At 44.7% G+C, this 144179-nt stretch overlaps 1 long non-coding RNA gene across 2 annotated transcripts; it reads left to right on the top strand.

Annotated features, from left to right (window-relative positions):
• Positions 1-52239: 52239 nt before the first annotated feature.
• LOC143815534 (uncharacterized) lies at positions 52240-128324 on the top strand. 2 transcript variants are annotated; one of them, XR_013223768.1, is made up of 3 exons: positions 52240-52824; positions 124760-126203; positions 126547-128324. It is a non-coding gene; the product is annotated as an uncharacterized LOC143815534 (long non-coding RNA). The 2 variants fall into 2 exon arrangements; XR_013223769.1 differs by having other exon boundaries at positions 52638-52824; positions 124760-126431; positions 126662-128324.
• The last annotated feature ends 15855 nt before the right edge of the window (positions 128325-144179 follow it).

Genomic DNA, 144179 nt, shown 5'->3' with positions numbered 1-144179 from the left:
TCATACTAAAAAACTAATGTTTAGTGATGGGCACTTGAAACTCTCGGTGCTCGATCGAGTATCCGGGTACTTCGTGCTATGCTTGATTCTTCGCCCCCCAGCATGTTTTGCACATGCTTTTCAGCCAGTAAACATGCGAGGATAGCCTGCCAATAACAGTAATACCATAGCCATGTTGGCTACTGGCATTACTGTGATTGCCTGGCAGTATCACGTCATTGGGGCTATAGAAGACCCAGTGATGCGATGCTCGCCACACTGTGCCCGGAAACAGAGTAGGGAGAGTCGCTATATAAGGGAAAATTAGCGTTATAGGCCTTGTTGAAGAAACCTAAAACCAACAGTCTTTATCAGGCCTCCATCTCTTGTATTCAGTACTGCCGTAATCTGTACTAATGGGTGTAGGGAAAGCTGTTGGAGAAGGGATAGTGCATTACAGGTGTTGCTGAAGAAAAATAATAATCCTTATCAGGGCTCTATCTATTGTATTCAATACCGCTCTGAGCTGTAATATTTAGTGTAGGGAATGCTCGTAGTTAAGGGATAGTGCATTACAGGCGTTGCTGAAGAAAAAAAAAACCTTATCAGGGCTCTTCTATTCTATTCTGTTCTATTTTAGTCCCTAATAATACCACTGTATCCATACAGAGAAGAAAAACCGGCAACAAAATCAACTTCTGCTAGTGAGAATATGCCTGTATATTCAGAAAATTAAAACCGATATTCTTGAAACCTGGGTGCTCACCAGAAAAAAGTACAAAACATCAAAGTCCAAAAGAAAAAAAATAGTTGGCACTTACGGTTCCTAAAAATCCTTTACTTCATATCCTTAAAATAAACACAGGACCCGTTGAAGCGCAGGAGGAGTGAAACAGCAATCCTATCCAGTGTCCACATTTCTTTCCCTCTCCATGTATTTTAAGGATATGAAGCAAAGGATTTTTAGGAACTGTGATTGCCACCTATTTTCTTATTTTGCATCTATTAATACAACAGATAGCTAGAATTAGTGAAGGGATAACTTGTGGAGAAAGGGTAGTTGTGCGTTATAGGCATTTAGACAGGGTTTATAGCCTTAGGGTATGTTTCCACGTTCAGGTTTGCTTCAGGCTTTGGTCAGGATTTTATGCAGGTAAAATCCTGACCAAAACTGCACCTGAGGTCACTGGCAGGTCACCTGTGGTGTTCCTGCGTGTTTTGCTCATAGTAGCAACATGCTGCGTTTAGAAAAAACGCACCACGCATGCGTTTTCGCGGCAAAAACGCATGCGTTTTTTAACGCATAGTGGAGTCTGGATTTCATGAAATCCCATCCACTATGCTGTAACATCTGGACGCTGCATTTTTGACGCTGCGGAAAAACGCAGCGTCAAAAACGCAGCGTTTCCTGAACGTGGAAACATACCCTAACAGTCCTTGCTGCTGCAACCTAAAACAAACAGTCCTTATCAGGGTTACATCTATTCTATTCCCTATTAGTGATGAGCGAGCATGCTCGCCACTACTCAGTGCTCGCCCGACCATCGCAGTGCTCGCGATGCTCGGAGCTCGCAGAGTATTTCCGGCTTTGCTGGTCCCTGCCCAGCATGTTTTGCGCTCTTTAGAGCTCCAATCAACATGCAGGGATTGTCTGCCATACACTGTAATGAGGCAGCCATGCTGGTTGCGGCATTACAGTGACTGGCTGGCCACACAGCGTCATCAGTTCTATAGTAGACCAGAAGCCGCCCCCTGCTCCTCACAGTCTGCTCCAGACTCAGGCAGTGTAGGGAGAGTTGCGGCTGAGATAGGGAGAGATTTTCAATTTTATTAGTTAGTGTGGGTATACCATCTGTAATACACAAATCCATCTCAACCAACAGTCCTTCTGAGGACTAATCAAGGTGTATATAGACATCAGTGCTAGGCAGGCAAGCAGTGTATGTGGGTATATACACACTTGGTCAAAATTGTTGGTACCCCTCGTTTAATGACAGAAATACCCACAATGGTCACTGAAAAAACTTGAATCTGACAAAAGTAATAATAAATAAAAAATCTATGAAAATGAACAAATGAAAGTCAGGAAAGATATATATCTTGGTACCGTGTTAGCCAGTAGATAGAAAAATGTTTAGAATTAAGAGTCCTCAGTGGTTGATACCTTTTAATGGCTAACTAAAAAGATGGTAACAAATTGCAAGCTTTCGAGACTACACAGGTCTCTTCATCAGGCATAGACTAATACAAATTCTGAAGAATCACATATTTAAGCACAACATAGCACAGAAAAAAAAAAAAAACACTAAGAAGTTACCTACTTGTGTTGAAAGGTAACTTCAAAACTCAGAGAGACAGAAGAGTCTGGGAATATAAACTGATGACGACCTTTGACTGTCTTAGTGGTGGAATGAATGTGTCGCATGGATTTATGTCTTTTTACATCAACTAAGGAACTTGCCCCTCAGACTATGAGGGGTCATCACAACAGAGACCTCAATCAGAGGACAATAAAACATTCCTTATCTAAGAACTGGCCCAACATTTATGGACATAACTGTTTATCACTCATGGTAATTCTGCTTCATGCCACCTGTCTTATCCATGTTTTTTTTTTTTTCCGTGCTATGTTGTGCTTAAATATGTGATTCTTCAGAATTTGTATTAGTCTATGCCTGATGAAGAGACCTGTGTACTCTCGAAAGCTTGCAATTTGTTACCATCTTTTTAGGTATCAACCACTGAGGACTCTCAATTCTAAAAATTTTTCAAATGAAAGTCAGACATTGCTATTCAACCATGCTTCCACAGAATTTTAAAAAAATAAAACTCATGAAATAGGCCTGGACAGAAATGATGGTATGGTACCCTTAACTAAATATTTTGTTGCACAACCTTTTGAGGCAATCAAATGCAATAAAACAATTCCTGTAACTGGCAATGAGACTTGTGCACCTCTCGACAGGTATTTTGGGCCACTCCTCAAGAGCAAACTGCTCCAGTTGTCTCGTGCTTGAAGGTTGCCTTTTCCAGACGGCATGTTGCAGGTCTATCCACAGATGCTCAATAGCACATTAGGTCAGGGTTCATAGAAGGCCACTTCAGAATGGTCTAATGTATTCCTCTTAGGCATTCTTGGGTGTTTTTAGCTGTATGTTTTGGGTTATTATTCTGTTGCAAGACCCATGACCTGCGACTAAGACCAAGCTTTCTGACACTGGACAGCACAGTTCTCTCTAGAATCCTGTGACGGGGTGTACGGCAGAGCAAGAAGGGACAACAGGCCAAGGGATGATTCCACAGATTTATTATCCAGAACGCTGGAACAACACATGCAGGTAGATCTACAGAGTCCACAATTAGTCCACCGGAACCGGTTCGGGGCACTTCCCGATAATCCTTGTGCCAGCTAACAAAACAATAGTCCACACGAGTCCAAGGGATCCCAAAACAATCCCACGAACGACGAGATATGTCCTCAGCTCAAGTCTCACCCCGTTCGCTTCCGCAGTCACAGATGGACATGGGGTCTTGCCTCAGCTAAGAATCCCCACTCCTCCTTCTAGAATCAATTCACATCTGATCTCAAAAATAAGAATGGCTTGTCTGAGCTCCTGGGATCCGCCCATGAAGGGGGTAGGGGTCACACCTTCTATTCAATGGTTGGGTCCACCAGAAGATTCTATTCTGGTCGGCTCCGCTTAGTCTACGTAGTATGTACATTTGACTAGCCACCTGCTGTGAGGAAGAATGGCTATTCCTTCACTAGTTGACAAAGCTTAATTACATTAAAGCTTAGGGCTGCAAGTATTGGGGGAAGGAGACATTGTTACAGGTGACTCTCAGCACAAGAAAATACATACATTACTGCTAATAGAAACCAGAGAACAGTTACATACATCAAATGGCATATTATTCAAATACAGGACAGGGTAAAAGTACATATCATGACAATCCCTTCCCCTCCCAATTTGTGTACGTACTAGGGACCTCTACAGGTCGCTGGTTAAGTACACACAGGCAGAGCGTAACTTACATGTGGCTTCATGCAGCCACGAATTGGCATCGTAGCTCTCCCACATCATTGCCCAGGAGAACATCTGCAGGCAGACCACCCATCACCCCAACCACACATCGCCTGACCCCAAAACCAAAGTTCAGATCCACAGTGGCTGTGGGAATAGTCCTCCATAGCCCACCAGCCAGTTTAATGACAATCCCAGGTCCTCTATGAATTGCCTCAGGCCGAACCACTTGGGGATCAGCCAGTGTGAGGAAAGCCCCTGAGTCACAAAATCCAATAAGTCTCTGTCCATCCAGCACGACCTCCTGCAAGTGCTTACCTCCATGAGCAGAAGTCGTCATAGCTGCAGGTCGCACACCATAAACTCCTAGTGGTGCAACATGGGTGGGTGAGGTACTAGGCCAGTCCTCACGTAGTGGTGACACGTCTTCCTCCATGGCACTTGGCTGCACATAATTAATAATATGACTGGGTACAGGATCAATCCTCATTTGAACAGCTGGGCAGGAGGCTTGCAGATGCCCCGGCTGCCCACATCGATAGCATCTGTGCTAGGTCTCACTCCATCCAAGGCGTCCTCATGGGCGAGGGGTAAGGGAACCTGGAGGCCGGTTCCCACCTAAAGGTGCTGTAGGGGTTTGAGGACGACTCCTCCATGGGCTGGCTGGGCATGAGGCCTGCAGATGCCCCGGATGCCCACAACCATAACACCTGCACTCTGCTACTTCCTCTCCTCGTCGTATTCCAGAAAATGCAGTAGAAGCAACTGGAGGCACATTTACACGGGTATCAGCCTGAGGTGGTGGCTTAGAGGAACAGGGAACAATGGGGACAGAAGAACTGGGGGCCACCGATGTTGTGGAGCTGGTAGGCCTCTCTCTATCCTCCAACAGAACCCTCCACTGAGGCTTGATGGTGAGAGCCTCATCAGCGAGAGATGCAGCTTCTTCCACTGTCGCTGGTCTCCTCTCACGCACCCATTCCCGGATCTCAGCAGGGCACTTGAAGTAAAACTGCTCTTTTAGGATAACCTGGAGGAAGGACTCCCAGGTTAAGGCCTCCTCTGCCTCCAGCCAGCGATGACATATTTGTTTGAGTCTATGAGCATATATCTTAAAAGACACTTCCCCATCACAAGCTAAAGTACGGAACTGAGTCCTGTAAGTGTCTGGTGTCACAGCATAATGTTCTAGAATAGTCTGTTTAATCTCCGCATACTCACGGTTCCCCCGAGGGTCCATAGCTCTATAGGCTTCGGCAGCTCCACCCTCTAAGAGCCCCACAAGATGTCGGACTCGCTCCCTGTCCGGGACTTCCATTAATCGTCACTGATGCTCAAAGTCCTGGAAGAAGCCCTCAATGTCGCCTGCAGCCTCATTAAACGGCTTGAATTCTTTGCGGGACACTCTGGGGAGTTCCCTCATGGTGGGTGCTGGGGTTACAGTCTGTCTGGAGCTTCTAGCTGCTTCCAAAGCGATCTGCCTCTCCAGCAATGCCATATCCTGAGCTCTGTCCTCAGCTCTGTGAATGGCCTCCCTCTCCTCGGCTCTGTGAATGGCCTCCCTCTCCTGAGCTCTGTGAATGGCCTCTCTCTTATCGTCTATGGTGGCCTCTTCTCCGAGCAATGCCAACTCCTCCTCGTACCACACAACCCACTAACTTTTTTGGGTATTTACCTCCGGCTGCAGTCTTTCCTCCATTTGCTGTGAGGATCCTTCCTCAGCGTCATCTTGCAGGCGAACTCCTTCCGGAGCCTCAATTAGCTGCTCCTTGGAGAGTCCTTTAAAATGGACTCCTACTTCACGGGCCTTTGATTGTAGGCTCCCCAAAGTCCAGTTCTTGTACTCTGCGGTGCTGGTTCCCAATGTTGGGCCATTGTCCTCCATTCCTTCTGCTCTGATCCCGCTGCTTGCCACCAGTTTGTGACGGGGTGTACGGCAGAGCAAGAAGGGACAACAGGCCAAGGGATGATTCCACAGATTTATTATCCAGAACGCTGGAACAACACATGCAGGTAGATCTACAGAGTCCACAATTAGTCCACCGGAACCGGTTCGGGGCACTTCCCGATAATCCTTGTGCCAGCTAACAAAACAATAGTCCACACGAGTCCAAGGGATCCCAAAACAATCCCACGAACGACGAGATATGTCCTCAGCTCAAGTCTCGCCCCGTTCGCTTCCGCAGTCACAGATGGACATGGGGTCTTGCCTCAGCTAAGAATCCCCACTCCTTCTAGAATCAACTCACATCTGATCTCAAAAATAGGAATGGCTTGTCTGAGCTCCTGGGATCCGCTCATGAAAGGGGTAGGGGTCACACCTTCTATTCAATGGTTGGGTCCACCAGAAGATTCTATTCTGGTCGGCTCCGCTTAGTCTACGTAGTATGTACATTGGACTAGCCACCTGCTGTGAGGAAGAATGGCTATTCCTTCACTAGTTGACAAAGCTTAATTACATTAAAGCTTAGGGCTGCAAGTATTGGGGGAAGGAGATATTGTTACAGGTGACACCCAGCACAAGAAAATACATACATTACTGCTAATAGAAACCAGAGAACAGTTACATACATCAAATGGCATATTATTCAAATACAGGACAGGGTAAAAGTACATATCATGACAAATCCTTTGATAGTCTTGAGATTTCATTGTACCCTGCACAGATTCTAGACACCCTGTGCCAGATGCAACAAAGCAGCCCCAGAACATATCAGAGCCTCCTCCATGTTTCACAGTAGGGACAGTGTTCTTTTCTTGATATGCTTCATTTTTCCATCTGTGAACATAGAGCTGATGTGCCTTGCCAAAAAGTTCAATTTTTGTCTCCTCTGTCCATAGGACATTCTCCCAGAAGCTTTGTGGCTTGTCGACATGTAGTTTGGCAAATTCCAGTCTGGCTTTTTTATGATTATTTTTCAACAATGGTGTTCTCGTTGCTTGTCTACTATGAAGTCCACTTTGGCTCATACAACGACGGATGGTGCGATCTGACACTGATGTTCCTTGAGCTTGAAGTTCACCTTTAATCTGTTTAGAAGTTTTTCTGGGCTCTTTTGTTACCATTCGTATTATCCGTCTCTTTGATTTGTCATCAATTTTCCTCCTGGGCCACATCCAGGGAGGTTGGCTACAGTCCCATGGTTCTTAAATTTCTGAATAATATATGCAACTGTAGTCACAGGAACATCAAGCTGCTTGGAGATGGTCTTATAACTTTTACCTTTAACATGTTTGTCTATAATTTTCTTTCTAATCTCCTGAGACAACTCTTTCCTTTACTGTCTGCTGCTGCTGCCTATTACACATATTTATATACATAGCCCCATGTATCAGGGACCAGGAATATTTTTTTGGGGTTCTTAATCTTTTCTTTAAAAGCAACCCAGAGCACACCATTTTTCTGCTCCATTTGCTTGTTGACACTACAGAATACAGCCAGATCCTTTCTATATTGCAGAGTAAAAATTCAGCTATTTTAAACAGGGATTTGGCCGTTACACGGATCACATCTCAGTGCATTGAAAATTCTGCCATTTGTGGCCTACTGATAAATTTTGTTGTAGTGTCTTAGATAAGACACCAGACCAGATATTTGAAACCGGGGCTTGTCTGTCACACGGATCACATATAAGTGCGCTCCAAATTCAGCCATTTGTAGTGAACGTGTAAAATATTGTCCTCTATTTTAAATGGGCAAGGGACAGGGAACTGGACGTGATGGCGATGGTGTATGCAGAGGCCAAAACCGAGCTGAAATTGTGCCAGTACACCCACATCTCGTTACCCAACCTTCCTGTCCGAATTACTAGGGGACCACAGCACACCACTATTGAACCCAGAGGAGTGTCAAAAGGTTGTTGGTTGGAAAGCGGATAATGCTTCTAGTCACTTTGCCACCACCACCCTGTCTTCCACATGGTCAAGTCTCAGTAGCCGTGAGTCTGGACCGCATATTCCTCACCCTGATCCTCATTAATCAAATATTTGAGCAGCCATGGTCACACGCCAGTCCAACTGTTAGGTATTACCTAGTCTGGTTGTTTTTTAAAGACCAATATCCGCAAAAAGGCCATTTACACCACCTGCCAGGCCTGCATTAGCAAGGGTAGCAAAACTACCAGCCTGACCACCACCAGCATGATCAGACACATGGCAGCAAAGCACCCAACTTTGTGGGCCAAACCTCGAGTTCCAGGAATAGTGTCTGCGGGTGACACCACTGCTTCTTCCGCAGTCGTGCGCGCAAGCCAATCCCCTGTTCATGGTGCATGCAAAGATGCCTCCTGCCCTGCACCTGTCATTGCACCCACTCACCTAGTATCATCAGCAAGCATGTCCATGTCCTTGTCCCAATGCAGCATTCCATTTTCCAAACCCCAGTCTTTGGAATGCAAGCGCAAATAGGCAGCCTATGCCCCACAGGCCACACTACTAGATTCACATATTTCTTGACTGCTTGTGCTCGAAATGTTGCCTTTTAGGCTTGTAGAGACTGAAGATTTCCGCAACCTGATGGCAGCGGCTGTCCCTTGGTTCTCGGGCCCCAGTCGCCACTATTTCTCCCAGTGTGCCGTCCCCGCATTACACAAGCACGTGTCCAACAACATTAGCCATTCCTTCAATAATGCAGTTACTGGGAAAGTTCACCTAACCACGGACATGTGGACAAGTGCTTGTGGGCAGGGACGGTTCATCTTGCTGATCGCACACTGGGTTAACATAGTGGATGCCAGGACCCGCTCAGACCATGGGATGAAACACGTCCTCTCGATGTCAAGGATTGCGGGCCCTACATCAATCAGGGTTGCCCCCACAGTCTACAACTCCTGCACCACCTCTTCTTCAGCCTCCATCTCCGAAATGACCCCATCAGTCACAAGCTGGAAGCACGGCAGCACTGCCTCAGCCAGGCGGCAACAGGCTATGCTGAAGATAATATGCTTAGGTGACAAACAGCACAATGCTGAAGAGTTGTGGACAACTCTGAAAGAGCAGGCAGATCTGTTGCTGACACCGCTGAACCTACATCCAGGCATGGTCATGTGTGACAATTAGGGTTGAGCGAAACGGATCAGTCATTTTCAAAAGTCGCCGACCGTGGGATCGGCCATGCGGTACACGATCTTCGCGCCAAAGTCGCGTTTCATATGACGCTTAAAGCGGCATTTCTCAGCCAATGAAGGTGCATGCAGAGTGTGGGCAGCGTGATGACATAGGTCCTGGTCCCCACCATCTTAGAGAAAGGCATGGCAGTGATTGGCTTGCTTTCTGCGGCATCACAGGGGCTATAAAGGGGCGTTCCCGTCAACCGCCATCTTACTGCTGCTGATCTGAGCATAGGGAGAGGATGCTGCCGCTTCGTCAGAAGCAGGGATAGCGTTAGGCAGGGTAAATTAACCCCAAAACCGCTTGTGCTGTAGCGATTTCCACTGTACAACACCACCTTTTCTTTGCAGGGACAGTGGAGGCTAGATTTCTGTGCAACAGCTCTGTAGGTTATAAGGCTCCCTGATAGCTGCGTTGCTGTGTGTACGCCGCTGTGCAAACCAATTGCTTTTTTCAAAGCACAAATCCTGTTGCTCCTTCCTTTCTGCACAGCTATCTTGTTTGTTTGTCCACACTTTTGACTTTTGTGTGCAGCAGTCCTTTTTATTGCTGCCTGCCATACTTTTCTGAGATAACTGTAGGGAGATAGTAATTGTAGTACAGTCCCTTTTTTTTTTTTTTTTTTGTTATATCTCTTCAAGCCACTTTCTGCCACAGAAAATATACTCTAATACAGTGGCCCAGATTTATTCACTAGTCTCCCTGAAAAAAAAAAAAGGGGCAGATTAAAATTGGCAAATCTGCATCAGTGCCAGTCCTGTCTGTGGCATCTGTCTTTCATTTTCTGCCACAGAAAACCTACTGTATAACAGTGGGCCTGATTTCTTCACAATTCTCCCAGAAAAAAAAATAAAAGTGGGAGATTAAGATTGGCAAATCTGCATCAGTGCCAGTCCTGTGTGTGGCATCTGTCTTTCATTTTCTGCCACAGAAAACCTACTGTATAACAGTGGGCCTGATTTCTTCACAATTCTCCCAGAAAAAATAAAACAAGTGGGAGATTAAGATTGGCAAATCTGCATTAGTGCCAGTCCTGTGTGTGGCATCTGTCTTTGTTTTTCTACCACAGAAAACCTACTGTATAACAGTGGGCCTGATTTCTTCACAATTCTCCCATAAAAAATAAAACAAGTGGGAGATTAAGATTGGCAAATCTGCATCAGTGCTAGTCCTGTGTGTGGCATCTGTCTTTCATTTTCTGCCACAGAAAACCTACTGTATAACAGTGGGCCTGATTTCTTCACAATTCTCCCAGAAAAAATAAAACAAGTGGGAGATTAAGATTGGCAAATCTGCATCAGTGCCAGTCTTGTGTGTGGCATCTGTCTTTGTTTTTCTGCCACAGAAAACCTACTGTATAACAGTGGGCCTGATTTCTTCACAATTCTCCCATAAAAAAAAATAAAAGTGGGAGATTAAGATTGGCAAATCTGCATCAGTGCCAGTCCTGTGTGTGGCATCTGTCTTTCATTTTCTGCCACAGAAAACCTACTGTATAACAGTGGGCCTGATTTCTTCACAATTCTCCCAGAAAAAAAAATAAAAGTGGGAGATTAAGATTGGCAAATCTGCATCAGTGCCAGTCCTGTGTGTGGCATCTGTCTTTCATTTTCTGCCACAGAAAACCTACTGTATAACAGTGGGCCTGATTTCTTCACAATTCTCCCAGAAAAAATAAAACAAGTGGGAGATTAAGATTGGCAAATCTGCATCAGTGCTAGTCCTGTGTGTGGCATCTGTCTTTCATTTTCTGCCACAGAAAACCTACTGTATAACAGTGGGCCTGATTTCTTCACAATTCTCCCAGAAAAAATAAAACAAGTGGGAGATTAAGATTGGCAAATCTGCATCAGTGCCAGTCCTGTGTGTGGCATCTGTCTTTCATTTTCTGCCACAGAAAACCTACTGTATAACAGTGGGCCTGATTTCTTCACAATTCTCCCAGAAAAAATAAAACAAGTGGGAGATTAAGATTGGCAAATCTGCATTAGTGCCAGTCCTGTGTGTGGCATCTGTCTTTGTTTTTCTACCACAGAAAACCTACTGTATAACAGTGGGCCTGATTTCTTCACAATTCTCCCATAAAAAATAAAACAAGTGGGAGATTAAGATTGGCAAATCTGCATCAGTGCTAGTCCTGTGTGTGGCATCTGTCTTTCATTTTCTGCCACAGAAAACCTACTGTATAACAGTGGGCCTGATTTCTTCACAATTCTCCCAGAAAAAATAAAACAAGTGGGAGATTAAGATTGGCAAATCTGCATCAGTGCCAGTCTTGTGTGTGGCATCTGTCTTTGTTTTTCTGCCACAGAAAACCTACTGTATAACAGTGGGCCTGATTTCTTCACAATTCTCCCATAAAAAATAAAACAAGTGGGAGATTAAGATTGGCAAATCTGCATCAGTGCCAGTCCTGTGTGTGGCATCTGTCTTTCATTTTCTGCCACAGAAAACCTACTGTATAACAGTGGGCCTGATTTCTTCACAATTCTCCCAGAAAAAATAAAACAAGTGGGAGATTAAGATTGGCAAATCTGCATCAGTGCCAGTCTTGTGTGTGGCATCTGTCTTTGTTTTTCTGCCACAGAAAACCTACTGTATAACAGTGGGCCTGATTAAATCACTTCTCTCCCATATCCAAAAAAAAATTAAAATAAAGGGAGAATAATCTTGCCAACTCTGTGCATCTGTGCAAGTGCTGTCTGTGGTATCTGTCAGTCATTTTGTGCCACAGGAACTATACTGTGATATAGTGGGCCTGATTAAAGGGCACCTGTCACCCCGTTTTTTCAGTATGAGATAAAAATACTGTTAAATAGGGCCTGAGCTGTGCATTACAACAGTGTATTTTGTGGACCCCGATTCCCCACCTATGCTGCCAAAATACGTTACCAAAGTAGCCGTTTTCGCCTGTCAATCAGGCTGGTCTGGTCAAAAGGGCGTGGTGTCTTCCCCCAGATCTTGCTTAGTTTTCCGTTGGTGGCGTAGTGGTTTGCGCATGCCCAAGGTCCCGAATCCACTGCACAGGGGAGTTAAAAGAGCGCGATGTGCACTATTTCATTGGTGATCGGTGGGGGCGGCCATCTTCCTTTGGCCACGCGTGCGCAGAAGCGGCGCTCTGCTGGCCGCGGCTTCAGGAAAATGGCCGCGGGATGCCGCGCGTGCGCAGATGGAGATCGCGGCGGCCATTTTCCTGAAGCAGAGTTCGCATCTCGGCTTCAGGAAAATGGCCGCCGCGATCTCCATCTGCGCACGCGCGGCATCCCGCGGCCATTTTCCTGAAGCCGCGGCCAGCAGAGTGCCGCTTCTGCGCACGCGCGGCCAAAGGAAGATGGCCGCCCCCACCGATCACCAATGAAATAGTGCACATCGCGCTCTTTTAACTCCCCTGTGCAGTGGATTCGGGACCTTGGGCATGCGCAAACCACTACGCCACCAACGGAAAACTAAGCAAGATCTGGGGGAAGACACCACGCCCTTTTGACCAGACCAGCCTGATTGACAGGCGAAAACGGCTACTTTGGTAATGTATTTTGGCAGCATAGGTGGGGAATCGGGGTCCACAAAATACACTGTTGTAATGCACAGCTCAGGCCCTATTTAACAGTATTTTTATCTCATACTGAAAAAACGGGGTGACAGGTGCCCTGTAAATCCCTTGTCTCCCATATCAAAAAAAGAGGGACATTTCTATTGCCAGTGTGTGCATCTGCATCAGTCCTGTTAGTGCCATATCTGCCAGCCTCTTTCTGACAATCAAACAGTGTAGTGTAATACAGTGGACCTGATTTTTCCCTGCATTCTCCCACACATAAAGAGGGACATTTCTACTGCCAGTGTGTGCATCTGCGTCCATCCTGTTAGTGTCATATCTGCCAGCCTCTGTCTGCCAATCAAACAGTGTAGTGTAATACAGTGGGCCTGATTTTTTCCTGCATTCTCCCACACATAAAGAGGGACATTTCTACTGCCAGTGTGTGCATCTGCGTCAGTCCTGTTAGTGTCATATCTGCCAGCCTCTTTCTGCCAATCAATCAGTGTGGTGTAATACAGTGGGCCTGATTTTTCCCTGCATTCTCCCACACATAAAGAGGGACATTTCTACTGCCAGTGTGTGCATCTGCGTCCTTCCTGTTAGTGTCATATCTGCCAGCCTCTTTCTGCCAATCAATCAGTGTGGTGTAATACAGTGGGCCTGATTTTTCCCTGCATTCTCCCACACATAAAAAAGGGAGATTTAAATGCACAACAAGTTCACGTACACCTTCTACCTGGTTTTACAGGACCACCTAACGGTTGTTAGTTAGGTTACATTTTTCAAAGAATGAGGAAGTCTGGTGGAAGAGGTCATGGCCGTGGGCGGTCATTGCCAGTGCAGCGCCCCAGAGTCCTGGTCGTTGCAGTAATGTCGCTCTGCCACTAAGGGGAGTGATGTTATGTCTGATTGCACTAAAGGAGTTCACCTGACCAGGTAACACTCACACTACACTTCACACTCCGGCCACCAGGGGGAGTGGTTCTATCTAGTAGGCCACTCCTCACACTCTGGTAAAACTGGGGGTTGGACAGGAAGACAGAGAAGTAACTGGGAAGAGCCAGAGAGAGGACCTGTCAGGGATGGGATCCTGACAGATTCCTAAGAAAGGACAAGAAGCGAGGTTTATTGTGCTAAGTGAGAAAACGGGAATACAGCAAAGAGGCGATAGGACCAGAAGGAGTCGTGCTGTAAGATCAAGGCAACATCCTTCTGAGGCGCAAACAGTCGGTGGCCGGAACGCCGAGAAAGTAAGAGACTTTAAGCACTACTTCAAACCACGGCAGGGCAGCCAATTATAGGTTGGCTGTCTCACTTTAACACCTAAGCAGACAACGGAGGCAGCTGTGGGAGAGGGGCGACTCTAGAGTCCCGGAAGAACTCCAGGCCTACCCCGTCATACGGGTGTGTCCTAGCCATATCATCTGGGGGACGGAGAGAATGAACATCAGAGACAGACAGAATAAGTTGTGAGGACTATCCCGGGGTGCTCAGCAGGGAAGGACTACAACACACAGGCGCTAGAAGGTAGACACTGATTCCCACCTGAAAAGGGAACTCTGGATGTGCCGTTGGACCAGCCGGTCTCAGCCAGCCCAGTTAACAGAGCTCTGGATTGGGTACCTCCAAACCTTCAGTAAAAAGGTAAAGAGACTGCAACCTGGTGTCCTCGTTATTTACTGTGACCAGCACTGCACCGCACTACCACCATCATCCACACCTTTCATTGGGCGCCCCTCAGCAGGGTCACGGACCGGGCCTAGCCACCGTGACAACCCCAGAGCAGAGACTCAGAGGCCCGGTACCGGGTACCCCTCGGCCCTGCGGCAGTGGGGGCGCTACAACTTGGCGTCACGAACAGGATCTACTTAAGCCTGAAGAATCAGGTCATGTGTGCCTTGGAACTGTGATTTGTTGTGCTTGGACTGTGACTTTTTGCAAAGACTGTGTATTGCCAATTGCTGCCAAGAGTTCCCGCCACAATTCGCCATTGCCGCGCACGGAGGGAGGAGCCTTAGCTTCGTGGGTGGAACCGGTCAAAAGAAGCGCAGAACGAGAAAGCGCGGTAAGGTGCCAACACCGGAAGAGAAACTCCAACCTCCAGCAGGTTAGTGGGAGGAAGGGACAGCCATGTCCGAGTCAGGGGAAGAGGAGGCGGTGGTCGCAGCTGTGAACGCAGAGGCAGCTCCGGTCCCCTTAGCGGATGTAGCCGCGGCCCTAATATCACCACCGGTGGCCGCGGAGCCCACTGCCCCCATCAACCAGTCGGACACTGCCGCCACCACAAAGGCCATAATGCCCTTCTCTATGCCATACCTGCCCGGAGCGGCCTGGCTCCTGCGATACTCCGGGGAGTCGCACACATTAACTGATTTTAAAGAGGGAATCTGCAGCCTGCTCGAGTTCTATCCCCTGACGGAGCCACAGAAGGTTCATATGATAATCGGCCAACTCTTCAGGGCGGCTTTGAGGGAAGTGAAGTCCTGGCCCGCCGCGGATAAGGGAACTGCGCAGCAGGTTTTTGCAAAGCTCAAAGCCACCTTTGATACCCGCACTGCTACAGAAATTAAACTGACTTTCTATGGATGCAAACAGAGACCGCAGGATAGCTTACGGGACTATGCCCTTAATCTCCAGGAGGCGCTGCGGGCCATTAAGCAGAGTGACCCCGGCAGCATGCAAGATGAGGATAAACTCCTGAAAGAGCGGTTCATTGAGGGGCTCCTGTGCAGTCACCAAAGGGGCCAATTACACTTCCTGGCCATGCAGAATCCAGACTTGACTTTTGCGCAATTCAAGGATAAAGCTATCCAGGCGCTGCAGGAGCGACAACCCAGCCGCACAATACCACCCAGGCGTCCCGCTCTCACATACCACCAGGAGGTGGCGTCGGATGCCCCAGTTGCCGCCGAGGCCGACGCCCAGAGCCTAGAGGACGACTCCCCTGCAGGACTCCGCCTCCAGATGCAAGAGCTGACCAAGAGCGTTGCTGCCCTGGCCCGGACGGTGCAGTCCCTACAGGAGGCCCCCAAGGAGAAGATCCAGCTGGCCTCCAGACCAGAAGATGTTCCCTGGATGCGACAGAGGAGGACTCCACCGACCAGAGGCCGGGACAGCGATCGCTTCCATCAGGACGGACGACCCATCTGCCGCCGCTGTCACCAGGTGGGTCACCTTGCAAGGTACTGTCCTTTAAATGAGCAACCCCTGGGGCAAAGGGCCAACCCACAGGAGTAGGACGATCAGGCCCGCAGCATTGGAGAGCCAAATACGTTGGAGGGCGACCAGTTCTTCCTGTTGTGATCGACGGTATCCCCATGAACGCTCTGCTGGACACCGGTTCTCAGGTGACAACTATGCCTTACGTGCTTTATAAACGGTATTGGGAGGACACCGATATTACTCGTGGCCCCGATGACGATTTCACCATCATAGCCAGTAATGGTCAGCCGTTGCCACAAGTGGGATATAAAGAAGTCACCATCAAGGTGGGGCGGGTGGAACTGAAGGCCCAAGGGATTGTAATTGTTGATATTGACCGCCGTGAATGTAATCCCATGATGACCATCGGTACTAATGTTATAGAAAATTGTCTTGCAGAAGTTATTGTTTTGTTGCAACAGGTAGCAGAAACCGCTGGCCATAGTGAACAACGCGCCCTGCAAAAAGATATCAGAGCTCTGATGCAAAGACAGCAGGTAGAGCTGACTGGTGGTGAGATTGGTCGTGTCACTGTGAGTGATTCAAACCCCATCGCGATACCCCCCAGGAGTGAGATGTTAATATGGTGTTGGGCGGCCATAGGCCTCAGGGGTAAGGACTACCAGGCCAACGGTTCTGCAGGGCACTCGAAAGTTTGGTGTCAGGAATTGCATGTGGGCACTGACTCCACCCCAGCCCATCAGAAACAGGGGGCCTACAGGGTGGTTCACGAGTACGAGCAGGTATTCAGCAAACACCCCTTAGATTTTGGACAGGTGAAAGGGATCCAACATCACATCCCCATGGGAGATCACCGGCCCATAAAAGAGAGATACCGCCCTGTACCCCCAGCTCATTACCAGTGTGCCAAGGACATGTTGCGAGAAATGAAGGAGGCTGGGGTCGTGAGAGACAGTTGTAGCCCCTGGGCAGCTCCATTAGTCCTTGTTAAAAAGAAGGATGGTACAATGAGGATGTGTGTTGATTACAGGCAGTTGAATCGCATTACACATAAGGACGCATACCCACTGCCCAGGATAGAGGAGTCTCTGGCTGCCTTAAAATCTGCTAACTACTTCTCTACCTTAGATCTCACCAGTGGGTACTGGCAGGTTCCCGTGGCAGAGGCGGACAAAGAGAAGACGGCCTTCACGACACCGATGGGTCTCTGCGAATTTAACTAGATGCCCTTCGGATTGTGCAATGCCCCGGTGATGTTCCAGAGGAAGATGGAATACTGTCTGGGGCACAAGAACTTTGAAACCGTACTGCTGTATTTGGATGATGTCATTGTCTTCTCTAAGACCTACGAAGACCATCTGAAGCACCTGGCTGAGGTGTTTGAAGCCCTGTCCAACTTTGGCTTAAAGGTGAAACCGTCCAAATGTCATCTGCTGAAACCTAAAGTGCAGTACCTGGGCCATGTGGTGAGCGCCGAAGGAGTGGCCCCAGACCCCGACAAGGTCACGGTGATCCAGGACTGGCCAAAGCCCAGCAACCTCCACGAAGTCCGGCAGTTCCTTGGGCTGGTAGGCTATTACCAGAGGTTCATTAAGGACTTCACCAAGAAGGCCGCGCCCTTGCAAGACCTGTTGGTGGGCCAATCGAAGAAGACTAAGGGGAGGAACACCCCATTTGATTGGAACGAGGGGCTGGAGGGATCCTTCACTTGTTTAAAGTCGGCACTGACGGGAGAGGAGGTACTGGCCTACCCCGAATACGACCAGCCGTTTGTGCTGTACACGGATGCCAGCAATGTAGGATTGGGGGCCGTGCTGTCCCAGGTCCAGAAAGGCCAGGAGAGGGTAATCGCTTACGCCAGCAGGAAGCTTCGTCCCACGGAAAGGAACCCTGACAACTACAGTTCCTTTAAGCTGGAATTCCTTGCCATCGTCTGGGCAGTGACAGAGAGGTTCAAACACTACCTGGCCTCAGCGAAATTCACCGTCTTCACGGATAACAATCCGCTAACGCATCTGGATACCGCCAAACTCGGGGCCTTGGAATAGCGGTGGATGGCCCGACTGTCCAACTATGACTTCACCATCAAGTACCGGGCAGGACGCAAGAATGCAAATGCCGATGCCCTGTCCCGAATGCCCAATTTGCCAGAAACAGGAGAAGACCCGGAGGCACTTGAAGAGGTGGAGCTGCCTGCATTCCATCGCCCCAAAGCCACTCAGAACTCCCATCATGTGAAGAACAGGCACAAGAACCAACCGGATGCCATGCTGAATCCCCTTCCCCACCACGGATGGGCGGAGACCCAGGATGGTGACCCCGCGGTCCGTCGGGTGAAAGAGCTCTTGACGCAGGCAGGGTTGCATCCCGGCCCAGATGATCCACAGGAGACCCAACAGCTGTGGAAGGGGAGAAGTAAACTATTTCTCCATGATGGCAAGCTGTGCCGGAGAAGCATCAACCCACGTACTCACGAATTGGTATGGCAAATAGTAGTGCCAAGGCGAGATGCACCCATGGTTCTGGGAGCCTACCACGATGGAGCCGGACACTTCGGATGGAAGAAGCTGGAAAGGCTACTCTGAGGGAGGTTCTATTGGATTGGCATGAAGAGAGCCATTGAGAAGTGGTGTCGAGAGTGCGGTCCATGTAGCCTACGCAGGAGGGACCGTGGCAGCCAACGGGCTCCCTTGCAGCCTATCATCACCAAGCGGCCGCTCGAACTGGTCGCGCTGGATCATGTGAAGCTGACACCTAGCCGGTCAGGCTATGTCTACGCTCTTACCATCGTGGATCACTACTCCAGATTTTTGGTGGTTGTGCCTGTCAAGGACCTAACGGCCAGGACGGCCGCCAAGGCTTTCCAGCAGTACTTTTGTAGGCCCAATGGCTACCCGGAGAAGGTACTGACCGATCAGGGACCAGCATTCGAAGCGGAAGTGTTCCAGGAGTTCTGCCAATTGTACGGGTGTAAGAAGATCAGAACCACACCGTACCATCCCCAAACCAATGGGATGTGCGAAAAGATGAACCAGGTAGTGATCGACTTACTAAAGACCTTGCCCGTAGAGGAACGGAGCCTGTGGCCAACGAAGTTGCCTGACTTGGTGGACATATATAATCACATCCCAGTAAATTCCACCAACTGCACTCCAGCATACCTGATGCGAGGAAGGTCTAGCAAGTTACCCATTGATCTGGACATGGGGGTCCTAACCCCCGAAGATACCTCGCCGGATGCCGAGTGGGATGCCGAGAGGCGGCAAAGGTACCGCAAGGTACAGGAGTGCGTGGAAAGAAGCCTTGCTCAAGCCAGGCAAAAACAGGAAAGGGACTACAACCAGCATGCCCCTGCAATTCCCTTGCCACCTGGTGAGCACGTACTCAAACGAAAGAGGAGGCTACACAAACTCGACGACCAATGGGAAGCGGAACCGTATACTGTCCTGCCATCCGATTTCGACAACACGAAGGTTTGCCTCATCAGCAAGGATGGAGGGGAGACCTCAACGGTGATATCCAGGGACCACCTTAAAGCCTGCCCTGATAAGCTGAGAGCGAGGGAAATTAATCCAGGAACCTCCCCACCTGTAGAAAAGGAGGAGATGATCCACACTGTCCTTGGTGACTTTCCCCAGTCCTGGACTCAGATAAATCAGGCCATCGTGGTACCTGTTCTAACGTTCCACCAGCCGAACCTACCAGAACCAGTGGTGGTGCCAGATCATCCGGCCCCGCAACCTCAACAAGCCCTACCTGAAGATGCCGTGACGACCGTTGAACTAGCAAATTCTCCCTCTGCTATCGGCGAACTTGCCATGCCCACTGTTGGTAGCAGCAGCCCTGAGAGCTCCAGCCTGCCAGTGCTACCCAGACTCACTAGAAATGTAGCTAGAAGGCAGTGCACTACACCAGCGGTAGCAAGCATAGTGGGCCCTGTTAGGCCAGTAGCAACCCCTGCGCTGCGAAGGTTTACGCGCAGCACTCAGAATCAAACTCCCCTCCGCTACAAAACTTGGAGGTATTAATGAGGGCTGCTATTTAGTTGAAAATGTTTGTGTGCATATCTTTTGTTCCAGGTTTTAAAATGGACAACGGAGTAATGGACAGTGAATTGCTCCAAAAACTTCTAAAAGGGGACCCCTTTGTTTACCCCGGGTCCCCGCTGTTTCAACCACTGAACTGAGAGTCATAAACTGTGCATGACCTAACTTTCGCAACGTTCAAGAGTCCTCACCTCCCATAAAGGGAAGCACTGTTATGTTTAATTGTTTATGATATTTCAAAATTTTGTGTGTTTTCTGTTAACATGTATTGTTGTTCTTGTTTTCCCAGTCCGGGAGTACTGGATTTAACCGGGGGGGAGTGCAGCGCCCCAGAGTCCTGGTCGTTGCAGTAATGTCGCTCTGCCACTAAGGGGAGTGATGTTATGTCTGATTGCACTAAAGGAGTTCACCTGACCAGGTAACACTCACACTACACTTCACACTCCGGCCACCAGGGGGAGTGGTTCTATCTAGTAGGCCACTCCTCACACTCTGGTAAAACTGGGGGTTGGAAAGGAAGACAGAGAGAAGTAACTGGGAAGAGCCAGAGAGAGGACCTGTCAGGGATGGGATCCTGACAGATTCCTAAGAAAGGACAAGAAGCGAGGTTTATTGTGCTAAGTGAGAAAGCGGGAATACAGCAAAGAGGACCAGAAGGAGTCGTGCTGTAAGATCAAGGCAACATCCTTCTGAGGCGCAAACAGTCGGTGGCCGGAACGCCGAGAAAGTAAGAGACTTTAAGCACTACTTCAAACCACGGCAGGGCAGCCAATTATAGGTTGGCTGTCTCACTTTAACACCTAAGCAGACAACGGAGGCAGCTGTGGGAGAGGGGCGACTCTAGAGTCCCGGAAGAACTCCAGGCCTACCCCGTCATACGGGTGTGTCCTAGCCATATCATCTGGGGGACAGAGAGAATGAACATCAGAGACAGACAGAATAAGTTGTGAGGACTATCCCGGGGTGCTCAGCAGGGAAGGACTACAACACACAGGCGCTAGAAGGTAGACACTGATTCCCACCTGAAAAGGGAACTCCGGATGTGCCGTTGGACCGGCCGGTCTCAGCCAGCCCAGTTAACAGAGCTCTGGATTGGGTACCTCCAAACCTTCAGTAAAAAGGTAAAGAGACTGCAACCTGGTGTCCTCGTTATTTACTGTGACCAGCACTGCACCACACTACCACCATCATCCACACCTTTCATTGGGCGCCCCTCAGCAGGGTCACGGACCGGGCCTAGCCACCGTGACAACCCCAGAGCAGAGACTCAGAGGCCCGGTACCAGGTACCCCTCGGCCCTGCGGCAGTGGGGGCGCTACAACTGCTGGTAATGATGGTAGTGGTGGTGGTCGTGGAGCATCAGGTGGTCGTGGGAAAAGCAATATAGCCCCTAAGTCTCGACTTGTTGAGCCAGTGTCATTGTCTGGCTACACAAGGCCTCGAAGGCTCCCTTTTCTGGGAGTAGGAAAACCGCTTTTGAAGCCGGAGCAGCAGGAACAAGTATTGGCTTTCATTGCTGACTCTGCCTCTAGCTCTTTCGCCTCCTCCTCGGAAAGTGCCAAATGTCAGAGCAGTGCATCGTCAGTGGATGCTCCCGGTCAGGAACAAGTCGCTTCCTTGTGTCCTTCACCCAGAACAACAGTGAAGGATGCGTCAGGCGACACAACTGGTTACACCATGGAGCTCTTTACACATACCGTGCCTGGGTTAGAAAGAGAAATTGTTAACAGGCCATGCCCATTACAAGATGAATCGGACATGGAGTGCACAGATGCACAGCCACAGCCAGATTATTATGCTGTTCCTTTGACTCAGATCAGAACATTGCCCTCGCAGTGTACTGATCCAGAATCTGACCCCGATGAGACTATGGAGCCCCGTCACGAACGCTATAGCATCGGCTTACACGGTGACCCAGAGGAAGGTGCACAGAACATAGAAGAGGAGGTCATAGATGACCCAGTTGTTGACCCCGATTGGCAGCCATTGGGGGAACAGGGTGCAGGCGGCAGTAGCGATCAGCGCAAAGTCATCTGTAAGAAATGCTCAAGGACCTTCAGCAGAGGTCAGAATGTTAAAAATCTAAATACAAGTTGCATGCATAGACATTTAACCACCATGCACTTGCAAGCCTGGACAAACTACCAAACGTCCCTTAACGTTGTAGCACCCTCTCACAATGAAGCTAGTCAGCAACGCAACATCCCTTCCCTCACTGTAAGCCCACCGTTTACCACACCACCTGCAGGTAATGTGGCGGTTTCGTCGCAAGGCCACAGCAGTCAGGGAATCACCAGGTTTGTGGTAGTAAAAACTGTATGTAGGGCAACAGCAAGAATACCATCACCAACCCTCTCTCAGTCACCCATGTCCACCGGCACCCCCGCTAGTTCCACCGTATGCAGCTCTCCAGTCCAGCTCACCCTACATGAGACTCTCATTAGGAAAAGGAAGTACTCATCCTCGCATCCGCGTACACACGGTTTGAACGCCCACATTGCTAGACTAATCTCGTTAGAGATGATGCCCTACCGGTTAGTTGAAACCGAAGCTTTCAAAGCCCTGATGGACTACGCTGTACCACGCTACGATCTACCCAGTCGACACTTCTTTTCGAGAAAAGCCATCCCAGCCCTCCACCAGCATGTAAAAGACCGCATTGTCCATGCGCTCAGGCAATCTGTGAGTAGAAAGGTGCACCTGACAACAGATGAATGGACCAGTAGGCATGGCCAGGGGCGTGACGTCTCCATCACGGCACACTGGGTTAATGTGGTGGATGCAGGGTCCACAGGGAACAGTAATATTGGGACAGTTCTGCCTAGTCCACGGTCTAGGAAACAGTTGGCTGTAGGCGTTCGTCCCCCCTCCTCCTCCTCCAGCAGAAGCGAGAGCTCGTCCACAGACCGCAGTCGCACGACCACTCCATCCGCAGCTGCCACTTTTGCACACGAGGTGTTCAATTATGGAACAGCTAGTGGCAAGCGTCAGCAGGCTGTATTGGCAATGAAGTGTTTGGGCGACAACAGACACACCGCAGAAGTTGTGTCCGAGTTCTTGCAGCAAGAAACTCAGTCATGGCTGGGCACTGTACATCTTGAGGCAGGCAAGGTAGTGAGTGATAACGGAAGAAATTTTATGGCTGCCATAGCTCTTTCACAACTGAAACACATTCCTTGCCTGGCTCACACCTTAAACCTGGTGATGCAGTGCTTCCTGAAAAGTTATCCGGGGTTACCCGACCTGCTGCTGAAAGTGCGCAGACTTTGCTCTCACATCCGCCGTCCGCCCGTACACTCCAGCCGTATGCAGAACCATCAGCGGTCTTTGAACCTTCCCCAGCATCGCCTAATCATCGACGTTGCAACAAGGTGGAACTCCACACTGCACATGCATCATAGACTGTGCGAACAGAGGCATGCTGTTATGTATTTGTGGGAGGATACACATACACGGGCAGGCAGTTGGATGGCAGACATGGAGTTGTCAGCTGTGCAGTGGTCGAAGCTCCAAGACCTGTGTCAAGTCCTTCAGTGTTTTGAGGAATGCACATGGCTGGTTAGTGCAGACAACGCCGTAATAAGCATGAGCATCCCCCTAATGCGTCTGCTGATGCAAAGTTTGGCGCACATAAAGGAGCAGGCATCTTCAGCCGAGGACGAGGGAAGCCTTGATGACAGTCAGCCATTGTCTGCTCAGGGAAGTCTACAGGACGAGGTGGCGGGCGAAGAGGAGGAGGACAAGGAGGATGATGGGGAAGAGTATTTTTTGGATGAGGAAGCTTCTCAGGGGGCAATAGAAACTGCTGGCGGTGCAAGGCCGGGTTCAGGTTTTTTGAGGGAGACAAGTGACGTTGATTTGCCAGAAACTGCTCCTCAACCCAGCATATGCACTGACTTGACAATTGGAACATTGGTCCACATGGCGGATTATGCCTTGCGTATCCTCAAAAGGGACCCACGCATTATAAAAATGATGACCGATGACGATTACTGGTTGGCCTGCCTCCTTCATCCTCGCTATAAAGGCAAATTGCAAAATATCATGCCACATGTGAACCTCGAACAAATATTGGCAACCAAACAAGCTACTCTTGTAGACCGTTTGATTCAGGCATTCCCAGCACACAGCGCCGGTGATGGTTCTCACACGAGCTGCAGGGGGCAACAGGGCAGAGGTGTTAGAGGTGCACAAATCAGAAGTGGCATAGGACAGAGGGGTTTTCTGACCAGGTTGTGGAGTGATTTCGCAAAGACCGCAGACACGACAGGTACAGCAGCATCAATTCAAAGTGACAGGAGACATTTGTCCAGTATGGTTACTAACTATTTTTCCTCCATTACCGATGTTCTCCCTCAACCGTCATTCCCCTTTGATTACTGGGCATCCAAAATAGACACCTGGCCTGAATTGGCCGAATATGCATTGCAGGTGCTTGCTTGCCCAGCAACTAGTGTGCTATCAGAAAGAGTATTCAGTGCTGCTGGTTCAATACTGACCGAAAAAAGGACTCATCTGGCTACCCAAAATGTTGATGATCTAACCTTCATTAAAATGAACCACTCATGGATTTCAAATTATTTTGCCCCACCTTTCCCCGCTGACACCTAGCTTTCCTGTAAAAAGGTCTTGCTTTGGGACTGGTGTTACTGACTGTTCCAATCTCTTAATTTTCAGCTGCTGTTTGTCCTGCATACGACATGTTTACACCTCCCAAAATGGCCTAACTCCCCCCACGGGGCCGTGGTCTCGCCACTTGGCGCAAGCACCCATCAGAGTGCCGTTTTTCTGAAGAGGTGGGTGTGCTCACTTTTGGACGATGGCACTGGCACTGGGTCCCTCATAGTACAATGAAGTGTCTCTGGCGGTGGTGGCGCTCATCCACCGTCAGACACACCGTTGTAACATGAGGGGCCCTGTGCTTGTACCGCAGGCCAGGAGAGAGTGTCCTTCCCCCAGGTCAAACAGTGCTCTACCACTTGCAAATTTATCTGTCGCTGCTCCACCACTGTTTAGTCTATGCGCTGAAATCCTTCAATGGCTGGCACAGACAATAACAATTTGTTGACATGTATGATGCTAGTTAAAATAGTCAGGGGCCCTGTCCTACATTTACACCAGTAAATACTTTGCGCAACATTACAATGTCTGAAGGTCAGCATAGGAGCACACCCCTGTACCTAAGTATGCCACCCTTTTTTTTTTGGTTTTGATATTTGTTGGGATACATTAACATCAATTTAGTTTTTGGGAGTACTTACTGTGTCAGACACTCCTTCCAATTGTCCTCCGCTGACCACACCAATGCTGCCTGTGTACCCCTGTAGCCAAATTTAAGCTGCATAGAGCCTATTTTATTATTTTGGGCCTAGGAAGTCTGTCTGCGGTCCCTCCTTCCAATTGTCCTCCGCTGACCACACCAATGCTGCCTGTGTACCCCTGCCACATAATGGAAGCTGCATAGAGCCTATTTTATTATTTTAGGCCTAGGAAGTCTGTCTGCGGTCCCTCCTTCCAATTGTCCTCCGCTGACCACACCAATGTTGCCTGTGTACCCCTGTAACCAATTTAAAACTGCATAGAGCCAACTTTTTGAGTTACCACATACTACCTTTGTCTGTCTGCGCCACTCAATCTTGCTGTCCTCCACTGAAAAAGCTGAGCTTCAACCTTCAGGCTCTCATTTAGCAGTTGTTTATATAAGACAGCAGTTAATAATAATAATAATAATAATAATCTTTATTTATATAGCGCCAACATATTCCGCAGCGCTTTACAGTTTAACAGTTTCAAACAACAGTCATAGGTAACAATGTTAACAATACAGCAATAAAGCAAAATAAGACGACCCTGCTCATGGGAGCTTACAATCTACAATGAGGTGGGGAGATACAAAGTACAGGTGTGTATTTACAATGATGTATTTACAATGATGGTCCAGCCATCTTCAGGGGGTGGGGGGTAGATGAGACAGTGAATGGGCCACACACACACACACACACACACACACACACACACACACACATACATAAAATGACTGATTAGGGAACGTGATAGGCCGCTCTGAACAAATGAGTTTTGAGTGAGCGCCTAAAGCTATGCAAGTTGTGGATGGTCCTAATATCTTGGGGTAGAGCATTCCAGAGGATTGGCGCAGCACGGGAGAAGTCTTGGAGTCGGGAGTGGGAGGTACGGATTAGTGCAGAGGTTAGTCGAAAGTCGTTTGCAGAGCGCAGCGGTCGGCTAGGCCGATAGACAGAAATGAGGGAGGAGATGTAAGGGGGTGCCGCACTGTGGAGAGCTATGTGGGTGAGAACAAGTACTTTGAATTGTATCCTGTAATGAATGGGCAGCCAGTGTAATGACTGGCGAAGAGCGGACACGTCCGAGTAACGATTAGCCAGATGGACGACCCTGGCTGCTGCATTAAGGATAGACTGGAGAGGGGAAAGTCGCGTGAGGGGGAGGCCAATTAAAAGAGAGTTGCAGTAGTCCAGGCGGGAGTGGATTAGGGCGACAGTGAGAGTTTTTGTTGTCTCCATGGTGAGAAAAGGGCGGATTCTAGAGATGTTCTTTAGGTGTAAGCGGCACGAGCGGGCAAGAGATTGTATGTGGGAGGTGAAGGAGAGATCGGAGTCAAACATGACACCCAGACAGCGTGCCTGCTGCCTAGGTGTTATTATGGTGCCACCCACGGAGAGGGAAATGTCAGATTTAGGGAGGTTAGTAGAAGGCGGGAGCAGAAGAAGTTCAGTTTTGGAGAGGTTGAGCTTCAGATAGAGAGCGGACATGATGTTAGAGACTGCAGACAGACAGTCAGTGGCGTTCTGTAGTACAGCGGGGGTAAGGTCAGGGGCTGACGTGTATAGTTGTGTGTCATCAGCGTAAAGATGGTACTGAAAGCCAAATCTGCTGATGGTCTGTCCAATTGGGGCCGTGTAGAGGGAGAAGAGAAGGGGGCCAAGGACTGAGCCCTGAGGTACCCCGACAGTGAGAGGAAGAGGAGATGAAGTGGAGCCGGAGAACAGAACACTGAAGGAGCGGTCAGAAAGATAGGAAGAGAACCAGGAGAGAGCAGTGTCCTTAATGCCTAGTGACTGGAGCCTAGAGAGAAGGAGAGGGTGGTCAACAGTGTCGAAAGCTGCAGAAAGATCGAGGAGAATGAGCAGAGAGTGGTCACCGTTACATTTTGCTGTCAGAAGGTCATTGGTCACCTTGATGAGTGCAGTTTCTGTTGAATGTAGGGGGCGGAACCCGGACTGTGAAGGGTCTAGGAGGGAATGAGTGGAGAGGTAACGGGTAAGGCGGGAGTAGACTAGGCGCTCCAGGAGTTTTGAGATGAAGGGTAGATTGGAGACCGGTCTGTAGTTGTTTGCGCCTGATGGGTCAAGGGTGGGTTTTTTTAGTAATGGAGTAATGATAGAGTGTTTGAAGGAGGAGGGGAAAATGCCAGAGGAGAGGGAGAGATTAAAGATCGTAGTTAGGTGAGTTGTGACGACTGGAGAGAGAGACTGGAGGAGGTGTGAGGGAATGGGGTCGGTGGTGCATGTAGTCGGACGAGAAGAGGAGAGGAGCTTGGAGACTTCTTCTTCTGTGATGGGATCGAATGTGGAGAGTGAGCCAGGGGAGATGCAGGGAGGAATGGGAGTCATTGCACTTGGTGTCTGGGAGCAGATTTCCTGACGGATATTGTCTATTTTCTCTATAAAGTGGGAGGCCAGGTCATCAGCACAAATGTCTGTGATAGGGTCTTGTGCTTTTGGCCTGAGGAGGGAGTGAAATGTGTCAAAAAGTTTCTTGGGGTTGTTGGATAGTGATGAGATCAGAGTGGTGAAGTAGGTCTGTTTGGCAAGGTGAAGGGCAGAGTTATAGGTCCTTAACATAAATTTGAAGTGTAAGAAGTCTTCTGGGGTGCGAGTTTTCCTCCATAAGCGTTCAGCACACCTGGAGCATCGCTGGAGAAATCGGGTTTGCGATGTGAGCCAGGGCTGTTTCACTCTGTGTTTGGAAGTTCTGAGGGTGAGGGGAGCTACTTGTTCTAGGGTGCTTCTAAGAGTGTCATTGTAGTGATGTACAGCCAGATCAGGACAGGAACAAGAGGAGACTGGGGACAGTGATGAGTGTAAGGAGTCTGAAAGTGTGTGAGGATTAATAGCATGTAGATTTCTGAATGTGTGGTAGGTAGGAGAGTGCTGGGGTGGGCGAGGAATTGTGAGTGTGAAGGAGAGAATGTTGTGGTCAGAGAGGGGAAGTGGTGAGTTATCTAGGTGGGGAATTGCACAAAGCCGGACAAAGACCAGGTCCAGGGTGTTACCGTCTTTGTGTGTTTCAGAGGTTGAGAGCTGTGAGAGGCCGAGAGAAGTGGTTAGTGATAGAAGCTGGGATGCAGATGTGGACGTGGGGCTGTTAATGGGAATGTTGAAGTCTCCCAGGATAAGGGTTGGTAATTCTGAGGACATGAAGTGCGGCAGCCAGGCTGAGAAGTCGTCCAGGAAGTGGGTAGGTGAGCCTGGGGGCCGGTATATGACCGCTACTCTGAGGGAGAGGGGACGGAAGAGCCTGATGGTGTGGACCTCAAAAGAAGGGAATGAAAGTGAAGAGACTGGGGGTATAACCTGGAACATGCATTGGGGGGACAAGAGTATGCCAACTCCACCACCAGGTCTGTTAGTGGGTCTTGGGGAATGGGAGAATTGTAAGCCACCATGGGAAATGGCAGCAGGGGAGACAGTGTCAGAGTCTTGGATCCAGGTTTCAGTGAGGGCCAACAGTTGCCTTACTACTTTGGTTGGGGCCTAGTAACGGTGTCTGCCGCTCCTTGGTGTTCTCCTCCAGGTTTCCTTGTCTGAGCTTCAACCTTCAGGCTCTCATTAAGTAGTTTTTAATGTAACACTGCTGTTGCCCTACTACTTTGGTTGGGGCCTAGTAACGGTGTCTGCCGCTCCTTGGTGTTCTCCTCCTCCTTGGTGTTCTCCTCCAGGTTTCCTTGTCTGAGCTTCAACCTTCAGGCTCTCATTAAGTAGTTGTTTATATTAGACAGCAGTTGCCCTACTACTTTGGTTGGGGCCTAGTAACGGTGTCTGCCGCTCCACGGTGTTCTCCTTCAGGTTTCCTTGTCTGAGCTTCAACCTTCAGGCTCTCATTAAGTAGTTGTTTATATTAGACAGCAGTTGCCCTACTACTTTGGTTGGGGCCTAGTAACGGTGTCTGCCGCTCCTTGGTGTTCTCCTCCTCCTTGGTGTTCTCCTCCAGGTTTCCTTGTCTGAGCTTCAACCTTCAGGCTCTCATTAAGGAGTTTTTAATGTAACACTGCTGTTGCCCTACTACTTTGGTTGGGGCCTAGTAACGGTGTCTGCCGCTCCTTGGTGTTCTCCAGGTTTCCTTGTCTGAGCTTCAACCTTCAGGCTCTCATTAAGTAGTTGTTTAGATAACACTGCATCAGGCCTACTAGTTTGGTTGGGGCCTTCTAACGGTGTCTGCCGCTCCTGGGTTTCCTCCTGTTTGTTTTTCTTGAGCTTCAACCTTCAGGTTCTCATTAGGTAGTTGTTAATGTAACACTGCAGTTGGCCTACTAGTTTGGTTGGGGCCTAGTAACGGTGTCTGCCGCTGCTTGGTGTTCTCCTCCACTGAATAAAGCAGTGCCGCCTGTTTCCAACTGTTACCAATTTAGAACTGCATTTAGCCTAGTTACTTATTTGGCCCTACTCACTGTGTCAGCCTCTCATTACAGTTGTCCTCCACTGAACAAAGCAATGCCGCCTGGTTAGTCCTGTTACCAATTTTGAAGTGCATTTAGACCACTTTATTATTTGGGCCTAGATCTGTGTTTCCTCCTCATCCTGCCCATTGCCCAGCCACTGCTAGATGAGTCCGTTGGTACATTGACCCAGACCACTACATTCCCCTTGCACTCTACACAGCCAGAATCTGACCCTGCTGAAAGTCAGGTTCCTCTTCCCGCTTACTATACCACCTTACACGGGGACAAAGAGGAAGGTGCAGGTGAAAGTGCAGGTTCCTTCATCAGGTGGGGGGGCATACTCGTTGGCGATGTCACTGGCACAGGGCCCCTCATAGTACGCAAAAGTGTCGCTGCCGGTGGGAGGCGCCCCCGCCATGCAAACACACCGCAGTACTGTGAGGGGCCCTGTGCCAGTGCCAATGTGAACGAGTGAGCCCCCCTGCTTGCTCATGGTTCACAGCACTTGCAACGTTGAAATACTTACCTCTCCCTGCTCCACCGCTGTGACGTAGTCCATGTTTCCTGGGCCCACTAAAAACTTTAACCAGCCCTACCCCCCACAACTTTAGCCAAATGACCCCCAATTTCCAATGCCTAACTATTATTATAAAGTAAATGAATATTGACAAGCTTCAGTAACAAGAATGGATGTTTTTGCCATTAAAATGGGCACTGTAGGTGTTTTCCTGGCCTCCACTCACTGCCGACTATGCTTCCCCATTGACTTCCATTGGGTTTCATGTTTCGGTCGATCCCCGACTTTTCGCGGTAATCGACCGACTTCACTCGACTCGACTTTTGACAAAGTCGGGTTTCGCTAAACCTGACTCGACCCCAAAAAAGTAAAAGTCGCTCAACCCTAGTGACAATGGCCAGAACCTGGTGGTAGCTCTGAGGCGAGCTCACACATGTACCATGCCTGGCCCATGTGCTTAACCTCGCGGTTCAGTGGTTTCTCAAAACCTATCTGGAGCTGCCCGGATCTGCTTATCAAAGTACGCCACCTGTGTGCCCATTTTAGAAAGTCAGCTACAGCTTCAGCTGTTCTTGCCGTGCTTCAGAAGCGTTTGCAACTTCCAGCTAACCAACTGGTGTGTGAAATCCCCACGCATTAGAACTCCACACTGCAGATGTTGGGAAGGATTTGTGAGCAGAAGAGGGCATTTGTTGACTATCAGCATTAACAAGGCTATCGGTATTTAGTTCAGACTCCACACATAAGACTTCACAAGTGGACATGGATGTCAGACAAATGTACCATCCTACAAAACTTTGAGGACTCCACCAAGATGGTGAGCGGTGATGACACCATAATTAGCATCACCATCCTGCTTCTCAGTGTTCTGAAACGCTCTCTGCTCACAATCAAAGAGGATGCATTGCAGACGAAGCACAATGATATGGATCAAGTAACCACACAGGGTGATTACACATAGCCCAGCCTCATCTCATCCCAACGTGCATTGTGTGACAATGAGGAAGAGGAGGAGGAGAAAGAACAGGAGTTAGTTTTATGCGCTATAGACGGTACTACCTGCACAACTGTGATACCGTCTGTTCAGCGTGGATGGCCTGAGGACAGGGAGGAGCAGAAGGAGAGCATGGTCAGTCGTCCTCTTGGTAAGGACACGCATGGCTGAATTTATGTTACGCTGCCTTTCCCGTGACCCTCGCGTTCTCAAAATTTTGGGTTACAGTAATTTCTGGCTGGTGACACTTCTAGACCCACGCCACAAGGAGAACTTTCTATCTCTTATTCCCGAGGCAGACAAGTCTACTAAAATGGAGCAGTACCAGAAGGCTCTTGTAGCGTAATTGTTAAAAAAAATTCCCATCCGAAAACGCTGGCGGCAGAGGTCACAGTTAATTGGACAACCAATAGCACAGGCGAGAGAGACACAACTCCAATCCAGCAGAGGCAGGGGAACACTGTCAAAGTTCTGGGAGAGTTTGCTCAGACCCTCCAATCGCACAGGCCCTGAGGCGTGGGGTACTCTCACAATAGTGCAAAGTTTGGGAAGATGCTGAGGGAGTACCTTGCTGACCATACCAACGTCCTCCATGATTCCTCTGTGCCTTATAATTATTCGGTGTCCAAGCTGGACACATGGCATGAACTAGCTCTCCATGCCTTGGAGGTCCTGGCCTGCAGCTAGCGTTTTGTTAGATCGGGTTTTTAGTGCCGCTGGTGGAATTATAACTTATAAGCGCATCCACCTGTCATCTGAAAATGTTGACAGGCTGACTCTTACAAAAATGAACAATGGCTGGATTGGGCCAGACTTCTCAACACTACCGAATGATAGCATAACATAAAATGAAATCCAGTGTCTTTTTTTGGGAGGTCTATTCCCATGCACCTCTTCACACCCACATATGGGTGACCTCGTGACCTCTCCCGGCACCTGCGCACTGCAGTACTTTGCTCTGCCCTTAACAGGGCAGATAAAGTACGCTTGCGCAGGAGCCGCAGCAAGAAGAAAAGAAGAGAACGTCATCGTATGAAGATAGGAGGCGCCGGACCGCGACGCCCATCGGACCCGGACCGCAGCGGGACCGCCCCTGGGTGATTAAAATATAACCTTTATTTCTCATCTTCTAGGTTACATCGGGGGCTTATCTACAGCATTACAGAATGCTGTAGATAAGCCCGTGATGCCGGTGGCCGCACCTCATAAACACTCCCTTTAAATGAACTGCCAGCAAAGTGAGGTATAAGGTTACACTTCTCTGGGGATTGGTTAGGGGGGAAAGTTTGTATTGAAAACAAGAATATAATGTGTAAATTGTGCTGATATTCTTAATAAAAATCTACTTGAGTTAAAAAAAAAAAAGGTTACACTTCTCATTGTATGAGTACAGAAGGAATTCTGAGGAGCTGTGATGCAGAGTTTTCTAGTGAATGATTTAGCTTCTTCTAGAATGAGAGTCACAGATACACTGCTCAGCTCTGCTGTATATACCTTCCATGGTGCTGCTTCTGTGAACTTCATATGGAAATTAGAGCAGGAATTCTTGTCTTCTCTGTATCGGAGATATCCCAGCAGCTAATTTTCACCCACTTGATCGGATAGAACTGAAAAGTTGAGACAGCTTGTGGTTCGCCCCCAGGCGCAGGGCAGTGGGGTACTCGGTACCGGGTCCCTCTGTCTCGGTTCTGGGGATGTCACGGTGGCCCGACCCAGTCCGTGGCCCTGCTAAGGGGCACCAAACTAAAGGTGTAGTTTGTCAAGTGTTCGTGACGCCACCTGTGGTATTCGGTCAGAGTGACCGATGCTGCTAGGGGTCCGCTGGGGTGATGGAATGGCAGCTAGATGGTATACCTTCCCACAGGTGAAGTATGTCCCCAGGGCTTCCCTTGATGAGTAGGTGGTAATGGTGGATGTTGTAAGGTGTGATGAATAACGAGGACACAAAGGTTGCAGTCTCTTTACCTTTTACTGAAGACTTCAGCGTCCACAGTCCAGAGTACCGTTCACAGGGCTGGCTGAGTCCGGCCGGTCCGAAGGCACATCCAGAGTTCCCTTTGCAGGTGGAAATCAGTAGCCTTCCTACTAGCGCCTGTGTGTTGTAGTACCTCCCTGCTGAGCACCACGGGATAGTCCTCACAACTGTCGTGTATATTTCTGATGTTCTTTCTCTCCGTCCCCCAGATGGTATGGATAGGACGACCCGTATGACGGGGTAGGCCTGGAGCTATTTTATAGGGACCCTAGTGATGCCCCTCTCCCACAATTTGCCTCCGTTGTCTTCATTAGGTTAAAGGTAGGGCAGCCAACTTGGAATTAACTGTCCTGCCGTTGTTTGAAGTAATGCGTAGAGCCTATTACTCCCTCGGTGTTCCGGCCACCGGCTACGTGCCTCAGAAGGATGTTGCCGATCTTAAGGCAGGACTCCTCCTGGTGTTATCTCCTTCTGCTGTGATCTCGTTTCTCACTTCTCCACAATATACTTTGCTTCTTGTCCTTTCTTAGGATGCTGCCACAATGAGGTGCAGGCGCAGCTCCGTAACGTTCTATCTCTTGCTATGTCTCTGTCAGGATCCCACCCCTGACAGGGACCTCTGCCTGCAGCTCAGATGTTCCTCCTTCTCCCCCTGTCTGCCTGACAGGTCTTCTCTCGGTCGAACCCAGGTAACTTCCTATCCAACCCCCAGTTTTACCCAAGTGTGAGGAGTGGCCTAATAGATAGAACCTTTTGCTCCCCCTGGTGGCTGGAGTGTGAAGTGTAGTGTGTGACTGTGATACCTGGTCAGGTGAACTCCTTTAGTACCATCAGATGTACCATCACTCCCCCTAGTGGAAGAGCGACAATACTGCAACGACCAGGACTCTGGGGCACTGCACTTGCAGAGAGGAAAAATTGTGAAAGTGCAGGATACAAGTCATCTATTGGCCAGAAATAGAAATGACAGGTACCTTTTAATATTACCGGCTGCGAATCTCTGGAGCATCAATAGGGGCCAAGTTCCTATTAGTAGCAGATATCTACATGGCATGGTAATAGAGGAAGTACTTGTATGACTCTAGCTATCCCTTTTGCATCAATTCAACTTGTATGGTTGCTACATTTGTGACCTCCTCTTAATTTCAGCTGATTTGGAAACCAAATTAGATTGTATGCAGTACTTTATCCCAATTACGTACTTTTTTATTTGATTCCCAAAATGGGATTTTTTTGAGACATCACAGGCAAGTGGCAAAATTATTGAATAGTGTTACCCATCGCATATATGATTCTCCACATTACATTTCATTACATCATGGAAGGTGAACTAGTACAAGTCATGGTTAATTACGTCATGGAATGGGAAATAGTTGTCTCCAGTCATAAAAATCAGGACTATCCTTCCTATCCTCTGGATATTGCCAAAGAGACATCTGATGGAAAGAGACAAGATTTATTAGACTTGAACAACAGCCATCGTAAAAGCAAAAAATTTGAAACAACCCAACATTTTTCCACTGCTGACAGTTTGAAATTCGGATTAATAGTATACAGAATGTATAAGGCCGACATGCTGTGTTAAACAACCTCAAATACTCTACTTTTTTAATTGCTTGTTTAGACAGGCAATCAAATTTCCTATGTGTACAGAACAATAGTAAGGCCTCGTTCAAATGTTCGTTTTTCTCACATACAAAAAAGGACTGATTATACTGATCTGAGTTTGGTCCGAGAGTCATCAGTTTTAGAGATGGGCAGACACTTGGATGTTCAGATCCGGCGGGTTCAGCCAAATAGTAACAAAAAGTTTGGGTTCGGGTACCAGAACAGTACCCGAACTCAAACCCAGACCCCATTCACTTGAATGGGGGTCTGAACATCCAGTATTTGCTGCACTGTAATGTACGTGACAGTGTAAGCAGATTGCTGGATACAGTGACGGACAGGAGGCAGATTAAGGGTTAACAGGTTTTAATATTTTAATAAACAAGGTCTTACTCCACGCAGGGAGATAGGGAAAAGGTGAGGTAAAATGTAGGCAGAATAGGGAAACCTAAGGTAAAATGTAGGCAGAATAGGGAATACAGGGGTTTGGTTGGGGAAAAATCAATGCAGGTGAGGCTACTTTCACACTAGTCCGTCGGTACGGGCCGTCGCAAGCCGTCGGCCGACGTACCGATGGACAGTGTGTTAATTATGCACAACGGGTGCAGCGGATGCAGTTTTTCAACGCATCTGCTGCCCCACTGTAAGGTCCGGGGAGGAGGGGCGGAGTTCCGGCCGCGCATGCGCGGTTGGAAATGGCGGACACGACGCACAAAAAAAGTTACATGTAACTTTTTGTGCGGACGGTCCGCCAAAACACGACGCAACCATCGCATGACGGTTGCGACGTGTGGCACTCCGTCGCAATGCGTCGCTATGTATAAGTCTATGGAGAAAAAATGCATCCTGCGGGCACAGTTGCCAGCAGGATGCGTTTTTTCTACATAACGACGCATTGCGACGTGCGTCGTACGACGCTAGTGTGAAAGTAGCTCTCAAAAAAGTCACTTATCCATCAGGCGTCTTCCTGGCAGGAATGGTTCCGAAGTAGATAATGGCGCCAACAGCCGTCGACGCAACGTGGATCCTGTGTGGTCCTGAAGAAGGCGATGATCCGTTCCCGGCTGGAAACTTTAAGTTTTTGAAATGTCCCGTGGAGTCCGCACAGTCCTGTCAGAATTAGGTGAGGCTCGACGAATATGCATCAATATTCAGGAAACAGCAGTACCCGGTCACAGTCACAGTCTCTGTCAGGTGGCACACACGCAGCCTAACTGTTACAGAGTGATTGGCACCTCGATGCCCGGGTGCACAAGATGGGCTTCTCGTCAGTTTCTGTGGTCCGTCTCTCTCACGGCTGGGCGCGCGTCTCAGCTGCTAACTGCCCCGAAGCAGGAGCTCTCACTCTCCTCTGCTGCGCGCGGCACCTTCCCGCCCACTCTGTCTGTTCCTGCGCGCCGCGCTCACCCTGGTAACGCTTAGCCACACCCCCTGTCAGCTCATACAAAGATCGTACCGATTCCCTAAACTTTCCCCCGGACAGCAGAGGACGCAGCCTCATCAGTTCCGGCCCCGGCACGCAGGTACCCGTAGTGCAGTCATCCCCCTTACAGCGTGGCAAACACCGCTTCTGATCGTCAGTTAAATAAACCCAAGCTGGTCAGAGAGCTGCGGTTCTCGTGCTGTCAAAAGACAGCATGAGTGCTCAGCTGTGATTGGAGGTATAAAGTTTACCTCCGGTCACTGGTGTCAGCTGATTGGACAACCGCTTCCATCATCCGAAACCTGCTGCTACTAATAACAGTGAGAGTATGAGCAGCAGATGGGAGTATTTACTAAGCTGTCTGTTTTAGCAAGGTTGGTTATAAAAATGGGGGGACTCCACGCCGTTTTTTAAAATTATTTATATAACTAATTAAAAAATAAGGTGTGGGACCCCTCTATTCTGGATAACTAGCCTTCCTGACGCTGACAGCTGAGAGTTACAGCCCCCAGCTGTTGTGCTGTCTGAGCCTTAAAAATAACTGTAAACTGTTTTTTGCTCTGAAACCCCGTTCCTCTGGTGATCCCATCCAGCAGGTGAAAATTGTTATATCTCTGCTGCGTGGTGACCCCCAGGATTGGGCATTTGCCCTGGAACCTGGGAATCCGGCGTTGCTTAATGTAGACACCTTTTTTCAGGCGCTTGGGTTGTTGTATGACGAACCTAATTCAGTGGATCATGCTGAGAGGACCGTGTTGGCCCTGTCTCAGGGTCAAGAAGTGGCAGAATCATATTGCCAGAAGTTTAGAAAATGGTCTGTACTGAGTAAATGGAATGAGGATGCCTTGGCGGCAATCTTCAGAAAGGGTCTTTCTGAATCCGTTAAAGATGTTATGGTGGGGTTCCCCACGCCTGCTGGTCTGAGTGATTCTATGTCTCTGGCCATTCAGATTGATCGGCGCTTGCGCGAGCGCAGAGTTGTGCACACTATGGCATTGTCTTCCGAGCGGAGTCCTGAGCCTATGCAGTGTGATAGGATTGTGTCTAGAGCTGAACGACAAGGATTCAGACGTCAGAATAGGTTGTGTTTTTACTGCGGCAATTCTGCTCATGTTATTTCTGATTGCCCTAAGCGTACCAAGAGAATCGCTAGTTCTGTTACCATCAGTACTGTACAACCTAAATTTCTGTTATCTGTGGCCCTGATCTGCTCATTATCGTCATTTTCTGTCATGGCATTTGTGGATTCAGGCGCCGCTCTAAACTTAATGGACTTAGAATTTGCCAGACGTTGTGGTTTCCCCTTGCAGCCTTTGCAGAGTCCTATTCCTTTGAGGGGCATTGCTGCTACACCATTGGCTAAAAATAAACCTCAGTTTTGGACACAGCTGACCATGTGCATGGCGCCAGCCCATCAGGAAGATTGTCGTTTTCTGGTGTTGCATAATTTGCATGATGCTATTGTGCTGGGTTTCCCATGGTTACAGGTGCTATGTCTGTGACTAGTTGGGGTTGTCAGGGGGTTCATGGTGACGTTCCTTTGATATCAATTGCCTCCTCCCCCTCTTCTGAAATTCCTGAGTTTTTGTCAGATTTCCAGGATGTATTCAATGAGCCCAAGTCCAGTTCCCTTCCACCGCATAGGGACTGTGATTGTACTATTGACTTGATTCCAGGCTGTAAGTTCCCTAAGGGCTGACTTTTCAACCTGTCTGTGCCAGAACATACCGCCATGCGGAGCTATGTTAAGGAGTCCTTGGAGAAGGGGCATATTTGGCAATCTTCTTCACCATTGGGAGCAGGTTTTTTTTTTGTTGCCAAAAAAGATGGCTCCTTGAGACCCTGTATTGATTATCGCCTCTTGAATAAGATCACGGTCAAATTCCAATACCCTTTGCCTTCGCTTTCTGATCTGTTTGCTAGGATTAAGGGGGCTAGTTGGTTTACTAAGATTGACCTTCGAGGGGCATATAATCTTGTTCATACTAAGCAGGGTGACGAATGGAAAACTGCGTTTAATACGCCCGAAGGCCATTTTGAATACCTTGTGATGCCATTCAGACTCTCTAATGCTCCATCTGTGTTTCAGTCCTTCATGCATGATATATTTCGGAATTATCTTGATAAATTCATGATTGTATATGTGGATGATATTTTGGTTTTTTCAGATGATTGGGAGTCTCATGTGAAACAAGTCAGGATGGTATTTCAGATCCTTCGTGATAATGCCTTGTTTGTGAAGGGGTCTAAATGCCTCTTTGGAGTACAGAAGATTTCTTTTTTGGGCTTCATTTTTTCTCCCTCATCTATAGAAATGGATCCGGTTAAGGTTCAGGCCATTTATGATTGGATCCAGCCCACATCCGTGAAGAGCCTTCAGAAATTTTTGGGCTTTGCTAATTTTTATCGCCGTTTCATTGCCAACTTCTCCAGTGTGGTTAAACCCCTGACCGATTTGACGAAGAAAGGCGCTGATGTGACGAATTGGTCCTCTGCGGCTATTTCTGCCTTTCAGGAGCTTAAACGCCGATTTACTTCTGCCCCTGTGTTGCGTCAGCCGGATGTTTCTCTTCCTTTTCAGGTTGAGGTTGACGCTTCTGAGATTGGGGCAGGGGCCGTTTTGTCTAAGAGGAATTCTGATGGTTCCTTGATGAAACCGTGTGCCTTCTTTTCTCGAAAGTTTTCGCCTGCGGAACGCAATTATGATGTCGGCAATCGTGAGTTTTTGGCTATGAAGTGGGCGTTTGAGGAGTATCTCGAGTCTGCCAAACGGCTGAATCCTAGACAGGCCCGATGGTCCCTGTTTTTCTCCCATTTGATTTTGTGGTCACGTATCTTCCGGGTTCTAAGAATGTTAAGGCTGATGCCCTCTCTAGGAGCTTTTTGCCTGATTCTCCTGGGGTCCTTGAGCCGGTCGGTATTCTGAAGGAAGGGGTGATTCTTTCTGCCATCTCCCCTGATTTACGACGGGTTCTTCAGGAATTTCAGGCTGACCGCTGTCCAGTGGGGAAATTGTTTGTTCCTGACAGATGGACTAGTAAAGTGATTTCGGAGGTTCATTGTTCTGTGTTAGCTGGTCATCCGGGGATTTTTGGTACCAGAGATTTGGTTGGTAGGTCCTTTTGGTGGCCTTCTTTGTCACAGGATGTGCGTTCTTTTGTGCAGTCCTGTGGGACTTGTGCACGGGCCAAGCCTTGCTGTTCCCGCGCTAGTGGGTTGCTTTTGCCTTTGCCAGTCCCTGAGAGGCCTTGGACGCATATTTCTATGGATTTTATTTTGGATCTTCCGGTTTCCCAGAGGATATCAGTTATCTGGGTGGTTTGTGACCGGTTTTCTAAGATGGTTCATTTGGTACCTTTGCCTAAGTTGCCTTCCTCTTCTGATTTGGTTCCGTTGTTTTTTCAGCATGTGGTTCGTTTGCATGGCATTCCGGAGAATATTGTGTCCGATAGAGGTTCCCAGTTTGTTTCTAGGTTTTGGCAGGCCTTTTGTGCTAGGCTGGGCATTGACTTGTCTTTTTCTTCTGCATTTCATCCTCAGACAAATGGCCAAACCGAGCGAACTAATCAGACTTTGGAAACTTATTTGAGATGCTTTGTGTCTGCTGATCAGGATGATTGGGTGGCTTTCTTGCCATTGGCCGAGTTTGCCCTTAATAATTGGGCTAGTTCTGCTACCTTGGTTTCACCCTTCTTTTGTAACTCTGGTTTTCATCCTCATTTTTCTTCGGGGCAGGTTGAGCCTTCTGATTGTCCTGGGGTGGACTCTGTGGTTGACAGGTTGCAGCAAATTTGGGCTCATGTTGTTGACAATTTGGTGTTGTCCCAGGAGGGGGCTCAGCGTTTTGCTAACCGTCGTCGGTGTGTTGGTTCCCGGCTTCGGGTTGGGGATTTGGTCTGGTTGTCTTCCCGTCATGTCCCTATGAAGGTTTCTTCCCCTAAGTTTAAGCCTCGGTTTATTGGCCCTTATAGGATTTCTGAGATTATCAATCCAGTGTCTTTTCGTTTGGCCCTTCCAGCCTCTTTTTCCATCCATAATGTTTTTCATAGATCTTTGTTGCGGAAATATGTGGTGCCCGTTGTTCCCTCTGTTGATCCTCCTGTTCCGGTGTTGATTGATGGGGAGTTGAAGTATGTGGTTGAGAAGATTTTGGATTCTCGTTTTTCGAGGCGGAAGCTTCAGTATCTTGTCAAATGGAAGGTTTATGGCCAGGAGGATAATTCTTGGGTTGTTGCCTCCGATGTTCATGCTGATGATTTGGTTCGTGCCTTTCATTTGGCTCGTCCGGATCGGCCTGGGGACTCTGGTGAGGGTTCGGTGACCCCTCCTCAAGGGGGGGTACTGTTGTGAATTCTGCTCTTGGGCTCCCTCCGGTGGTTGTAAGTGGTAGCGCTGCTGTCTCTGAATCGCAGCATTTATCAGGTGTGTTCACTTTCTGCAAATCTGACTGGGCTATTTAGTCTTGCTGCACCCTTTAGTCAGTGCCAGTTGTTCCATTGTTCCTGGAGGATTCACATCTCTGCCTGGTCTCTCCTGCTTTGCAGTTCTTTTAATCAAAGATAAGTTCTGGCTTTGATTTTTTGCTGTCCACATCCTGTGGCCTTGTTGTTCAGTTCTTTCCCATGTTTTTTGTCTTTTCCAGCTTGGTCTGTATAAGGATTTGTTTAGCCAAGCTGGTATCTCTGGAGATGCAGATATACCCTCCATATCTTTAGTTAGCTGTGGAGTTTTTGTATTTTCTGTGGTGGATATTTTCTAGTATTTTAATTCTGACCGCATAGTACTCTGTCCTATCCTTTCTATTTAGTTAGAAGTGGCCTCCTTTGCTAAATTCTGATTTCAGTCTGTGTATGTTTTTTCCCTCTCCTCTCACACTCAATATTTGTGGGGGCTTCCTATCCTTTGGGAATTTTCTCTGAGGCAAGATAATTTTCCCTTTTCTATCTCTAGGGGTAATTAGTCCTCCGGCTGTGTCGAGATGTCCAGGGAGTGCTAGGTACATTCCACGGCTACTTCTAGTTGCGGTGTTAAGTTCAGGGTCTGCGGTCAGTACAGGTACCACCTTCTCCAGAGTACGTCTCATGCTGCTCTTAGGCCACCAGATCATAACACCCAGCTGTCAGTTTTGCCTGGCTGGTTAACAAAAATACAGGGGAACCCAGGCAGGTTTTTTTTTAAATTATTTATTTAAAGCACAGAAGCGGCTGATGAATACTCCCATCCGCAGCTCCTGCTCTTGCTGTTATTAGCGGCAGCAGGTTTCGGATTATGTCTTTTGACAGCATGGGAACCAAGGCTCTCTGACCGGCGGGGATGATTTCACCGCCGATCAGAAGCAACAAATGTTGTGAATTCCACTCTTGGGCTCCCTCCGGTGGTTGTAAGTGGCATTTTTGCGAGTTCTGCTCTTGGGCTCCCTCCGGTGGTTTTAAGTGGTACTGCTGCTCCTTGGATTTAGTAGTCAGCAGCTGCTTCCACTGATTGTCTTTCTGGCTCGACTATTTAGCCTGGTTCTATCCTTCAGCCTGTGCCAGTTGTCAATGGTTCCTGGTTGGATTCACATCTCTGCTTGGATTTCCCTGATATTCTGACCAGTTCAGCAAAGGTAAGTCCTTCCTTGTTCTTTTGCAGTCCACTTGTTTTGGACTTAATCTTTCTGCACTTTCTATGTTTTTTCTAGTCCAGCTTGTCAGTATGGATTTATTCAGTTAAGCTGGTAGCTCTGGGAAGCAGATTTACCCTTCACACCTTTAGTCAGGTGTGGAGATTTTTGTAAACTCTGTGGTGGATTTTTCTAGTTTTTAATACTGACCGCACAGTATTCTTTCCTGTTCTATTTATCTAGTTAGACTGGCCTCCTTTGCTACATCCTGGTTTCATTCTGCGTATGTCATTTCCCTCTCCACTCACAGTCAATATTTGTGGGGGGCTGTCCTATCCTTTGGGAATTTTCTCTGAGGCAAGATAGCTTTCCTGTTTCTATCTTTAGGGGTAGTTAGTCCTCCGGCTGTGACGAGGTGTCTAGGGAGTTACAGGAACATCCCACGGCTACTTCTAGTGTTGTGTTAAGCTCAGGAACTGCGGTCAGTATAGGTACCACCTCCTCCAGAGCACGTCCCATGTTGCTCATAAACCACCAGCTCATAACAGTACAACTGACCAAAAATGAATTAAATGCATCTCAAAAGAAGGAAAAGGAAGTTCTGAGCCATTTTTTTTCTGCAGTCTGTTTTGTCTTTTTTTTCCTCTTAATCTCTGGGTGGTTCAGGATTTTGGCGCTGGCATGGATGTTCAGGGTTTGTTTTCTCGTGTGGATCAACTTGCTGCAAGAGTACAGAGTATCCAAGATTATGTTGTCCAGACTCCGGCTTTAGAGCCTAGAATTCCAACCCCTGATTTGTTTTTTGGGGACAGATCCAAGTTTTTGAACTTTAAAAATAACTGCAAATTGTTTTTTGCCTTGAAACCCCGTTCCTCTGGTGATTCCATTCAGCAGGTTAAAATTGTCATCTCTCTGCTGCGTGGTGACCCTCAGGACTGGGCATTCTCCCTTGAATCAGGGGATCCGGCATTGCTTAATGTAGACGCATTTTTTCAAGCGCTTGGATTATTGTATGACGAACCTAATTCTGTGGATCATGCAGAAAAGACCTTGTTGGCCCTGTGTCAGGGTCAGGAAGCGGCAGAAGTATACTGCCAAAAATTTAGAAAATGGTCTGTTCTCACTAAATGGAATGAGGAGGCTCTGGCAGCAATTTTCAGAAAGGGTCTTTCTGAAGCCCTTAAAGATGTAATGGTGGGGTTCCCCACACCTGCTGGTTTGAGCGAATCTATGTCCCTAGCCATTCAGATTGATCGGCGCCTGCGCGAGCGCAAAGTTGTGCACCATATGGCAGTGTCCTCTGAGCAGAGTCCTGAGCCTATGCAATGTGATAGGATTTTGACTAGAGCAGAACGGCAGGGATTCAGACGCCAGAATAGGCTTTGTTTTTACTGTGGTGATTCTGCTCATGTTATTTCTGATTGCCCTAAGCGTACTAAGAGGGTCGCTAGGTCTGTTACAATCAGTACTGTACAGCCTAAATTTCTCTTATCTGTGACCTTGATTTGCTCATTATCGTCCTTTTCTGTCATGGCATTTGTGGATTCAGGCGCTGCCCTGAATTTGATGGACTTGGAATTCGCCAGGCGCTGTGGTTTTTCCTTGCAGCCTTTGCAGAGCCCTATTCCTTTGAGGGGCATTGATGCTACGCCGTTGGCCAAGGATAAACCTCAGTATTGGACTCAGCTGACCATGTGCATGGCTCCAGCACATTAGGAAGATTGCCGTTTTCTGGTGTTGCATAATTTGCATGATGTTGTTGTACTGGGTTTTCCATGGTTACAGGGACATAATCCTGTGCTGGATTGGAAATCTATGTCTGTGACTAGTTGGGGTTGTCAAGGGGTACATAGTGACGTTCCTTTGATGTCAATTTCCTCTTCCCCCTCTTCTGAAGTTCCTGAGTTTTTGTCGGATTTCCAGGATGTATTTGATGAGCCCAAGTCCAGTTCCCTTCCTCCACATAGGGACTGTGATTGTGCTATTAACTTGATTCCTGGCTGTAAGTTGCCTAAGGGCCGACTTTTCAATCTGTCTGTGCCAGAGCATGACGCTATGCGGAGTTATGTTAAGGAGTCTTTAGAGAAGGGGCATATTCGGCCGTCTTCGTCACCATTGGGAGCGGGATTCTTTTTTGTTGCCAAGAAGGATGGCTCCTTGAGACCCTGTATTGATTATCGCCTTCTTAATAAGATCACGGTCAAATTCCAATACCCTTTACCTTTGCTTTCTGATTTGTTTGCTCGGATCAAGGGGGTTAGTTGGTTTACTAAGATTGACCTTTGAGGGGCATATAATCTTGTTCGTATTAAACAGGGTGACGAATGGAAAACTGCATTTAATACGCCCGAAGGCCATTTTGAATACCTTGTGATGCCTTTTGGGCTCTCTAATGCTCCTTCTGTATTTCAGTCCTTCATGCATGATATTTTCCGCAATTATCTTGATAAATTCATGATTGTGTATCTGGATGATATTTTGATTTTTTCCGATGATTGGGAGTCTCATGTGAAGCAGGTCAGGATAGTATTCCAGATCCTTCGAGATAATGCTTTATTTGTGAAGGGGTTTAAGTGCCTATTTGGAGTTCAGAAGGTTTCTTTTTTGGGTTTTATTTTTTCTCCCTCGTCTATAGAAATGGATCCTGTTAAGGTCCAAGCCATTCATGACTGGATTCAACCCACATCTGTGAAGAGTCTTCAGAAATTTTTGGGCTTTGCTAATTTTTATCGCCGTTTCATTGCCAACTTTTCCAGTGTGGTTAAGCCCCTGACCGATTTGACGAAGAAAGGCGCTGATGTGATGAATTGGTCCTTTGCGGCTGATGAGGCCTTTCAGGAGCTTAAACGCCGTTTTACTTCTGCCCCTGTGTTGCGTCAGCCGGATGTTTCTCTTCCTTTTCAGGTTGAGGTTGACGCTTCTGAGATTGGGGCAGGGGCCGTTTTGTCTCAGAGGAGTTCTGATGGTTCTTTGATGAAACCGTGTGCCTTTTTTTCCAGAAAGTTTTCGCCTGCGGAGCGCAATTATGATGTCGGCAATTGGGAGTTGTTGGCCATGAAGTGGGCATTTGAGGAGTGGTGACATTGGCTTGAGGGAGCCAAGCACCGCGTTGTGGTCTTGACCGATCATAAGAATCTGATTTACCTCGAGTCGGCCAAGCGGCTGAACCCTAGACAGGCTCGATGGTCCCTGTTTTTCTCCCGTTTTGATTTTGTGGTCTCGTATCTTCCGGGATCTAAGAATGTTAAGTGTTATGATCCCTAGTGGCTGAGGATCACAAATAGACCAGCAAGTGATTAAACTAAGGACGAGCTCTAGGGAGATGGTAACTGGACTGATCGCAAATCTGAACCTATCCAACACAACTAGAGGTAGCCGGTGAACGTGCCTAAAAAAATTCCTAGACGTCTCGAGCCAGCCTGAGGAACTAGCTACCCCTAAAGAGAAAGAAGGACCTCGCTTGCCTCCAGAGAAACAATCCCCAAAGACATAGAAGCCCCCAACAAATATTAACGGTGAAGTAAGAAGAAGGCACATACATAGGGATGAAATCAGATTCAGCAAAAGAGGCCCACTAGTACTAGAAAGCAGAAAATAGAGCAGGGGTCTATGCGATCAATAAAAAACCCTTACAAAATATCCATCCTGAGATTTCAAGAACCCACACACCAACTAACGGTGTGTGGGGAGAAACTCAGCCCACTAGAGCAACCAGCAAGCGAGGGAATTACATTTTAGCAAGCTGGAACAGAAAACATGATAAACACTGCTGATCAAAAAATGAGCAAACAAAACTTAGCTTGTCCTGGATGGACTGGGAGCAAGGTAGTCAGAAGGAATCTGAGTAGCACTGATTACATCGACAGCCGGCAACAAGTGAAAGTAAAACAGAGCTATATAGGAACCTCCCAGAGGATAACGAACCAGCTGATAGCCAGAGACCAGCAGGATAACAGACAAAGCCACCAGGGGGAGCCCAAAGCAAAAGTCACACCATACCACCAGTGACCACAAGAGGGAGCCTGAACACAGAGTTCACAACAGTTAAGGCTGATGCCCTCTCTAGGAGTTTTTTGCCTGATTCTCCTGGAGTCCTTGAGCTGGTTGGCATTCTTAAGGAAGGGGTGATTCTTTCTGCCATCTCCCCTGATTTACGGCGGGTGCTTCAGGAATTTCAGGCTGATAAACCTGACCGCTGTCCTGTGGGGAAGCTGTTTGTTCCTGATAGATGGACAAGTAAGGTAATTTCTGAGGTTTATTGTTCGGTGTTGGCTGGTCATCCAGGGATTTTTGGTACCAGAGATTTGGTTGCTAGGTCCTTTTGGTGGCCTTCCTTGTCGCGGGATGTGCGTTCTTTTGTGCAGTCCTGTGGGACTTGTGCCTTGCTGTTCCCGCGCTAGTGGGTTGCTTTTGCCTTTGCCGGTCCCTGAGAGGCCCTGGACGCATATTTCCATGGATTTTATTTCGGATCTTCCTGTTTCCCAGAAGATGTCTGTTATCTGGGTGGTTTGTGACCGGTTCTCTAAAATGGTCCATTTGGTACCTTTGCCTAAATTGCCTTCCTCCTCTGACTTGGTTCCATTGTTTTTTCAGCATGTGGTTCGTTTGCATGGCATTCCGGAGAATATTGTGTCTGACAGAGGTTCCCAGTTTGTTTCTAGGTTTTGGCGGGCCTTTTGTGCTAGGATGGGCATTGATTTGTCTTTTTCTTCGGCATTTCATCCTCAGACAAATGGCCAAACTGAGCGAACTAATCAGACCTTGGAAACCTATTTGAGATGCTTTGTGTCTGCTGACCAGGATGATTGGGTGGCTTTCTTGCCGTTGGCCGAGTTTGCCCTTAATAATCGGGCTAGTTCAGCTACTTTGGTTTCGCCTTTCTTTTGTAATTTTGGTTTTCATCCTCGTTTTTCTTCGGGGCCAGTTGAGCCGTCTGATTGTCCTGGTGTGGATTCTGTAATGGACAGGTTACAGCAGATTTGGACTGATGTGGTAGACAATTTGACGTTGTCTCAGGAAAAGGCTCAACGTTTTGCTAACTGCCGTCGGTGTGTTGGTCCCCGGCTTCGGGTGGGGGATTTAGTCTGGTTATCTTCTCGTCATGTTCCTATGAAGGTTTCTTCCCCTAAGTTCAAGCCTCGGTTTATTGGTCCTTATAAGATTTCTGAGATTATCAATCCGGTATCTTTTCGTTTGGCCCTTCCAGCCTCTTTTGCCATCCATAATGTTTTCCATAGATCTTTGTTGCGGAGATATGTGGTGCCCGTTGTTCCCTCTGTTGATCCTCCTGCCCCGGTGTTGGTTGATGGGGAGTTGGAATATGTGGTGGAGAAAATTTTGGATTCTCGTTTTTCGAGGCGGAGGCTTCAGTATCTTGTCAAGTGGAAGGGTTATGGCCAGGAGGATAATTCTTGGGTGGTTGCCTCCGATGTCCATGCCGCCGATTTGGTTCGTGCTTTTCACTTGGCTCGTCCTGATCGGCCTGGGGGCTCTGGTGAGGGTTCGGTGACCCCTCCTCAAGGGGGGGGGGTACTGTTGTGAATTCCGCTCTTGGGCTCCCTCCGGTGGTTGTAAGTGGCATTTTTGCGAGTTCTGCTCTTGGGCTCCCTCCGGTGGTTTTAAGTGGTACTGCTGCTCCTTGGATTTAGTAGTCAGCAGCTGCTTCCACTGATTGTCTTTCTGGCTCGACTATTTAGCCTGGTTCTATCCTTCAGCCTGTGCCAGTTGTCAATGGTTCCTGGTTGGATTCACATCTCTGCTTGGATTTCCCTGATATTCTGACCAGTTCAGCAAAGATAAGTCCTTGCTTGTTCTTTTGCAGTCCACTTGTTTTGGACTTAATCTTTCTGCACTCTCTATGTTTTTTCTAGTCCAGCTTGTCAGTATGGATTTATTCAGTTAAGCTGGAAGCTCTGGGAAGCAGATTTACCCTCCACACCTTTAGTCAGGTGTGGAGATTTTTGTAAACTCTGTGGTGGATTTTTCTAGTTTTTAATACTGACCGCACAGTATTCTTTCCTGTTCTATTTATCTAGTTAGACTGGCCTCCTTTGCTACATCCTGGTTTCATTCTGTGTATGTCATTTCCCTCTCCACTCACAGTCAATATTTGTGGGGGGCTGTCCTATCCTTTGGGAATTTTCTCTGAGGCAAGATAGCTTTCCTGTTTCTATCTTTAGGGGTAGTTAGTCCTCCGGCTGTGACAAGGTGTCTAGGGAGTGACAGGAACATCCCACGGCTACTTCTAGTGTTGTGTTAAGCTCAGGAACTGCGGTCAGTATAGGTACCACCTCCTCCAGAGCACGTCCCATGTTGCTCCTAAACCACCAGCTCATAACAGACAAACACCCGGTGTTCGGGCAGCTGAACCCGAACAGTAATATGGACTTCTTGGTGAAGTCCGTGTTCGGTGTCCGTGTACGAACAGTAGGTGTTCGGTACGGATGCAGAACTTTACTGTTCGGGTTCACCCATCTCTATTCAGTTTTTCTCTGACATGCGCCGTACATGTTTGGCGTAGCAGGATCTGCGTTCCCACAAAGAACAGTACATGTACGACGCCAAGATCGCGGCGGCTCACGCTGAACGCCACCGCGATCAGGTGCTGGTGTCAGCTCTATGTGAGAGTGACACCCTGTAGCAACGCCCACAATCGGTCCTAGCACCGATTGCGAGCGTTTAACCCCTCTGATGCCGCTGTCAATAGTGACAGCGACATCGAGGAGCATTGCACAGGAGCATTGTGCTGATGCCCTCAATAGTGTCCCCCGGCCGCAAGATGGCTGTGGGTTCCTTTGGGGAAGGTGGCTTGTGAGCGCCTGCTAAGAGCCGTAGCTGATATGCCTCCTTCCCCGCCTGTCAGTTGCTGTTCTGATGCTCTGCAGTGCAGAAGCATTACAAAGTATCAGATTAACGATCTGTCACTGTTTAGTGATATCCCATCCTGAGGACATAAAAAAAATAAAAAATATTAATCCAATAAATATATTTATTTAGGTAAAAACAAATGAAAAAAGTACACATATTTAGTATCGCAGAGTTTGGAATGACCTGACCTATAAAGCTGTCCCACTAGTTAACCCCTTAAGTGAACACTGTAAAAAAAAAAGAGGCAAAAACTATTCTTTACCATCATACCTCCGAACAAAAAGTGCAATAAAATGTGTTCAAAAAGACAAATGTAAATAAAAATGGTACCACTAAAAACATCATCTTGTCCCGCAAAAACAAGCCACCATAAAGCTCTGTCAGCGGGAAAAAAAAAGTTATAGCTCTGAGAATAAAGCGATGCAAAAATTATTATTTTTTCTATGAAATAGTTTTTATTGTGTAAAAGATCCAAAGCATAGAAAAACTATATAAATGTGGTATTGCTGTAATTTTACTGCCTTATCAATTTTACCACACGTGGAAAGGTATAAAAATTTTAAAAAATCCTGAATTGCTGGCTTTTGTTCATTCTGCCTCCCAAAAACCTGAATAGAAAGTGATCAAAAAATGTGATGTGCTCAAAACAGATACCAATGAAAACGTCAACTTGTCCCGCAAAAAAGAAGCTGTTACTTGACTCTGTTGGCTAAAATATGGAAAAATTATAGATGTCTAACTATGGCGATACAAAAACTAGTTTCTGCAATAAAAAACGCCTTTTAGTGTGTGACATCAGCCAAACAGAAAAATTTGAAGAATGAAGTCGCCTAATCGCATGTACTGCACAAAGAACGGCGTAAAAAATAAATAAAACCGATTCTTCACCTGATGTTGATTTGTTCATTCTGCCTGCCAAAGATCACAGTGAGACTGGGTGTACATTTATCCTGCCCTCTACGCTGAGCGCTTACACTAGGGTTTTGTATAAATCTCTGAAATACATGATTCAGATGGAACCTGGAACCTGGAACCTGGTGGAAGATAACGCTGCGTGAGCTACTGCTAGGTCAGTGGTCATATTAACACAAATGCGCCGGATCTATAACAGGATGCCACATGCTGCCGGAAGCGCAGGCAGGTAAGGGGAATCTTTTATTTTTTTTTCCTTCTGTGGATGCAGCATGGTATGGGGGCAAGGACAAGGGACATATGGGGACCAAGATGGATATATGGGGTCCAGGACAAGGAATATATGGGGGCCAGGATGCACATATGGGGGCCAGGATGAACATATGGGGGGACAGGATGCACATATGGAGGCCAAGACAAGGGACATATGGGAGCCAGGATAGATATATGAGGGTCAGGATGGATATATGGGGGCCAGGACAAGGGACATATGGGGGCCAGGATGGATAGATAGGAGGCAGAATGGATATATGGGGGCTAGGATGCACAAATGGGGGCCAGGATAGATATCTGGACCCAGGATGCACATATGGGGGCCAGGATGGATATCTGGGGTCAGGATGCACATATGGAGGCCAGGACAAGAGACATATTGGGGCCATATTGGCTGGACAAGGGACATGGAGGGCTAGGCTGGACAAGGGACATGGGGGGGGGCAGGCTGTACAAGGGACATGGGGGATCAGACTAGACAAGGGACATGGGGGGCCAGGCTAGGGCACATTATTAAATAAAGGGGGCCAGGATGAGGGACTTAATTTCTGTATGGGGGGCAGAATGACGAGCATACATTATCAGTTTATGGTGGCAAGTGGTGAACATAATTACTTTAGGGTCCAATTAAGGACATTATTACTACTGTAATATAATTTACTTTTGAGTACACAATCTTCCATGGGGGGATAAAAGAGTGGGTCCTTTTACTGTGCAGGGTGGAACTTTTTTCTTCATATGATATAGCACAGAAGTCTGGGTAAAAAGTGGGGCATGTGCTCTAGAAGCAATCAGCTATTGATGACTGTGTGTTATTTTCTGCAGAGACAAGTCCTGGATGGAAGAAGTGATGGCAGTGTGTGTCAGATGAAAAGGACTTTACCTAGAGATGTTACAGGTGAGTTAGTTTATTACATAATTACATGCACACTATACACTATATACTATATACAGAGCTTCTGTGTATAATGTCACTGGAGATCACTGTATTACCTGTACAATATACATTATATGCAGAGCTCCTTTGTATAATGTCACTGATGATCACTGAATTACCTGTACACTGACACCATACACACACCGCCCCGAAGCACAAACAGTCTGTCTCTATGATGAGGAACATGTTTGTGCTTCGGGGCGGCCTGTGGACAGGTCTCTTCTTGGTTTCTCTGGCTAAGAGCAGGAAGATAAGACTCTGCCTACAGTCCAGCCCCGGAGCACGGACATATCATTAACTGAAAACTTCTAACACTGTTTGCACGAGAAACACGAGATGGATTTCTTCACCCCAGTTATAATTTTAATCAGTTTAACACTGCCAACATGACAATGCCTGTAGTTTACTTAGCAAAATCCCGCTTTAAGCACAGATAAAAAATAACGCCAATAAAACTCATACTTTTTTTTTTACAGCAAATTGCTGAGTGGGATGATTGTTGCTCACTTGTAATCTGTCTTATTACTCAACAGCTATTGATCTTTGCGTATAGGAAGGGGCGCCAAACTGAATTCTTGCCCCGGGTTCAGGAAAACCTAGATACACATCTGTATCAGAGTAGTTTACAGAATAACTACAGCTGAAAACAATTTCATTGGAGTTATCCAGGACTATTTATTTTTTACCATGAGCCTAAAAACTAAACAGGCAGGCAGTTGCTACCTTCCTGCATGTTGGGCCTGGCACTGATTTCTGCTGGCACAGAGTGATCACAGACAGCGATTCACCAGCTAACATCACGATGACAGAGTAGCGGCTACTCATCTGCTCTGCTGACGGGTAGGACTGTCTACTTCATGCCGGATAGCTGGCTGACAATATGCATTTTGCCAGCAGTCTCGCCCTGTCGACAGAGCAGCCCGGTAGAGAAAGAGCTGCTCTGTTCAAGTGGAGCAGCTGAACTGAAGGCAGGAGTGGTCAATAACAGCTCTCTGCCGGGTGAAACACGCAGGTAGTTAGTTGGTTTTTAGGCCCCTAGTAAGAGAACAAATAGTCCTGGATACACCAGCAATGGCTGCGGCGGTATGCCGTAACACTACAGCTTATGGTGCAGCCATTCTCAATCTGAATGCAAGAAACACATGAACCCGGACTCAGATCCGTACAGTTTTTAGTTTCCATTTGAAAACAAGCAGGTTCCCATTCACTAAGAGCAAATGGAGAGTTGGAAAATGGAAACACATTACAAAACAAAGTCTAATATATTTTTGTATACCTTCATATTATTCAGTGATTGAGTTTTATTTATATGAACCGCAAAAAAATGTTACCTCTCAGTTACTTAGAAAACAACCACTTCCTATAGTGAGCCAAGTAAAGGATGTAGTTTGTGCCAGCTGCCTGCCCCCTCAGATCACAGTATATAGTGTATGTCCTGTGCTTCCCTGCCTGCCCTCACTCCCACACCAGCACAGGAAGCAGTAGATGCCCCATGCATCACAGCCATACAGATAGATTGATATTATTGGCACAATGCACGTCAGCCCTAATATTCTCTGTGGGGTCCCACCATGCCCCCTCCCCCTGAGCTGCCTGCACACTGAAGAATGCTTTTGTGTGGATGTTTTCAGCCTTGGCTGGGAGGAGGCAGTGAGGAGAGTGCTGGGTGGGATGGAGGCTGAGAGTGTTTGTGACGACAGGTGGGTCCACTGCTGGGTACAGGGGAGAGGTGGCAGAGGTAGTGCTATGGTCAGGTGACAGTGTTTTTTTGTCAGGCTGCCTAGCGTGGGTGGAATTTCATGTGTGGGCTGCTCAGAAAAGGGAGAAGCAGTGGCGCCCCACTTGATCACTTGCCATGTGACATAGAGGAAGAAGTGGGAGGGAGAGGAGCTGTGGGCAGACTACTGGCAAGAAATGAGACGAGCCTGCGGGGGCATGAGAGTCTATAAAGGCAGGTGTGTGGAGAGTGGCACACAGGAGGCAGAGAGGGGCAGGAAGGGAGATTCCCATGCTGTCCTGATACACAGCGGAGTGGAGCAGTCATGTCTCATCTGAACACTATCTAGGAAAATGGGAGGACTGGAGAGAAGCCTGGCAGCACTCCTAGACTGCTGGCTCTCTGTGTCCTCAACTCCTTGGACTGTCCCTGGGCATGAGCAGGTAAGGCACAGGCATGCACATGCTGCCTCTGACTAGTGCTGCCTCAGGGCTTCTTGTCTTGTCAAGGTATTTCTGGATTGTGCTTGCATTCCTCTCACGTTACCACACACAGACACTTGGGTCTTGTACAGGTGTGACTGGAGAGAGGCAGCACAACTTTCTATTGCATGGTAATTTCATCAAGTGGGTTTTTGTGCATTTTCCCTGTTGAGTATTTGTTTTTCCTTTTAGTATCCACAGACTTACTGTAAAAGTATAAACAATAGCAGAACTTAATACAAAATAATAAACTTCAGAGCTAAACCGGCAGAATATGTGCACACACACACACACACACACACACACACACACACACACACACACACACACACACACACACACACACACACACACACACACACACACACACACACACAGACACACACAGACACACACACACACACACACGTTACTAACCATAAGGTCCCACTGTATAGTAATATGAGAATGTTCATGTATTATGCTAGCCTAGCGAGTGTCTTGGTAAAGTTAGCCTTGGGTAACCGCAGTGGATAAAGCGATGCACATCACTCTTCTCACACAGACCAGGATCTACATTACATTTTATTCATGGGGTCAACGCTATTATTGGATGTTAGTTCGCTAACAGATTCCTTATATTGCCCTCCCTTACACTAATAGTCGTTACTGTGCAGTACAAAGTTCAGATTGCATGCGGAGAGGTTATAACTAGATGTTTTCAGATGTAAAGAGTCAACTATTTCATGTATTGATCCATCCACACTTATATGTCCCATGCTGATATCTGTTCTACAGCCGCCCAGTCTGTATCAATATAGATCATTAGATGGTGGCCCGATTCTAACGCATCGGGTATTCTAGAATATGCATGTCCACGTAGTATATTGCCCAGTGACGTAGTATATTGCCCAGTCATGTAGTATATTGCCCAGACACTTAGTATATTGCCCAGCCACGTAGTATATTGCCCAGTTACGTAGCATATTGCCCAGTGACGTAGTATATTGCCCAGTGACGTAGTATATTGCACAGCCACGTAGTATATTGCCCAGTGATGTAGTATATTGCCCAGTTACGTAGTATACAGCACAGAGCCACGTAGTATATTGCCCAGCGACGCAGTATATTGCCCAGTTACATTGTATATTGCCCAGTCATGTAGTATATTGCCTAGTTACGTTGTATATTGCCCAGTCACGTAGTATATTGCCCAGTGACGTAGTATATTGCCCAGTTACATTGTATATTGCCCAGTGACGTAGTATACAGCACAAAGCCATGTAGTATAATGCCCAGCCACGTAGTATATTGCACAGCCCATGTAGTATATTGCCCAGCCACGTATGTCACAGGTTAAAAAAATAAAAAATAAACATATACTCACCTTCCGCAGGCGCGTTGCAGCTCTGTCGCCTGCATGGGGTGCAGGCGGCAGCTTCCGGTCCCAGGGTGTGATGACGTCGCGGTAACATGACCGTGTGGCGGTCACAGCAGGCCCTTCCCGCGCAGGCGCGCAGGACTTGTGATGACGTTGCGGTCACATGACCGTGACGTCATGGCAGGTCCTTCTGCCAGACCATCCTTGCCACCGGAACGTGCCGCTTGTGCATGGACCGGCCGGAGCATCGCGAGGAGCGGGAAAGGCGGCGTAGGTGAGTATATAATGATTTTTTTTATTTTTAACATTAGATGTTTTTACTATTGACGCTGCATAGGCTGCGTCAATAGTAAAAAACTTGGTCACACAGGGTTAATAGCGGCGGTAACGGAGTGCATTACCCATGGCATAACGCGGTCCGTTACCGCCGGCATTAACCCTGTGTGAGTGGTGACCAGAGGGGTGTATGCGGGCGCCGGGCAGTGAGTGCGGGGAGTAAGGAGCGGCCATTTTCTTCCAGACTGTGCGCATCGCTGATTGGTCGTGGGCGTTTTGCCACGACCAATCAGCGACTTGGATTCCATGACAGACAGAGGCTGCGACCAATGAATATCCGTGTCAGACAGACAGAAGGACAGACAGACAGATGGAAGTGACCCTTAGACAATTATATAGTAGACTAGATGGTGGCCCGATTCTAACGTATCGGGTATTCTAGAATATGCATGTCCACGTAGTATATTGCCCAGCCCACGTAGTATATTGCCCAGCCGACGTAGTATATTGCCCAGTTACATAGTATATTGCCCAGTGACGTAGTATATTGCCCAGCCAAATAGTATATTGCCCAGCCAAGTAGTATATTGCCCAGCCAAGTAGTATATTGCCCAGCCACGTAGTATATTGCCCAGCGACATAGTATACAGCACAGAGCCACGTAGTATATTGCACAGCGATGTAGTATACAGCACAGAGCCACGTAGTATATTGCCCAGTGACGTAGTATATTGCCCAGCGACGTAGTATATTGCCCAGTGACGTAGTATACAGCAGAGCCACGTAGTTTATTGCCCAGCCACATAGTATATTGCCCAGCTACATAGCATATTGCCCAGCAACGTAGTATATTGCCCAGCGACGTAGTATATTGCACAGCGACGTAGTATACAGCACAGAGCCACGTAGTATATTGCCCAGTGACGCAGTATATTGCCCAGCCACGTAGTATATTGCCCAGCGATGTAGTATATTGCCCAGCGACGTAGTATACAGCACAGAGCCACGTAGTATATTGCCCAGCGACGTAGTATATTGCCCAGTGACATAGTATACAGCACAGAGCCACGTAGTATATTGCCCAGTTACGTAGTATATTGCCCAGTTACGTAGTATATTGCCCAGCCACGTAGTATATTGCCCAGTTATGTAGTATATTGCCCAGCGACGTAGTATATTGCACAGGGACGTATACAGCACAGAGCCACGTAGTATATTGCCCAGCGACGTAGTATATTGCCCAGCCACGTAGTATATCGTCCAGCGACGTAGTATATTGCCCAGCGACGTAGTATACAGCACAGAGCCACGTAGTATATTGCCCAGCGAAGTAGTATATTGCCCAGCCACGTAGTATATTGCCCAGTGACGTAGTATATTGTCCAGCGACGTAGTATACAGCACAGAGCCACATAGTATATTGCACAGCAACGTAGTATACAGCACAGAGCCACGTAATATATTGCCCAGCGACGTAGTATATTGCCCAGTGACGTAGTATACAGCACAGAGCCACGTAGTATATTGCCCAGCCACGTAGTATATTGCCCAGCGACGTAGTATATTGCCCAGCCACGTAGTATATTGCCCAGCGACGTAGTATATTGCCCAGCCACGTAGTATATTGCCCAGCGACATAGTATATTGCCCAGCCACGTAGTATATTGCCCAGCGACGTAGTATATTGCCCAGCGACGTAGTATACAGCACAGAGCCACGTAGTATATTGCACAGCGACGTAGTATACAGCACAGAGCCACGTAGTATATTGCCCAGTGACGTAGTATGTTGCCCAGCGACGTAGTATATTGCCCAGTGACATAGTATACAGCACAGAGCAAGGTAATATATTGCCCAGCCACGTAGTATATTGCCCAGTGACATAGTATATTGCCCAGTGACGTAGTATACAGCACAGAGCCACGTAGTATATTGCCCAGCCACTTAGTATATTGCCCAGTGACGTAGTATATTGCCCAATGACGTAGTATATTGCCCAGTGACGTAGTATACAGCACAGAGCCACGTAGTATATTGCACAGCCACGTAGTATATTGCCCAGTGACGTAGTATATTGCCCAGTGATGTAGTATATTGCCCAGTGACGTAGTATACAGCACAGAGCCACATAGTATATTGCCCAGTGACGTAGTATATTGCCCAGTGACGTAGTATATTGCCCAGTGACGTAGTATATTGCCCAGTTACGTAGTATATTGCCCAGTGACGTATTATATTGCCCAGTTACGTAGTATATTGCCCAGTGACGTAGTATATTGCCCAGTTACGTAGTATATTGCCCAGTGACGTAGTATATTGCCCAGCGACGTAGTATATTGCCCAGCCACGTAGTATATTGCCGAGCGACGTAGTATATTGCCCAGCCACGTAGTATATTGCCCAGCGACATAGTATATTGCCCAGCCACGTAGTATATTGCCCAGCGACGTAGTATATTGCCCAGCGACGTAGTATACAGCACAGAGCCATGTAGTATATTGCACAGCGACGTAGTATACAGCACAGAGCCACGTAGTATATTGCCCAGTGACGTAGTATGTTGCCCAGCGACGTAGTATATTGCCCAGTTACGTAGTATACAGCACAGAGCAAGGTAATATATTGCCCAGCCACGTAGTATATTGCCCAGTGACATAGTATATTGCCCAGTGACGTAGTATACAGCACAGAGCCACGTAGTATATTGCCCAGCCACTTAGTATATTGCCCAGTGACGTAGTATATTGCCCAATGACGTAGTATATTGCCCAGTGACGTAGTATACAGCACAGAGCCACGTAGTATATTGCACAGCCACGTAGTATATTGCCCAGTGACGTAGTATATTGCCCAGTGACGTAGTATATGGCCCAGTGACGCAGTATACAGCACAGAGCCACATAGTATATTGCCCAGTGACGTAGTATATTGCCCAGTGACGTAGTATATTGCCCAGTGACGTAGTATATTGCCCAGTTACGTAGTATATTGCCCAGTGACGTATTATATTGCCCAGTGACGTAGTATATTGCCCAGTGACGTAGTATATTGCCCAGTGACGTAGTATATTGGTCAGCGACGTAGTATACAGCACAGAGCCACGTAGTAAATTGCCCAGCCACGTAGTATATTGGCCAGCCATGTATGTGACAGGTTAAAAAATAAAAAATAAACATATACTCACCTTCCGATGGTACCCTTGTAGTTCTGTTGCCTGCTTCTCGCGTAGGACCTGTGATGACGTCGCGGTCACAAGACCATGTCGCAGTCACATGACCATGACGTCACGGCAGGTCCTTCTCGCGCAGGACCTGTGATGACGTCGCGGTCACATGACCGTGTCGCGGTCACATGACTGTGACGTCACGGCAGGTCCTTGTCGCGCAGGTGCGCAAGACCTGCGATGACGTCGCGGTCACATGAACGTGACGTCATGGCAGGTCCTTTTCGCAGACCATCCTTCCACCGGAACCTGCCTGGAGCGTCGCGAGGAGCGGGAAAGGTGAGTATATAATGATTTTTTATTTTTTTAAATTATTTTTACCATTAGATGTTTTTACAATTGGCGCCACATAGGCAGCATCAATAGTAAAAACTTGGTCACACAGGGTTAATAGCGGCGGTAACGGTGTGAGTTACCTGCGGCATAACGCGGTCCGTTACTGCCGGTATTAACCCTGTGTGAGCCGTGACTGGAGGGGAGTATGGAGCGGGCGCCGGGCAGTGACTGCAGGGGAGTAGGGAGGGACTAATCGGACTGGTGGCTGTCGCTGATTGGTCGCGGCAGCCATGACAGGCAGCTGCCGAGACCAATCAGCGACTTGGATTCCATGACAGACAGAGGCCGCGACCAATGAATATCCGTGACAGACAGACAGAACGACAGACAGACAGACGGAAGTGACCCTTAGACAATTATATAGTAGATGTGGGATTTTGAGCTACAACATGGATCCGTCCCCATTTATCACTTCTGTTAATGTGCAGTAACAGGCATATTTAAGTGGAACCAGTTTAATTTACCATAAAAAGTAGTAAAAAAAAAGTCACTAGAATAATATTCAGCGCTTACAATTCTCTTAAGCTTCTACTCCTACACACTGCACAGCATCACAGCTTCTTCAAGGAGAATTCAATTGGTTGGTACAGCAATTTAAATAGCTTCACATGGAACAATTGGAAAATAGGAGAAAAAAGGTAACCCTTTCCTGTCTTTTTAAGTAGAAGAACTAAGCACTGAAAAGGCACATGGACATATACGCATAAGACTTAATGAGATGCTCTCTGACTTCAAAAACATTCATCAAGTTGATTTCATGTGTCAAATTCTAAAAATATATATTTATGGCTGAAGTAAAAGTCAATACATTTAAAATTAGCATTTGAACTTTGTCTTATTTTTCCAATGCATCAATGACACTTATAGGTATCGACCTATTACCTAATATCCTCCAAATTCCTCTTAAATTCACCTAAGTTGTATTACCATAGGGCTGCAATCATGAAGACACGGTGGGTTGGCGGGCGCCCCAGGTCCGCTAGCTGCGACCACATGGACCAGAGATTTCCCAACGAACGCCCACTCTCGCCTTAACATGGGCGTAACGCTACTCAGACATCACAAGGTGAGGGTAAAACAGTGTGGCAATGCTTTATTGAACCACAAAACAGGCAGATAACACATAGAACAGTCCCAGCACAGTACCCAAGATGGTGCACATTAGTCTCACCCTTCCGCTAACTTGCCGGGATAATAGCAGCTGTGACTTCAGATCTTCCAGGGTGCCACCTGTGGCAAGCACACAGAGAGGAGGTAATGACAAGCATAGAAAGATGACAGTCCATAGAGTTCATACAAGGTACAAGGCCAGTTGATCTGAGGCTCACAACCTGGCTTCTCCAAACGTGTCCATTATTCAGCGATGGTCAATGGAGCTGATCTGTATTCTTCCAACTGTGGCCGTAAACCCCCTAGGATGTTTCCTGTACAATGATAGATTTGTGTTCCTCGTGATGGAGCCATGATGAATTGGCTTCTGTCCGAATAAGATACAACGCTGTGTGTCTTCACAATGTCCATTAAAAAAAACGTACAGCACACTGACCCAAAGAGTTACATGGATTTAAAAATGAATATATGTGTCCGATCCATGACTCTCAGAGCAGGTCTTGTACTCTTCCATTTTGTAAATCAGACTCGGCAGTTAACCCCTTAACCACCGATATGCCTTTTAACGGCAGCAATTAAGGGTACTTATGCCTCAGTGCCACTTAACAGCGCTGAGAAATAAGTGTATAGTGTCCCCCAAAGGCGGAATTTCTTGCTGAGACCCCAGAGAACATGATTCTGGTTGGTTTTTACCAACCCCAGTGTTGCGATCGCCGTTATTAATGTTAGTTTCTCTCTCCTCTGATGTGTTCGCACATCAGAGAAGAGAGAGAAATAGGGTCCCCCGATCCCCCCGGTACCACTAGTGTCTCTGCAACCCCCCTGTGAAGTCCCCCGGGCCACCAGCTTCTTCCGGGAGAAAATGATGGGCACATGCGCAGTGCGCCTGCTGAGGTCTTCCGGCCAGCAACAATAAGAAATTTTTCCTATTGGTTCATTTTGATCACCCTATCACAGTGATCAAAATAAAAAATAGTAAATCAAACCCCCCTTTATCACCCCCTTAGTTAAGTAAAAATAATACAATTAAAAAAATGTATTTCCATATTTCCATTAGGGTTAGAGTTGGGCTAAAGTGAGTTGGGCTAAAGTGAGTTGGGCTAAAGTGAGGGTTAGGGTTGGGCTAAAGTTAGGGTTAGGATAAAGTTAGGGTTGAGTTAAAGTTGGGGTTAGGGTTGGGCTAGAGTTTGGGTTAGGGTTGGGCTAAAGTTATGGTTAGGGTTGGGCTAAAGTTAGGGTCAGGCTTCCGGTTGTGGTTATGGTTGGGATTACATTTAGGGTTGGGATTAGGGTTAGGGTTGTGGTTAGGGTTATGGTTAGGGTTGGGATTAGGGTTAGGGGTGTGTTGGGGTTAGGGTTGTGGTTAGAATTATTGTTAGGGCTGGGATTAGGGTTGTGGTTAGCGTTGGAGTTAGAATTGGTGGGGTTCCACTGTTTAGGTACACCAGGGGTCTCCAAACGTGACATGGCGTCACCATTGATTCCAGCCAGTTTTGCATTAAAAAAAGCAAATGGTGCTCCCTCCCCTCTGAGCCCTGCCATGCACCCAAACAGTGGCTTTCCCCCACATATGTGGTATCGACGTATTCAGAAGAAATTGCACAACAAACTTTGTGGTCCATTTTCTCCTGATACTCTTGCGAAAAAAATTGGTTCCAAAGTACATTTTGTGTATAAAAAGTAAAATGTTCATTTTTTCCTTCCCCATTGCTTTAGTTCTCATGAAGCACCTGAAGGGGTAATAAACTTCTAGAATGTTGTTTTGAGCACCTTGAGGGGTGCAGTTTTTAGAATGGTGTCACTTTTGGGTATTTTCTGCTATCTTGACCCCCCAAACTCACTTCAAATGTGAGGTGGTCCCTAAAAAAATGGTTTTGTAAATTTTGTTGTAAAAATGAGAAATCGCTGGTCAACTTTTAACCTTTATAACTTCCTAACAAAAAAAAATTGTTTCCAAAATTGTGCTGACGTCAAGTAGACATGTGGGAAATGTTATTTATTAACTATTTTGTGTGACACCACCCTCTGATTTAAGTGTACAAAAATTAAAAGTTTGAAAATTGCCAAATTTTCTAAATTTTTGCCAAATTTTCATTTTTTTTTCATAAATAAATGTTAAAGTTATATCAAAGAAGTTTTAACACTAACATGAAGTACAATATGTCATGAAAAAACATTCTCAGAATCAGTGGGATACGTTTAAGTGTTCCAGAGATATAACCTCATAAAGTGACAGTGTTCAGAATTGTAAAAATTGGCTTGGTCATCAGGTACCAAATTGGCTCTGTCACAAAGGGGTTAAAGTAAACAGGGATCATCATTTTTTTTTAGAAAATGAAGGACAATCTTTTTACTTCAGAGCTCCGTCCAAGATTCATCTATTTTTCACTAAACCATTGATAATGAACCAGTGGTTAAATACAGGTTGACACAGTTTATCGCCCACAGTTTTTAGAAAAGGATGAGAAAAGAAATGAAGGCAATACGGTTACAAAACCTAGGCAAAACGAATGTCAGAGAAAAAATTCGTCCTTTTTTTACACTGATATAAAAAATTTACTCAGATGCGTGAATGTAGCTTTAAAAAAACTCCCATTTATATTTTTTTATTAAATATGTGTATATGTGCATGTAATGTAGTGATCGTGTATTATAGTTACCTACCGCTGCTCTCTCCGCCGTCCTCCTTCACTTCTCAGTGACGTCACTGTGATTGTAGTTAGCCGGCTCACTCTGTGACCTCTGTGTGAGCCGGAAGTCTCTAACAATGTAAGTCTATGGCAACTGCTCTCATAACATTGTAAAAGTCACTTCTGGGTCACATAGAGCGCAGTGTGACCTGGAGAGTCTGATGAGCGGCGTCACAGAGACGAACAGCGCTGGACTCTGGAGAGAGCAGCGGTAGATGAGCAAACGAATACACTCACCCTACATCAAATTTGTATATGTACACACGTTTAAGAAAAAAAATGGATGGGAGTGCTTCTTACAAGTATTACCATCACAGAGAAATGGACCTCTTTTTTTTTCTCACGTATCATTCTAGTTGCATCTGTTTAACATAGTAACATAGTTATTAAGGTTGAAGGAAGACTTTAAGTCCATCTAGTTCAACTCATAGCCTAACCTAAAATGCCCTAACATGTTGATCCAGAGGAAGGCAAAAAAAAAAACATGCGGCAAAGAGTAAGCTCCACACTGGGAAAAAAATTCCTTCCCGACTCCACATACGGCAATCAGACTAGTTCCCTGGATCAACACACTAACAAGGAATCTAGTATATATACCCTGTAACATTATGCTTTTCAAGAAAGGTATCCAGTCCCCTCTTAAATTTAAGTAATAAATCACTCGTTACAACATCAAACGGCAGAGAGTTCCATAGTCTCACTGCTCTTACAGTAAAGAATCCGCGTCTGTTATTATGCTTAAACCTTCTTTCCTCCAGACGTAGAGGATGCCCCCTTGTCCCTGTCTCAAGTCTATGATTAAAAAGATCATCAGAAAGGTCTTTGTACTGTCCCCTCATATATTTATACATTAACATAAGATCACCCCTTAGCCTTCGTTTTTCCAAACTAAATAGCCCCAAATGTAATAACCTATCTTGGTATTGCAGACCCCCAGTCCTCTAATAACCTTGGTCGCTCTTCTCTGCACCCGCTCCAGTTCAGCTATGTCTTTCTTATACACCGGAGACCAGAACTGTACACAGTATTCTAAGTGTGGTTGAACTAGTGACTTGTATAGAGGTAAAATTATGTTCTCCTCATGAGCATCTATGCCTCTTTTTATGCATCCCATTATTTTATTTGCCTTTGCAGCAGCTGCCTGACACTGGCCACTAAATGTGAGTTTGTCATCCACCCATACACCCAGGTCTTTTTCATTGACGGTTTTGCCTAGAGTTTTAGAATTAATCACATAGTTATACATCTTATTACTTCTTCCCAAGTGCATGACCTTACATTTATCCCCATTAAAGCTCATTTGCCATTTATCAGCCCAAGCTTCTAGTTTACATAAATCATCCTGCAATATAAAATTGTCCTCCTCTGTATTGATTATCCTGCAGAGTTTAGTGTCATCTGCAAATATTGAAATTCCACTCTGTATGCCCCTTACAAGATCATTAATAAATATGTTAAAAAGAAGAGGGCCCAATACTGACCCCTGTGGTACCCCACTGCTAACCGCTACCCAGTCCGAGTGTGCTCCATTAGTAACCACCCTTTGTTTCCTATCCCTGAGCCAGCTCTTAACCCACTTAGGCTAGTTTCACATTAGCGTTTAAATCCGCAGCGTTTAAAACGCATTCGCAAGTGGTGGAAAAACCACATATAAACGCGTACAAACGCGGCACTTTTTAGACGCATGCGGGATCGCATGCGGTTAAAAAAACGCTGCGTTTGTACGCGTTTATATGCGTTTTTTTCTGCGTTTGCGTTTTTGGTGCGCATGATGAGAAATTTCACAAGAGAAAAATCAAGATAACCAGACACCGCCAATGGGACTACAGAGGGCTTGTATTATGGAATCTCTATATATAGACCCTAGGGCTACTGAAATCTTAACAGTTTGCTACTGTATCCTGTGTCATGATGGATCTTCGCATGGAGAGCTTTTATTTCAACCTGGATTTAAGCATCAAGCTGTTTCTTGCCTGTGCCTTTGCTTGGGAGCAAGACAGAAATCGCAAAAGATGGAGAAGGAGACAACGTAGGCGTTTTTGGAGACACCCCATTATCGAACTATGTGAGAGCCGTGGAGCCTATCACACGCTCTATGCTGAGCTTAATGCCAACCCGGAGAAATTCCAGGAATACACAAGGATGTCGCAAGACTCGTTCCGGGATTTGCTTGCTCGTGTCCAAGGAGCCATACGGAGACAGGACACCCAGCTCCGTAGAGTGATTCCACCGGAGGAACGTCTGCTGGTTACATTAAGGTACGTTCCAAATAAACCAATGAAAGTCCAAATTTTTTGTTTTCTGACATGTATTTTTTGGGTATTTTCCTTTATTTAGCGTAACCACACCATAAGTAGAATAGATTGTAATGTTTCTTTGGTTTGTTTTACAGATTTCTGGCAACCGGAGAGAGTTTATCATCCCTCCACTTCCAATACTGGCTTGGAATATCCACCCTGTCCGGAATAGTTGCGGACACCTGTCGGGCTTTGTGGAATGTACTCCGGGATGAGTTTATACCCCTACCCACCGTCGACATGTGGCTTGAAATTGCGGAAAAATTCTGCAGTGTTTGTGATTTCCCCAACTGTTTAGGAGCGGTGGATGGAAAGCAAATCTGCATTATCAAACCTGCCAGAACAGGATCGGAGTATTTCAACTATAAAAAATATTTTTCTGTTGTGCTCATGGCAATAGCTGATGCGAACTGTCGCTTCATCGCCGTGGACATTGGAGCTTTTGGTCGTGGCAATGATTCACAAACTTTCAAGAACTCGGATATGGGCCGCCGTGTGTATGGCAAATATTTCAATTTTCCCCCGCCACAACCTCTCCCCAACACTCAAGGTCCACCGATGCCATTTGTTATGGTTGGGGATGAGGCCTTTCAGATGTGTGAAAACCTACTGAAGCCCTATTCCAGTCGGGATTTGAACCACACTAGAAGGATCTTTAACAATAGACTGACCAGGGCCCGAAGAACAGTAGAGAGTACCTTTGGCATTCTGGTCGCTAAATGGCGCATTCTTGCATCAGCCATAAATCTAAAAGTGGAAACAGTTGACGAGGTGGTCAAAGCTTGTGTGGTTCTGCATAATTATACAGTATAATGGCTAAGGAGCAACCCAACTTTGAACTGGATGAACCAGTTGCACACCCACTGCCCGATTTCCAGCATCACCCGCTGCGGTCAACTACGGCAGTTGGTCACATGCGGGACCAATTTGCTGCCTTTTTTGATTCAGATATTGGACGTGTGTCATGGCATTTTGTAAATGTCCTGTTGTAATTACATCTGTACCATTAATTTTCTGATATGAAAATAATATTTCTCATTAATAAACTTTAGTTTTGTTTGTGTTGACCGTGTCCTATGTTTTTCCTCTACAAACCAAGGCTGTCCTAAAACTGGCAGTATTTGGTCTGTATTTAATATCAGTTTTTGTAATCCAAAGCCAGGAGTGGGTGATAAAGGCAGAGGTGCTAGTTATTATGTTAATGTCATAATTTAGCTCTAATTGTTCCACTCCTTGTTTTGGCTTACAAATACTGATATAAAACACTGGCCACATACTGCTAGTGTTATGGCAGCCTTGTTGCTTTATTGGTAAGCTTGTTGACGTCATTGCGTCCTGATTCTGTTCTGCTGTATCCATTGGACACAGACTGAAGAGTCAATGACTGTCACACTAAAGAGATCTATATTTATCAAGTCAGGTGTCAGAAATAATTCATGATGCACATATAACAGCCTCATGAATTCACTGTTTCTGACACCTGTGCAGGTGAGCATAGATATGCAGTGTGTGACCACCATTATCCCTCAATTTGTGTGTAATAGATTATGTATAAAGAAGAGAAAATGGTGGTTATACAAGGCAGCTCTCTACTCACCAGGTCTGGTGTCATAACTAATGAGTTTTTTGACACCTGGCCTGTTCAGTAGAGGTCTGCACTGTATTTCCACCATTTTCTCTTCAGACTGCCACACTAGTAACAGACAAGAAGAGATTATGGAGATAACACATCTAATATTTTTGGGCCCACCTCATATCTGTATACTAAAGACACACAAACCTGCAGGCTTTTTTTTATTTATAACTACTGGAGATATGATGTGGGCCAAAAAGTAAGTGTGTGGCGAAGTTTCGTGGCGCACGGTGTGTGTTGTCGGCGGCGGAAGACACAATAAACCAAACATAATTGTGGCAAATCAAATTGTTTTTATTTTTTAACAACCCAAAAATTTATTTACTGCGCCGGCTTGGGGTAGAGTGATGTAAATGGGGGGTGTGAAGCACTGAGGCCTGGCTAACCGTGGACGACGCAGGGGTGGCAGGAGAAGGGGCAATGAAACTAGAAGGGTCTGGAAGTTCGGGGATGGGGCTTGACACATGAGAGGCTTGAGACGCACTGGAAGGGTGAGACAAACCTGACATTACAGACACATTGGGAGGTGAAGGGGGAGGAATGCTAAGAGTCCTCTGTTTTTTTTTTTTGTGGTTTTTTTTGCTTTGCCTGGTTGTGGGAGGTCTTGGTGGGCTCATATGGCGTGGTGGTGGGTGACCTGTCAGGGTCCGGCTGCACCGTGTCAGAGTCCATAGTGCTCGTAGATCGTGCAGCCATGCCAGAGTCCATAGTGCTCGTAGAGTGTGCAGCCATGCCAGAGTCCATAGTGCTCGTAGAGCGTGCAGCCACGCCAGAGTCCATAGTGCTCGTAGAGCGTGCAGCCATGCCAGAGTCCATAGCGCTTGTAGAGCAGAAGGCCATGCCAGGGTCCTGCTGCATCATGGTGGTGGCGGTACAGAAGGCCATGCCAGGGTCCTGCTGCATCATGGTGGTGGCGGTCTGGAAGGCCATGCCAGGGTCCTGCTGCATCGTGGTGGTGGCGGTACAGAAGGCCATGCCAGGGTCCTGCTGCATCATGGTGGTGGCGGTCCGGAAGGCCATGCCAGGGTCCTGCTGCATCGTGGTGGTGGCAGTACGGAAGGCCATGCCAGGGTCCTGCTGCATCGTGGTGATGGCGGTACGGAAGGCCACGCCAGGGTCCTGCTGCATCGTGGTGGTGGCTGTACGGAAGGCCATGCCAGGGTTCTGCTGCATCGTGGTGGTGGCGGAGGATGTCCAAACAGGAGCAGCGGATGTCATGGTGGTGGCGGTGGGATGTCCAACTGCACTCAGCATGGTGGTGGTGCTGTAGTGGTGTCCGGCTGTGGAAGGAATTGAGGTGGCCGTGCAGTGGGATGCAGCAGAGTTCGGCATTGAGGTCAATCGTGACAGTGAAGGCACAGGTGGATATGCCGCCACTGTCCGCTGGAAATACCGACTCTGCTGCATAGCTTGCACGTAAGCAGCATTGCAGGCCTGCATGACACTCAGCTGGAGATCAGGAGTAAGGTGTTCCGACATGCCCTGCTCAATTTGGTTAAAAAAATGATGTACTGGCCTCTGGAGGTCGGCTTTCACTTGATCAAGGCTTTTGCTGACCTCCTGGATACGTGCATTCAAGAGGTTATGTGAAACATCCATTCGGTCACCCAAAGCCTTGATTGCTTCGTGTAAAACCGAGCTCAAGTGCAAAAACTCGGGCATGAGTGACCTGTCCAAAGCCCTCTGCCGCTGCCGGGAGGAGCCCAAAAAAAAGGAGCAGTGGAAGAGGACTGCAAAAGGGGAAGACCTGATGGGCCAGCTCCCTGGTCTCTAGTTAGTGTGGAAGGCCCACTTGCTGCTGCGCTGCTGGATGGCTGGGACGAGTCCTTGGCTGTCGGATGAAGGACCGCTCCAGAATCTGGGCCAACAGTAGTGCTGTATGTGCTGTGAAAAAATGAAAAAGAAAATTAATATCAAATATTTACCAGACGCAAAATCCTGTGGAATATAAAAATACAGATTATGGCAATACAATACAACCTGATGCACGTGATAAATACTTACGTTCTCTGGGCAAGGACCGGTCTTAAAAATGCCAGAACTCGATGGTATTTGTATCGTCTGATCCTTGCTCCTGAACCACTGGGAACACGGCTCTCTTGACGCAGGTCCTTGTTGAAGCGGTCCTTCATCGAACGCCAACGTGTTTTGACTTTGGATACTGTTAAAAAAAAAAATGTGGTCAGAAAAAGGACTTTTGGCCGTGCTCACACAACTGTGTGTGATGAGAGAAACTCCAGAGAGTTTCTTTCATCACACACAGTCGAGTGAGCACGGCCAAGGTCTCTGCTGCTTCACACTGCAGTGCAATACTTACCAAAAGCATTTCGGACCCGTGTCGGGGCATTGTCCCAGCCATCCCACATCGCTTGGGCCACCTCAATCCATAAGCGCCGGATCGTGACGTTGTTTGAGTGCAGTGGATCCCGGGTGTCCCACAACGGGACTCGCTCCTGGACGAGGGAGATGAGGAGGTCATTCTCGATTAGATCCTCCTCCCGTTGTGAAACCTACAAATTAAATAAAGTCATTAAAGTTTGCTCAATTAACATAAGGAAAAGAAAGAAAAAAGATGATGAGAAATGTCATGAATAGGAAAGTCAACATGCAAAAGGATTCCAGAAGAAAAAAGTAAAGAAATACGAATAGAAAGAAAGATTCAAGAATATTCAACTGAGGATACAGTAAACAGTCAGCCTTGTATACGTACCCGCTGCTGTCTTTCCACCGGACCTTGACTCCGCTGATCCTGCCCTGTCTCTGCCGCAGTAGAAGAGCTCTAAAAAAAAGGAAAAATCAAATTGTCACATGGGTCGATGTGACAGTGAATACTTACCAATCTGACGAGGCAAGTACTCACCTCACTGACATGCTCCACTTCCGACTGTCCTGGGCGAAACTCCTCATGCGATGATTCCGAAGAAGAAGACATTCTGATGCATGTAGAAAGAAAGAAATGGCAGAAATTAGGACATGTAGAGAAAGAAAATAGAAAATAAAGGCATTGGCTAGGATATACTCACATTGCTCCAAGGTGCTGGGGTCTGTCTGCTCTGCTTGGCTGTCCGCTGTGGTCCGTCTGCTCTGCTTGGCTGTCTGCTGAGAAGTGACCAGCAACTGTCCACACCCTCCCTTTATCACCTTGATGGTGGGGGTTGGCTTATCAGTGTCTAGACATGTTTTTCTCTATTGAAACGCATGCGTTCACGAACGCAACCAAACGCATGTACTTATAAACGCATGCGTTCATATAGACAGCAATGCGTTTTTTTGCTGAAATCCTTGCGCAATCGACCGCATGCGTTTCCCGGTGGCAAAATGACGCCTCTAAAAATTACTACATGATGCATTTCCGCGCCAAGCCGCAAGCGACGAGACGACGCATGCGTCGTCAACCGCGGCAAAACGCGAACAAATAAAAACACATGCGTCCTTAATGTTAAATATAGGAATACACAATGCATGCGGATATATGCGGTACAAACGCTGCGGACACAACCGCAAATGTGAAACCAGCCTTACACATATTTTCCCCTATCCCCATTATTCTCATTTGCGTTCTTCTGTTTGTTTTTTATCATTACTAGTTTTTTTTTTTTCACTGAAGAGTTGTGCTTTTTTCCAAGCCAAAAAAAGGATCCCTAGAAGATCACATTTTTATTTAAATTTATCAGTAAGCAACAGATCCATGAAACACGGATTCCAAACGTAAGCAAATCGGAAGCCTCCCAATTTCCATCCATGTCTCACAGATGTTCATAGATATAATGGCCAATTCTGTTCTGCAAAATCAGATCAGAGTAGGACATGCCTGGGGTGACATGGATCCATCTCTCAGATCTATGATTTTAATGGATGTGTAAATATGTATATTCTGCTCTATAGGTCTGATTGCTGTCAGAGATAAAATCAGAGCGCACTTGGGCATTTCACATGAATGTGTGAGTGCAGCCTAAAGCCTCAATCACACATGCGAGAAATACGGCCGAGTCTTGCATGTTAATACCCGGCATTGCCGCCGTCACTCAGGAGCGGAGCGTGCGGCCACATAGCAATACATGGAGCCGCACGCTCCACTCCTGAGTGACGGCGGCAATGCCGGATATTAACATGCAAGACTCGGCCGTATTTCTCGCATGTGTGATCCCAGGCCTAAGGCTATGTGCAGAGAAAGGATTTGAGGAGTTTTTTTTAGGAAATTTGTTCTGAAAACAACACTAAAATTGCCAAAAAACACTTTACAGATTCTTCCTATCCAGTTTAATGTTAGTCCTCATTGCTGTTCATATGTAGGGGTTGATGAACGGTTTTTCCCCTTCAGGCTTTGAAAAATGCCTGTTGGACAAAAAGAAAGTGTATGTCACTTTGAAGTGGATGTCCATGGAAATCGCTCCCAAATAGGTGCTGTGAAATAAAAAAGCTGCAAAGGACGCTTTTAGACAAAAATGCGCTTCAAAGACTCTTCAAATCCGCTTCAGGAAACACTTCAGGACCAGCAAAACTCAAAATGTTCCTCAAATAGGAACGGTTCCTGAAGCTTTTTCCTCATAAAAAGCTTGTAATTTTTGCACACCTCAAAAATTTCCGTTTGCAAATAGCCAAACTGGTAGGTCGCAATCCTAGAAACATAGTAAATTTGTTGTTTGATATAAACATATTTCCAGTGTGATTAGGGTACTGGTTTCAGATGTGATGACACATTATCACTTCTGAAACTTGTTTTTTCTTTTATATTTTTCTTTTGAATAAATTGTTCTATCTTCACGTGGTTGATGACATCTTAATATTGCATGTAAATTGCATCATCGAAGTTAACTGGGAAGTCATTAGGAAAGAATTATGAAAATAAATCCTCATCACTGGAGAAAATAAGATGTTGAAACTGAATAAATAAAAAAGCACCACAAGATGGAACACCACACCAAACATATTACAAACATCTCCTGAACCATCAGGACATCATTTGACTAGATGGAGCCATCTTACCCTTTGGAGATCTCAGGAGAAAAGAAAGAAATATGATGTTCCATTGCTATATTAGGGGAATATTCTCTCTTCTAAAGCATTGTCTTTAATGAAAGTATAGCTCCATACCAACAGAGTCCTAATATGTTGGCTCAAGATGGGGCTATATTACGGAACCGAACTGACTCGGTTTTTAACTATACAGGCTCCTTGTACACCACTTGTAGATATATGATAAATAACATACAGTAAAGGTACCGTCACATTAAGCGACGCTGCAGCGATAACGACACCGATGCCGATCGCTGCAGCGTCGCTGTTTGATCGCTGGAGAGCTGTCACACAGACCGCTCTCCAGCGATCAACGATGCCGAGGTCCCCTGGTAACCAGGGTAAACATCGGGTAACTAAGCGCAGGGCCGCGCTTAGTAACCCGATGTTTACCCTGGTTACCAGCGTAAAATGTAAAAAAAACATCCCCCTGCGTCCACTTCCTGACTGACTGAGCGCCGTACAGTGAGAGCAGAGCGGTGACGTCACCGCTGTGCTGCTTTCACTTTCACTTTGCGGCGCTGAGTCAGAGGAGGAAGCAGACTGCAGGGGACGCAATGTGAGTATGTGCTGTTTGTTTTTTTTACATTTTACGCTGGTAACCAGGGTAAACATCGGGTTACTAAGCGCGGCCCCGCGCTTAGTTACCCGATGTTTACCCTGGTTACCAGTGTAAAATATCGCTGGTATCGTTGCATTTGGTGTCAAACACAACGATACACAGCGATCAAACGACCAAATAAAGTTCTGGACTTTATTCAGCGACCAGCGACATCACAGCAGGATCCTGATCGCTGCTGCGTGTCAAACTAAACGATATCGCTAGCGAGGACGCTGCAACGTCACGGATCGCTAGCGATATCGTTATAAAGTCGTTTAGTGTGACGGTACCTTTAGGCTCTAGGTTACTTGATATCAGTCTACTAAAACTCTTTTTGATAAAAAAGGATGAACAAGTTATTTACACAGTAAAGGTGATTAAAAATATGATTGTCGAGGGTCCAACCACTGAGTCCCCCACCAATCATGAAAACGGGCTCGTGTCACATGTAATGAAGCCATGGTCACTGTTGCACCGTACTGCCCCTTTAACCTTGATTGGAGTGACATTGCGCATGTGCATACCTCTCAACCAGGCAGGGGATACAGGAACCCTTGATCTTATGATTAGTGAAGTTTTCCACTATCATGCATTTATCATTTTTGCTGAGGATAGGTAATAAATGTTTATGGGACAACTTCTTTAAGAATTCCTTACTTTTCACCTTTACAAAGTAGTTTGTATAACTGTCTTTCACAAACGCTCATCTGGATAGAAATTAGTGCTATGATTAACCTTCTCCAGCTGTTCTCTATAAAGTTATAGTAGAAACCAGCAAACCAGACAATCAAATCCTCCAAAAAGAAACCATAGGGTGTAGGGTAAATAAAGAGGGGTTTTTTATTTTTTATTTTTTGTAAAGTTTATAATATTTTATAGTCGTGCCTTATAAAGATGTCCCTGTACCTTTTCCTTTAGAGATGTAGTAAACAGGGAAAGATCCACAGTTTTAGGGAAAATTTCACATGATCTACACAGTGACTCAGACCAGGGGACTGCAGAGCAGTAGATGTAGGAGATCTGTGTGGTTGAATCAATAGAGTACATTTGACTCTTATGCGTGGACATTGAGGACACTGGTGAGATATTCTACACTTTTATTATGTAAAGTCTGGCAACAAACAACATAAAAGGAACATTATTGGATTAACTGGATGCTAAAAATGTGGTGTGCTAGTAAAAAACCCAGAATGAAAAGGTTAAGTATTGCCCTTTTGTATTATATATGGGACAGCATTATTATGCCCTTTTGAGGCTTTATTAAAGAAGCACTCCCATTACCCTTTTTCCCCTACACATGTGTATATGTGCGTGTACAGTAGTGTGAGTGTGTTAATATACTCACCTACTACCACCTTCTTCAGTATCCAGTGTCATTAAGCCCCTCTAATGAGCGATATCATCGCTCTTCACACTCTCCAGGTCACGCTGCGCTCTGTATGACCTGGATGTGACTTTTACAATGTAAGCCTATGGCGTGTCAGAACAAAGCTCCATAGGCTTACATAATAAAAGAGAGCATAGATCGAGCCAGAATGTCTGAAGAGCGGTGACATTACTGAGAAGAGGAGCAGAATGGCGCTTGATCCCAGAGATCCCTCTACTGAGTGACATCACCGCTCTTCATTCATTCCAGGGCACTTCATGTTTTACAGTGTAAGCCTATGGATTGTCAGAACGATCCTACATAGGCTTACATTGTAAAAGAGAGCAAAGAGTGAGCCAGAGAGTCTGAAGAGTGGTGATGTTACTAAGAAAAGGAACAGTGGCGCTGAAGCCTGGTGATCCCTCTCCTGAGTGATGTCACTGCTTTTCAGACTCTCCAGGTCACACTGTGCTCTGCGAGGCCCAGAAGTTACTTTTACAATGTAAGCCTATGGACCTTTGTTCTGACACCCCTTCTCACACTTCTGACTCAGAGAGTCTGAATAGTGGTGACATTCCTGAGTAGAGGAGCAGAATGGCGCTGGATCCTGGGGAAGACGGCGGTAAGTGAGTTTCTTAACAAACCAACAGTAGACTAGATACACATAAAAACGTGTTTAGGGGAAAAAAGTTAATGGGAGGGCTTCTTTAATGCCTCTAATACTGAATGAGATCATATGAAGTGGTTAGATAACTGTTCCATGTGATAGGAGGTTATAATATACATGCTCAGGGTTTGTGGGTTTTTTGTGGGTTTGACTTTAGTGATTTTATCTTTCTATTCTACTACTATGTAGGGAAGTCCAATCGTGGATAGATATTATTTTGTTAGTTCGGAGTAGAGGCTTTGGAATTTTTATTTGGGATGCATTTCTCATGTGTTGCTGGTCACTGGAGTGTCATTGACAGCTGTTTATTATTATTTTCGTATCATGAGCTCATTCTAGTATCCTAAAGTGGTAGGATATAGTGTTTTATTAATAACTGCGTAATGATTACCGAGGTCAATTATGTGTATTAATTTCTACTTGTAGGGTAGAGTGTTTTACAATAAGCTTCCCACTTTAAGTCCTTTTAAATGTTCCTCCAACTTTGTGTTGCTGTTAGGTCCAAAATTGTGTATGAAGTAATATTGTAAGAAATCTTTATCTGGTTTGATGGCTTGATTGTTTAGTATAGAGCCCTAAGCCCCTAATTGCCTTCACACAAGCCATAGAAATTAATGTGATTGTCTGACCGATATATATGTAAAAAGGCTCAAAATGTAAAAAATAAATGTCATATTAATACCCTGAGACTCCCACTTTTTGAAGGTCTACTGCCAGTCTCTACTTTATCGTCCCTTTCAAAACAAATGAAATGATCTGCTTCTGCCAGATTGGCTAAGCACTAATTTCCTTTCTGTTAAGAAGAACCAGGAAGCAAAGCCCAGCAAGTGACCCAGATAACTCCATTAATGCTAAAAATCTGTCCATCCAAACATCCTAAATAGATTCTATGACACAACAAAGTATTCAACTTGTTTAGAGAATCATTCATTCTATGTAATCAGAGTGAAGCCGCAATGTAGTTTTAAAGATCCAGGATTCTAATGTCAAATCTGTGATTGGGCTTCTTAATTATTGTATGTCATCTATAACACTAGTACCAAATCAATAGTACCATGGTTTGGCTGCAATGTCTTCACCTCCTATAGTGATGTCATTCACTTCCTTGACGTATTAATTTACCTGCCTCAGTGGTAAAAACACTTTCCAGAAAGGCCAGAAAGTAGCCAGGTGCTGCATTTCTATGGTTACATATGCATTTCTATGGTTACATATCTTTATAGGAAATTTTTCACCACATTTGACCTATCTAAACTATTAATATGGGCATACAGGTTATAGACAGCTGAGGCTGTATGCCTCATATCAGATGTGTTGTTGCTGAGAAATCCTCTTTTACCGCTTTATGTAAGTGACCTCTTCCAGGCTCTTGGGAGGATGGTGCCAGGAAGATAACTCTGCCTCCAGAGCTTATTTTAAATAGGAGGGGGAGTTATCAGTGTGATATATAATGGTTACCTGTGTGATGTGTAATAGTTATCAGTGTTACCAGTTTAATGTGTAATGTGATCTCACTGCAGAGCTGTGTATATCTATAACTGACACATCTGCAGGTTCCATCTCACAGGCAGACAGGGTTCACATATTGTTGCAATACAGCAGAGCTCAGACAGAAGCAGTGTGTTTGAAGAAAACAAATTTCATTTCTCCTGTTCTGTGTTAGTTACTTGTCTCACTGGTAACTCTCTTTCATGTAAAATAAGCTCTGGAGGCAGAGTTATCTTCCAGGTGACATCCTCCCCAGAGCACGGAGGAGGTCATTTATATACAGTAAAGTGATAATAGATGATTTCTCAGCAACATGGCATCTGATATAAGACGTACAAGTAAGACAATTTACAGCAGTTTATAATGTTTATGCCTAAATTAATAGTTTAGATAGGTCAAATATGGTGACTGATTGCCTTTAAATGGTGGTCCACTACTGGACAACCCCTTATTAATGGGTCCAGGGAAGTGAGAAAAATGTTAACGAATGATTCTTGCCTCTCTGTGTGGTGCTGCTACTGGGTAGCCAGCCTTTCATCTGTGTGGTGATACTACTTGGTAGTCAGCCTTGCATCCTTCTTCTGGGCTACAGCACTCATGGGAGACTTCACTCTCCACCCACTTGTCACACTCTGCAATACAGTTTCTCTGCTCACACTAGAGTCTAATACTTAGCGATTTGCTGATACCTCGCTTCTGCAGTCTTTGTCCTGCTGAAGGAAGTTTCAGCAAACAAAGTGGTCAAGTCACATTATCAGACATCTGCCCAACTCCTCACGCATGCCCATTATATAGATGCACTTGTACACTGCCAACACCTAACGCATTGTTATGTCAGATGCAGTTATTCCATTCGTCATGTCACCTGTCTAACAGGAGATTACAAACACTGCCAATTAAAAGGGAAAGCACCACTGAACCCAGAATAAATAACATTTACAGCAGTATCGGTAATATTATACAGTGGGCAAAACAAAGGATAACTTGCATCCTTGTATAGTACATATATGACAAATATAATACCAGGTGTAACCAAACAAAATTATGGACCTCTTGGTTTGCAATGGATTTGACCTGGTTCTACAGGAAATCCCTATGTCATAATTAATCAGTAGTAACAGTTTGCAACAACTGCTTATTTCCATATGTAATGCCAGAAGTAGAACATAGTCAGATGGGCAAAGGTTCATTCAAAATGGTAGTCTGGAAAATGTTAGGGCAGGAATCAGAAGGTAAAGGAGGTTATCATACAAGCCGGGTCAGTAACAGCATAGTCCACTCAGTAGAACTCCTTAGCACCAGCAGTAACCCAGAGAAACATATTTCTCGGGTAATGAGTAATGGTAATGGTTCCTCTATGTATCCTCAGTCAGCATTGGTTGAAAAGATCAGTTCATGCAGTGTAGGTAGTAACAGGGCTCCCTGCAAGAAGTAAGTGGTATTCAGTACTTGACCCAAGCTGTGTTGTAGCAGGACAGCGGGAAGGTGTAGCCTGTCAGGGTCAAGCAGCCATTGCGGTAAGCAGTCATGACATTACTAATGTGATTGTTCCAATCCCCACTGTAATACACTCACAGGTCTCCAGAAATATGACATTTTGGGACTTATTCAGCAGTGTGCTTATGTAAAACGACATCTGACTACTGTTGATTTTGTTTAACAAGCCACAGTTTTACCAGTAAGAAAAAAAAACCTCTCCACTGACCACATTAGATATGTTGATGGCCTAATGTATAAATCAAAAACATCAAACGAAATACAAAAGAAGTCTTATGTTTGAAAAAAAAAACCATTATACACAATTGATATCATCACAACCTGCACTATAAAATGAGTGCACACTGGAAAATAAAGTGTCGTTATTCAATTCTGCATCCTGTAACGTTCTTACGGTAAATGACCTGACTCAGCAGGTGGTGCGACAGCAAGGGAGATAGCAATGATGTCACCACTGCTCATGATTTTATCAGTAAGTGATTTTTCCTGTAACATGGCACAAGTTTCGTAGCCAAGCCCTATGGATGTTACTTTTCCTGCTCCTTTTGGGCTGTGTGATTGCTGCCCAGACATTTTGTTATTTTACAGAAAGCATTTAACTTAATGTAGATTAGGTGATTAGGTCCTATTGACCAGCCTACATCTGAGCCCAATCAGTGGTCCAGTCCTAAAACAAGGTTCGGTGGCCAATAGAGGCACATAGCAACCTACAAAAATCTGAATGTCACACTTGGTCAGTGCAAGTTTTTGTATTGTTACTCTGCTCTCATTGTGTGTTTATACCTCTGCATAGCTTGAATTCACTGCTCTGCTGATTATCTTTATTGTACTTAACTCAGGATTTTTTTTACATTGCTTTCGCTTTTCATTTTTGCCTGACCCTACTTGACTTGAATCTGTCTGTCCTCCTGACCATGACCCTTTCTACTGATTCAGTCATTCACCCCTCTGGTTCTGACCCTACTTGCTTGTTATTCTACTGTTATAGGGAATTTATCAGCAGGTTTTTGCTACCTCATCTGAGAGCAGCATACTGTAGGTAATGAGAAGCTGAATCCAACAATGTATCACTTAGTTTACTGGGTTCAGCCATTGTGACACAATCAGAGCTTTTATATTTCACAATACAGCAAAGCTGTAAAAGCTGACCACACATACCACACTCTCTATGTAATGTAGTGGATAGCACAGCAGCCTTGCAGCGCTACAGTCCAGGGTTCAAATCCCACTAAGGACAACATCTGCAAGGAGTTTGTATGTTCTCCCTGTGTTTGCGTGGGTTTCCTCTGGGTTCTTTACTTTCCTCCCACACTCCAAAGACATAGTGATAGGGAATGTAGATTGTAAGTCCCTTTGGGGACAGCAATGATAATTATGTAAAGTGCTGCAGAATAAGATGGTGCTATTATAGCAAAGCATAATAATAGTGATAAATCCTTCACAGTTACTAAACAGCTCGCACTTTGACAAGTGACACCCTGAATTCTGTGCCTCAGCCCTTATCTCTTATTGTCTTCAGATTACATAGCAAAGTCAACTGACAGATTCCCTTGAAGGCCATGTGCACACGTTCAGGATTTTTCGCGTTTTTTCGCTATAAAAACGTGATAAAAACGCGAAAAAAACGCTAACATATGCCTCCTATTATTTACAGTGTATTCCGCATTTTTTGTGCAAATGTTGCGATTTTTTCCGCGAAAAAATCGCATCGCGGAACAAAAAGCAACATGTTCATTAAAAATGCGGAATTGTGGGGATTCCGCACACCTAGGAGTCCATTGATCTGCTTACTTCCCGCACGGGGCTGTGCACACCATGGAAGTAAGCAGATTATGTGCGGTTGGTACCTAGGGTGGAGGAGAGGAGACTCTCCTCCACGGACTGGGCACCATATAATTGGTCAAAAATAAAAGAATTAAAATAAAAAATAGTCCTATACTCACCTTCGATGTCCCCCGCAGTGTTCCCTCCTCACCGCTGCATGCTGCCGCTTCGGTTCCTATAGCTGGTTTGCGGTGAAGGACCTGTGATGACGTCACTGTCTTGTGATTGGTCGTGAGCGGTCATGTGACCGCTCACGTGACCGCTCACATGACCGCGACGTCATGGAAGGTCCTGCGCGCACACACCAGCTATAGGAAGAGGAACGGACGCCGCTGAGGAGATCGTCTGGGTGAGTATAAGCTTTTTTTTATTTTTTTAATTATTTTTAAACATTCTATCTTTTACTATAGATGCTGCATAAGCTGCATCTATAGTAAACAGTTGGTCACACTTGTCAAACAGTATGTTTGACAAGTGTGACCAACCTGTCAGTCAGTTTTCCAAGCGATGCTACAGATCGCTTGGAAAACTTTAGCATTCTGCAAGCTAATTACGCTTGCAGAATGCTAAAAAAAACGCGAAAAAAAACCCGGAAAAAAACGCAAAAAAAAAAATGCGGATTTCTTGCAGAAAATTTCCGGTTTTCTTCAGGAAATTTCTGCAAGAAATCCGGACGTGTGCACATACCCTAACTTAACATCTAGTCTGTGGCCCCAACCCAAGGGTCTCTGCTGTAAAAGCCAGATCCATGTGTAAGGGTGAACACCAAAGGGTTCCCTGCTAGGCAGAGTGACTTGGGCTAAATCTTTCTGCAGAAGCCCTAAAAAGTGGATCCCCATTACACATGCTATAGAGATTGACCAGAAGCCTAAATTGGCCATTTATTTGATGTTGTCTATTAAACAAAATTCTTACGTCCCAACAAAATTCTTGTGTTCATTATCTACTGGCTCAAATGTTTTTGACACAGTTTACAGTTGAGTCATTGGGAAAGTTTTCAAATACTGTGCCATTTATCTGAACTGTCACTTTTGATAAATGGTTTGGACTCCAATATGGAGATTTGTTAACACATTGTTTCTACTTTTCTGCTAACAAGTAAAAAAAACCAAAACCTTGACATTAATAATAAAAATAATAATTTTATTTCCATAGCGCCAACATATTCCGCAGCACTTTACATTTTAGAGGAGCACTTTACATTTTAGAGGGGACGACATACACAGCAAAAACGCTTTTAACTGTTATTTTAGCCTTTATGTTGACTTGAGATTTTAGAAACTATAGAAGTGTTTTATAATCCTTTTTAAACATGGTACTCGTTTTGTGCTTTCCAAAAATGTTTGCTTTTCTTTATTCATATTTTTTTAAATTTAGGGATATGTGCAGATTTGGGATTGACATTGACATGTTTGTGTTCATCTTTACAAGTTTGAAATCTTTTCCAATTAGTTGAGTTATTCAGATTGTACTCAGCATTATTGAAACATACATTACATTTACCTCAACTTGTTTTCACAAGGTAGTTGTTTTTCACCTGGAAATTTTTAACTTGGATTGCTTATTTACCTAGAATTCATGCTATCTGCATCCACTTTGGGAGCAATCTTTTACTACTTGGTTCATCGCTTGCCACAAATAATGAATGGCTGGGAGGTTGCATGAGGTTTTCTGCAGTGATACTGAAGTGTTTGAAAACTGATCCTAAAGTTTTAGAGTAAAAATTGTTCTTTTAACTGAGTATCATGAATATGTTTTTGAGGTTATAAAGATACTGGAAAACTAAAGAAAAAAAAATCAGTTAACAGTTGGTATTACTCATCAGATGAACATTTTGATTTTATCTATTGTTCAATTTATCTTATTAGGAAAAAAATGAACAAAAATGAGCCTAATGTTACACCATGATGTTGTTTGGCACATGAAAATGTTTTCTGACTGAGAATGGAATCTGATAGGAAAAATGTGCATTTAAAATCTCATTGAAATCAGTGGAATTCACTGTTAGATGAATTATTTTGTATTCTTAAATAGAAAACATACAAGAATGAATTTTATCATCTTTGTTACTTAGACAAGATTTGTAACCTCCTCCACCCCATGAAACAACTCAACTAAATTAGGATTACCAAGAGTTGGCAAGCTAATTTGTTCCAGGTTTTATAGCCATTTACAGCTGTTTGAAACCGCTCTTAAAGGGAACCTGTAAACCCCCCCTCAGGCGTTTGTAACTAAAAGAGCCACCTTGTGCAGCCACCTTGTGTACCTTCCATCGTCCCACTGCCCACTCTTGGAAAAACTCCACTTCTGTACCACATCCTCACCAATCACACATTAACAGTTCCCATCACCAGATCACATACATAGCCATCAGCTTTTGTTTTAGTCAGAAGATTATTTAATGCGCCATCAGGACAAGGTAGACTCTTTTGGCCGGGCCCTACTCTACTTTAACTTATTAAACATTTGTTAAAATATCCAATACTTGGTAGGTATATTTTTATTTATTTTTCAATTTTTAAGATGATCAATAATGTCACAAACATGAGACAAAAACCACCACACCATGACCAGATCACATATTACCACCATATACTGATTGAATAATACCACATACAAGGAACTAATACCACCACACCATGGCCGTACCACATATTACTACCACAGTGACTGAATACTATAATACTGATCATTAATAAAAAAAAACACAACACTCATATTATCAGAAATGCCATTATACACAGGAGCTATGTACTTAGTATACAGTATCAGTATACAGGTATAACAGTAGTCACAAGTGACATTATACACAGGAGCTTTGTATATAGTGTCAATATTCAGGTTATACATTGATCACCAGTGACATTATACAGAGGAGCTCTGTGTATAGTGTCAGTGTACAGGTGATGCCGGGATCATCATATACACATTATACTCAAGAGCTCTTTATATACTATATAGTGTATAGCGTAACTACAGGTAACACACTGACTCACCATTGACATCTCTAGTTGAAGTCCTTCATCTTCACTTTTCATCTTCCTCCAGCACAGACCGTCATCACTACTTCCAGCCAGGAAATAGCACACAATTATCTAGAGCACCGCTTACATAGCACATTACTTAATATTTCCCAACTTCTACACTACACTAGATAAAAAAAAAGGCGACATAGTGTCACCCTGCACAGTACCAGCACCCCCCATTAAAAACAGTATCCTCAAAAATAACTGACATCATTGCAGGAATAATATCCCTGAATTAGCCCCTACAGTAATAATATCCCTCGTCCTGACCCCCTTGTGTTTCATTCCTGGCCCCAGCCATATGTTCTCTCATCCTGGCTCTATATGTTCTCCCATCCTGCCCATGTGTCTCCATCCTGCCCCATGTGTCCCATGATCCTGCCTCATCTGTCCCATGATCCTGCCTCATCTGTCCCATGATCCTGCCTCATCTATCCCATGATCCTACCTCATCTGTCCCATAATGCTGCCTCATCTGTCCCATGATCCTGCCTCATTTGTCCCATGACCCTGCCTCATCTATCCCATGATCCTGCCCCATGTGCCTCCATGGTATCTATCCTGCCCCATGAATCTGACCCATGTATCTCCATCCTGCCTCATGTTCCTGCCCCATCTGTCTCCATCATGCCCCATAATCCTGCACCATGTGTCTCCTTCCTGCCACATCTTCCTGCCCCATTTGTCTCAATCCTGCCCCATGATCCTGCACCATGTGTCTCCATCCTGCCCTATTATCCTGCATCATGTGTCTCCATCCTGCCCCATGATCCTGCACCATGTCTTCATCCTGCCCTATGTTCCTGCCCCATCTGTCTCCATCCTGCCCCATGATCCTACACCATGTGTCTCCATCCTGCCCCATGATCCTGCACCATGTGTCTCCATCCTGCCCCATGCTCCTACTGTATCTGTCTCTATCCTGTCCCATGTTCCTGCCCCCTCTGTATCCATCCTGCCTCTGCACCATATGTATCTATCCTTCCCCATAATCCTGCACCATGTGTCTCTATCTTACCCCATGATCCTGCACCATGTGTCTCCATCCTGCCCCATGATCCTGCACCATGTGTCTCCATTTTGCCCCATCTTTCTCCATTCTTCCCCATTATTCTGTACCATGTGTCTTCATCCTGCCCCATGTTCCTGTCCCATCTGTCTTCATCCTGCCCCATGATCCTGCACCATGTCTCCATCCTGCCCAAAGATCCTGCACCATGTCTCCATCCTGCCCCATGTTCCTGCCCTATCTCCATCCTGCCCCATCTGTCTCCATCCTGCACCATGATCCAACCCCATCTGTCTCTATCTTGCCCCATCAGCCTGCACCATGTCACATGGTGCAGGATCATGGGGCAGGATGGAGACAGATGGGACAGGATGGAAACACGTGGTCCATGTGTCTCCATCCTGCCACCCAAACATAGCTTGCCGCTTTCAATAAAAAACAAAACAAAAACACTTTCTCCTTATCTGGCTGCGGTGTAGCATCGTCATCATCTCCATTTGAAGCACAGACTTGCCAGCGAATGACAATGAAGTCGTACGCTGGCGATGTGCGCACTGAGGTTAGCTGCCATCCGGTGATTGGCTAGCGGCTTTTAACTATTGCTGTGAGGGACCGAACGGCAATAGATTGTAGCTAAACATGTGTCTCGGATGCACGTTCAATAACTGCACTGGCAGAATCCTCCTTCCACTGGGGCCCGGTGAGCAGAAGATGGGGGGCCCGGATCAGGCCTCCTCTGCTCACCGGGCCCCATACGCCATTAAGGTCAGTAATGCCCTGGTGGTGGCCCTATTACACATATGGGAGAGGCCTATCAATAAACTGGAGCAGGGCAGGGAAAAGCTGGCTGGGGCCCCTTTGGACTATTCAGGTATCTCCCTATAGCAGTCGGCTTATAAAACTATATTTTCTCTGAAACAGTGCAACATTTCAGAGAAAGACATGTGGCTGCAAAAGTGAAGCCATCCTCTGATTCACACAGATGGCGGATCGGGCAGCATACCGTAAATCTAATGATCAGTTCCCTGTAAGATCTACATACCAAGGTTGATGTTTGCAGATAAGAGAGCATGTCACTGCCTTGACTCCAGTTTAGAGTGATTAAAGAAATATTTTTAATTTATAAACCATCTTTTCTAATGAGTTAGAGATGTGGGCACAGTAATAATTGCTGGTTTCTACAACAATACATATAAAACTGGCTGAAGTTTCTGAGAACAGCAGTATATAAAGAGAGGAAAGGTGGAAACCGCAAGCTGCGGAGAAATGCCAAGAAATCAGGCAGAGGAATCAGTTGTTGAAATAGAAAGCAGAGTGAAGTAAGGAGCAAGAAATATACATGTATTACAGCCGAGGCTGCCCGAACATATGGAAAAGTGTACCAAGGACACAGAGCAACAGACAAGCAGCTAACCTAGACTGACCTGGGAGTGTAATTAGGGCAACCAATGGGAGCTAATGGAAGCAAGACCAATTAGATGCAAGCTGCGAGTTCCCCGGACTGGTATGTCACTGCAAACACAAGGTGCATACTTGTAATTCTTAACTGCTTGCTCATTAAAGGGGAAGAAACCAGACCTGAATGTAATGGATAGCAAGTCCTACAATCTTTTGAAGCATTTGACCCTTTGTACAAAAACATGCATGGCAATTTTAAGGGTTTTTTTTTTGTTATAATCTGCTGTGTTTCCATGGTAACAGACTTGACAATGCTATTAGGATATCAGTATTCTCAGAACATGACATCGTATAGCTGGGGAATGTTTCAGCTTAAATCCATGTGAACTTTTTTTTACTGTATGAAAAAGCCAGATTCTAGGGCTAAATGAAATAATGATCGAAGTGAGGAAGGACGTGACTGCGAAAGAAGTATATCCTGTCGTCAAACTACATTTAGAAGCCATCCAAATTAAGAATGAAACTAAACTAAAATAGCTGCACGTTAGGATGCCGTGATCTCTCCGACCATTGGTAATATTATTGCCATCTCAGTGTCATCATCTAGAAAAAGAAAATCTTACTTGGTACTGATGAATAAGAATGGCTCCTAAACAGCTCTGTCTGTGAATGGGAGTCTGAGTCGACCAAGACATGTCTCAAATTTATTTTGTGGTCATACATTAAAGGGTTATTAACATCTTTAAAGCGCACCTGTCATCAGGATTTTGCTAAGTAAATTACAGGCACTGTCAGTTTGGGTCTGTTATTCTGATTAAAACGATACATCGGTTGATGAAATCCGTCTTGTGGTTCTTGTGTAATCTGTATTTGAAGATTGAGAATCTGGTGCTTCGGGGTCTTTTATGTGGTGCTCTGTTCTCATATTCATCTGTATGGGCTTATCTGACAGGACTGCATATAATAGTGTTGGCTGTGAAAAAAAAAATTTACCTTCTGCAACATGGCGCAGGGGGCGCCCATGCAGTAGCATATATCGCTTACTGATTGATGCTGCTGCGCATGCGCTGCCACCATCTTGCTGGAGCCAATTTTTTTTTTCTCCAACAAAATGGAGCCGGCGAATGCGCAGTAGCATCTATCGCTTACCACCAGCGCCTTTTTGTTGGAGGAAAAAAATTTGGCTGCAGCAAAATGCAGATTAAACAACAACCACAAGACAGATTTAATCAACCAAGGTTTCAATTTAATCAGTGTAATAGTGCCAACCTGTTGTTTACCTAGCAAAAGATGGGTAGCTGTGGTCTAGCAGTGTTGGCCTTGCATGCACAGTGCTTACAAGCTCTTCTACTGCCAAAACCCAAGACAGAAACAAAATAAATAAATAAATATCTGCTGTAGGTAAATGAGTAAAAGGGGATACTTAGTAAACACTGTTTTTGATCAAAAAATGCGTAAAAGCTATCCCACCAATGTCAAGGTGTACCCAAGTTTGGGATGGTTCTAATCTCTAATGTTAAAACCTTATCCTGCATCACAGTGTTATTTAAGTGCACTATTGGTTTTATTTATTTACCTACTGCAGGGTATTTATTTATTTTATTAGTGTTGTTTCTGTCTTGGGTTTTGAATGTTTTTCGACCAGTGTGGACATGCTCCTATTTTGCATCCATACCAACTTGACTCCAGTTCATTTCTTTCAGTCTAGCTCTTTTTTATTGTGCACTGCCCTGAAGCTGACTGGGATCCCTGTATCGTGTAGCAGCATTGGGATCACACAGTTTGTGTCAATGTCAGTGGAGCAACGATGCCACTGGTCTAAACTGCCAATCAAGTAGGAGTTCACTGCCCCCAGCAATGAGCAAGTTGGCTGATTGGGGAGAGGTGCGTTGAACCTTTTGACTTGCAGCATAGTCACCTATAGGTGGTGTTAGTGAATTTTCTTCCATCCGGGGCATAGCATTCCTTCAATTGTATATTATACTATTAGGCCAAGCACTAATGCTTCAGGCTATGTGCACACGTTGCGGATTTTGCTGCGGATCCGCAACGGATCTGCAGTTGCGGGTCCGCAGCAGCTTTCCATGCATTTACAGTACAATGTAAACCTATGGAAAACGCAATCTGCAGTGCCCATACTGCGGAAAAAAAGGCGTGAAAACGCTGCGGGTTACATTCCACAGCATGTCAATTCTTTTTGCGGATTCCGCTGCGGTTTACACCTGCTTCACAATGGGAATCCGCAGGCGTAAAACCGCAGGTGGAATCCGCACAAAATCCGCATAAAACCCGGGATAAATCCGCAGGAAAAAAAGCAGTGCCTTTTACGTGCGGATTTCTAAAATCCGCTGCGGAAAAATCCGCAGAGCTCCTTTCTACGTGTGCACATACCCTCAAACTACAGCTCTGGCAAAAATTAAGAGACCAATGCAAAATGTTCAGTTTGTCTGATTTTTCTGTTTATAAATATATTTTTGATTAAAATGTAAATTGTTCATTTATTCTATACACTTCTGACAACATGTCTCCGAATTTCCAAGCAGCAAATTTTGTATTTTTTTTCTGACAAATGGTCAAAATAAAAAAAAAAAAACAGTGATTTCAGACCTCAAATAATGCAAAGAAAACAAGTTCATAATCATTTAGAAACAGCAATACTAATGTTTTAACTCAGGAATAGTTCAGAATTCAATATTTTGTGGAATAACCATGATTTTTTAATCACAGCTTTAAAGCGTCCTGGCATGCTTTCCACCAGTTTTCACACTGCTTCTGGCTCAAAATTTTAAGCAGTTCTTTGTTTGATGGCTTGTGACTATCCATCATCCTCTTGATTACATTCCAGAGGTTTTCAATGGGGTTCGGGTCTGGAGATTGGGCTGCCCATGACAAGGTTTTGATGTGGTGGGAAAAAAAAGTCCAATTAGATAAATTCTATCAACTATTTGCACATACAGGTGCTTCTCACAAAATTAGAATATCATTAAAACGTTAATGTATTTCAGTTCTTCAATGCAAAAAGTGAAACTCATCTATATAAAGCTGAATGTGTGTGTATGTATGTGTGTATGTCCGGGATTGGCATCTGCACCGTCGCAGCTACAGCCACAAAATTTTGCACAGTCACACGTCTGGACCCCGAGAGAGTCATAAGCTATGTTGTGAGGTGAAATTTTAACCCCGTGCTTTCCAATTCACCAAACAATTTTGCCCCTATCTACATAATGGTGAAAAAGTGAAAGGAAAAGTGTTGGAGGCAAATTGACAGCTGCCAGATGTGAACAAGGGGGACTTAAAGAATGAGAGTGATGGCGCCAAAGAGTATATACCATACAGTTGCTAAGGTGGGGCCCCGACATAGGATACTCACCACACACGGGGATATGAACACACACACAAAATGCGCCACACACTACCACGTGCTTGAACACATATACGACCCTCAGCACACATTTCACCACACATACACCAACCTCGCCACATAAAAGTCGAAACACAAAAGTCACCGCTCAAAATTCGCCACGCGCAAAATTCGCCACATGCAAAACTCACCACATGCAAAACTAGGCTCACGCAAAACTCACCACACGTGCAAGACTCACCTCATGGAAAACTCGCCACACGCAAAAACTTTCACACGCGGAAAAATTGCCACTTGCACAAAAGTTGCAACACATGCAAAAGTTGCCTCAAACAAAACTTGCACATACTCAAAACGCACCACACATAAAACTCGGCACGCGCAAAACTCGCCATGTGCAAAACTTGCTGCACACAACTTGCTACACTAAGCTGTCACAACTCGACACACAAAAAGTTGCTACACGCATGTCGCCACACAAAACTCATCTCACAAAAGTCGCTACATGCATGTCGCCACACGCAACTCAACACACACAACTTGACACATGAAACTCGCCCTAAAACACACACAAGTCTGGTATTATCCTTCAAAAATAAAAATCTCATTAATAAGCAGACAAACTACAAGAGCAACAAATGTACCATATAGGAAATACGGCAGCTGTCAGTCACATGACTTGTCTATTATGTGTATGTGTGAGCTAATATATACTGCCAGGGGGGAGGGATTCCTGTTGGCTAGGGATTTATCAGGCTGCCAATTTAGCTTACAAATACTGAGGTAAAAATGCTGACCAAATAACGTGTGAACGAGGTCTAATACAGGAGGAGATGACATACAGGTACATACTATATACAGGGGAGATGACACACAGGTATATACTATATACAGGAGCAGATGACACAGGTATATACTATATACTGGAGGAGTTGACATACAGGTATATACTATATACAGGAGAAGATGACACACGTATATACTATACTAGATGGTGGCCCGATTCTAACGCATTGGGTATTCTAGAATATGTATGTACAGTGGGGCAAAAAGTATTTAGTCAGTCAGCAATAGTGCAAGTTCCACCACTTAAAAAGATGAGAGGCGTTTGTAATTTACATCATAGGTAGACCTCAACTATGGGAGACAAACTGAGAAATAAAAATCCAGAAAATCACATTGTCTGTTTTTTTATCATTTTATTTGCATTTTATGGTGGAAATAAGTATTTGGTCAGAAACAAAATTTCATCTCAATACTTTGTAATATATCCTTTGTTGGCAATGACAGAGGTCAAACGTTTTCTGTAAGTCTTCACAAGGTTGCCACACACTGTTGTTGGTATGTTGGCCCATTCCTCCATGCAGATCTCCTCTAGAGCAGTGATGTTTTCGCTTGGCAACACGGACTTTCAACTCCATCCAAAGGTTTTCTATAGGGTTGAGATCTGGAGACTGGCTAGGCCACTCCAGGACCTTGAAATGCTTCTTACGAAGCCACTCCTTCGTTGCCCTGGTGGTGTGCTTTGGATCATTGTCATGTTGCAAGACCCAGCCACGTTTCAACTTCAATGCCCTTGCTGATGGAAGGAGGTTTGCACTCAAAATCTCACGATACATGGCCCCATTCATTCTTTCATGTACCCGGATCAGTCGTCCTGGCCCCTTTTCAGAGAAACAGCCCCAAAGCATGATGTTTCCACCACCATGCTTTACAGTAGGTATGGTGTTTGATGGATGCAACTCAGTATTCTTTTTCCTCCAAACACGACAAGTTGTGTTTCTACCAAACAGTTCCAGTTTGGTTTCATCAGACCATAGGACATTCTCCCAAAACTCCTCTGGATCATCCAAATGCTCTCTAGCAAACTTCAGACGGGCACGGACATGTACTGGCTTAAGAAGTGGGACACGTCTGGCACTGCAGGATCTGAGTCCATGGTGGCGTAGTGTGTTACTTATGGTAGGCCTTGTTACATTGGTCCCAGCTCTCTGCAGTTCATTCACTAGGTCCCCCCGCGTGGTACTGGGATTTTTGCTCACCGTTCTTGTGATCATTCTGACCCCACGGGGTGGGATTTTGCGTGGAGCCCCAGATCGAGGGAGATTATCAGTGGTCTTGTATGTCTTCCATTTTCTAATTATTGCTCCCACTGTTGATTTCTTCACTCCAAGCTGGTTGGCTATTGCAGATTCAGTCTTCCCAGCCTGGTGCAGGGCTACAATTTTGTTTCTGGTGTCCTTTGACAGCTCTTTGGTCTTCACCATAGTGGAGTTTGGAGTCAGACTGTTTGAGGGTGTGCACAGGTGTCTTTTTATACTGATAAGTTTAAACAGGTGCCATTACTACAGGTAATGAGTGGAGGAAAGAGGAGCCTCTTAAAGAAGAAGTTACAGGTCTGTGAGAGCCAGAAATCTTGATTGTTTGTTTCTGACCAAATACTTATTTTCCACCCTAAAATGCAAATAAAATGATAAAAAAAAACAGACAATGTGATTTTCTGGATTTTTTTTTCTCAGTTTGTCTCCCATAGTTGAGGTCTACCTATGATGTAAATTACAGACGCCTCTCATCTTTTTAAGTGGTGGAACTTGCACTATTGCTGACTGACTAAATACTTTTTTGCCCCACTGTATGTATATAGCAGCCACATAGTATATAGCACAGGCCACGTAGTAGTATATAGGAGCCATGTAGTATATAGCAGACAAATACTACGTGGCTTGTGCTATATACTATGTGGCTGCTATATACATACATACATACATATTGTAGAATACCCGATGCGTTAATACAGGCCACACAGTATATAACAGTGGCCACCCAGTATATAACACAGCCCAAACAGTATATAACACAGCCCACACAGTATATAACACTGGTCACGTAATATATATAGCACAGCCCACGCAGTATATAACACAGCCCACATAGTATCTAACACTGGCCAGGTAGTATATAGCAGCCACGCGGTATATAACAGCCCACCTAGTATATAGCAGTGTGGGCACCATATCCCTGTTAAAAAAAAATAATTAAAATAAAAAATAGTTATATACTCACCCGCCGGGATCCAGCGAAGCTGTGAGGATGCGCACGCGGCTGCCGCCATCTTCTGTTCCCAGGATGCATTGCGAAATTACCCAGATGACTTAGCGGTCATCTGATTCAGCGACGTGGGATTTCCATGACAGACAGACATACAAACGGACAAACAGACGGAAGTGCCCCTTAGACGATTATATAGGTAATTATAGCTTGTTAGACCCTGAAATAAAAAACAGAGAATAGCATTTTTCGATCACCACACTTCAACAAAAAAATGCAAAAAAAAAAGCAATCAAAATGTCGTATGTACCCGAAATGGTATCAATAAAAACAACAGCTCAGGGCACAAAAAAAAATCATCATACAGCTCCCTCGATTAAGAAAAAATAGATTTTTTAGCCAATCAAATATAAAAAATCTTAAATGTATTAACTTGGAGAATCATTTTTACAGCACAATGAACTCCATAAAAGCAAAACCCCAAAACAAAGTCAGTAATGCTTAGATTACACTGTGTTTTTGCCCTACATTTTGTATGTATTGCTGGAAAACTCCTGGTTTACACTTTAAATGTGTCCATAGTGTTACCTTAGCCCAAGGCTTTTTACTAAGAATAGTATACCATGCTATTTTATATACAGGATCCTGTAAAAATGTATTTGTCAATCTGTTAAATGGATACCGTAACAGGCTGTTGGTATGGCATAGGAAACAGGCATATGCATAAGAGACCCATCTTTTCAGTAGCTTTTCATGAAGCATGCATTAAATGTATGAGAATGTAGTCTGCGAGTGACAGCTACCTAAGACGGATGTCATTCATCACCCTTAGACTCTTATGGCATCCATTTAAGAGATACGGTGTACAACATATCCATTAAGCTGATGCAGTTATAGCCTGTGGGTGATGGACGCCACTTCTAGGTATCCATGACATCCTCCATTTAGATTTTAGTTTATATGCTAAGTTATTAGTGCAACATGAACATTATTTCAGTTTGGTTTCTAAAAATTAGATGCAGTGCAGTGTCTGATTGGTATCAGAAGTGTAGCTACCTGGGTTAGGGGCAGAGGGTGCGGTTGTCTCGGGCCCCGTTCTCTGAGGGGCTCATATGGAGCAACGCTGCTTTTAACTGTATCCCAGCAGAGCAGGGAGACACTACCTCCCTGCACTGCTGCTATAATGCCTGTGAGCCTTGGGGTCACAATGCCAGCTCCAGCACTGGTCCTCCAAATTGTCATCACAACTTCAACTATATCGCCATCCTAGATGCCGCTACAATTGAAAGTAATGATGAAGGAGGGAACAGCAGCAATTTCGGCTGTATGGACTATGGTGTGCCTTACACTAAATGGACTATAGGGTGCATTATACTTTACAGATGACTATGGGATGAATTACACTGTGTCCTTTTTGAAGGTTTCCACAGTAGGCGAGAGTCTGATGTGTTGGGGTAGAGAGTTCCAGAGTATGGGGGATGCACCGGAGAAATCTTGTATACGATTGTGGGAAGAGGAGATAAGAGGGGAGTAGAGAAGGAGATCTTGTGAGGATCGGAGGCTGCGTGCAGGTATGTACCCGGAGACAAGGTCACAGATGTATGGAGTAGACATGTTGTGGATGGCTTTGTATGTCATGCTTAGGGTTTTGAACTGGATTCGTTGGGTAATGGGGAACCAGTGTAGGGATTGACAGTGGGGAGAGGCTGGGGCATAGCAGGGGGACAGGTGGATTAGTCGGGCAGCAGAGTTTAGAATAGATTGGAAGGGTGCAAGAGTGTTAGAGGAGAGGCCACAGAGCAGGATATTGCAGTAGTCAAGGCGGGAGATGATGAGGGCATGGACTAAGGTTTTCGCAGATTCTTGGTTGAGGAATGTACGTATTCAGGAAATATTTTTGAGTTGAAGTCGGCAGGAAGTGAAAAGGGCTTTTATATGTGGTTTGAAGGAGAGATCAGTGTCAAGGATTACCCCGAGGCAGCGACCTTGTGGGACTGAGGAGAGTGGGCAGCCATTTACTTTAATGGATAGGTCTGTTGGGGTGTCAAGTGAGATGGGGGAAAGATGATGAATTTAGTTTTGTCCATATTAAGTTTTAGAAATCTAGTGGAGAAGAAGACAGAAATAGCAGACAGACATTGTGGGTTAGTAGGGAGGTGATTTCTGGTCCAGAGATGTAGATGTAGACTATTGGGTGCATTATTCTGTATGGACCATGGAATGCATTATACTATATGGACTGTTGTGAATTCCGCTCTTGGGCTCCCTCTGGTGGTTGTAAGTAGCACTTTTGTGAATTCTGCTCTTGGGCTCCCTCCTGTGGTTTTGAGTGGTATAGCTGCTTCTTGGATTTAGCATCAGCAGCTGCTTCCACTGATCGTCTTTCTGGCTCAGCTATTTTAGTCTGGCCTTATCCCTCAATCAATGCCAGTTGTCAATTGTTCCTGCTTGGAGTCACTGCTCTTTTGGATTTCCCTGACACTCTGACCAGTTCTGCAAAGATAAGTCCTTGCTTGTCCTTTTGCAGTCCACTTGTGGTGGACTTTATTGTTCAGCACACTCTATGTTTTGCTTATTTGTCCAGCTTATCAGTATGGATCTATTCAGCTAAGCTGGAAGCTCTGGGCAGCAGATTTTGCCCTCCACACCTTTAGTCAGGTGTGGAGATTTTTGCATTTCTCTGCGGTGGACTTTTTCTAGTTTTTATTACTGACCGCACAGTGTTCTTTCCTGTACTATCTATCTAGCTAGAAGTGGCCTCCTTTGCTAAATCTTGTTTCATACTACGTATGTAATTTCCTTCTCCTCTCACAGTCATTATTTGTGGGGGGCTGTCCTATACTTTGGGGATTTTCTCTGAGGCAAGATAGCTTTCCTGTTTCTACCTTTAGGGGTAGCTAGTTCTCCGGCTGTGACGAGGTGTCCAGGGAGTGACAGGAACATCCCACGGCTACTGCTAGTGTCGTGTTAAGATCAGGAACTGCGGTCTGTATAGTTACCACCTGCTCAGAGCTAGTCGCATGTCGCTCCTAAATCACCAGTCCATAACAATGGACTATGGGGTGCATTATACTATACAGTAGATTATGGGGTGCAGTATACTATAAAGAGGACTATGGGGCGCATTATAATGTATGGACTATGGGGTGCATTACGCTGTATGACTATGGGATGCATTATACTATATGGACTATGGGGTGCATTATACTATACAGAAGACTATGGGGTGCAGTATACTATACAGAGGACTATGGGTTGCATTATACTGTATGGACTGTGGGGTGCATTATACTATACAGAGGACCACGCATACTGTACTCTAGCTACTATCTCCTCTAAGAATTAAGTACACCCCTATTGTGTTGCTAGTACTCACAAATCAGAGATACCTTTATAATTGCATGGCGCATTATAACTAAGAAGAATGTTGTTGTAGTCAGTCACTATGGGGTGCATTATACTATACAGAGGACAATGTAATGCATTATACTGTATGGTCTATTGGATGCATTATACTATGCAGAGGACTATTGTGTGCATTATACTATATGGACTATGGGACTATGGGGAGTGCATTATACTGTATGGACTATGGGGTACATACTGTATGGACTATGGGGTACATTATACTGTATGTATGACTATGGGGTGCATTATATTGTATGCAAGCAATTATACAGTGTGAAGGTTTGTGTAGGGTCCATCATACTGTGTGGAAGGCTGTCTGGGGGCCATTATATAGTGTGGAAAAGTGTGGGGCTAATATACTGTATGTAGGCCCATTACACTGCATGGAGGGCTGTATGGGAGTCACAGTTGGAGGATCATACTATATTTCGGGGCATATGAGGGGTGGGATGCAGTAGGGTCATCATGTTATGCGTGTGGAAGGTACTATGGATGAATTCATTGTGGGGGTATCTTACAGTGTTTGCGGGGCACTTTTGTTGACATACACTATGCGTGCAATGAAAGAGGGATCTAGGGCTCCAGTAGGAGGAAAATTAGAGGTCAAACAGTACCACAGAGTAGTTGCAGTAATAGGGACAAATACGGCAGCAGTAGCTCAGAATTGGGGTATCAGCAGGATAAGGAGTTTGTACATGGAGAGATAGATGTGGACAATGCCTGAAATGTGAGAAGTCAGATGTGTCTTTGTTGTAGTCTCTGCAGCCGAGTACTGGCAGGACAGGTTGTCATGTCAGTCTGGACCAGATGGAAAAGATCTGAAAAGTGACTTACTCCACCAGAAAGAACGTTCGTCTGTAAGGCTGCTTTCACACATCAGTTATTTGCCATCAGTCACAATCTGTCGAATGTTGAAAAAACCCGAATCCGTCACAGATTGTGAAAAACTGATGTGACGGATCTGTTTTTTACCCGCATCCGACTAGCTGATCCAGCTAATTGGATCCTAAAAAAATCGAAGCATTCTCAGTTAAAAAAAAATGGAATCCGTTGCCGGATTCCATTATTTGACGGATCCGGCGCTATAGGCTTCCATTCTAGCAATCAACGGATTGCAACGGATCCGTCGCTGTCTGTTTTTTCTACGGGCACAAAAAAAGTTACTATGTCCATTTTCTCCGGCCGCTGGATAAACAATTTTCGAAGGATCCGGCGAACGACGGATGAAACATGAGGCAATCCATCGCTAATACAAGCCTATGAGAAAAAAACGGATCTGGCGGCAACATTCGCCGGATCAGTTTTTTTTCAAAATTCGCCGGATTGAGATTGACAGCAAAAGACTGATGTGTGAAAGGGGCCTAAGTCACCATGAATAACTGTACTGTGATCTCTTATATGTTCTGCAGGACAGGTATCCACCACTATATGGTCACCATATAGCGGTAATATCAGTGTAGGTCTTTGTATAGAGATTTTTTAGTAACAGCAGGGTCATCTGCTGAGGTTCTCCTACATCAACTATAAGGCTGAAGAGACCCATATTTGTAATCAGGGTTACCTGGTTAGGGGTCCTCTCAGAAGATTCGCTCCCCCTAAACCAAATCCCTAGCTACGCCTCTGATTGGTAGTATATGTCCTTGTGATGTGACAATCTTAAGGGCATCGTCACCATCTTCTATTTATGTTTAAGGTGTCAGGGAGTATGAGCACTTTTTATGAGAACTTAAAGGGGTGGTCCGAAGGCAAACCATTTTTCTTCTAATTTCCTATCTATTTAGTCCCATAATCTAAGTGATTTTCTAAAATACCCATATTTTGCGGATTATAAGACACACCGGTTTATAAGACACCCCCCAAATTTTGGGGAAGGAAAAAGGAAAATAATGTTTTTTTAATAAAATAGTGCGTGTTATAATCCGATTTTGCAGTAGCTTATGGCAGTAGCTGGTGGCAATGATGATGGAGTGAGGTCCCAGGTGGCAGGGTCGCTACTGGCGGAGGCAAGAAATTCTGTGGGGTGTTCGGCGGCGGAAGGAGTTGGGCCATGGCTGTGGGCCCCAGTCTAGGATGACTAGGTGTTTGATGGTGCAGTGACTCCGCTGACATTTTGTAACAGCCCAGAGGCCCGTACCTTCCATATTCAATCCGGTGGACTCTGGAAAAATGGTCGCTGGAGGTGGCGCATGTGCAATTGAGATCTTGGGAGCCAAGATCTCGGGAGATAATATCTCAATGAACTGCTGACACACTTCAGCCACATGAGGCTTAGCATTGTCATATATCAGAAGGAACCCAAGGCCCATTGCATCTGCATATGGTCTCACAATTGGTCTGAGGATCTCATCCCGATACCTAATGGCGGTCAGGTTACCTCTGGCTAGCAAATAGAGGGCTGTGCAGCCCTCCAAAAAATGCCTCCCCACACCATTACTGACCCACTGCCAATTCGGTCATTCTGGAGGATATTGCAGGCAGCAGAACATTCTCCACAGCGTCTCCAGACTCTGTTACGTTTGTCACATGGGCGAAGTGTGAACCTGCTCTCATTCTTGAAGAGCACAGGATGCCAATGTCGAATCTGCCAATCTTGGTGTTCTTTGGCAAATGCTAATCAAATCACCCCTGCATGGTGTTCGACACCCACTTGTAAAACACCCACTTGTGGACGTCGGGCCCTCATACCACCCTCATGGAGTCTGTTTCTGACAGTTTGAGCAGACATATGGATGTTAGTGGTCTGCTGGAGGTCATTTTGCAGGGCTCTGGCAAGGAGGAGCTGTGGTCCTGCTGCTCGGTTGTTTCCCTCCTACGGCCCCCTTCTCTTCTCCTGGTATTCTGGCCTGTCTCCTGGTATCTGCTCCATGCTCTGGATATTGTGCTGACAGACACACCTTTCTTGCCACAGCTTGCATTAGTGTGCCATTCTGGATGAGTCGCACTACATGCTACTGTTCAGTACTTCTAGGCGTGAGAGAAATGACAAAATGCAAAAGTGACCAAAACACCCAAAAAAAGATGAGAACAGAGAAATGGTCTGTGGTCACCACCTGCAGAACCACTCTTTTTATAGAGTTTGTCTTGCTAATTGCCTGTCATTTCTACCTGTTGTCTGTTCCATTTGCACAACAGCAGGAGACTTTGATTCACAATCTGTGTTGCTTCATAACTGGACAGGTTGATTTCACTGAAATTTGATTGACTTTGAGTTAAATTGTGTCGTTTAAGTGTATATATTTAGGTCTATAAATATTTGGGCAGTGACAGATTCATTATGATTTGACCTCTGCATGCCACTGTTTATTTAAAATGATTCAAGTGACATGCAATGAAGTGTAGATTTTCACACTTCAATATGTGTGAAATATTCTGTGAATCATTTAGTAATTGCAATCATTTTTCTACAAAGCCTCCTCATTTCAGGGGCTCACAATTTTATTACTTTGTAGAGAATCCTTTGCAGTCAGTAACTGCCTGACGTTTGGAAGCCATGGACATCGCCATATGTTGGGTTTCCTCCTTTTTGATGCTTTGCCAGGCCTTTACTGCAGCTGATGTTTGTTGTTGCTTGTTTAGTAAGTTTTGTCTGAAGCATGTGAAATGCATGCTTGACGGGGTTGAGATCTGGTGATTGACTCGGCCATTGCAGAATATTCCACTTCTTTGCCTGAAAAAAACTCCGGCGTGGCTTTTGTAGCACCTTTTAGGTCATTTTCAATCTGTACTATGAAGCGCTGTCCAATCAACCTTGCTTCATTTGGTTGAATCTGAGCAGAAAGTATTGCCCTGTACACTTCAGAGCTCATCCATCTACTTCTGTATTCAGTCACATCGTCAATAAACACTAGTGACCCAGTGCCATTGGAAGCCATGCATGCCCATGCCATTGCACTGCCTCCACCATGTTTTACAGAGTACCTTCTCCATACTTTACTCTTCCCATCATTCTGGTACAGCTTGGTATTAGTTTCATCTGTCCAAAGAATGCTTTTCGAGAACTGGGCTGGCTTCTTTAGGTGTTTTTTTGGCAAAGTCTAATTTGTCCTCTAAGTTTTTAAGGCTTATTAATGGTTGGCAGATTGTGTAATTGCTCTCATGAAGTCTTCTCTTTATGGCAGACTTAGGTACTGAAACAGCTACTTCCTCAAGAGTGTGTTAGGGTTGGCGGAACGCACCGAATATATATATTTATTAGAAGAATTTGGTGCATTCGCAACCCGGGATCCACCGTGCAGGAAAGCACCTGCAGCTAGATATGGCGGTACAATTTAGTAATATAGTCTGTTAGCAAGGATAACGCTGTGCCCTGTTTGGCTCACAGAGGAACACAGCTACTTAGTAGAGCAGATGGTGGTCATGCAGTCAATTGCAAACACGCAGCTCCTCCCTGGAGGTGCCAGCATTCTAGGGGCTTATTTCAGCCGGGTCCCTGAATACACACACAAACATGACCACACTGGCGCTGAGCTCGTACATACAGTGCCTACAAGTAGTATTCAACCCCCTGCAGATTTAGCAGGTTTAATAAGATGAAAATAAGTTAGAGCCTTCAAACTTCAAACAAGAGCAGGATTTATTAACAGATGCATAAATCTTACAAACCAAAAAGTTTTGTTGCTCAGTTAAATTTTTATAAATTTTAATCATAAAAGTGTGGGTCAATTATTATTCAACCCCTAGGTTTAATATTTTGTGGAATAACCTTTGTTTGCAATTACAGCTAATAATCGTCTTTTATAAGACCTGATCAGGCCGGCACAGGTCTCTGGAGTTATCTTGGCCCACTCCTCCATGCAGATCTTCTCCAAGTTATCTAGGTTCTTTGGGTGTCTCATGTGGACTTTAATCTTGAGCTCCTTCCACAAGTTTTCAATTGGGTTAAGGTCAGGAGACTAACTAGGTCACTGCAACACCTTGATTTTTTGCCTCTTGAACCAGGCCTTGGTTTTCTTGGCTGTGTGCTTTGGGTCGTTGTCTTGTTGGAAGATGAAATGACGACCCATCTTAAGATCCTTGATGGAGGAGCGGAGGTTCTTGGCCAAAATCTCCAGGTAGGCCGTGCTATCCATCTTCCCATGGATGCGGACCAGATGGCCAGGCCCCTTGGCTGAGAAACAGCCCCAAAGCATGATGCTGCCACCACCATGCTTGACTGTAGGGATGGTATTCTTGGGGTCGTATGCAGTGCCATCCAGTCTCCAAACGTCACGTGTGTGGTTGGCACCAAAGATCTCAATCTTGGTCTCATCAGACCAGAGAACCTTGAACCAGTCAGTCTCAGAGTCCTCCAAGTGATCATGAGCAAACTGTAGACGAGCCTTGACATGACGCTTTGAAAGTAAAGGTACCTTACGGGCTCGTCTGGAACGGAGACCATTGCGGTGGAGTACATTACTTATGGTATTGACTGAAACCAATGTCCCCACTGCCATGAGATCTTCCCGGAGCTCCTTCCTTGTTGTCCTTGGGTTAGCCTTGACTCTTCGGAAAAGCCTGGCCTCGGCACGGGAGGAAACTTACAAAGGCTGTCCAGGCCGTGGAAGGCTAACAGTAGTTCCATAAGCCTTCCACTTCCGGATGATGCTCCCAACAGTGGAGACAGGTAGGCCCAACTCCTTGGAAAGGGTTTTGTACCCCTTGCCAGCCTTGTGACCCTCCACGATCTTGTCTCTGATGGCCTTGGAATGCTCCTTTGTCTTTCCCATGTTGACCATGTATGAGTGCTGTTCACAAGTTTGGGGAGGGTCTTAAATAGACAGAAAAGGCTGGAAAAAGAGATAATTAATCCAAACATGTGAAGCTCATTGTTCTTTGTGCCTGAACTACTTCTTAATACTTTAGGGGAACCAAACAGAATTCTGGTGGGTTGAGGGGTTGAATAATAAATGACCCTCTGAAAATACTTTTCACAATTTAAAAAAAAAATAAACAAAGACATAACATTCTTTTTTGCTGCAGTGCATTTCACACTTCCAGGCTGATCTACAGTCCAAATGTCACAATGCCAAGTTAATTCCAAATGTGTAAACCTGCTAAATCTGCAGGGGGTTGAATACTACTTGTAGGCACTGTATATTGACACTAGCGCATGGCCGTGCGGTCATGTGCACCTCTTATAGCTGCAGCAAGTACAGGACCTTCCTAGAAGGACCAATAAGAGACTGCCACAGACGTTGAACACCTTCAGGACCTTCCTAGAGGACCAATAGGATTTGCTGCAGTACCTGAGCATGTGACCCTTGATCTCCAATGAGAGATCTTACCCTGGGCATGCTCAGAAGAGGAAAAGTAGGACTTAGTCCCAAAGACTTTTGCTCGCTGCTGACCAGTACTGGCCACAATGGCAGAAGCTGGAAGGACAGCAGTAACCCTTCGCACAGTGTCAGACTGAGCATGACGCTGGGACCGACTCCTCTGCTGAGCAGGCTCCACTGTGGCAGGAGAAGAATGGGAGACCGCAGCGGAGATGGATCGAGATTCCCCCTGTGCAGAGGCAGGAACTCGACCCCTAACATTACCCCCCCTCCTTGGACCTCGCCACGCTCGAAGGCAGCAATGAGCTGCGGAGCCCGAATATTCTCAGCAGGCTCCCAGGACCTGTCCTCAGGACCATAACCCTTCCAGTCCACCAAATATTATTTTTTGCCATGTACCACCTTGCACCCCAAAATAGCATTCACCTCATAATCATCTGTAGACTAACCCGATGTCCCAGCAGATGACTCGGAAAACCGGGACATGTATACGGGCTTCAAGAGGGACACATGAAAGGTGTCGATGATACCCAGACGTGGCGGAAGGGCCAGACGGTAGACCACTGGGTTAACCTGTTCGAGGACCTTGAAAGGACCCAGGTAGCGAGGAGCAAACTTAGTGGACTCAACTCACAGCCTGATGTTACGGGCGGAGAGCCACACTAAGTCACCAGGAGCAAAGGTCGGAGTGGGGCGCCGATGTGTATCGGCGGAGGACCTCATTCTCTCCTTGGAGGTCCGAATGGCATCCTGAGTGTGGTCCCAAATGTCCCGTGCCTTCACAGCCCAGTCTGCCACCCTGGAGTCGGCGGAAGACACGGGCATAGGCACAGGTACCCGCAGATGCTGACCATAGTTTAGGAGGAATGGGGTCTGTCCGGTGGAGTTGGCTATGGCGTTATTCAGCGCAAACTCCGCCCACAGTAGCAAAGATGCCCAGTCATCCTGCCTGGCTGAGACAAAATGTCGAAGATATGTGACCAAGGTCTGGTTGGCCCTCTCTACCAATCCATTCATCTCAGGATGATAAGCTGAAGAGAGATTCAACTCACTGCTGAGTAGACGACAAAGCTCTCTCCATAAACGAGACGCAAACTGGGGACCCCGGTCACTGACAATTTTGTTCGGCATACCATGTAGGCGAAATATGTTTGATAAACAACACCGCCAGAGGCCGTGCAGAAGGTAGCCGTGGAAGAGGCACCAAGTGCACCATTTTGGAAAAATGGTCGGTGATAACTCAAATAATGGTGCAGCTACGAGTCTTAGGTAAGCCCACCACAAAATAAAATCCATCCCGACCATCTCCCAGGGTCTGTCTGCCACCGGCAGCGGATGAAGCAACCCAGCTGGCCGTTGATGAGGAGACTTGTTCCTGGTGCAGGAGACACATGCCCGAACATAGTCTACGACGTCACGGGCCATATGCAGCCACCAATATGTCCCCGCCAGGAGCTCAGATGTCCTTTTGGTCCCAAAATGTCCACCCACCCTAGATGAGTGTGCCCAAGAGAGAACCTCCGGACACAAACTGGATGGTACAAAAGTCTTGCCCGGAGGCACAGACTCTAGCGAAACCAGGGCCACAGTTCTCACGCTCTCGGAAGGGACAATAAGCTGAGGCTCCTCTTCCTCCTCCTCAGATGATACAACGGAGCGAGGGAGAGCGTCGGCATGAATGTTCTTCTCACCGGAAAGAAAATGGAGGGTGAAATGGAACTGAGAGAAGAACAAGGACCATCTGGCCTGGCGAGAATTTAGCCGCTGGGCGGTCTGTAAATAAACCAAATTCTTGTGGTCTGTGAATACTTGGAAGGGAAAACGAGCCCCATCCAGGAGATGTCTCCACTCTGAGAAGGCTAACTTCATTGCTAGCAACTCCCTGTCCCCGATGGAATAATTCCTCTCCGCTGGTGTGAAGGTTTTGGAAAAGAAGAAGCAAGGATGCTTCCGACCTTGAGCATCCTTTTGGAAGAGGACTGCTCCAGCACCAAAGGAAGAGGCATCACCTCCATTATAAACGGCTTATCTACATCAGGGCGATGTAGGATGGGAGCGCTAGCAAAATGGGATTTAATAGAAGTGAAAGCCTTGGAGAACTCCACAGACCACAATTTTGGATTTGCTCCCTTCTTGGTGAGGGCTACCAAGGAAGCTACCAAGGTTGAGAAATGAGGAATGAACTGGCGATAATAGTTAATGAACCCCATAAAGAACTGCACCGCTTTAAGAAAATGGGGTTCTTGCCAGTCCATCACAGCCTGTAATTTGGCAGGATCCATAGCCAATCCTTGGGCGGAGATGATATAGCCCAGGAAAGGTAAGGACTCCTGCTCAAACACACATTTCTCCAACTTGGCATAGAGGGAGTTAGTTCATAAGAGGTCGAAGACTCTGCAAACATCTCTCCGGTGGGAGTCAATATCTGGAGAGTAGATGAGAATATCATCCAGATAGACTACGACCAAGGTGGAGAGCATATCCCGGAAGATATCGTTTACAAAGTCTTGGAAAACGGCTGGGGCATTACAGAGCCCAAAGGGCATCACTAGATATTCATAGTGCCCATCCCTGGTGTTAAAAGCCGTCTTCCATTCGTCCCCCTCACGGATGTGAATCAGGTTGTAAGCACCCCGCAGATCTAGTTTAGTAAACACCCTTGCTCCCCGAAGCCTATCAAAAAGCTCAGATATCAGGGGCAGAGGATATTTATTCTTAACGGTGATGGCGTTAAGACCCCTGTAGTCTATGCATGGACGCAGTTCTCCACTCTTCTTCTGCACGAAGAAGAACCCAGCCCCTGCGGGTGACACTGACTTTCTAATGAATCCTCTTGCCAGATTTTCCTGGATGTACTGAGACATTGCCTCCGTCTCCGGGAGAGATAACGGATAGACTCGACCCCGGGGAGGCTCAGCACCAGGCAAGAGATCAATAGGACAGTCATAGGGGCGGTGAGGCGGAAGGGTCTCTGCAGCCCTTTTGGAGAACACATTAGCATAGGACCAATACTGCTTGGGCAGAGAGGAAAGATCTGCGGGTACCTCTGTTGTAGCAACCTGAACGCTCTCCCTCTGACATCTACCCCCACAAGATTCACCCCATCCCAAAATTCTGCCTGTGGACCACTCGATATGAGGAGAGTGGTACCGTAGCCAAGGCATCCCTAACAGGACCTCATCAATTCCTTCAGGAATGACGAGCAGAGAAATAATCTGATGAGACGGCGACAAGGACAGAGTGAAAGGGATGGTCTGGTGTGTAATCTGTGAGGGCAGTGTCGACCCATTTACCACACGTACTGTTACTGGTTGAGCTAACATTACCAGGGGAATTGCGTGACGTTGGGCGAAGGCAGAAGACATAAAATTGCCCTCCGCCCCAGAATCCACGCAGAGCTCTACCGAGTGGGTAAATGAGCCTATAGTAATTGTCCCCTTAAAGGACAATTTGGAGGCAAACGTCGCCGTGTCTAGTGTACCTCCACCTACTACTACTAGACGCTGACTTTCCCTCAACAGCTGAGGACATCTGGTGGCAAGATGTCCTGACTGCTGGCAAACATGACAAGCCTGGAGGGCACGAGCGATCCGGGACTTAGATCCCGCTCGTGACTCTACCATGGCCTCATGTGACTCAGGGACCAGGACCGGAGATTCCAGAGGTTTGTCAAAGGTGGGAGCCAGCTGAAACCTCTGCCTACACTGGGCTCGCTCTAACCTCCGCTCGTGAAAACGTAGGTCAATATGAGTGGATACAGTTATTAACTCCTCCAGTGTGGCGGGAATCTCCCTAGTGGCCAGAGCGTCCTTCACGTGGTCAGCCAGCTCCCTCCAAAATATCGGATTAAAGGCCTTATCCGCCCACTCCAGCTCAGATGCTAGGGTGCGAAAGTGGACGGCAAAATGGCTGACCAAGGACGAGCCCTGAGTCAATGCCAACAGCTGGAGTGCAGTATCATGGGTGACACGAGGTCCTAAAAAGACCTGTTTCAGAGTGCTCAGGAACAACGGAGCACTCTGCACCATATGATCGCTATGCTCCCACAGCGGCGTAGCCCACTCCAACGCCCTGTCCGACAGGAGAGACACAATAAATCCCACCTTAGCTCGCTCTGTGGGGAAACGTGCGGCCAGAAGCTCGAGATGTATAGAGCACTGGCTCGCGAAACCCCTACAAGATTTACTATCACCAGAAAATTTTTCTGGCAGTGGGAGGCGAGATAAACTCGGAACAGGGGTGGCAGTGGACATGGTTGCTGCAGCCACACTAGCAGCCTGTACAGCAACTGCGGTTATGTCCACAGCTGAGGTTATGTGCTCGAGAGCCGCCAACCTACCCTCCAGCTGCTGGATGTACCGCATGGATTGCTGTGTGTCCGCCATAACTAGCCAGATCCTGGCGCTAGTGTACTGTTAGGGTTGGCGGAACGCACCGAATATATATATTTATTAGAAGAAGTTGGTGCATTCGCCACCCGGGATCCACCGTGCAGGAAAGCACCTGCAGCTAGATATGGCGGTACAATTTAGTAATATAAACAGACTCTGTTACTTCACAGAGTCTGTTAGCAAGGATAACTGTTGTGAATTCCATTCTCGGGCTCCCTCCTGTGGTCGTGAATGGTACTTTGGTGAGTTCTGTCCTTGGACACCCTCTGGTGGCTTTAAGTGGAACTGCTGATCTTTGAGGTTGGCTTTCTCAGCTGCCCTCGTTTATTGCTGCTGCTGGCTTCCCTATTTAACTCTGCCCAGGTCGTTAATTCATGACAGCTGTCAGTGTCTCAGTACTGGTTCAGATCTCTCTTGGATTTCTCAGATGACCTGTCTACTCCAGCAGAAGCTAAGTCCTTGCTAGTCATTTGCTGTTCATCGGTTTTTGAATATATTTTTCAGTACATGCTATGTTTCCAGTCCAGCTTGCTATTATGATATTTCCTTGCTAGCTGGAAGCTCTGGGGGTGCAGAGCTGCACCTCCACACCGTGAGTCGGTGTGGAGGTCTTTTTGCACACTCTGCGTGGTTTTTGTAGTTTTTAATACTGACCGCATAGTTCCTTTTCCTATCCTCTGTCTTTCTAGAGAAGATTCAGCCTCCTTTGCTAAAATCTGTTTCATTCCTGTGTTTGTCACTTCCCTCTTATCTCACAGTTAATATTTGTGGGGGGCTACCTTTACTTTGGGAAATTTCTCTGAGGCAAGGTAGGCTACTATTTCTATCTTTAGGGGTAGTTAGCTCTTAGGCTGTGAAGAGGCGTCTAGGGAGAGTTAGGTACGCTCCACGGCTATTTCTAGTGTGTGTGATAGGATTAGGGATTGCGGTCAGTAGAGTTACCACGTCCTCAGAGCTTGTCCCAGGTTTTCTGTTTTAACCATCAGGTCACTTCGGGTGCTCCTAACCACCAGGTCATAACAGATAATGCTGTGCCCTGTTTGGCTCACAGAGGAACACAGCTACTTAGTAGAGCAGATGGTGGTCATGCAGTCAACTGCAAACACGCAGCTCCTCGCCAGAGGTGCCAGCATTCTAGGGGCTTATTTCAGCCGGGTCCCTGAATACACACACACCAAACTCCTCGCCGGAGTTGCCAGCATTCTAGAGGCTTATTTCAGCTGGGTCCCTGAATACACACACAAACATGACCACACTGGCGCTGAGCTCGTACATAAATTGACACTAGCGCATGGCCGTGCGGTCATGCGCACCTCTTATAGCTGCAGCAAGTACAGGACCTTCCTAGAAGGACCAATGAGAGACTGCCACAGACGTTGAACACCTTCAGGACCTTCCTAGAGGACCAATAGGATTTGCTGCAGTACCTGAGCATGTGACCCTTGATCTCCAATGAGAGATCTTACCCTGGGCATGCTCAGAAGAGGAAAAGTAGGACTTAGTCCCAAAGAGGTCTGCTTGCTGCTGACCAGTACTGGCCACAATGGCAGAAGCTGGAAGGACAGCAGAAACCCTTCACACAGTGTCAGACTGAGCATGACGCTAGGACTGACGCCTCCGCTGAGCAGGCTCCACTGCTGCAGGAGAAGAATGGGAGGCCGCAGCGGAGATGGATCGAGATTCCCCCTGTGCAGAGGCAGGAACTCGACCCCTAACAGAGTGTTCTTCACTTGAGTAGCTGTTATGAGGGGGTTTTTCTTCACCATGGAAAGGATTCTGCCATCATCCACCATTATTGTCTTCCGTTGATGTCCAGGCCTTTTTGAGTTCCCATGCTCCCCAGTGGGTCCTTTCTTTTTGCAAAATGTGCCAAAACTTGTGTCACTGTCTAAATATTTCTGGACCTAACTGTATATACTGTACTTACCCTTTATTTATTTTATTAATTTCTATAGTTTAGCTTTTCCCCACAACCAAAAAGCATACTGAGCGGTATAACTGACTTTGTGTAAAATTGATCAAGTAGAAGCATCTATTCACATTAGGTGAAAGTTTGCTTAACCTGCCTGGTAGACCAGTCACCTATCTAAGATGTAGGGGCAAGTCTTCTAGTTCTTCCCAGACAATAGATGTGGGAGAAAATAATGATCAGGCATGTTGGATTTCAACATACCCAATCCCTTTTTCCTGTGGTAGAAAAGCAGCTGGCACTTCCCTCTCTCCCATTGAAAATTCATGTATGTTTGCCCAAAATTAATATATATATGTAGAGAGGAAATGGAAACTGATATTAGTGGTCACAATCTTTTTACAGCACCATAGAATATGTTGTTTTTAATATCAGTAAAAAGAACAAAATCTACAATGATCAACTGTTTACTGACAGATATGATTAAGGTTACTACAATATACATGGACTCAAAACTTTATCAAAAGCTGTTGCATGGCTTTTAATGGGAGTAAAATCTCCAGAAAGTGTCATTATGCTGTAAGTAGATAAATAGCATCACTGTACTGTGGTGATAACTGCTTGTATGGCACAAGACCTCTGACGAAAGTGACTGGCTGCAACAGTCATGTTCACATCTCGGGCATGCCATCACTGCAAGTGAAAGACCAAAGGGCACCAGCACATTTCAAACACAGAAATCTATTTGTTAATGCATTATAAAGACGTGAATACAGCAAACCAATTTGGAAATCAGTTAGAAAAATGTGCTCATCTCTACTTGCCAATCACTGTTGCCCCTAAAGTAGACAAACTCTGCCCAGTTTTATTGCTTTCTTGGCCTGGCAATCTGTTCCTCACTAGGTTCTGTTCCAGTTCTCCACCTCGGCACAGTGGGTTCAGGATTTATTGGCAAGTTAGTTTGAAGCAAAAATGTTGGCTGAAAATTAACATTAAATGCAATTTTCTATATTAAGCTACAATACCACACAGGAAAAAGGGACAGTCTGAAACGAGAAGGAAGATAAACATGTTTTTATTTTTTCAGTGCAACAGATGGACCACCAATCCATGACAGTGGTGGATATGTAAAAATGTACAACTCAGGCTGGTAAAATTTCCTTAGTCAAATCAGCCTCTTCTCTTCTATGTATTTATGTCTGATGTCTGATCTACACATTAATAGTGAAAGGTTGTGGTTATATAGGTAAACCCCCCAAGTGTTCCGGTATGTATGGCTGTAGAGTAAGGTAACTTCCAAGCTCCTTATTTTTTCTCAGACTAATGACACATTTTAGTGCTGATACTACACTGAGAATGCTTACAGCGTGCAACAGTCAGTGATTCACAGACCGGTAAATGTTTGCTATGATTAAGATGAATACATAGTCTTATTCTTTTGTTATGACTATTTACAAATTGCCTATTATGAATAATTTGCTCATTGATTTAGAAGCATTTTATTTATATATTATTGATAAATTAACTTTCAGTTTAAAAATTGACAACATTGATCGTCATAATGTGAATATATGTGTGTATATATAAAGCTCTGGCAAAAAAGAAGAGATCACTGCACAGTTTTATAAAAATCAGCTTCTCTACATCTCTGACAGCCATTCCATTCCAGTGTCAGTTGAATTCCAACCAGAGTACACCTCATTCTACATAATGTGCTTCTGATTAGGTGATCACCTTAACAAAATCTTATTTAATGAAGGAAAGTATAAAAAACCTTGCTGTGATGTTCACAATCCTGAATAGGACAAGCTGGATGGCAAAACAAGTGCTAGTTATATCCCAAAAGTAATAAGAATGACAAAATTAATAACTTTTAACCATGCCAAAGGAGTTGAAAAGAAAAGTCTTGAGTGAGGAAAAGAAGGGCTCAATTCTGGCTTTACTAGCAGAGGGACACAGTAAACGTCATATTGCCTCCATCCTTAAAATTTCTAAGACAGCAGTCCATTACAACAAGGTCAAGCAGCAGACATTGGGGACAACGAAGCTACAGACTGGTTAAGGGCGAAAATGACTCTCCACTGACCGGGATGACTGTCATCTTATTCAAATGTCACTCAGCAAACACAGGATGACATCAAGTGACCTACAAAAGGAATGGCAAATGGCAGCTGGGGTGAAGTGCATGGCAAGAACAGTTCGTAACAGGCTCCTAGAGGCAGGACTCAAGTCGTGTAAAGCCAGAAAAAAAGACTCATCAATGAGAAGCAAAGGAGAGCCAGGCTGAAGTTTGCCAAAGGCCATAAGGATTGGACCATAGAGGACTGGAGTAAGGTAATCTTCTCTGAAGAGTCTAATTTTCAGCTTTGCCCAAGACCTGGTCGTCTAATGGTTAAACAGAGACCTGGAGAGGCGTACAAGCCACAGTGTCTTGCACCCACTGTGAAATTTGGTGGAGAATCGGTGATGATCTGGGGATGCTTAAGCAAGGCTGGAATTGGGCAGGTTGTTCTTTGCAAAGGACGTATGAGTCAAGCCACATACAAGGTTATCCTGGAAAAACTGTTGATTCCTTCTGCTCAGGCAATATTTCCCAACTCTGAAGACTGTTTTTTTCCAGCAGGACAATGCGCCATGCCACACAGCTAGGTCAATCAAGGTGTGGATGAAGGACCACCACATCAAATCCCTGCCATGGCCAGCCCAATCTCCAGACTTGTACCCAATTGAAAACCTCTGGAATGTAAACAAGAGAAAGATGGATAATCACAAGCCATCAAACAAAGAAGAACTGTTTAAATTTTTGTACCAGGCGTGGCAAAGGTCACCCAAAAGCAGTGTGAAAGACTGGTGGAAAGCATGCCAAGACACATGAAAGCTGTGATTAAAAATCATGGTTATTCCACAAAATATTGATTTCTGAACTTTTCTTGAGTTAAAACATTAGTATTGTTGTTTTTAAATGATTATGAACTTGTTTTTTGCATTATTTGAGGTCTGCAAGCAATGCATTTTTTTTGTTATTTTGACCATTTCTCATTTTCAGAAAATAAACACAAAATTTATTGCTTGGAACTTTGGACACATGTTGTCAGTAGTTTATAGAATAAAAGAACAATTTACATTTTACTCAAAAATATACCTATAAAGAGAAAAATCAGACAAACTGAACATTTTGCAGTGGTCTCTTACTTTTTGCCAGAGCTGTATATATATATTTGTGACAAAGTCACTGGTAGAGTGTTGGGTGATATGTTTCACTGCCCTTTATTCGAGTGAGCCGATCTACCACAATATATATATACACACCCTTATATACACGTATTTTTCTTCCATTTTGTATTACTATTATACTTACCTTTTTCTCATTACATATAACAGGCGTCATTGCTTATGTACGGCTGTTTTATAACTGTTTGATAACTCTTCAGCGGTATTGCGAAGAGTTTTGTGGATGGAGGATACTCCCTTTATCACCTCAGTTGAGGTGCCAATGAGTTGTCATGGCAAATGAGACCAAACAAAGACCTCCAGACCTCCCATGTATGATTTCATACAAGTTAAATCTCCAGATCTAGAAATTAAAGGAAATAAGAATATAAATGTTTAATAATTTAAATAACATATTTTGTTAAATGTATTTACACAAGATTATATATTTACTATTTAGTGATGATATCATGTTATCCGAGCATGCAAGGGTTTTATCCAAGTATCTTGGGCGTACTCAATTAATATGTTTAAGTACTCGCGACTGCATGTTGCTGTTAGGTGCAATACATGCTGGGGCTGCCTAACAAACAGGCAATCCTGCATGTTTTGCGGGTGTCCCATAGCTGCAAAACATGCAGTCGTGAGGACTCGAAAATATTAATCGAGCAGGCCCAAGATACTCGGATAACACACTAGCATGCTCAGATAACACGATATCCAAGCACCCTCGTAACTGTGAATGGAATGTCACAAGCACTCTCCTCTATTCTTGAGTAGAGATGAACGAATTTGATCAGGTCCCTGCTTATTTGGCAAACTTACCGAATAAGCTGCAGAGGGAGCCAACACACAGGCTCTCCATGCATGTGCGGTGTTATGATCCTAGAGGCTTAGGATCACAAATCTAACCAGCTAAGTAGAAAATAATAGGATGAGCTCTGGGGATGTGGTAACTGGACTAACCGCAAACCTGATCCTAACCGCACACACTATAGGCAGCCGTGGAACGTTTCCTGAAATCCTAGACGTCTCTTCACGGCCTGAGAAACTGACTACCCCTAAAGAGAAAGTAAAGACCTCACTTGCCTCAGAGAAATCCCCCAGAGATATAGATGCCCCCCACAAATAATAACGGTGAGTTAAGAGGAAAAGACAAACGCAGAGATGAAACAGGTTAAGCAAATGAGGCCCGCTAACGCTAGGTAGCAGAAAATAGCAAGGGATCTGTGCGGTCAGTAAAAAACCCTATGCAAAAATATCCACGCAGAGAATGCGAGAACCCCCACACAAACTAACGATGTGGGGGGAGCAACTCAGCACCCCAGAGCACCAGCAAGCAGGGAAATCACATATTAGCAAGCTGGACAAAAACTCATCATATACTAGGAAACATCTTGAACACAGATGAGCAAAAATAAGCAAACAGAACTTAGCTTCTCTTGGAGAGACTGATAACGGATGTAGACAGGAGCAATCAGAATAGCACTGAATACAACGGCAACAGGCAAGGAATGAAGGACCAGGTGGATTAAATAGGAAACCTAACTAGCAGATGACGAGACAGCTGATCCTGCCAGAAACCTGCAAAATAACAAAAAGAGCCACCAGGAGGAGCCCAAAGAGAGAACTCACACAGTACCACTCATGACCACAGGAGGGAGCCCGGAAACAGAGTTCACAACAGTGCGGTGACTGTGACACAGCCAGTGACACATGCAGCTGCGGAGCCGAACAGCTGATCAACCGGCGCGCTCCATGTATCCGGGTTCCTGCTGTAGCTTATTCGGTAAGCGCTATAGCTTGCCGAATGAGCAGGGACCTGATCAAATTCGCTGATCTCTACTCTTGAGTGACAGCTGAAGTGTCCAACTATTAGACCACAACAGCCATCAATCAAGAGAAAAGGGATTTTGAACACTTGCAGGACCAGCTTTGTGGATTGAAACTCTTCTTTTACAGAGATGCTAAAAATTAAAATACAGAAATGTTATGGTTAAACTGGTTTTCAGGTCTTCAAACTAGCAATGTCAGCTGTTTTTAGAGGGTCAAAAGTTATTAACAGATTCACCCAGTGTGTCTGTTTACTGGCCACTCTTTGACATTGAATTCTATCTAATCTTAGATGGTAGTCATTTGATTACCGTATATTTAGAAACCTAATCACTGTTCTAATAATGAAAACCCTATGCTTCCAAACCCAAAGAGAATTGGTGGTTATTTTAGCATTTCTGTGGGAAAGTCCAGTTGAAGGTTTTTTCCCAAATGTCACCAATTTCTACATCATTGTAGAATGTAGTTTTTACCAAAAGTACATTTGTATTTCTTTGTCAACCTGGTTTTAGGTAAGAAATTACTGTAACTAATTATGGTATTTTATAGTGTAATTGTACTTTCAAGCGTTGTCATAGATACACTTCAGAAGTTTTAAAGGGTGCAGGTTTGGGTGATGAAACCCCTGTCCATAATTTAATTGAAAGGCCAATGGCACTTAGCAGCTCTGATAAGAAAGAAATACACATGGGCATTGCAAAATAATTCCACTGGGTCCTACAGGGATGTATATGAACAACTAATGTGATGACAAAAACAGCATCACATCATATGAGATTTCCAAACACACAAGAGAGTATTGAGAAGTTATCAAATTATCTTTTTTATTACATAGTCATTGACAGAAATATAGAATTTTTAAACCTCTTAATACCATACAATGTTACGCCATCAGAATTAGCAAATAGTATGACTGTGGCTCCATCTTCAGAATTAGGAATTAGGAGAGGCAGAGATCCTGTCCAAGCCCATCTCGGTACAGTTGCAGTAATGAGTTTACCTTAACAACATTCATTAAAACTATTTTTTTCCACAATTCCTAATATAGGAAACAGTCTTTGGACCCTGGCAATGAAAATTGTCTATACAATGTACATGTATTTTACCTTACCTTTTGCCATACGTTTTTCCTATTTCCATACAGTGTCTTGGGGAATTCAAAAGTAAGCCTAAACCACACATCCTCTTGTCTTTTATTTCCCACAGCACAGGAAAGGCTGGGAAAGTAAGGTTTAGACTTTCCACTGTGCTCTGCATGCCACAGTGACAGTCATCTTGAAAGCGGGACAAGTGCAAAGCCAATCTGAGCAGTAGAATCATCGGAAGAAAAACTGAGATACTAGATACTAGAAACAATTACGGTAATTATTTCAGCTTTAGTTTTTTCAACACATTCCCAGTGGCTCAGATCAAAGTTGCCACTGCATGCCTAAAGGTCCGTGAAAAAATCGTACTGCACACAGATGTTATCAATGTGCTCTTCTTTTTTCACTGACTGTTTAATAGGAGAATCTTGAGAAACCTCCATCAGTTTATTTCTTTGCATACAAGGAAATCTGATGAAACTCTGATTGTAACACCTGACCAAACATTGATCAAAATCTGATAAAAAACACTGATGAAACTTAGATGAAAAAAATCACTGATGTCTGAATGAGCCCAAACTTCAGCAGAACACCTTGAGATTATATGGAAGCAAAAATCTTCTTTCTTTATGGGTTTAGCAGATGTCTTGGCAATAAGCTTTTCGAATGTCCAGAAATTTTTGAAACTTTAGTGGTATTCCACCAGAGAACCCCATTTAGAGTTTGTTAGTCTCCGTTCCATTGACAACTTAATTTGCTCTAAGTTTGGCCGATAGCTATTTCACCCAACTCCCCCATAAACGGGAATACTTTGCTCTGTGTTTTCTATTAGAAAGCCGCTGCCAGACACCTTTGGCAGCGGATTATCTCCCCACTGAACAATAGGATCAGCCGCTGCAATTACAACTACCAGATCCTTCTCTCTCCCTACACCATCTGTCCAGGGAGAGTTGGGAGTCCCTCATTCAAATTAGATGGTTGTGCAATCCTAACAAAATCTTCGGTTTGTTACGAATTTTTATTTAATCTGTTTGGTGGTCTTTACAGAAGCAATCAACAGACTTTATGTGTCCAGCTATATGATAAATAGCTGCCATCATTGTTGGAGATACCTTTTAAGGGTCTTTTGTACACAACTATATTATGACTATGCAGCGGAGTTGAGTATTAAAGCCAAGCACGTCATTGTATTCCATCCTTTCATGGGCTAGTGCTTCCAATAAATAAAAAAAAATATTGCTATTATTTTTTAGAAAATTCAGGAAATATTATAGAAGCATCCAAGAAGTTGAAAAAGAAATAGTCAATTCGTCAGCGGCCGTACAGTAACAGTATGATGAAATGGGCCAGGCAATTGTGGTGGAGTTTCAGCAACTGGAATTAAAAGTGTATTATGATTAAATTTACATAAGGGCTCGTGCAGACAACCGTATTTTCGGACTGAGTGAGATCCGAGGAAAATATCAGACATGTGCACGACCCCATAGAATAACATTGGTGCGAGTGCAATCCAATATTTTGTCGGATCGCGCTCTGACCGAAACAACGGTCGTCTGCATGAGACCATATACTGAGAAAACAGCATTACTAATAAAAAATCATTCTACTTAACATGATACATTTGTATTACGGTCACCCTAATGACCAGGAGAGTTGTAGCCACCAGTTTTTTTCCAGAATAGAAACATTTTATACTCAATCATACCCCCAAAAAGACTGCAACTTTATTTCTTAGTCACTGACCTTTATTTTGCCTGTGAGTGTTTTTAAAAGCAATTTAATGATGTATTGTGTGTCTCTTTTTTTCACGGAGACGTGTTGCCATAGTAATTCTTCGCCAGCTTAGTAACAATGAATACTGACTGATGTATTTTTTTTTTACCTACATAACAAGTGCCACTCCATCTTCAATTATTTTGTCAGCAATGAATAATTTTGTACCTATGAAAATCACTTCTTATCAATATTGTGAAATCAGTGGACTTAATTAATTTGTCTTTGTGAGAAAGTGCAAAGAGATAAATCAGTCAGCCACTTGAGTTTACTGATAAATGAAGTCATAAAAGTCTTTCTGTCACTTGTATGTTGAAATATTTGCACATTTTCATCTATTTTTCATTACATAGTTATCTTCCTAATATAAAAAAATAAAGTGCTGAATATCATACAAATATTATCCATAAGGTGAGACTAAATGATGCCCCAATCAGTCTTCCATAGTACATTTGTACTTTTGTTAGGGCACCCTTTTGGAAGTGAAAGTATTACTCCCTGCTCTGATGGCGACCCTCAGTTATAGTAGGATGCAATACCTTATCTATTGGGTCACTCAAGTATTAGTGATCACTCTAAAGTTGTTTTTTTTACATAAAGCATACTATTGTACTTTCTTGGATCTTGTTGCTCTGTTGTCTTCTTGTTGAACAGGAAAGGGACTATGAAAATGGCAAAATTCAGAATTTGTTTCCAAGTCTCTCCTGTTGTGTATCCGCTTTTTGGGCTCCCCTGGTGGTTGCTGGTGGTACTGGTGACTTGTTTGCACTTTGCTGCTTCTGTTCACCTGCTTCCATCAGCGTTTGGGAGTTTCCTATTTAGCCTTGCTCTCCAGTCATTTCCTTGCCGGTCATCATTGTAACCAGAGCCTTCGGTTGCATGTTCCTGCTACTAGTCTGCTGATCAGCTAAGTGGACTTTGTCCTTTTGTTTTGTATCTTTAGTCCAGTTTGCAGTTTTTGTAATTCTCTGTAGCTGGAAGCTCTTGCGGGCTGAAATTGCCACTCCTGTGTCATGAGTTGACACAGGAGTCTTAAAGTAATTTCAGGATGGTTTTTTGAAAGGGTTTTCAGTTGACCGTGAAGTCCTCTTTTGTATCCTTCTGCTATCTAGTAAGTAGACCTCTCTTTGCTAAATCTACTTTCATACTGTGTATGTCTTTTCCTCTTATTTCACCGTTATTACATGTGGGGGGCTGCTATCATCTTTTGGGGTATTTCCCTAGAGGTAAGCCAGGTCTGTTTCTTCCTCTACCAGGCTTAGTTAGTCCTCCGGCTGGCGCGTGGCATTTAGGAAGCCGTAGGTATGCTCCCTGGCTACTATTAGTTGTGTGGTAGATTTAGCTCACGGTCAACTCGAGTTTCCATCACCCGAGAGCTCGTTCGTTATTTATATGTTTCTTACGTTCCCTTGCCATTGGGAACCAGGACAGTATGACCGGCCATGTGTTAAACTTATTGGCAGAAGAAAGGAGAGAAAAAGGAAGTCTGTAAATTTTTTTTTTTCTTTTTCCCTATGCTTGCTCCATAGTTGGATCAGTTGTATTTCAGCTCTAATTACTGCCTTTGCCTTTCTCTCCTTATAATCCTTGAATGGCTCTGAGCTCACCTGTTTAAAGATGGATCCTCAGAGTTTGGCTGCAGGTTTAAATAATCTTGCTACGAAGGTTCAAAATTTACAAGATTTTGTTATGCATACTCCTATTTCTGAACCTAAAATCCCTACACCAGAGGTGTTTTCCGGAGATAGATCTCGGTTTCTGAATTTCAAATATAATTGTAAATTATTCGTTTCTCTCAGACCTCACTCCTCAGGAGATCCTGTCCAGCAGGTTAAGATTGTAATTTCTTTGCTGCGAGGTGACCCTCAAAATTGGGCATTTTCATTGGCACCAGGGGATCCTGCGTTGCTCAATGTGGATGCGTTTTTCCTGGCTTTAGGGTTGCTTTATGAGGAACCTAATTTGGAGATTCAAGCTGAAAAAGCTTTGATAGCCCTATCTCAAGGGCAAGATGAAGCTGAGATATACTGCCAAAAATTTCGTAAATGGTCTGTGCTTACTCAGTGGAATGAGTGCGCCTTAGCGGCAAATTTCAGAGAGGGCCTTTCTGATGCCGTTAAAGATGTTATGGTCGGGTTCCCTGCGCCTACAGGTCTGAATGAGTCCATGACAATGGCAATTCAGATTGATCGGCGTTTGCGGGAGCGCAAACCCGTGCACCATTTGGCGGTATCTTCTGAAGAGACGCCAGAGAAAATGCAATGTGACAGAATTATGTCCAGAAGCGAGCGGCAGAATTATAGGCGTAAAAATGGGTTATGCTTCTATTGTGGTGATTCTGCTCATGTTATATCGGCATGCTCTAAACGTACTAGGAAGGTTGACAAGTCTATTTCAATTGGCACTTTACAGTCCAAATTTATTTTGTCTGTAACCTTGATTTGTTCATTGTCAGTTATTACCGTGGATGCCTATGTGGACTCTGGCGCCGCTCTGAGTCTTATGGACTGGTCCTTTGCCAGGCGCTGTGGGTTTGATTTAGAGCCTCTGGAAGTCCCTATACCTCTGAAGGGTATTGATTCTACACCTTTGGCTTGTAATAAACCACAGTTCTGGACGCAAGTGACTATGCGTATGACTCCAGACCATCAGGAGGTGATTCGCTTCCTTGTGTTGTACAATTTACATGATGTTTTGGTGCTTGGATTACCATGGTTACAGTCTCATAACCCAGTCCTTGACTGGAAAGCTATGTCTGTGTTAAGCTGGGGATGTCGGGGGGCTCATGGGGACACTCCTATAGTGCCCATTTCGTCATCTATTCCATCTGAGATTCCGGCATTTTTGTCTGATTATCGTGATATTTTTGAAGAGCCTAAGATTGGTTCACTCCCTCCTCACAGGGATTGTGATTGCGCCATAGATCTGATTCCTGGCAGTAAATTTCCAAAGGGTCGTTTGTTTAACCTATCTGTACCTGAACATGCTGCTATGCGCGAGTATATTAAGGAGTCCCTGGAAAAGGGACATATTCGTCCTTCTTCATCACCTTTAGGAGCCGTTTTTTTCTTTGTCTCTAAAAAGGATGGCTCTCTGAGGCCTTGTATTGATTATCGACTCCTGAATAAAATTACAGTCAAATATCAGTATCCGTTGCCTTTGCTGACTGATTTGTTTGCTCGCATAAGGGGGGCTAAGTGGTTCTCTAAGATTGATCTTCGTGGGGCGTATAATTTGGTGCGAATTAAGCAGGGGGATGAGTGGAAAACCGCATTTAATACGCCTGAGGGACATTTTGAGTATTTGGTAATGCCTTTCGGCCTTTCTAATGCACCTTCTGTCTTTCAGTCCTTAATGCATGATATTTTCCGTGAATATTTGGATAAATTTATGATAGTGTACTTGGATGATATTTTGATTTTTTCTGATGACTGGGAGTCTCATGTTCAGGAGGGTTTTTCAGGTTTTGCGGGAGAATTCTTTGTGTGTAAAGGGTTCAAAGTGTGTTTTTGGGGTTCAAAAAATTTCCTTTTTGGGGTACATTTTTTCCCCTTCTTCTATTGAGATGGACCCTGTCAAGGTTCGGGCTATTTACGACTGGACGCAGCCTACTTCTCTGAAGAGTGTCCAGAAATTCTTGGGCTTTGCTAATTTTTATCGTCGATTTATAGCTGGTTTTTCTGGCGTTGCTAAACCTCTGACGGATTTGACTAAAAAGGGTGCTGATGTTGCCAGTTGGTCCCCTGCTGCCGTGGAGGCCTTTCGGGAGCTTAAGCGCCGCTTTTTGTCTGCCCCTGTGTTGCGCCAGCCTGATGTTTCCCTTCCCTTTCAGGTTGAGGTCGATGCTTCCGAGATTGGAGCGGGGGCGGTTTTGCCGCAGAAAAGTCCCGACTGCTCAGTGATGAGACCTTGTGCGTTCTTTTCGCGAAAATTTTCGGCCGCCGAGCGAAACTATGATGTTGGTAATCGGGAGCTTTTGGCCATGAAGTGGGCATTTGAGGAGTGGCGTCATTGGCTTGAGGGTGCCAAACATCAGGTGGTAGTTTTGACTGATCACAAGAATTTAATTTATTTGGAGTCTGCTAGGCGCCTGAATCCTAGACAGGCACGTTGGTCGTTGTTCTTTTCCCGGTTTAATTTTGTGGTCTCGTACTTACCGGGTTCTAGGAATGTGAAGGCAGATGCTCTTTCTAGGAGTTTTGAGCCTGACTCTCCTGGGAATTCTGAACCTGCTGGTGTCCTTAAGGATGGAGTGGTTTTGTCTGCTGTCTCTCCTGATTTGCGACGTGCTTTGCAAGAATTTCAGGCGGATAGACCTGATCGTTGTCCGTCTGGTAGACTGTTTGTTCCTGACGAGTGGACCACTAGAGTCATCTCGGAAGTTCATTCTTCTACTCTGGCAGGTCATCCGGGAATTTTTGGCACCAGAGATTTGGTGGCTAGATCCTTCTGGTGGCCTTCCCTGTCTCGAGATGTGCGTGTTTTTGTGCAGTCTTGCGATGTGTGTGCTCGGGCCAAGCCTTGTTGTTCTAGGGCTAGTGGGTTGTTGTTGCCCTTGCCTATTCCGAAGAGGCCTTGGACGCACATCTCTATGGACTTTATCTCGGACCTCCCTGTTTCTCAGAAGATGTCTGTCATCTGGGTGGTGTGTGACCGTTTTTCTAAAATGGTTCATTTGGTGCCATTGCCTAAGTTGCCTTCCTCATCTGAGTTGGTCCCTCTGTTTTTTCAAAATGTGGTTCGCCTGCATGGTATTCCGGAAACATCGTTTCTGACAGGGGTACCCAGTTCGTGTCTAGATTTTGGCGGGCAGTCTGTGCCAGGTTGGGCATTGATTTGTCTTTTTCGTCTGCATTCCATCCTCAGACCAATGGCCAGACGGAACGAACTAATCAAACTTCGGAGACTTATTTGAGGTGTTTTGTGTCTGCGGATCAGGATGATTGGGTTGCCTTTCTGCCGTTGGCGGAGTTTGCTCTTAATAATCGGGCTAGTTCTGCCACTTTGGTTTCTCCTTTCTTTTGCAATTCAGGGTTTCATCCGCGTTTTTCATCTGGTCAGGTTGAATCTTCGGATTGTCCTGGAGTGGATGCGGTAGTGGATCGGTTGCATCAGATTTGGGGACAAGTGGTGGATAATTTGGAATTGTCCCAGGAGAGGACTCAGCAGTTTGCTAACCGCCGTCGTCGTGTTGGCCCCCACCTTCGTGTTGGGGACTTGGTGTGGTTGTCTTCCCGTTTTGTCCCTGTGAGGGTTTCTTCTCCTAAATTTAAGCCTCGGTTCATCGGTCCTTATAGGATTTTGGAGATTCTTAACCCTGTCTCCTTTCGTTTGGACCTCCCGGCATCTTTCGCTATCCATAATATGTTCCATCGGTCGCTGTTGCGGAGATATGAGGTACCGGTGGTTCCTTCTACTGAACCTCCTGCTCCTGTGCTGGTGGAGGGTGAATTGGAGTACGTGGTAGAAAAGATCTTGGACTCCCGTATTTCCAGACGGAGACTTCAATATCTGGTTAAATGGAAGGGCTATGGTCAGGAAGATAATTCTTGGGTAACTGCCTCTGATGTTCATGCCTCGGATTTGGTTCGTGCCTTTCATAGGGCTCATCCAGATCGCCCTGGCGGTTCTTGTGAGGGTTCGGTGCCCCCTCCTTAAGGGGAGGGTACTGTTGTGTATCCGCTTTTTGGGCTCCCCTGGTGGTTGCGGGTGGTACTGGTGACTTGTTTGCACTTTGCTGCTTCTGTTCACCTGCTTCCATCAGCGTTTGGGAGTTTCCTATTTAGCCTTGCTCTCCAGTCATTTCCTTGCCGGTCATCATTGTAACCAGAGCCTTCGGTTGCATGTTCCTGCTACTAGTCTGCTGATCAGCTAAGTGGACTTTGTCCTTTTGTTTTGTATCTTTAGTCCAGTTTGCAGTTTTTGTAATTCTCTGTAGCTGGAAGCTCTTGCGGGCTGAAATTGCCACTCCTGTGTCATGAGTTGAGTCTTAAAGTAATTTCAGGATGGTTTTTTGAAAGGGTTTTCAGTTGACTGTGAAGTCCTCTTTTGTATCCTTCTGCTATCTAGTAAGTGGACCTCTCTTTGCTGAATCTACTTTCATACTGTGTATGTCTTTTCCTCTTATTTCACCGTTATTACATGTGGGGGGCTGCTATCATCTTTTGGGGTATTTCCCTAGAGGTAAGCCAGGTCTGTTTCTTCCTCTACCAGGCTTAGTTAGTCCTCCGGCTGGCGCGTGGCATTTAGGAAGCCGTAGGTATGCTCCCTGGCTACTATTAGTTGTGTGGTAGATTTAGCTCACGGTCAACTCGAGTTTCCATCACCCGAGAGCTCGTTCGTTATTTATATGTTTCTTACGTTCCCTTGCCATTGGGAACCATGACACTCTCCTGTTCCTTAATGCTATATTAGACTTTCCTGGCAATTGAAGCATATCGGCATCAGCTTCCATAAGTGGCCTATAGAAATGCTTTCTTGATTTGCGAACTTGTACTCTTCTAAGAATGTTATTAAATGCATTTATCTTTTGCATGTAACAGATGCAAACTCAGACTCGTGAGCAATCCTTATGTTCCTACTTGGTTATTGAGAACTGATATGATTTAAGATTTAGAACAAATGAGTCTAGACCATTTGCTGTTTTTGTTGAAAAATAAATATAGGATTATGATAAGCTTAAAAAAGTTAATAAAGTTTGAAACATTGATAACTTATGGTACATAGAGCTATTATATATAGGACATTTTTGTAGTAGGTCTGCCATTTTTGTGGTTCTTGTATGCCTTAATATAGCTGAATATTTATAGTCCAAAAGAACATTCAATGCCAGTGAGTAAAAGATCATATGTCTGTTGGGAAGCACTCATTTATCATTTCTCATGGTGCCAATATATCCATTACTGAATGAGGTAATGGAATCGCCCTATGGGGAATAAGCAAAACACCATCCCTGATACAGCACTGGTAATCAATCAAAATGGTAGAGAAAGTGACACAAAAATTATTCAAAATATTCATAAACCTGCAATATGCCTTATACACTTAAACCTATAAATATCTGGGCACCCACTCTGTAAAGAGCAAACAAACAGTAAGCGACCCCTAAATGCGGCCCCTACAAAAACATTGCGTTAGCGCAATCCGCAAGCGCTAGCGCTAAACGGATTGCCCTAACGCAATGTGAACCTAGCCTAACACTGTTGCTCCTAAGGTCCCAAAACGTTCCCATAGTTGCAAAGCTGGGGTAAACCGATGTGTTACAAGTAATAGGCAAACAATATATAGGTAAAAAAGAAGAGTGCTGATATTGGGAGAGGGTCTGATTTTGTGATTATGTTCTTTAGATATCAGAATATAAAGTTCCAGTGCCAGATATAATACTGTTATGAAAAGTATGGTTAATGCAATGTGTTCACGCGAAGCTTGGTTTCTGCTGCCTAATCTTCACAGCCAAATGTTCTCGTCTGCTCAGATTGAGGGATAGTTCCTTCATTCAGCAGATGGTGAATCTCTGTGCTTCTTTTTATGTTTTTCATTAGCAGAACAATTTATGCATATAGGAATACTGCACAGTATCACCAATTCCCATCATTGACCTCATTACAGAGAGAGCAATACTTGTGAAACCAGGGAACATGCAATTTGGAGCTCTTTTAGCAGCTGTTTATTGGGTGGATATCTTGGGCACCACTTTATTTTCTCCCTATATACACGTGTCCGTGTCTGCTGAGAATTGATATACAACTTTTAATTGGTTTCTTCATCTTCGTCTATCATCTTCTTTATCTATTCCCCACTCCCTCAAGATGGCTGGACCATCACTGTAAATACACACCTGTACTTTGTGTCATCCCCCCACCTCATTGTAGATTGGTAGATTGTAAGCTCTCACAAGCAGGGTCATCTTATTTTGCTTTAATTATTGTATTGCTTTGAACGTTCTTACTTATGACTTGTATATGAATTGCTAAACTGTAAAGCGCTGCAGAGTATGTTGGCGCTATATAAGTAAAGATTATTATTATAAAATTAGTGGTATCACAGCAGCTACAGAACGCCTTTATTGAAAATCGATTATGCTCAAAAGATGCTACATGGGCAAAAAAGGCATTTAGCTTTGAATGCCTCTGTCTCAGAAAACAAGGGCATCTATAACATGGGTACAAAATGTTAAACAAGGGAAAGGTATGACGTCCTGCGATATATATTTTGAGAGCAGTATACTCTGCTTGGCATTTAGCTGAAAAGGAGATTTGAGAGGAGCATGTGATGTGTCACATGTCTTATCTCAGCCAATCAGTATCTTGGCAGCATTATTTAGATAACCTACAGGGCTGAAATCCCAATGGCTCTGGCAAATGTCCTTTTCAGCTAAGCGAATAATTTGGTATACAGAATCCTAAATCAATGTTAGTGAAAGAGCACGTAACAGTTCCTGTATGAATGCTGTTGTTTTTATTGCAGAGGAGAAATCTGTGTTCAAGATTCTCATTTGTTAGCCAGTTTGTAGAGAGGGTACAAAGAGGACCTATAGAGGAACTGACCTGTCCATATATTACAAAGACAACCCCCAAAGAAAGCCCATGCTACTGCCATCTTGGTCTTTCTATGAAGCCTAGCTCAAGGCTGGGCTTCGTAATTGTTTTGTATTATCAATATATACTTCAGTGCTAAAGTATTGCAGTGTATAGCGAGTGATCAAACAATCGCAGGTTCATGTCCTCTAGGGGCATGAGAGAGGGAGCTTAAAAAATAATTAAAAATAAATGTAAACATGTTTAACAAATGATAAGTACTTAGAAAAAAATGAAATTTTTAATCACTGTCTTTTTTCCAAAAAATTAAAATGAAATATTATAGGTATTTATCTGTCTAATCTATAAAAATATAACATTAACCCATACGGTAAATGTCGTTAAAAAAATCAAACTGCAAACCTGCCACTCTTCAGTGCTGCCACTAAATTATGCATTAAAAATCAGAATGTTTTTTGCATCCACAAATGGTGCCATTCAAAACTACAGCTTGACACACAAAGAATAAGCGCTTAAACAGTACCATCAATAGAGAAATAAAGAATTTGTGTCTTAAAAAATGGTGTCCTCAACCACGTTTTTATAAAACTCTGAGTTTGTTTAGATTGCTAATAAAAGAAACAATATCAATTTTGTGTGAAAACAAAATTTTCAAAACATTTCAATTTATTCATTATCAATGAGATTATTAATAGCTGTCTGAGGAATGTTCTGCCTCGATGAATGCACGTGGACATGAAAATCATAAAGGTTTGCTAATGGCAGCTCCCTTGCAATTTCATGGAACATCATACCAGGCGAGGGTACGTCACACCAGTCCTACTCCTGGGATTAGTGTAGCATGGCATTAAGTACTGTAGTTGAATCTCTATTCTTCATTCCAGGTATATAGACAGCTCGGTGTTACATTGACTTGATCATGGAACCAGTGGTACACCATTTCTCCAAAGTGTCCCAAGAGCTGTTTTTCACCATGACACCGCCAAAGCTGCATGTTGCTCTTACTACTGTACTGTGAGCAGCCTGCATGGCCAAAACTTGCTGCTATCGCTTGCAGTGTCTCCAGATTTCTTTGGTCAGCAATTGCAAAGGGAGCTGTCAGCAGCAGATCTTGATGATTTGTGTGCCTAAATACAATCAGCATATCAGAACATTCCCCAGAAAACAATAACCTCATTGTTAGCATGCAAGGTGTTTAAGTGCGTGTATTTCTGTGTGAATAAATTGAGATGTTTTAAAAAATTTGCTTCCATATTGCCATCACTTGTATATCATTAACATGACTATCCATTCTGTGATTTGCATAGTTCCACAACTTTTTCTTCTCAGTGTTGCAATTTCAATGTTGAGGAGAGTTTATATATAATATATATATTTAGAAATATACTGTATAGTCTGTTTGCCCATAAGGGTAGGGTCCTCTTCCCCTCTGTACCAATCAGTCACTATTATTTTGTTATATGTTCCTCCTGTTGTTGTATGAGTTTCCTCCAGCTTCTCCGATTTCCTCCCACACGCCAAAGACATACCGATAGGGTATATAGATTGTGAGCCCCAGTGGGGACAGTGCCGATGATGTATATAAAGCGATGGTGCTATATAAGTGAGTAAAATAAATAAATCATAAAAGTCATTTTGTTTATTGTAATTTATATTTATTTTTGTATATGATCCCTTTTCACATAAATAATAATAGTAATAATATATAATTACATAAATAAATTAATATATATAATATATAAGATTTGATGACCCTTTAAGAAGAAAATGATGTCATTCTTCATTTATTATTATCAGTAATTGTGAGAGACCAAGGAATGTCAGTGCTGAACGTTTTCTTTTTTTGTTCTGCACAGTATACAGTCTAACCACAAAGCCACAGGACACTGAATATGAGTCACGAGCACTCATAAAGAAAAGTGTCTTTATGATATCTAGTATCAGACATTTGTATTTCAAGCAAGGACTTTTCTAAACAGAAATTCCGGAACACATAGGTTTTCCCGCTGACATGTTAGTTGAATCACTCTAACATGGGGACTGTCCCAAATCCCCAGCGGGGAATTCAAAGCTGCAGATTAGTGTAGGCAGTGGTTCAGTTATGAATATGCGCAAGTATTTGCTTAAGTATCATCGAAAAGCATGATAAAATGTGGCATTTCCTCTTAAGTGGTGTTTGGCCAGTGATCATATTCAGAAAAGTGAGAATATTAATATGAACTTTTAGCTGTCTGAAGCAGTAAGGCTTTTTGTTCCTCTTACTCCTATAGGCAAGAACCATGAGCAGCAGAAGAGACGTGGTCACCTGGAAGACATCACCGAGAGCCAAAGGTAGGACAGTCACTGATAGTGAAGTGCTGATACTCCTCTATGCTCCACATGCAATGTCACATAGAAGTCTTTGCGGCGTTGTGGTATATAATTGCAGTCTTAGGGCTTGTTCACACACAGCACAGCATTTTACAAAGTGAATGAGATTTCTGAAATCTCAAAGCTGTAGCTTGACAATCCTTAGGCATTTTTGCACTAAAAAAAAATTGGAAACAATTGCAAGTAAAAACGCATCAAAAACACTGCAAAAATCTGTGTATAATACGCAACATTTTTCCCGACAACACTCTGGTTTTTGTTGTCAAAAAATCTGCTGCTAATACTCACTGTGCGCACATAGCCTTACTGTGCTCTATAGGTTTGAGACTGTCCGTGGTAATCCAAGGGCCCAGGCTTGGTGGCACATAACTTATCACCAGGGAGGAAACTGCAATGTTTGTTCTAGAGCTCAGACACAACAATTTTGTGTTTCTTACTGAGGTGGTGAAATGGGTGATGATCGCTGGCTGTGTCTTCCCATTTCCTTCCTCTCAACAGTAGCCGCACATTAAAAACACTTTCTATATCTTTTGAAGACAATTTTAAACTGTTTGACAATTAAGAGGGCAAAAAGCTCATTGAAAGCTGCTGATATCTACATCTTCTGACGTGTTCATTACAGTTCTGTTAACGCTGACAATAAGTTGGGGTCTCTGCTCATAAACCCCCAACTGATTACATTTTGTGCCATACCTCATTGATGTGTAAAGGTCAGCCTGCACTTAAAGGGAACCTATCATGTGAAAAAATGCCATTAACCTGCAGATATTGGGTTAATCTGTAGGTACTGAACCTGTCTGGTGCTCGCACTGAGTGCCCCGCTACGCGGACAATATTAATTTTATTCCTTCTTGTAGCATTCGTGTTCCAGTCACAGGGGCGGTGCTGGCACTGTTTCAGTCACCGCCCTGTGTGTATATAGGGTGGCCGCTGTAACTTCACCCCCTGCACTAACTTATGGCCGGACCTAATTCTAAGCATGTAGTCAGTTAGTGCCAGGTATGCGGTTGGAGCCGACACTCTATATGCACATAGATCGGTGACTGAACCCGCACCCCGGCGCACCTCTGTGACTGGAGGCCGGTCCTAATGCTAAGCGTGCAGTCAGTGCCAGGTGTGCGGTTGGAGCCGACACTCCATATACACACAGAGCGGTGACTGAACCCGCACCCTGGCGCACCTCTGTGACTGGAGGCCGGACCTAATGCTAAGCATGCAGTCAGTGCCAGGTGTGCGGTTGGAGCCGACACTCTATATACACACAGAGCGGTGACTGATCCCGCACCCTGGCACACCTCTGTGACTGGAGGCCAGACCTAATGCTAAGTGTGCAGTCAGTGCCAGGTGTACGGTTGGAGCCGACACTCTATATACACACAGAGCGGTGACTGAACCCACACCCTGGCACACCTCTGTGACTGGAGACAGGATCTAATGCTAAACATGCAGTCAGTGCCAGGTGTGCGGTTGGAGCCGACTCTATATACACACAGATCGGTGACTGAACCCGCACCCTGGCGCACCTCTGTGACTGGAGGCCGGACCTAATGCTAAGCGTGCAGTCAGTGCCAGGTGTACGGTTGGAGCCGACACTCTATATACACACAGATCGGTGACTGAACCCGCACCCTGGCGCACCTCTGTGACTGGAGGCCGGACCTAATGCTAAGCGTGCAGTCAGTGCCAGGTGTACGGTTGGAGCCGACACTCTATGTACACACAGATCGGTGACTGAACCAGCACCCTGGCGCACCTCTGTGACTGGAGGCCGGACCTAATGCTAAGCGTGCAGTCAGTGCCAGGTGTACGGTTGGAGCCGACACTCTATGTACACACAGATCGGTGACTGAACCCGCACCCTGGCGCACCTCTGTGATTGGAGGCCAGATGCTGCCTGGGGGAATAAAGTTAGTTTCTTCCTGACAGCGGGGCTCTCAATGCGGACATTGGGCAGGTTCAGAAGGCTATTGACCTGCAGATTAACCCCATATCCGCAGGTTAATAGCATTTTATCACATGACAGGTTCCCTTTAACAATGCAGACATCCTTTAGTAACTAATATTGGATTTTTTTGGCTTGTTTGGCACTGATTTACATCGGGTCACAATTTTAACCATGCTACTGTAAGGCTACACTTTGCAAATTTGTAAAATTGTTAGAGTTAAAAGCGTGCTTGTGCCAGGATGGTCAGGCATTGACTCATGAACTGTGTTACAAGTTTTGAGCTGCCCAAAAAGTAACATTTTTTACATCTGTAACTCTATTGCTCAAGTAGTAATCTTTCCCTAGAATTATCCAGTAAGGTGAGGGTTCTGCAACATTTTATGACATGTCATAGCAGTATACTGCTGAAATAGCGGTAGTAATGACATAAAATGTATCCTGTTCCCCAAATTTGTACATTTGCTATAAATAACAGGTGTAGAGCAACAGGCTAACGACTAATGGTCCATAAAGTATTATTATGAGCCTTTTAACTATAGCAGCCTGACCTAAGAAAACACCAGAAATGAAAGCTTTCCATATATTCACATCTAGCCTCCGTAATTGGCATTATTTTATATATACCAAGGACTATCGATATTATAGAATAGTGCTTACAGTGATAAGATCTGTCACATACAAAAAGTTTCATTTAGCTATTATCCAATGGTGTTGTTTTTCTATAGGGGGGATTTTAATGCTTCCATCGGGGTGTTCTTTGCAGGCTTGGTAGTGGTACGAAGTGTGTGGTCTCTGGGTCTGACTAATGCATTTATGTACTGTGACTGAAAATACCTCCTAGCCTGCCAGGGCTGACTGGGACTTGAGGAATGTGGTTCACATTCTGCGCCTATACCCCCTCCCTCTCATCTCTTTTAACTATCCAAAGCTAGTTTTATACATTTGCCTTCCACTTATTTGGAGCCGGCATCGCTGCACGTAACCGATCCAGATCCCGCAGTTTATCATCTCTGCTGATTTGCACAAGAACTCCCTATTCTCCATTATCCCCCTCCTCATCAGACTGACAGTTGAATGAGCTACAGAGAGAATGAAAGGGAGGGGGAAGAGAGAAAAATGAGAGGAAGAAGGAAGGGGTGGGAACAGAGGGGCCCATTTCCCCTTTTTTTGATAAAAAAAAAAAAGAAAAAAAAGAAAGAAAGAAAAAAAAAGCATTGACAGCTGGTTGTGTCGTAGTTCACATGACAAAGTGCTATGGAGACGAGCAGTTAAACTGAGGCCAGCTTGGAAGGATGGTCAGCTGATTTCTCAGTCATTTCCCAGGTTATCAGCTGATGTTGAGTAATGCCACAGCCCAGTGTGAGGACACTTAGAGGAGCCCAGGTAGGACTGATGCCATGTGCTAATGTGCCAATGTCAGATGGTTCCGTGCCTATCACATGTCTATGTTCCAGTCCCGTGCTATTCATTTTATTTGTCTTTTACCTTGTACTTATGAGAAGCAGTTGCCCCCTTTACACAATATATATATATAAATATATATATATATATATGTATATATATGTATTGTATATGTGTGATCGCCGCTTGTGTACATGCTGTTATGCAAGTTAAAAAACAAGCTCCTGGAAATCCCCCTCGAGCAGAAGAATAGTTTGGATCAGCTAACAAAATAGCCAAATTCCTCCGCATTTATTCCTAGGAATTAACAGCTTACTGGAATGAGGAAGTTCAGACAATTTTCAACATGTCAAAGAAGAATCATCATTCACCGTCATTATAAACGGTGCACATTGTTTTGTTTTTTTGTTTGTGAATGAAGCAGTGTTCAAGTTGTAACTGTGGACTTGTAAGCTGAGATGGTGCTTCCTATAGATTGAGCAGAACTGCTAGTAGGTGGAATAGATCTCTGGTTTCGAAGTGGTTACTGAAAGTTATTGATGTTGGTTTCAAGTTGGCTGCCCTCTTGTGGAATAGTGTGTTATTACAGGAGATACTTAGTTCGGTATATTTCTTTATTTTCAGCGTTAAATGGCAAGAGTGATGGTTTCGCCCCTACGACTGGGGGGACAGCTTGCCATTAAAAGTTTAAACTTCAGCTATGCCAAGGACTGACCTTCTGATTCCACATCCAATGAATTTCCCCATATTAAAGTTAAAAGCGAGCAGTAGATCTCCTTTCTATATAGTTAAATAGAAAAGTAATTTTACTGTATGTGGGTGTTTTTTATTTTCAAATATGCAGATAATTATTAAAAAACTTTCTGCATAATATTTCTGTTATTTTCATGATGTCACTCTCGGTCGAGAAATATAGTCTATACCCATCATGTATCTAACAATGTGTAACAATTAGTGATGAGCGAATATACTCGTTACTCGAGATTTCTCGGGCACGCTCGGGTGTCATCCGAGTATTTTTTAGTGCTCGGAAATTTAGCTTTTATTGCCACAGCTGAATGATTTACATCTGTTAGCCAGCATAAGTACATGTGGGGGTTCCCTAGCAGCCAGGCAACCCCCACATGTACTTATGCTGGCTATCAGATGTAAATCATTCAGCTGCGGCAATAAAAACGAAATTTCCGAGCACTTACAAATACTCGGAGGATACCCGAGCATGCTCGGGAAATCTCGAGTAACGAGTATATTCGCTCATCACTAGTAACAATGTAACTACAGTTGCCAGTATTTTACAACAATGGCAACAATGCATATGAGATTGCAACAAGGGTTGGTTTTTTTTTTTCTCCAGAAGCAGCAGAATTTACTGTTTGTCAATATCGCGTATTAAAATTTAGCTTCATTCACTTGCATAGAGATGAGCTGCAGTACTAAACACTGTGTAAAAAAAGGCCAATGGATAAGAGACATGGGAGAATTAAGCAAACCCATATTTTTGACCTTTTATAATCCCTTTTGAGGCATAGGGAAAATAATTTTCTCAATTTGTTTAGACATAGAAGCAAATTAGGAAAAAAATAACATTCTCTAAAGGATGAAATCATACATAGAATATAGACATTGCATTAGGTATAGTGCGGATGCAAAGTGTATTTCAATTTAAAACACATTTTGTTGCCATGGTTGTTGGATATAATGAGGTCCTGTATGAATTAATGTAGTTGCTCATTATGTGCATCAGCCAATATCAAATTGCCTTCATTGGCAACAGTCTAACGAAAAAGATCCTGAGTCCAAAATAATAAGTGTCAGGGTGGCTGAACTTCAATAAAAAATGCAGTTAATGAAAAACTTCTCAATACAAAACAAATTGTGCCACATTTTTAAATATAATTTTGAAACCTGTGATTCATATCAATACAGCCTCTCTCCATAGGATATGGTAGATTAAAGAGGTTGTCCACTGCTTTAAACTTGATGGCTTATTCTTAGGATAGGTCATCAATGTCTGATCCATGGGAGTGTGATACCCGGCATCCCGCCTATCTGCTGGTCCCAGTGTTGGTGACGGCCGGAACTGCTCAGTTACAGAGCTGCACAGCTCCGTCATCTCCATAGTGGCCAAGTACAGCACATCCGCACTCAAATAAAAAGGGAGCAGATGTGCAGTACTCGGCCACGGCCACTATTCCATTGATAGAAGCTTTGTAACTGAGCAGTTCCAGCCGTCATCAACTCCGGGAACAGCTGATTGGCGGGGATGCCGGGTATCACACTCCCACAGATCAGCCATTGATGACCTATCCGAAGAATAAGCCATCAAAGTAGTGGACAGACTTTTTAACTCCCATTTTCTATGAGCCAGGTAAAAGGGCTGTTGTGTAAGTGTACATTCAGACATTTGTGGGTCACAGATTGAATATGAACCAAGAAGCCAGGACCAACTGTTGGTCTCCTGACTGAAAATTGACAGCCTCGTAGGCATATATGAAATTGTCAAGTTTGGGTCAGGAGACCTACAGCCGTTCTGTGCATTTCATCCAGAAGTGTCTATATAGCCTAAGAGTCATGCAAACCGTGATGGGCCTAGATAATCCACAGATGACATGTTTATCCATACAATTAAATGACTAGAATGTAATACGACTTCTTTATGCAGCAGGACAAACGTGTGGCGATTCTTTAGAGGTATTTAAAAGCATTGTCTCATCAGCAGCATTTATCACTTAACATATTCATAGGATGGGTGTTACATTTATGTTAGGTTGGGGGCTGAATGCTGGACTACCACCAATCATTACAATAGTGTTCTCGTGCCCCCATGGGAATGGAGCAGTAGTGTACGTGTGATAATCCATCCATGGTACCTGTAGTGCTTATATGTAGCAAACACTCCCATAGACACTGAATGGATATTACTTAAAGTCCACACAACTCTATTCACAAGTAGGTATTGGTGATACATGGTGGAGTAATAATTTCTTAAAGGGAACATGGCATGTCCCTGAAATCTCTGAAACCACCACAAAATAATATAGAGCTTCATAATAGTGACTTATATGCGAGCTGTTCTCAGAAAGATAAATTTTTAATGGCATCCTTGGCAAATGCCGATGCACATAACTAGTGCAGGTGGGGAGGGAGTGGCGTTTCTTCGTTGAGAGCAGTCCTGCTTAACATAATGGACTCATCCTCCCCTGAGCATGATTGACATCCTCCTGACTCATTGTCCTGACTCACTATGTCTTCAGAAGAAATGTGCATGCGCAAAACGCAGCTCAGGAGGGAAGGAGCAGTGAGTGAGGAGAATGTGATTGCACCAACCATTAATGGTATATGTGTAGAGATTCATTTCTCGTGTCGTGGTGCTGTAGTGGTATGAAGCACTTGCCATTCAAAGTGGACCAAGGTTTTGTTCAAGTATTGAACAGACCATTGTAGAAAGCCTTCTCGTGTATAGGTGGTTGGGTGTTGTCTGGTCATATCTTCACACAAAGTACTGTGTTGGTGGAGTAAAGCTTCAGAATCCTTTCATGAACATACTACAATCATCTCAATATTGCAAGTATTGTCTAGACCATATTGTCATTCTCATAGAGTTTCCCATGTTCTTGTACAATTTATTATTACTTGTCTATCAGGAAAAACATGAGCCTCAATTCAACAAAGCAATTTCGCCAAAATTGCTTTGAAAAGTCATTAAAGTTTGTGACTTTGGCATTTTCACAACAGTTTCTCCCAGCTCTTCCAAAATTAATGGCGCAGGGGCACTGCGGGGGCATGACACCAATGCTCAGCTAATTATTGACAAGCTGTGGCATTCCCTAACCCACAAATCTTACTCCATCTAGAGGTTCTTGGAGGTTCTTGGAGAATGAATAGCTTAAGTTGAGTACTTTGATATCTAATGACTACAACTAAAGTCACATATTTGGCCATTTCAGGGAAATGGAAACCTAACTTGATGTCTTATAGTGTAACTGAAATGTACTGGAAATACAATCCCCATTCTCGTCCTGTAGTGAAGCTTTGAACAAGCTTATCCGCGATCTTAGTCATATGGATGAGTCACGTATTGCGCAGTAACAGCTACTATAACTTTCCACCGGTTTTGCATTTCCTTTTCCTGAAAAACTATTCAAGATCTCCAACAGAAAGTGATGTGGCTTTTGGGGAGCACTTGTGAACCTATCCTCTGACAATATACGTACTCTGAGTGTGCACGTGGACATTCCTTTGTTTGAATGTTTCACATACAAGGCTGTATCTGCGGGTGGATGCCGAGGGTGGAATTTCCTTGTGGAGGATGAGAAGAAAGTGGAAGTGTGGAGGCTCTTTATATAATTAGATGTAATAAGTGGTTAACTATGAAGGAGCCGGTAGTCCATTGTAGTATGGTCTATAATGGCCTATAATGTTATAATTTCCCATAGCTCATAGTATCTCGAAGAGGAGCACAACCATTCTATAAGAATGAATGTATGAATAAATTAATGAATTTATTTACTTTTTCTTTTGAAGCAGAAGATGCAGGGGAATACTTAATTTCACCCCCGTTGGTTGAAACTGTAAATGGAGACATAAATTAGGGGTCTGTACATTGAGCTTGATGATATTTCATCTAGTAATTGATGGAGCATGCCCTGATTTATTATTTACACCAACTTACAAGAAATCTTTATAGCATTTTTTTACACACAAGAACTGATCAATTAAACTAGTCAGGGAATGTATCAACATAGTTGCTCAAAAAAGTTGTTATTGAGAAAATGTTATATCTATCTATCAAAAATAGTAAGAGCTGCACAGTGGAATATTAGACTACCGTACATCATAATGGTCTATTGCGGTTAATTACCGCTAGACAAGAAGCGATTCCAACTCCAGAATATAAGATTTAAAAGTAAATTTCATTTATAGAAAAATAAAACAATAATAAAATAAATGCTAAAAAGGACATGGCTAAGAAACCTCCAAAAAAAGGGGGGGGGGGAAATGCACAGTATTATAGCAGTGATCAGTATGACGGGACCAACAATATACAGCTCTGGCAAAAATTAAGAGACGACTGCAAAATGTTCAGTTTGTCTGATTTTTCTCTTGATAGGTATATTTGTGAGTAAAATGTAAATTGTTCTTTTATTCTATAAACTTCTGACAACATGTCTCCGTGTTTCCAAGCAATAAATTTTGTATTTTTTTTTCTGAAAATGAGAAGTGGTCAAAATTAAAAAAAAACAAACAGTGCTTTCAGACCTCAAATAACGCAAAGAAAACAAGTTTATCATTTAGGAACAACAATACTAATGTTTTCAGGAAGAGTTCAGAAATCAATATTTTGTGGAATAACCATGAGTTTTAATCACAGCTTTCATGCGTCTTGGCATGCTTTCCACCAGTCTTTCACACTGCTCCTGGCACAAAAATGTAAGCAGTTCTTCTTTGTTTGATGGCTTGTGATTATCCATCATCCTCTTGATTACATTCCAGAGGTTTTCAATGGGGTTCAGGTCTGGAGATTGGGCTGCCCATGACAGGGTTTTGGTGTGGTGGTGTCTTAATTTTTGCCAGAGCTGTATATATCAGCTGCGGGACAATCACTGCAATGTGCTTAAATGCACAAAAAGAATTCTACTGATGAGATTATATAAAGTGCAGATTGATGGTATAAATTAGTACTAGTAAATCAATTTAAACAGTAGAAAAATAAATAAGTGAATAGGTGGTGTTAACGCAGGAGTACTCTATATAAGTAACTTTACAAGGTGCAGGGGCTAGGATATGCAAGTGTACTATTTTCTAGACCTATGTAATCATATTATTCCCACAGGGTAGTAAACGCTACTGACAAAAGGTCCCATATTATTAAACTAATCCCTTGCTGCAGTATTCCAGTTTTTATAACTAAAATGCTCATACTTATTGAGCTCATAATTGCTCATAATAATAATTATTATTATACACATGAATGTATTACCTGGGTTGGCGGTGGTGTAGTGATCCTCGCAGCTGGCTGCACTGGGCAAGGGATGGTGTTAGAGTCCGTGTAGCAGGGCTGTGCTTACCTCACTATACCACCGCCAAACCAGGTAATACATTCATGTATATACATCACTTATCAATCAATCATGTAAAAACGAGTAAATACAATGGAAGCAGATTATAATTTTCTTAATTACGAAATGAACAAATTCAACAACCCATTAAATTCCATAATGCTGCACTACAGTCTTCATGGTAAATTGTTAGCATAATATAGATTGTTTTATATTTTCCTGAAACATTCAATACTACATTTTTAATCATTTCTTTCTTGTAACAAACACACACTGTTACGGCTAGCGGAACGCACCGAATAAATAGAGATGTTTTTATTGATATTGGTGCGTTCGCAGCCCGGGGTCCACCGTGCAGGAGTACCTGCTGCTAGCAACGGCGGCACGATATGGCGGTATGGACTAACTCAGTTACTTCACCGAGTAGTTGTGAAAGAAAAGCACTGTGCCCTGTTAGGCTTCACAGAGGCACAGGCTAACTGCCCACACAGAGAGCAGTCAGTGGTCACGCATGCACACAAAACTCGCCGGAGGTGCCAGCATTCTAGGGGCTTATTTCAGCCGGGTCCCTGAACACATACTCTCGTGACCACACTGGCGCAAAGCACATAACAAAGAACAATACTAGCGCATGGCCGTGCGGTCATGCGAACCTTAAATAGCTGCAGCACGTACAGGACCTTCCTAGAAGGACCAATGAGAAGCTACACCAGAGCGTGAGCATCTACAGGACCTTCCTGAAGGAGCCAATGTCCTTAGCTGCAGTATCAGATCATGTGACTCTCGATCTCCACTGAGAGATCTTACTCTGGGCATGCTCAGAACGAGCAAAGCAGGACTTAGACCCAGAAGCGTCTGCTCGCCGCTGCCCAGCACCGACTTCAATGGCAGAAGCAGGAAAGGCAGCAGTAACTCTTAGCACAGAGTCAGACTGAGCGAGACGCTGGGGCCGACGTCTCCTCTGAGCAGGCTCCACTGCGGCAGGAGAAGAATGGGAGACTGCAGCGGAGATGGACCGAGATTCCCCCTGTGCAGAGGAGAGAACTCGACCCCTAACACACACACACATGCATAATATAACAATAAAATATAGTGTGAAAAGGTAATAAGTCTTCTACAAGTCTATCTTTTATCAATTCATATATGTATCTATGAGCAGATGCACAACAGTGTATATTCTCTTTTCTGAGAGAATCTGGTCGATTATGCAAATCACATGATTCTATTCTCGGATAAGGGGAAGATTGAGAAAAAAAATTCTCCATCTTCTCCATTCTGTCAGTCCATGGAAATCAGACTGCACTCGTTTGTCATCCACATGTAGTCCAATGTTTTTCACAGACTCAATGTTTTTTACAGATCGGATCGCACTCGGATCAAAAATACAGTCGTCTGCACAAGCCCTAATACAGTTATATGAAAAAGTTTGGGCACCCCTATTAATCTTAAGCTTAATGTTTTATAAAAATTGGGTTTTTTGCAAGAGCTATTTCAGTTTCATATATCTAATAACTGTTGGACACAGTAATGTTTCTGCCTTGAAATGAGGTTTATTGTACTAACAGAAAGTGTGCAATCTGCATTCAAACAAAATTTGACAGGTGCATATGTATAGGCACCCTTATCATTTTCTTGTTTTAAATACTCCTACCTACTTTTTACTGACTTACTAAAGCACTTTTTTTGGTTTTGTAACCTCATTGAGCTTTGAACTTCATAGCCAGGTGTATGCAATCATGAGAAAAGTTACTTAAAGTGGCCACTTGCAAGTTGTTCTCCTGTTTGAATCTCCTCTGAAGAGTGGCATCATAGGCTCCTCAAAACTGTCAAATTATCTGAAAACAAAGATTATTCAACGTTGTTCAGGGGAAGGATACAAAAAGCTGTCTAAGAGATTTAACCTGTCAATTTCCACTGTGAGGAACATAGAAAGGAAATGGAAGAACACAGGTACAGTTCTTGTTAAGGCCAGAAGTGGCAGGCCAAGAAAAACATCAGAAAGGCAGAGAAGAAGAATGGTGAGATCAGTCAAGGACAATCCTCAGACCACCTCCAGAGAGCTGCAGCATCAACTTGCTGCAGATGGTGTCACTGTGCATCGGTCAACTATACAACGCACTTTGCACAAGGAGAAGCTGTATGGGAGAGTGATGCGAAAGAAGCTGTTTCTGCAAGCACGCCACAAACGGAGTCGGCTGAGGTATGCAAAAGCACATTTGGAGAAGCCAATTTCTTTTTGGAAGAAGGTCCTGTGGACTGATGAAACCAAGATTGAGTTGTTTGGTCATACAAAAAGGCGTTATGCATGGCGGCAAAAAAACACAGCATTCCAAGAAAAACACTTGCTACCCACAGTAAAATTTGGTGGAGGTTCCATCATGCTTTGGGGCTGTGTGGCCAATGCCGGCACCGGGAATCTTGTTAAAGTTGAGGGACGCATGGATTCCTCTCAGTATCAGCAGATTCTTGACAATAATGTTCATGAATCAGTGACAGAGTTGAAGTTACGCAGGGGATGGATCTTTCAGCAAGACAATGATCCAAAACACCGCTCCAAATCTACTCAGGCATTCATGCAGAGGAACAATTACACTGTTCTGGAATGGCCATCCCAGTCCCCAGACCTGAATATCATTGAACATCTGTGGGATCATTTGAAGAGGGCTGTCCATGCTCGGCGACCATCAAACTTAACTGAACTGGAATTTTTTTGTAAAGAGGAATGGTCAAAAATACCTTCATCCAGGATCCAGGAACTCATTAAAAGCTACAGGAAGCGACTAGAGGCTGTTATTTTTGCAAAAGGAGGATCTACTAAATATTAATGTCTCTTTTCTGGTGAGGTGCCCATACTTATGCACCTGTCAAATTTTGTTTGAATGCAGATTGCACATTTTCTGTTAGTACAATAAACCTCATTTCAAGGCAGAAACATTACTGTGTCCAACAGTTATTAGATATATGAAACTGAAATAGCTGTTGCAAAAAAAACAATTTTTATAAAACATTAAGCTTAAGATTAATAGGGGTGCCCAAACTTTTTCATATAACTGTATCTATCAATTTATTGTATCTACTATCTATCTATCTATCTATCTATCTATCTATCTATCTATCTATCTATCTATCTATCTCTATCCTCTATCTATCTACATCAGTGAAGAATATGGAATGCAACGGATCACCCTGATTACCCCAGATTGTTCTTACCACTGCTATAGTCTTCCTCTGATCATGGGTGTGTGCTTGCATGAAGACAAACAAATGTAAGAAAAAAGACAATGCATTTGTCATCTCAGCCGCTTTGTCTTGTGAAGCTTTGAGGCTAAGTTCACACGTTGCAGAATTGCCGCGGAAATTTCCGCGGCAATTCTGCGCCTCCTGCCGCGGGTATATCGCATGCAGAATTAGCATGCATATACCCGCAGAAAACTAGCGTTTTGCAAGCATAATTAGCTTGCAGAATGCTAGAGTTTTCCAAGCGATCTGTAGCATCGCTTGGAAAACTGACTGACAGGTTGGTCACACTTGTCAAACATAGTGTTTGACAAGTGTGACCAACTTTTTACTATAGATGCAGCCTATGCAGCATCAATAGTAAAAGATAGAATGTTTAAAAATAATAAAAAAAATAAAAAATATGGTTATACTCACCTGCAGACCTCAGCGGCATCCGTTCCTATAGCTGGAGTGCAGTGAAGGGCCTGCGATGACGTCACTGTCTTGTGATTGGTCGCGTGAGTCACATGAGCGGTCACGCGACCAATCACAAGACAGTGACGTCATCACAGGTCCTGAACCACATCATCTATAGGAACGGAAGAGAGATCATGCACCGGAGAGGCGGGAACACTTCGGGGGCCATCAGAGGGTGAGTATAGGACTATTTTTTATTTTAATTCTTTATTTTTTACCAATTATATGGTGCCCAGTCCGTGGAGGAGAGTCTCCTCTCCTCCACCCTGGGTACCAACCGCACATGATCTGCTTGCTTCCCGCATGGTGTGCACAGCCCCGTGCGGGAAGTAAGCAGATCAATGCACTCCTATGGGTGCAGAATCGCCGCGATTCCGCAATTTTAATGAACATGCTGCGTTTTTTTTCTGGATTGCGATTCCGCTCAGGAAAAAAATGCAGCATGTGCACAAAAAATGCGGAATGCATTCTATTACATAGGATGCTTAATGTAAGCGTTTTTTTCGCGGTTTTATAGCGTTTTTATAGCGAAAAACCGCAAAAAAACCCGCAAAAAATATGCTATGTGTGCACACAGCCTGAAAGTTCTCATTGAAAGGGGAACACCTTATGATAAGATAATGCATAGTAGATAGAGATTGAAGATGCTTTCTCAATAGAATTTCCTTAAATATCTGCTTTTTTTGCTTTTAGATGTCGTCACTCTTTAATTAGCTTTATTAAATTGAACGTAAATAAAGTGTCAATTTAAAGGGGTTTTCCAATGTTACATAAATACAGTGGGTATTCAGACCCCTTTAAATTTTTCACTTTCTGTTTCATTGCAGCCATTTGGTAAATTCAAAACAGTTCTTTTTTTCCTCATTAATGTACACTATGCACCCCATCTTGACTGAAAAAAAACAGAAATGTAGACATTTTTGCATATTTATTAAAAAAGAAAATGTGAAATATCACATGGTCATAAGTTTTCAGACCCTTTTCTGAGACACTTATATTTAAGTCACATGCTGTCAATTTCCTTGTTATCCACCTTGAGATGATTCTGCTCCTTCATTTGAGACCAGCTGTGTTTAAACTGATAGGACTTGATTTGTAAAGGCACACACCTGTCTATATAAGACCTCACAGCTCAAAGTGCATGACCAAATGAGAATCATGAGGTCAAAGGAACTGACCAAGGAGCTCAGAGACAGAATTGTGGCAAGGCTCATATCTGGCCAAGGTTATAAAAGAATTTCTGCAGTACTCAAGGCTCCTAAGAGCACAGTGGCCTCCAAAATCTTAAATGGAAGAAGTTTGGGACCACCAGAAGTCTTCTTAGACTTGGCCGTCCAGCCAAACTGAGCAATCGTGGGAGAAGAGCCTTGGTGAGAGAGGTAAAGAAGAACCCCAAGGTCACTGTGGAGGTGCTCCAGAGATTCAGTAGGGAGATGGGAGAAAGTTCCACAAAGTCAACTATCACTGCAGCCCTCCACCAGTTGGGCCTTTATGGCAGAGTGGCCCGACGGAAGCCTCTCCTCAGTGCAAGACATATGAAAGCCAGCTAGAGTTTGCTAAAAAACACATGAAGGACTCCCAGACTATAAGAAATAAGGTTCTCTGGTCTGATGAGATGAAGATAGACCTTTTTGGTGATAATGCTAAGCAGTATGTGTGGAGAAAACCAGGCACTGCTCATCACCTGCCCAATACAATCCCAACAATGAAACATGGTGGTGGTGGCAGCATCATGCTATGGGGGTGTTTTTCAGCTGCAGAGACAGGATGACTGGTTGCCATTGAAGGAAACATGAATGCAGCCAAGTACAGAGATATCCTGGATGAAAACCTCTTCCAGAGTGCTCTGGACCTCAGACTTGGCCGAAGGTTCACCTTCGAACAAGACAATGACCCTAAGCATACAGCTAAAATAACAAAGGAGTGGCTTCAGAACAACTCTGTGACCATTCTTGACTGGTCCAGCCAGAGCCCTGACCTAAACCCAATTGAGCATCTCTGGAGAGACCTGAAAATGGCTGTCCACCAACGTACACCATCCAACCTGATGGAACTGGAGAGGATCTGCAAGGAAGAATAGCAGAGGATCCCCATATCCAGGTGTGAAAAACTTGTTGCATCATTCCCATGAAGACTCATGGCTGTTCTAGCGCAAAAGGGTGCTTCTACTTAATACTGAGCAAAGGGTCTGAATACTTATGATCATATGATATTTCAGTTTTTCTTTTTTTAATAAATTAGCAAAAATTTCTACATTTCTGTTTTTTTTCAGTCAAGATGGGGTGCAGATTGTACATTAATGAGAAAAAAATTACCTTTTTGGAATTTACCAAATGGTTGCAATGAAACAAAGACTGAAAAATGTAAAGGGGTCTGAATACTTTCCGTACTCACTGTATATCACTCCTAAATTAATTTCTGTTTCCACCCTTCACAATGCTCAATATTTTTTTTTTTGCCTTTTTGGAAGATAAATACTGTATGTTTTCATTAAAAAGAATAGCACTTTGACACTTTCCGGTCCCTACTCAACCCAAGAGAGCAGGCCCCAACCACAGATCTCCACGCTGACGATCTGGCCAATTACTTCAAAGAAAAAATTGACCACATTCGACAGGAAATCATTTCCCAATCTCTTCATACCAAGCACTGTCCTCCCTCCCCCACTGCATCTAGTTCACTCTCTGACTTTGAACCAGTTACAGAAGAAGAAGTAAGCAGGCTCCTTGCATCTTCTCGCCCGACCACTTGCACCAGCGACCCCATTCCGTCGCATCTCCTCCAGTCCCTTTCCCCGGCTGTCACCTCTCACCTAACAAAAATATTCAACCTTTCCCTCACTTCCGGTATTTTTCCCTCCTCATTTAAGCATGCCATCATACATCCACTACTTAAAAAGCCCTCCCTCGATCAAAATTGTGCCGCTAATTATAGACCTGTCTCTAATCTTCCCTTCATCTCTAAACTCCTGGAACGCCTGGTCCACTCCCGTCTTACCCGCTATCTCTCAGATAATTCTCTTCTCGACCCTCTTCAATCTGGTTTCCGCTCTTTACACTCTACTGAAACTGCCCTCACTAAAGTCTCTAATGACCTACTAACAGCTAAATCTAATGGTCACTATTCCATGCTAATTCTCTTGGATCTCTCCGCAGCATTCGACACTGTGGATCATCAGCTCCTCCTCACTATGCTCCGCTCCATCGGCCTCAAGGACACCATTCTCTCTTGGTTCTCCTCCTATCTCTCTGGCCGATCCTTCACTGTTTGTTTTGCTGGTTCCTCCTCCTCTCACCTTCCCCTTACTGTTGGGGTTCCTCAAGGATCAGTCCTAGGCCCCCTCCTCTTCTCTTTGTATACTGCCCCTATTGGACAAACAATCAGTAGATTTGGTTTCCAGTACCATCTCTATGCTGACGACACCCAATTATATACCTCTTCTCCTGTTATCACGCCGACCTTTTTAGAAAACACCAGTGATTGTCTTACCACTGTCTCTAACATCATGTCCTCCCTCTATCTGAAACTGAACCTGTCAAAAACTGAACTCCTCGTGTTCTCTCCCTCTACAAACCTACCTTTGCCCGACATTGCCATCTCTGTGTGCGGTTCCACCATTACTCCAAAGCAACATGCCCGCTGCCTTGGAGTCATCCTTGATTCCGAGCTTTCATTCACCCCCCACATCCGATCACTGGCTCGCTCTTCTTATCTGCATCTCAAAAACATTTCCAGAATTCGCCCTTTTCTTACTTTCGACTCTGCAAAAACTCTTACTGTCTCACTTATTCATTCTCGTCTGGACTATTGTAACTCTCTACTAATTGGCCTACCTTTTACCAGACTCTCCCCGCTCCAATCTGTCCTGAATGCTGCTGCCAGGATCATATTCCTCGCCAACCGTTACACCGATGCCTCTACCTTGTGCCAGTCATTACACTGGCTACCCATCCAATCCAGAATCCAGTACAAAACTACTACCCTCATCCACAAAGCACTCCATGGCTCAGCACCACCCTACATCTCCTCTCTGGTCTCAGTCTACCAACCTACCCGTGCCCTCCGCTCTGCTAATGACCTCAGGTTAGCATCCTCAATAATCAGAACCTCCCACTCCCGTCTCCAAGACTTTACACGTGCGGCGCCGATTCTTTGGAATGCACTACCTAGGTTAATACAATTAATCCCCAATCCCCACAGTTTTAAGCGTGCACTAAAAACTCATTTGTTCAGATTGGCCTACCGCCTCAACGCATTAACCTAATTATCCCTGTGTGGCATATTAATAAAAAACAACAACATAATCACGTTCCTCCATCATGTTCTCATACACTTTATGCAGTTAATAGCCTCTGTGTCTGTACTGTTACATACTTAGGCAGTTAACTGGTTCATGCAGCTTTACATGAACACCCGAGCCTTACACTATGGCTGGTCCAAATAACTAAAGCAATTGTTACCATCCACCTCTTGTGCCTCCCCTTTTCCTCATAGATTGTAAGCTTGCGAGCAGCAGGGCCCTCTTTCCTCCTGGTATCTGTTTTGAACTGTGATTTCTGTTATGCTGTAATGTCTGTTGTCTGTATAAGTCCCCTCTATAAGTTGTAAAGCGCTGCGGAATATGTTGGCGCTATATAAATAAAATTATTATTATTATTATTATTATAGCACTTTAATCTTCAAATTTTGCTGCATTCCTTTCTCATCATCTGATTTTTAAAGACATTCATAGAGGATTATATATTAATGTATTCCTAAATATATGAAATGTCACCTTTCCACTGCCCTCTGTCCTATGAATATACTTTTTATTTGTTTCGGCTTACTAGAAAATGGGAATCATGAGTATATTTTACATGCATGGAATAATCCTGTACGTTCTTTAGCAATTCCTTTTTTTCTCTCTCCCTCTCTCCCTCCCTCTCTCCAGAATTTTCTACATTCAAATTCAGGCAGCGCCTAATTCAACGCATCCGTCAAAAAACTGGATGCGTAACATCCGTTCTCCACTATTTTTAGACATCCGTCGATACGTCGCAGTGACGCATTCTGACGGCCGCCAGACAACGGAAGTGTGAAAGAAGCCTTAGTGGTTAGCACTGGTTCTTTGTAGTCCTGGGTTCAAATCCCTTCAAGGACAACATGTGCAAGGAGTTTGTATGCTCTCCATGTGTTGGTGTCAATTTTCTCCCACACTCCAAAGACATACTGATAGGGAATTTAGATTGTGAGTCCTAATGGGATAGTGATAATAATGTCTGGAAAGAGCTGTATAATATGATGGAGCTCTTTATGATAAATAATAGTAAGTGTCAATATATCTGAGCCACTGGGATACATAAAAATATGTGAAACAGTACAGATTTTTAAATGAGGCATTCATCATCTTGAAAGGTGGATCATGAATAGATTAATTTTCTCACTTTGTAGTTTTTAGTATAAACTTTTTTTCCATAGTGAATTAGGACTATTTCTGAAAGAGAAGAGGCTTTGTGCTGCCTTCTACCCGCTATTCTGACATGACCCATATCATGAAAGTACGCCTGGAATTTGTTCATCCGGAATTCCATTCGTGTTTCTGCCACAAGTGAAGCAAGCCTCATGTGTATAGTTACTTCATTGTTACGCCTGGAGGGCAATATGACTACTGTACATTGAGGTTCCCAGGCCATATTCATACCAGCTGTAATAAGGGTTTAATCTAAATTTTTCAGGGTTGTTGCTTCTGCGTTGTACACTATATAATTCATGGAATTTCAGGAAGCAGCCATTGCTTTTATTTACTCTCATACTTTTAGTCCATTAATTGATACCAAGAACTTGTCTAAAATGTTACCAGCATTTAATATTAGCTAGAGATGATGGCAGAAGTGCTGATACTTCAAGGGTGAAAACTATGTTTCTCCCTGTGGACAAAGGTTAAAGCAAAACTTGTCAGCAGGATTTTGCTTAGTAAACTACAGGCATTGTCAGGTTGGCAGTGTTAAACTGATTAAAATGACACCTGGGGTGAATAAATCCGTCTTGTGGTTCTTGTGTAATCAGTGTTGGAAGTTTTCAGTTAATGATATGCCCGTAGTCCGTGGGCTGGCCTGTAGGCAGAGTCTTATATTTCTGCTCTAAAGGTACCTTCACACTAAGCGACTTTACAACGATAACGATAGCGATCCGTGACGTTGCAGCGTCCTGGATAGCGATATCGTTGTGTTTGACACGCAG

This window comes from Ranitomeya variabilis, chromosome 3 (genome assembly GCF_051348905.1).
Source record: "Ranitomeya variabilis isolate aRanVar5 chromosome 3, aRanVar5.hap1, whole genome shotgun sequence".
Classification (NCBI taxonomy): Eukaryota; Metazoa; Chordata; class Amphibia; order Anura; family Dendrobatidae; genus Ranitomeya; species Ranitomeya variabilis.
The sequence above is the reverse complement of the archived record's forward strand: the minus strand, read 5'-3'. Positions and strand labels throughout refer to the sequence as shown.